The following is a 144,179-nucleotide window of genomic DNA, read 5'->3' on the forward strand; positions in this document are numbered from 1 at the left end:
TTTTTTAACTGTCTCTCTCTCTTTCTCTCTCTTTCTCTCTCTTTCTCTCTCTTTCTCTCTCTCTCACACACACACACACACACGTGGTTTTGATGTAGTTTGTGTTATTGTATATTGGATATTTTATGTTTTTGGATAGCATCTTTGTTTACATCATTAAATAAAACTATTGAGTACCTGCACCTATACACAGTTGAGGTCATGATGTGTATGGGGAGCAAAGTCTGGTCCGATCCCACAGGAGAGCTACTGCTGTACAAATGGCTGAAAATGTTAATGCTGGCTATGATAGAAAGGTGTCAGAACACACAGTGCATCACAGCTTGCTGCGTATGGGTTTGAGTAGCTGCAGATCGGTCTGAGTGCCCATGTTGCCCCCTGTCCACCGCCAAAAGTGACTATAGTGAACATATGAGCATCAAAATCGGACCATGGAGCAATGGAAGAAGGAAGGTAGTCTGATTAATCATATTTTCTTTCTCATCATGGGAAGAATGCAAGCCGGTGGAGGCAGTGTGATACTCTGGGCAATGTTCTGCTGGGAAACTTTCGGTCCTGGCATTCATGTGAAGTTACTTTGACACTTACCACCTACCTAAACATTGTTGCGGACCAAGTACATCCCTTCATAGCAAGGGGATTCCTAATAGCAGTGAACTATTTCAGCGGGGTAATGCTCCCTGCTACACTGCAAAAATGTTCAGGAATTGTTTGAGGAACATGACAAACAGTTCAAGGAGTTGACTCGGCCTCCAAATTCACCATATCTCAATCCAGTGGAGCAGCTGTGGGATGTCCACAATTGTGTTGTTCTCACCAACAAACAACTAACATCAGGTGACAAAAAAAAAAAAAAAAATAAAAAAAAAAAAGCACAACAGATTTCAGGATGTAGTCATTTTTTCCCCAAAAAAATAAACCGATATTCAGAAACTAGGTGTGAAAATAAGTACACCCCATAAGTCAGTAACATGTAGAATCACCTTTATCAACAATAACTTGAAGAAAATATTTTCTGTAGGGGTTTATCAGTCAAAATTTCTCCAAAATGGTGTAAGAGACTGATAAACGTCTACAGAAAACATTTTCTTCAAGTTATTGTTGCTTAAGGTGGTTCAACATGTTACTGAATTGTGATGTACTTATTTTTCCCACATGGTTTCTGAATGTTGGTTTACTTTTGATTTTTTAAAATATCAGTACATTTTGAAATCTGTTGTGTTTTTTTTTATTTTTTTATTGTCACCTGTGGTTATTTTATTCTATATAAAAATATGAAATTAAAGGAGGGTGTACTTCAAAATTGTCCTGTACTCTCTTAAGAAATTTGGCATTTGTCAGTACACTAACTGTACACCACTGATGTTCAGCATATTTCTCATGTAACTGTCTGCTCTTATCATTTTCTATCTGCAGGAAAATGACCAGATTAGACCCAGGAAACCCTAAGGTCTTTCTGAAAAAATAAATATGGCTGTTAATGAAGTACATGCTGCCTGTGCAAGCTATTTGGTTACTGCAAATTCTAAGAAGATATCATTATGAAGAATTATAAAGAGTTTTACTGTAGTTGGTGGGCATAGTCTGCAGACAATTGAACTGAGTATTAGTTTTTAAATGATTTTGCAGTTAGGATTGTCATTAAAAAAATAAAAATAGTGGTTTAGGTACGGGCTTCAGACTGTCTGTGGACTTTCACAAATTATTTCAACTTCATATGAGCAGACATAAATATACATTTCTGACATATAGTCTGCAATGTGTTACACAACACAACACTATGTGCCCTTATGACTGCTGGGACACCAGATTCTTGTATTTCTTCATTTGTATGTTGCCATCATTTGATTGCCAGATCTATGACAGCTGCAGTATTCTGCTCCTTTTCTATTCTCACCATCTGTTTGTTTGTCTGGCTGTATCTGGAGGACACACTGGATTTTTGTTTTCGTTTGTTTTCTTCTGCTCCCTGTGATTCCTCTCATCAGGAGATAGGACTGTCCAAACCATATTCATGTTTATCTGTCCCTGTACACAATCCCCACTATGTTTACTGCAGTTAAAATCATAATGTGTTGTAATAGACTAAATGTAATCTGGTTTGTGTAATCTGATCAAGGACTTGTGAACAGAGGAGTATTTTAAAGTCAGAGTATCTTTATATTTATATAATATGCTTCATTACATGTTTGGATATCACTGTGACTGAGAGAACATTTTATTTTAGAAAAAGCAGGAGGGAGACGGGAAGCATTTGTAGTTTTAATGTAAAATGTTACTTTCTTTCTTTCTTTCTTACTTTCCTTTCTTCACAGGTCATCATAGCATCCAACATGCTGTAACAGTAACTGAGGAATGACCTCTTGGGTCTTTATTTCACACCTTTACACCTTTGTAAAGCTGCATTAAACAAACAAAAAAAAATCAGTTTATAGTTTTTCAGTTTAAGTTTTTATTAAGAATAATATATTCATTTGCATTCAGACCTCACACTGCAACAAAGGAATTTCAAGAAAGTTTTTTTTATTTTTTTATTTTTTTTTAAGCCTTGTTTATGGGAACTGTGTAAAAATAAAAATAATCTTGTCAAGCATATCTTGCATTATAAATGTCATTTTAAGTAAATATATCTAATGTTGTCTTAATAAGAACTTTCAGCTAATATTGAACAAGATTTAACCAGTAGCAAGCTACAAAAATGGTTTTTATAAAATACCAGCAGGGGAACAAGATTGCTTTCCTTATTTTAAGAGTAAGACCACTTGCACAACTTAAATGTTTCAATGAAGCATCTGTGTCATGGCTATGCTGAAATCCACAATGAACTACATTACCCATCTGTCCTAGCACATCACATGACCATGTCCCGGGTCCCACTGATCACTTACACCTGTGGTACCCCTAATAAGCATCTCTATATAAAGCTAGTTCCAGGCTGTTTCTCAGTGAAGACTGGTTTTTGCTAGGTTACCTTGGAAGAGCTTCCTGTTACACAGTGGACTGTCCCAGCACATGTCTTGTATTGGGACAGGGTCCTCATCCCTTCTGTGCTCTATAAGTAATATGTTTCAGCTGGTTAATAGATTTACTGTTAACTGGCTGATTAACCAAAGTTAATTAAGCATGTTTTAATGTAGAAAGCTCACTGTTTGCAACTGTGACCTCAAGTTAACTAAAAACTAAAGTAACAAGTTTACCATTCCCTCAGGATGGAGGCTAGCATAGTTTAATTAAAATACTAGTTGGGCTGTTCTTATGTTTAAACTTTTTCTGGACTCAATGTTGGTGTATCTCCCCAGATTAGGGGTCACAACACTGCGTGCCTTCATGACTGTTTTCATCTTTCCGCAATCTCATTGGTTCCTCTTCCGGTTCCTTTGTATTTCATCAGATTCTTGTATTTCCTCCTTTGTATCTTGCCGTCATTTGATTGCAACATCTATTAGCACTGTAGTATTCTGCTCCTTTTCTATTCACAAAGTCTGTTTGTATTGCTGTACTGTATCTGGAGGCCACACAGTGTTGTTGTAGTTTTCTTTTGCTCTGTGTTGATTCCTCTCATTATGAAATCAGACTTTCCAAACCATATTCATGTTCATCTGTCCTTGTATAAAATCCTTGCCATGTTTATTACACACAATATCATGTTGTGTTGTAATAGACTACATGTCATCTGGTTTGTGTAATCTGATCTAGTACTTGTGAACAGAGGAGGATTTTGAAATCTGTTTGACTTTACATTTATATAAAATGATGTATTGCATTTGTGGACTATGACTTCAGTTTTAGAAAAAGCAGGATTAAGAGAAGAAGCTTGTATACTTATTATGAGAAATGTTATTTTGAATTGTTTACAAAAATACTATGAAAAACAGTACTTTTAATTTAAAATAAAGGTTGTGTAAACAATACTGTTACAAGAAGTTATTTTGTGAAATGAATCAAACTATAAATCAAAATCACATACTAGATTTATTGAGTTTTGTTCAACAATTGACAGCAGTGTTAGTCGATCTCTATGTTTATATGGACAGCGGTAATCTAATTATTGACCTTTATTGTGAATAAGACAATATTGTGATTAAGGTGTTTACATGAGTCGATTTTAGAATACTCCTTTCATGTTTCTGTTTTATAGAACAGAGATTGATTAATGGTACACGTCATTACATCCCCACGTCACACCGTCTGACGTCCCCCAGAATTTCACGTATCAACATACAGTTGGTCTTCATTATGGTACCATATACAGTTTTGGGTGTTTTTATTTTTAATTTTACAAAAGCTTCAAGAGCAGTTAATTATTTGTCATGCTATATGTGCTAACAAACAACTGCTTGAAGCCGTGGGCTGCGTCTGAAACCACGTATTTACCTACTATATAGTAGCTGAGATACGTGTATTTCACCTGCTATATAGTAGGTAAGTACGCGCATTCGGACACTGCCGTGCTCTCTTGTTTGTCGTAAAACGGTTGAGCACTGCCGTGTTTGTACGTGTCCTGTCGTAAAATGCGGTGAAAACTCCCACACGATGTTAATAGTGTGATTAAGGTGTGTACATGTCTGTAACGCACGTCGATAATGCGACTAAAACAGGAATACTCCACACGTCTCAATTCCATTTGTGTTTATGACTTTAGTTGGAGTAAGGTCATCAATAATCACTGTTTACATGCTAGTTTCTTCATCAGAGTATCATCTTAATCGGGTTAATATTGGATCATTGTTGTCCATGTAAACGTACTGGGAAAAAAAATAATAGTGCATTATACACTATTTTAATTTGTCTCTTTTTTTGTAATAGATCGTTACGGTACTTTTGGACTTCATTAGATACTGATTTCATCAATAATCCATTCAACACTGTACACCTTACATATTATAAAGAACTGCAGTTTAATCTCTAATTCCCACCAGAAGGTGGCGCTGTACACTGCGCCTTCACTGTGACTGTCTTCAGAACAGATTTTAAAACTCAGATCTGATTATGAAGCCATAATTTCTGCTGACTTGTTAAGAACATTAAGCCTTAATATCTCTGATATAGACTTGTATCAAATTCTTTTTCTTTTTTAAGAGGCTTTCACAAAATATTGAGTGACTAAGAGTAATGTCTTGAGTAATAGTAGAGATTAGTTTCAGCTCTTCAGAATTTATTTTTTTTGCATTGTATCTCGGGTAACCTAGTATTTGTCCTCTGTGTGATTTCTTTAAATGCAGGAAGAGACCATTATGCAAGAAAAAAAGGAGATTTCAATACTTGATCAAATTTTTCTAGCTTGAAATTGTTTTGTTTTTTTGCTTGAATGAGACTCTGGTTGTAGCGCTGGTGTTTCTTACGGCTTCTGTACAGATTTAACAGATTGCAGTTGACGTCCGGTTTAGGTGTGAATTTCCATGGTTACTCGTGTTAGTGTGAACTAGACCATACTTCATACAACAGAAATACAGGCAACGTTATGTAAAGTAGTATGCGAATGCAATTTTGAACACAGTCCATGTTTTCTCTTTGAATTTGAATGAAATGAATGAATGAAAAGATCTCTTAAGTGTAAGACAAATGAAATAAAGTTGATTGGGGAATGCATTTAATGTTTATACACCAATATTTCCATGCTTTCACAAACAGTTTTACGCATATAGATCCACAGTTTTGTTTTGTTTTTTTTTTACTCTGATGACCTTCAGCACTCTCACAGCTTTCAGTTCCTTCTTGTATTTCCTTCACATCCACCCCCTTTCAACGGTTTTGGCTCGGTTAATAAGAAGTGCGAGTTAAGACCACCATTTTCAGCACAACCGTAATTTAGAAAGTGTCATAGTTGCTGTATAAATGCAGTCAAAACACACTTCATTAGGAAACTGCTTTAAGCATCTTGGTAGCGTTCCTTTTTGGGAGATGACTCCTCAGTGTCAAACTCCTCCCATGGAAATGGGAAATGAAAGTTAAAACATAAACATAATTATCGTCCTAACTCCTAACTAAGTGTAAATGCTGTAATTTCCGCTTTTTAAGAATGTGACTCATATCTCAGATGATGAATGTACATTTTAACATCTCCTAAATGAGCCCTGCATTTTTACATACTTAGACTTGAGTTAGTTGTACAAAGCATAATGAGCTTTTTCAGGTGTGTGTACAATGTATTCAGGTTGAAGTAAAAGGTCTATATAACATTTCCATTTAGAAGCTCAAATTTTGAATGTTATCTACTGTATCTGCTGTACCGGTCCCTATCACATTGTTTTATGTGTATTTATTAAGCCAAATGATTCAAACTTTTTACCGCTTCACCTTCACCAGTTCCTTCTGACTCCAGTGCTTGGGGGTTGGGGGATCTTAAGTGCCAAAAAAATATAAAAATTCATTAAAAGCATTCTTAAACCATAAAAGCGAACTAACACTGGTGAAAGATGACACTGTCATGACATTACAACTTTTTATGAATTTAGATTATGAAAACATGCCGAAGTTACTTGAGCTTCAACATTAATATAGGTTTATTTCTTTAAACACAAGCTTGAAATTTAGCAGAGGTATTATTGGCTGTTGGCTTGTAATATGAAAATGGAGTACAGTTCATCGTGCAGAATTTTGGAAAATTGTTTCACCAGCAATGCAACAGTCAAACATGATAATTAGGATTTACTTCAAGTAGGTTAATGTCCTCAGTATGAGTTAATATTTGGGCTATTTGTTGGTACCTCGAATAGTGAAGGCTACAGCTGGGGGAAGAACTTTCTCTTACAAACCCCCACAGTTATGGGACAGCCTTCTAAGTAGTGTTTGAGACTCAGACACAGTCAGTGTTTAAGTCTAAGCTGAAAACATATTTGTTTACTCAAGCTTACCATGAATAGACTTTCTTTTATACAAAGTACACAGTCTTATCGATCACAGGATAGTAAGCATGCCTAACAATTTCACCCTCTCTTTTCCTCCCTCTCTCCTTCTGTCGAGCCACACATGATTTTATGGAGATGCCGGTGATCCTGACCCTTTCTGCTCTCCGGACCTGCCTGATCCATCCTGATGCCCTACCTCTGGATGGAGCACTCATCAACTGGAGATTGGAGATTGGAGATTGCTGAGGATGGTGCCGCTTGAAGTACCATGAAATAGTTTTGGACCACAATTCCACATGGACATTCTTGCTGCGGTTGGGACTACGGTTGCTACTATGGCTTTAGGACTGCAATTACCACATGCAGTTTTGCACTCAAGTCTCATCTGGTGAACAGTGGACTAGTTCAACAAACCATCTTCATGTAAAAACCATAATGAACTTTCTTTTACTTTTACACTATCCGTTGTTTCCCAGATGAGGACGGGTTCCCTTCTGAGTCTGGTTCCTCTCAAGGTTTCTTCCTCATTTCATCTTAGGAAATTTTTCCTTGCCACCGTCGCCACCGGCTCGCTCAATAAGGATAAATTCATACACTTAAAATCTATATCCTGTGTTTATATGTTTCTGTAAAGCTGTTTTGTGACAATGTCCATTGTTAAAAGTGCTATACAAATACAGTTGAATTGAATTAATGTCTTCAGTATGAGTTAATTTCTTCTCCTCACCATTTGTGGCCATTACTTCAGGTCATAAATAAAGTACAGAGCATTATGTAATCTACAGAATTATTTTGAAATAACTTCCACCTTCCACTGTGCATTTGACACACAGCTGCATGATGTACACATTCATACAACTAGCAGTTAAAGCAAGTTCTCTATTAATTTAATTCAATTCAATTCAATTCAATTTTATTTGTGTAGCGCTTTTTACAATAGACATTGTCTCAAAGCAGCTTTACAGAAATATCAACACGGTATACAGATATTAAAGGTGTGAATTTATCCCAACTGAGCAAGCCACTGAGTGGTGACGGAGGCAAGGAAAAACTCCCTAAGATGTTTTAAGAGGAAGAAACCTTGAGAGGAACCCGACTCAGAAGGGAACCCGTCCTCATCTGGGTAACAACAGATAGTGTGAAAAAGTTCATTATGGATTTATATGAAGTCTGTATGGCGTTAGGAGCAGCCGTAGTCCCAGCAGTCTGGAATTAAAGAAGATTTGAGCTCCATCCAGAGATAATTTAAGCTATGTATGTGTCTATGCATAAGTCTATGTAGTAAACACACACACATTCACACTTTTTTAAGTAAAATAACTCTTGCACTTTTGTTTCTTCAGTGTAATACATGCTGTAAAAGTATAAGTGTCTTTTGCACATATATACCCTCATTGCATTTGAAAAGAAGTGTGTAAATCCTTGTGGTCACCAGTGCAGCATAGACTCGATGTGCACCCAGACCCCTAGCAGCTCTCAACAGGAAGTGAGAATTATGCCACTGCACTGACTTCAGGTCAGTTTCAAGAACTTAACTTCCTATACACTAGTAATACACTAGTATTATCAGAGAAAACAACAGGACTGGTGTCAGATCAGGACCACTTCAGCCCACATGTAACAGTGACGCTTCCTTGTGTATAAATTTGACAGCATTTCTCCTCATGCGTGCTTATTATCTGGACATGAAGTGAGTTCCTGGCATTCAGAGAGAAAGAAAAGCCAGATGGGGAAGTCTTGTAAAAGACTCGCCTGGAATTTTACCCAACACATCAGAAGACACTAATCAAGCCTGTGCAGTAAAAGTGATGTGTTCATAAAAGAGAATTCATAAGAGAAACTTATAACACAGTAAACATGGCAAACATGTTCCCTTGTGTCAGTGCACTTTAGCCTTTTCTACTTTATTAAGCTATGCGTGTTTTAGCAGAAACACGGTGAGTGTCCGTGACATATTTCATGAGAAGTGAGAAAGCCGCAAAACCACTTTCAGACAATACACTGCCTGTAAAAAGGACATTATATATAACACTGTAGGTGCACTTTTTTGTGTTTACTCCCACCCACGCAAACACTTCTAGATTAAGAGACCTCAGACTCTCAGTGAGTGAGGAAGTGTTTTTGGTGTCTTGGACTTGATCGTCTAGTGTTGACTCCACAGTCTGAGTCGAGTTGTAGCAGGACAAACAGTCGTTCACTAACAGCAATGTGGGACTTTCAAGGATATCGTGTTTTCAGCTTTGGCGTGCTAATGTTTGGAATTCTTCAGGGTATGTATGGAGATAAATTTGGCACATTTTTATTGCACACTGAGACATAAACTGTTGTAATGATTCACAGTAAATTAGCTTTCTTATACATAATGTCGTAAGTTGGGGGAAATAATTTTACATGGTCTTTGGAAAATGTTCAGAAATGCACAAGCTAAACATGGATGACTGCATGAAGTTTTTTTATCTTTGCACATTGTACACTGAAGTGTACAGGTGTTCATTTAAAAAAAAAGTTTAAATAGGAAATAATGTGTTCTGAATATATTCTAAATTATTTGAGATTTGAATTTTTATTACATAACTATTCTGGATTGTTACAATCGTTAAACATTAAATATGCTGTTCATTTTACATTTAGTACATTTTCAAATGAAGTTTTATTAATTTTAATTAAATTAACTGGTATTTGGCATTTGTCACAACATTAACAGGACACTATTGCTTTAATTTAACATATTTCTCATGTAACTGCGTGCTCTTATCATTCTCTATCTGCAGAAAAAGATAAGGTTAGGTTCAGGAAACCTCAGGCCTTATTTATGAAAAGAATTGCATAGTACATGTATTTTGTACCAGCTGCTTGGTTACTGCAAATGATAAGAATATTAAAATTAGAAATAATTTTAATTTAGTTAGGCTACTACAGTCATGTGAAAAAATAAGTACACCCATGGAAATTGTAGGGTTTTTGACATATTTGGCAAATAAATATTTAATCCTCTTTGAAACAGTGCCTATTAATATTATTAAGGTTATACGCTATCAACTGACAGATAAAATTTATATTTTGTAGTAATTTTCATTAACATGGAAAAAGTAAGTACACCCCTACACTTATCACACCATTTTAATCTATAAAATTAGAATCAGGTGTTTAAGAATGGGTGCAGGTGATGAGAACCTGCTTAGGGAGTGCAGGTGGAACCTGACTTATTTATACACTTCTCATATCTAGTGTCTGGTGTTCCCTTTGTTATTGAGGTGTGTGCTGTCATCATGCCAAGATCTAAAGAGTTCTGTAATTCCTTTAGAAAAAAAAAAAGGTTGTGGATGCCTATGAGTCTGGCAAGTGGATTTAAAAAGATCTCCAAATTATTTTAAATAAATCATTTCACTGTAAGGAAAATCATTTACAAGTAGCACAGATTTCAAATGACTGAAAATTTGTCCAGGACTGGCCGTCTGATGCAAAGAGAAGTCTCCAAGAACCCCAACATTTCATCATAAGATCTGCTAGTAAATTTTGTCACTGTTGGTGTCAATGTGCATGCTTCTACAATCAGAAAGAGATTGCACAAATTTGAGCTGCATGGGAGGCGTGCCAGGAAAAAGCCTTTGCAAGATTACAGTTTGTCGATGAGGATATAGGCAAAGACCAGGCCTTTTGGAATAATGTGCTCTGGACAGACGAATCAAAGATAGAGTTTGACCACAGTAACAGCAGATATGTTATGTGGTTTTGTTCAAGTATATCAACTTCATTAATAGGCACTGTTTCAAAGATGATCAAATGTTTGCTTGTCCAAATATGTCAAAAATGCCAACAATTTCCATGGGGAGTACAGTGGTGCTGGAAAGTTTATGAACCTTTTAGAATTTTCTACACAATATTGCATAAATATGACCTAATACATCATTAGATTTTCACACAAGTGCTAAAATATTATAAGGAGAACCCAATTAAACAAATGAGACAAGAATATTATACTTGAATATTATACTATAATTTATTTATTGAGGAAAATAATCTAATATTACATAACTGTGAGTGGCAAAAGTATGTGACCCTCTAGGATTAGAAGTTTAATTTGAAGGTGAAATTGGAGTCAAGTGATTTCAATCAATGGGATGGCAATCAGGTTTGAGCATTTATATATTAAGCATCCTGGTTTATTTAAAGAACAGGGATCTCTCCAAATTTGATCTTCACAACACATGTTTTTGGAAGTGTATCATGGCACGAACATGTTATTTACCATATGTTTCTATGTGTGTTGATGCAAATGAGGCAGTATATACTGTGATACTCTAGATGTTCTTTCACTTGTAGGAACTGAAATGAGATTTATCAGGCAAAAATCTTCGTACAATTGTGGCATTGGTATAAACCTGGTGAATCTCAAACCAGTTCATGGGACCTCCCAGATGGTTCACATTCTAGCTCTATCTCTGTGTTGTGAATTGAGATAGAGCAATCATTTGGGCAGTTTGGGGAAAATTTGAGAACCACGGAATAGTGTAGAGCTGTATTTTGTGTGCTGTTTATGCCATAAAAATCTCACAGGCCATAAATATACTGCTTAATTTATGGCCAGTGACGGATAACCAACCAGGCCAATTGGGCCAAGGACCTTTGTTACTGGGGGTGACAACCATAGATATGCAAATTATTAGACCAAGTTACACAATACCTTCCAACATCACCAAGTTAATAGAACACACATATATCAAGGTAAAGTCACAGAATCTAAAACAAGTTTGGAAATGCTGTTGGTGTCGGTCTGTTTTGTTTTTTTGTTTTTTTTTGGGGGGGGGGGTGTTTTGCACATAATGATGTGTTATGTTTTCCTCTGTTGCAGGTGTGTGTGGTGTTTTGGCTGACACAGTAATGGTGCTCAAAGTTGGGAGCTCCCTAGATCTTCCATTTCAATACCCAATTGAATCAGTGTTATCGGTTCAGTGGATCTTCAATGGGAAAACTTTTGCTGAATACAGTACAGACCAAAATTACACACTTCTGGAATCCCAGTTCAGTGGAAGATTAAAGGAGAACAATGATAGAGTTGGAGTAACTGTACAAGATCTTCAACCCCAAGACTCTGGGACATTCTCAGTGGCTGCACCTAGCATTACAACACAGCTTCCAACACAGATATTTAAAGTTTATATTCAAAGTAGGTGTGATTAATGTGATCAATTTAATGGGAATAATTATAAATATCTGAACATTAATTACATAAATATATTTATTGTGAATTGTTTTAACACTCTCCTAGTCCATATATTTTAAATAAGTGTTTTAGTCTGAGCATTATGAAGTTATAGCTTTGTGAATGTATTTTTACTATAAATCATTTCAGTTGCAGATTCATGGGTTCCTGATGTGTGTGTGTGTGTGTGTGTGTGTGTGTGTGTGTGTGTGTGTGTGTGTGTGTGTGCGTGTAAATGTATGTATAGTTCCCATAACAGCTGTGCAGATTGAGAAGAATCAGGCGTGGAGATTGTCCACAAACAGCTGTGATGTTGATGTGAAGTGTGTAGCGCTCGGAGCTGAGAGTGTCTCCTACCTGTGGAGCGGCTATAAGAATGGGAGTGGAGCTCAGCTGCAGTTCAGTCTTTCACCAGCAGAAGGAGCTGTTACACTGAACTGCACTGCAGCTAACAACGTCAGCTCCAGTTCTGCTACAGAGACACTGAGCTGTGAGCAGAGCAAAACAAGTAAATATGCACCTTACCAATAGTGACCTATTTTTATTGCCATGGCCTGTATGTATTTAAAAAAGGCATAAGATGCAACATTACATATATTTTTGCGACCATCAAGCAACTGGGTTAGGTGTGTGTTGTGATATCCAATCAAATCAGCTTTACTTATTCCTTCATTCAATGAGTGTGTGGTTTGAAACATAGTGATATTTTCATAATTACCTTTATATGCTACAGTTTGATTTTAGCACAGTTGAGTAGAGTAGCCAAAATAGTTACTCAAGTACAAGTAAAATTAGTTATAAAAATAATTACTAAAGTAACAGTAAAAGTAATAATGTTAATAATTACTTGAGTAAGAGTAATAAAGTATCCAATGAGAAGACTACTCAAGTAGCAAGTTACTGGTTACTTCAGAAAATCCTGAACCTCAGACTACACGGAGAACCATAATTCACCCCTCTCCTTGAAAGTCTGTCTGTTCTGTTTATATGATATAAAACCTGAGTTCAAGATGAAGCAGCGTATCCCAGTCCTGTGATAGGTACCATAACACAAAACCTGTCATTTTCAACACAATATCTCACACACACCCCAAAAAACAAACATTTTCCCAACAGTTGACTGACTATTTTCATAACATGTTAACAGCATGTTTGACACACAGTCCTGTGCTGTGACTTCTCCTACTCTGTATAAGTCTACTTGTGTGCATCCGGTTTTCGCGTCTTGACTGCCGTACAGGCGGACATCAATGACAACCTACAGTGTGACGTGTCTTACAACGGGGATCATGTTCGTACAGTCTAACAAGCAACAGTCACAAAGGTCTATTAAAAATCGCATAGTGTGCACCTGGCTTACGGATTGACATAATTAACATAATTAATTTCAATATGATATAACTTGAACAAATTTAATATCCAAACTAAATTAACATTATGACAGCTTGCTTGATACTCATAATAGTGAGGCAATTTTTCATCTTCTTTTTAAGTTGTTTCAGTTTGGTAATGTTTATCTAGCAGTTAGTTACAGTAGCTAGGGTCTACTAACGGGCCTCAGAGACATTTGGTTTCACTTTTAAATCCTTGTTACAATGTCTACTCATATATACAGTCATCGGACTAAACGCTGTAGTCTATAACAAGACAGAAACATGCATATATATGCACAATTCAGATGTGGGTGTCTTTTTTGGCGCAATGCATTAAAAATCTATTTATTTACTTATTGAGATTGCAAAACATGTTTGTTTTTCCAGTTATCACACCATCATTTACTTTCAGTGGCATAAAAAGCAAGCTATATTTGATGTGTTTGCAGGTGCCATATCACTGTATGTGTGGATTGCAGTAGCAGGAGGTGCTCTAACTGTAATCTTCGTTGTGATTGCTGCACTGTGTTATTGCTGGAGATCTCACAAAAGTATGTCAAGTTTTGATACACACACACACATAGATACATACATACGTACATACATACATACATACACACAGTATCTCACAAAAGTGAGTACACCCCTCACATTTTTGTAAATATTTGATTATATCTTTTCATGTGACAACACTGAAGAAATGACACTTTGCTACAATGTAAAGTAGTGAGTGTACAGCTTGTGTAACAGTGTAAATTTGCTGCCCCCTTCAACACACAGCCATTAATGTCTAAACCACTGGCAACAAAAGTGAGTACACCCCTAAGTGAAAATGTCCAAATGGGGCCCAATTAGCCATTTTCCCTCCCCGGTGTCATGTGACTTGTTAGTTTTACAAGGTCTCAGGTGTGAATGGGCAGCAGGTGTGTTAAATTTGGTGTCATAGCTTTCACACTCCCTCATACTGGCAGTTCAACATGGCACCTCATGGCAAAGAACTCTCTGAGGATCTGAAAAGAAGAATTGTTGCTCTACATAAAGATGGCCTAGGGTATAAGAAGATCACCAAGACTCTGACACTGAGCTGCAGCACGGTGGCCAAGACCATACAGCGGTTTAACAGGACAGGTTCTACTCAGAACAGGCCTCGCCATGGTCAACCAAAGAAGTTGAGTGCACGCGCTCAGCGTCATATCCAGAGGTTGTCTTTGGGAAATAGACGTATGAGTGCTGCCAGCATTGCTGCAGAGGTTGAAGGGGTGGGGGGTCAGCCTGTCAGTGCTCAGACCATACGCCGCACACTGCATCACATTGGTCTGCATGGCTGTCGTCCCAGAAGGAAGCCTCTTCTAAAGATGATGCACAAGAAAGCCCGCAAACAGTTTGCTGAAGACAAGCAGACTAAGGACATGGATTACTGGAACCATGTCCTGTGGTCTGATGAGATAAACTTAAGATAAACTTATTTGGTTCAGATTGTGTCAAGCATGTGTGACGGCAAGCAGGTGAGGAGTACAAAGACAAGCGTGTCTTGCCTACAGTCAAGCATGATGGTGGGAGTGTCATGCTCTGGGGCTGCGTGAGTGCTACCAGCACTGGGGAGCTACAGTTCATTGAGGGAACCATGAATGCCAACATGTACTGTGACATACTGAAGCAGAGACTGGGCCGCAGGGCAGTATTCCAGCATGATAACGACCCCAAACACACCTCCAAGATGACCACTGCCTTGCTAAGGAAGCTGAGGGTGAAGGTGATGGACTGACCAAGCATGTCTCCAGACCTAAACCCTATTGAGCATCTGTGCGGCATCCTCAAATGGAATGTGGAGCAGCACAAGGTCTCTAACATCCACCAGCTCCGTGATGTCCTCATGGAGGAGTGGAAGAGGACTCCAGTGGCAACCTGTGAAGCTCTGGTGATCTCCGTGCCCAATTGGGTTAAGGCAGTGCTGGAAAATAATGGTGCCACACAAAATATTGACACTTTGGGCCCAATTTGGACATTTTCACTTAGGGGTGTACTCACTTTTGTTGCCAGCGGTTTAGACATTAATGGTTGTGTGTTGAGTTATTTTGAGGGGACAGCAAGTTTACACTGTTACAGAAGCTGTACACTCACTACTTTACATTGTAACAAAGTGTCATTTCTTCAGTGTTGTCACATGAAAAGATATAATCAAATATTTACAAACATGTGAGCGGTGTACTCACTTTTGTGAGATACTATATATATACACATACATTATACACACACACACACACACACATATATATATATATATATATATATATATATATATATATATATATATATATATATATATATATATATATATATATATATATATAAATGCATAAGGGAAATAAGTATTGCATGCATCAACATTTTTCAGTAAATAAATCTCCAATAAGGCTATTCACATGAAGTTTTCACCAGACTTTTTTTTATTAACTCAAGAAATACACACATATAAAGAATTCACAACATTAAAGTCCATAAATAAAGATATGTGTAATAGTGTGGAATGAAAAGAAAAAAAGTATTGGACACACTAAGAAAAAGCAGTTCTCCAAGGTAAGGCAAGGAATTATTTTTTCCCACTATATTTTCCCCACTGTATGTGTTGGTATATGCATGTGTGTGTGTGTGTGTGTGTATATATATATATATATATATATATATATATATATATATATATATATATATATATATTACATTTCACACAGCTTCTTTTGCTGCTCATGATGCTGATAATTGGCTTGACCCCTGTATTGCTGCTTGCAGCTATATTTATTATTATAAGATTATAAGATTATATATATATATATATAATTTTTATTTTATTTATTTATTTTTTTTTTACAGATGGCAGTACTTCTGAAGCGGGTAATACAGTGTACGCAGATGTCAATGCCGGACCCACTGTGCAGAAAGATGTAACTATGTGTTTATGCTTCTTGCTTTGTGGTTAGATTCCTATATTTTGCCAGGGTCATATCTGAAAAAAATATTGAGTTATTAAGTAAATAAACTGAATTTATTTAGTTACTAAGTAGCAAAATAATGTTATTTGAAGGTCTTCCTAAATTAAGTTATTTAAAAATATAAAGTTATTGAAATTCAATACAAATTGTCTTGATACGGTGTCAGTGTAATTTGAGTTTCCATCTGCATTGCAGAAGCGTTCTGAGAGTGTTGTAAATGGAATGACCGTTTATGAAACTGTGAACGATCTCAGAGTGAGCCCAGAAATGGTAGGTGCTGTTAAACATGAGGTCTATTATTCTTATTACTGATATTATTAGGGTTTGGGGGGTTTTTTTAAACAAAGACTAATGCTCATTTAGGGCATTAATTGTATTCTTTATACATTGTGATATATAAATAAATTTCTCTCCATTTTCTGTCACAGACTATTTATGCTAAAGTGACACTTCCACAGCATACAAGGGTTGGTGCTACCTCTTCCTCGCCTTACCAGCAAGTTCTCTGAACTGTAAAGACATTAAGGAAGTGTTTTCCTCATATTTTTACTTTATATTATGATATATATGCAAGTAGTAAAGAATTATGAAATTGTGTACATTTGTATAAAAAAAACATCAGTGTTCGAGTGTGCAGTGAGCCAGGGTCTTTACCAGTGCCCAAACCTGTGTACATATGATTCATGACCTAGTGAGCTAGAGAGCTGATTGAGATGCACCATTTTTCCTTTTTTTAAAAAAAAAAATCATCTCTTGTTTTTATGTTACACTGTATTACATTTGACAGCTAAGAAAAAAAATGTGTTCTCCTTCTTCAGTCTACATTTTTAATTCAATATTTTGGGTGGCCTAAATGCTACTGGAATGCCCCATCAGTTGCTTCGACTCAAGAAAAATCTGGCAAACTACACACAGGTGATTTGCATAATCTATATGGAGAGCCCAGAAAATCAATTCAAGTCCTTGTATAACCTTGGCAAGCCATGTAATGCAATTTTCCTCATATAAATATTGATGTAACTTTTGAATTTGTCTCCAACTCTGAATGTAACCCATTATCATTTGATGTACCAGGTATTTTCTTGTTTTGTAATATCGAGTCATATCAAGTTTAAATTTTACAATCAGTTAAAATGTAAAATCAAATATCTGAGGTCAAAATATCAACAGCTGTGCAATGTACTGAATACTATCCACTTTGCTCTCTTATTGACTTATTTTTCTATTTTCATCAAGAATGGCTTTGTTTTACTGTCACAAATTGCCACATGGTATGACCCTATGAATTTTTGTTTTAATTAAATTATTTAATAACGCATGGTTAGCATGGCTTTGGTTGTATCTATACTACATTAATAATATTAAGCATCACATAACCACATTACCCAATAATTATGGATCAAGTCTGTCATTTTTTATTTAAGCTTACACTTCCCCTCCTGGCCTGCAAGAGTCAGTACATAGCAGTTAAGTAGGTCTTCTGGTGTGAAGAATGAAAAAGAATCACAACACGCAGAACAATGCTTGGACAATTTCTCACCACAATTAGCACCCATATGCAAATCCTTAGTGTATAAGTCTAGCACTATACAAACTTTGGTACTTTCTAACCTGTGCTCGTTTCTGTCTCTTCCGTTTTTTCTTCAACTACCTTGACAATCAACAATCCTGAGTCACTGTTGCCACCTCGTGGAACAACTAAATAGTGCAAAAGAATTAAATGAGCATGTGCAACCTGCGCATACAAAGTAAAAAAAATCAGGTGGCACACCTACAGTACGTGCGTACTCTGCCGATGACGAAATTTGCGTCACACATACTGTATGCTGTTCCTAGCCTACGCATAAGAAGTGAAGCATATTTTCTGGGACCAGTGCTAAAGAATTAGAGGGAGTGTGGTGCACTGCAGGGTGTGATAAGTGCATTGAAGTAAGTGGGTGGGGGAGCGTTTTTGGCTTAGTAGTGTTACATGCCTCCGCTGTCTATGATCAAGGAGTGAGTAACATGGATACCTATGTTAGCAAAAGTAAGTTTAAGGAAAAAAATGTAAAAGGCAACTGAGAGCTCTCCTCTCCTGTCCCAGCACTCCACAAAAAAATCACAGATTTTTGTAACAAATTAAGAACATTTATTTCATAAGTTCACATACAAAAAAGGGAAGCTTCAAAAAGGACCAGGCCAAAATAACAAACATAAAAGTTATGACTTTGAGGGGGGCGTACTTTCTAAACGGCCAAGAAAAGAAAATTAATGACAAAATTCTTCCCTTCCTCGCGCTCCAACCAATCACAGGAGAAAACAATTAACAAAATAACAATTAAGCGTCTGTAACAGGACAAGCCAGCCTCAGCAGCCCGGTGACAAACAACGACCTCCTCAAACTGAGTTTCCTCCCCAGATTTATCCATAAGCCCTTGCTCCAGCAGCCAATCAGTGCAAACCAGCCATTGATGGTAAAAAGAGTCAGGTAGTCTCCATTAAGCTTTGCACTTAAGAGAGTGAGAAAGAGAGAGCAGGAGAGAGAACAAAAAAAACTGCACACAACTAGTAAAACAAAATTACGCCCTGGGACGTAACAGTACACAAGCAGTGTTTTAAATCTGATAAGGGCAGCTACAGTAAGCCAGATGAGGGAGAGTAGCAACGAGGTGGTGTGGGAGAACTTAGGAAGGTTGAAAGCAAGTTGTGCAGCTGCATTCTGGATCAATTGCAGAGGTCCAGTGGAGTTCAGAGGCAGATCTGCCACTAGCGAGTTGCAATTGTAGTCCAGTCTCGAAATGACAGGACACTGAACAAGCACTTGAGTGGCCTGTGTGGATATAATGGTTGAATCCTTCTGATGTTGTGAGATCAGAGAGTTGTCCAGGGAGATTGCAAGATACTGATGTGGGAATGAAGCACCTGGGATGAAAAGCAGTTCAGATTTGCTGGGATTAAGTTTCAGTTAATGAGCTTTTAGCACTGAAGAATTCGGATCCGGATCCTGAAAATTGTCCTGGGAGAGATAGAGAGACAGTTGATTGCAGACAGTGTGTTAGAGGATTTTGGAAAGAAAAGAGAGAGGTGACACTGGTCAGTAGTTGTTGATGTCTGAGGGATCCAGAGTGGTTTCTTCAGGATGGGTATAACCCTTGCTCTCTTGATTTTGCACTATAATATGCCTTTTCCCTCCACTAACTATAGCTGCTTGACAATTTTTGTTGACTGATCTAAAATCGTACCACCAGCACCCTGAATCTTTCTGTACTAACCAATATATTTTCTTCATTTAAATCCTTGGTTACAGACTAACACAAAAGGAAAAAAGTAGTTCATTATTATTTATATATTTACAAGCCCTGTCAAAAATTATGGAGTCACCACACTCAGAGGATGCTCACCTAGATTTTTTTTTACGTCTTGGCATATAAACAAATGAAAGATATGACAAACCTATTTTTGTTTAATAGCTCATTCTGGCTTTGTGAAACATACTTCAAACAAATTATAAATTTGCTTTAATTAATGGCATTTTTTTCCAGATCAAGTAAAGTAAAAAGTTATGGAATCAACGAAAACATCACATTTAGTACTTTGTTGTTCCTCCTTGGGCTTTTATTACGGCCGGAATTCTTTGAGGCATGGACTACACTTTTTTTTTTGAATAAATAAATAAATAAATAAATAAATAATTCTCCCTCAAGCTGGTTCCAACTATCTCGAATAGTGGTTCACAGATCAGCTTTGCATGATGGAGCCTTGCCATGGACCAATTTTTAAATTTCCACTATTAATTTTCAATCGGACTGAGATCCAGACTGTTTGCTGCCTATGACATTGAGTTGATCTGCCTTTCCTGAAGAAAAGCTTTAATTCTTGATCATCATTTTATCATAAGGAAAATTACTTCATCGCGAAACCTATATTCTATCAATGGAATGAGAAAAGTGTCCAAAATTTTAAATGTACACCTGTGCATCGACTGTTGAGCCCCCCCAACCCAGTCCTTTAACGGACACGTAACCCCATATCATAAACGAGTGGGGAAATTTTATTGTTTTCATCAGGCAGTCATCTTTATGCTTCATTAAAATAGCGCCAGACAAAAGTTCCAGCATCATCTCCTTGGCCAACGCAGATTTGTGATTCGTGATCACTGAATATCAATTTCATCCAATTATCCACACTCCATGATTGCTTCTCTTTAGCCCACTATAACCTTGTTTTCTTCTGTTTAGGTGTTAGTGCTTGTTTTAGTTTTGCTTTTATATACGTAAAACCCATTTCACTCAGCTGATTTCTTACACTTCACAAACATTGACTCCCATTTCTGCCCATTTGTTTTTCATTTGTTTTGTTGTGCGTTTTCTATTTTCAAGGCATATTGCTCTTGTTTTCTATCCCGACAGTTGCCGTCTTCCTTGGTCTACCCGTATGTTTTCCTTTTATAACCTTCACATTTTGTTTATACTTGCACCAAATTTTAGACACCGCTGACTGGGAACAACCAACATCTTTTGCCACCCTCCGTGTTGGATTTCTTGAAATAGTTTCATAATCCTTTCCATTGTTTCAATTGACAATTCTCTTGTTAGGGCCATGTTTCCTTTCAAAAAGTCCAAGGTTAAGGTCTGTAAGCACTCTTAAGGTCTGTCAGGACTCTCTCTTTTAACTGCAAACTAATTTGCATTTTTAGACTTAGACTTTAGAAATGCAAATTACAAGGTGATTCCTTAAACTTCTCAACAGTGAGTGATTCCATATTTTTTTCCTCTACTTGAGCTGGGAAAAAATGTGCAATTAATTAAAATGTTTCACGAAGCCAGAATTCAGCTATTAAACAAAAGTTGTTGTGTGTAAATCTGTGATTTTTAAAAAAAATTATTTTATTTGCTACGAAGTTTTTAAAAAAAAATCCTCCAAAGTGGATTTTTGCCAGGAGTTGTATTAAAATACATACAATTATAAATAGTAATAATCTGAAATATCCAAGTTACCAAGGAAACAATATATTTCTATTTCATATAGGCTACCATTTTTAAGATAAGAAACTTTTATTAATCCCTCTACAGTAAATAAGGCTGTACACCATGGTTGGACTGGGGCAAAAGTTCAGGCCAGGAGTGTCACACCAACCAGGGCCAGCCCATACCCTTCAAACCCATTGTCAGACCAAATTTTGACCTCTACTGTAATTTACAGACACCTGATCATTCATGTAATTATGTGTGACTTTATAATTACAACTACTGGGCTAGATTCATGCAAAATAATTCAAGGGGCTGGCGTGCTCTCTCTCTTCCCATTTTCTTGAGTTTCACTTTCATTAATGTCTCTCTGTCTGTCCCTTTCTCTAAGACACAGCCTCATTTACTGCATAAAGACAATTGACTAGTATTGAAAACTAATAAACTAATTGTTAATCTTAACATGGCTTGCTCTAGAAATTATGACTGACAAACTAAACCACAAAATCCTCTCTCTAGGCATTTTAATCTATGTCATTTAATTTTCTCTACTAACTTGGAGTGGTATTTCTGAATCAGAAAGATTGTTGTAAACAGGTTGATCGTCTCCATCTTGTTGGAAAAGAATAACTTTAGTACATCTGATTAGTCCTGTAATTATCAGGTAATTTCTAATAACAAATACTAGGCTAGATTCATGCAAAATAATTAAATGGTCTGAAGGGACTATTGGTGTGCTCCCTCTCTTACCTTTTTCTTGAGTTTCACTTTTGTTAATGTCTCTCTGTCTGTCCCTTTCTCTAGGATTCTCAGCATCATTTACTGCATAAAGACAATTGGCTAGTATTGGAAAACTAATAAACTAATTGTTAATCTTAACATGGCTCGCTCTAGAAATTATGACTGACAAACTAAACCACAAACAATCCTCTCTCTTGCCATATTAATGTACGTCATTTAATTTTCTCTACTAACCTTGGAGTGGCATTTCTGAATCAGAAAGGTTGTTGTAAACAGGTTGACTGTCTCCATCTTGTTGGAAAAGAATAAATTTAGTACATCTGATTAGTCCTGTAATTAGCAGGTAATTTCTAATAACTACTAGGCTAGATTCATGCAAAATAATTAAATGGTCTGAAGGGACTATTGGCATGGCCCCACTCTTACCTTTTTCTTGAGTTTCACTTTTGTTAATGTCTCTCTGTCCGTCCCTTTCTCTAGGATTCTCAGCGTCATTTACTGCATAAAGACATTTAAACTCAACATGGCTTGCTCTAGAAATGATGACACTGACATCAACTGTAACCCACAAACAATCCTTTCTCTTGCCATTTTAATGTATGTCATTTAATTTTCTCTACTGACTTTGGAGTGGTATTTCTGCATCAGGTTGCATTAATAGGTTGATTTTCTCCACCTTGTTGGAAAATTCAAACCTTTTACAACCTCACACCCTACAACCCCACTGCGGGATTATATTTGTAGATTATATACAGTATCTCACAAAAGTGAGTACACCCCTCACATTTTTGTAAATATTTTTTTATATCTTTTCATGTGGAAACACTGAAGAAATGACACTTTGCTACAATGTAAAGTAGTGAGTGTACAGCTTGTGTAACAGTGTAAATTTGCTGTCCCCTCAAAATAACTCAACACACAGCCATTAATGTCTAAACCACTGGCAACAAAAGTGAGTACACCCCTAAGTGAAAATGTCCAAATTGGGCCCAAAGTGTCAATATTTTGTGTGGCACCATTATTTTCCAGCACTGCCTTAACCCTCTTGGGCATGGAGTTCACCAGAGCTTCACAGGTTGCCTCTCGAGTCCTCTTCCACTCCTCCATGATGACATCACGGAGCTGGTGGATGATAGAGACCTTGTGCTGCTCCACCTTCCATTTGAGGATGCCGCACAGATGCTCAATAGGGTTTAGGTCTGGAGACATGCTTGGCCAGTCCATCACCTTCACCCTCAGCTTCTTTAGCAAGGCAGTGGTCATCTTCGAGGTGTGTTTGGGGTCGTTATCATGCTAGAATACTGCATACTGATCATGCTCTGCTTCAGTATGTCACAGTACATGTTGGCATTCATGGTTCCCTCAATGAACTGTAGCTCCCCAGTGCCGGCAGTACTCATGCAGCCCCAGACCATGACACTCCCACCACCATGCTTGATTGTAGGCAAGACACACTTGTCTTTGTACTCCTCACCTGGTTGCCGCCACACACACTTGACACCATCTGAACCAAATAAGTTTATCTTGGTCTCCTCAGACCACAGGACATGGTTCCAGTAATCCATGTCCTTAGTCTGCTTGTCTTCAGCAAACTGTTTGCGGGCTTTCTTGTGCATCATCTTTAGAAGAGGCTTCCTTCTGGGACGACAGCCATGCAGACCAATTTGATGTAGTATGCGGCGTATGGTCTGAGCACTGACATGCTGACCCCCCACTCCTTCAACCTCTGTGCAATGCTGGCAGCACTCATACGTCTATTTCCCAAACACAACATCTGGATATGACGCTGAGCGCGTGCAATTTCTTTGGTCGACCATGGCGAGGTCTGTTCTGAGTGGAACTTGTCCTGTTAAACCGCTGTATGGTCTTGGCCACCGTGCTGCAGCTCAGTGTCAGGGTCTTGGCAATCTTCTTATAGCCTAGGCCATCTTTATGTAGAGCAACAATTCTTTTTATCAGATCCTCAGGAAGTTCTTTGCCATGAGGTGCCATGTTGAACTGCCAGTATGAGGGAGTGTGAAAGCTATGACACCAAATTTAACACACCTGCTCCCCATTCACACCTGAGACCTTGCAACACTAACAAGTCACATGACACCGGGGAGGGAAAATGGCTAATTGGGCCCAATTTGGACATTTTCATATAGGGGTGTACTCACTTTTGTTGCCAGCGGTTTAGACATTAATGGCTGTGTGTTGAGTTATTTTGAGGGGACAGCAAATTTACAGTTACACAACTGTACACTCACTACTTTACACTGTAGCAAAGTGTTATTTCTTCAGTGTTGTCACATGAAAAGGTATAATCAAATATTTACAAAAATGTAAGGGGTGTACTCACTTCTATGAGATACTGTATGTAAATGTATATATTTATAAATTGTGGGATTATAAATGTGAAATACTAAATTTCCTACAGGGACATTTCCTTATAGCTTTTTTTTACATTCTTCTTACAGAGAATCTTCTATACCACTTATACTTTTCAGGGTCACAGGGAAACCTGGAGCCTTTACCAGGGAGCATGGGGCACAAGGCGGGGTACACCCTGGACAGGGTGCCAATACATTACATTCACACACCTTTCACAATTACATTCACATACAATATAGACATTTTGGACATGCCAATCAGCCTACCATGCTCCGGGAAGAACCCGGAGTATCCGGAGGAAACCCCCACAGCACAGGGAGAACATGCAAACTCCACACACACAGGGCCACAGTGGGAATCGAACCCCCGACCCTGGAGGCGTAAGCCGAACATGCTAACCACTAAGCCGTAAAGAATGTACAGTATAAACCTCTCTTGTTCTTTTCCCCCTGTACCTGTGTTTTCACTTCCTGGATGACACTCGTGGGTGATCTTTGAACCAGAACTACCACTGGGTTGACAGAGTCCATCTTATTGTGAGGGGGGAAAAAAGAAAAGGGGGGGGAAATCTTTTCAGTCTCACAAATGGTTTGGCATATTAAAAGTCGTTTTCAAAATGACCCAGAAAGATGCAGCTACAATACTAAATTAAATGATTTAATTAATGCAAGATCACTATCTTAACAGATACATATTGAGATTGTGACAAATGTTAACTTAAAACATTTTTTTCCCTTTTGGTCTGCCCTCACTCACTAATTTTACTCACTGTTCTTGGTTGATTGTGAAATGTAAGCCTACCTCCGTCACAGCTAGCTAAATACTAATTAGTTAACTAGTCACTGACTACCAATGATGGCTACTACCTTCAGTTTACATTAAGTTAGAGCTGCTAGCTAGATAGTCCTAGGCTGATATGACACTGCTTACTGTTTATGAAAGGGCTTCATTTTTACAGGTGAGGTTTCTTACAGACAATCTAAAATATCCTCTGACTTTCAGAATGAATTGTATGCATAATGTCAAGTATGCAGCTGGTTGCAGTTTAACTTACTAGATATTAATAGTGCAGTTAATACAGCCTAATTAAATAGTGTTCGTTATGTCTTTGCATATTAGACTAACCTGTATTTAAAGTTACTTTTGCTGCACTTTTGCTGCTTTATGCAACATCCTCTTGGAGGGTTTCTTTTTTGTGCTCTTTCCCTCTCTGCTACACATGGTCTGTTTCTTGTTCATTATTCTGTACATATTGTTTTTACTTTCTTTTTTTCAGTTTAGGCGAATGATGATTATACTGTTCCAAGACTAGTGGGACCAAACATAATTTCTAGGAACTGGAGGATTTTAGCCCTTTGGCTAAACTGCCTAAACTGCAGGCAAAAACTCCTGCATAATAATAATAAATCTCCTGATGGTCATTCTAGTCCTGCTATACACATCTATTTTTAAACCACTTCCAAGCATGATGCTGTAAATTTCTCACCTTTGCATGTCCGGAAGAAGTCTGCACTCAAACATACAAGAAATCCTCCAAACATTGCTCCAATGAATCCTGCAATGAATCCTACAGAGATTCTTTCATCTGACCTTTTATGGATTGGTTGAGTACATCCAGGCGGAGTGTTGTTTCTTCTTGGTTCTGGCTCTAAAAAAGTAACATATGCAATTGAAAAACTATTCCTCAGTGGAGAATTATTCAGGGCTAAAGAAAAAAGTCTTCGAGGCTACAGCCCTGAATGTCCAGCCCAGGCACTTCTCTGAATCAGTCCAATAATAACTTTGATAAAATCAAGATTTTAGTTGTTGTTTCACAGGGAATGTTTGAGGTGTTATAAATAAATCATATAGTAACAATCAACAACACAGACCATTTATCCAATCAGTTCAGTTATTTTTATGTTATTCATAGTAGTATGAATGGATTATTCTGATTATCGCTAAATGTGTTTGTAAAACTTTGATAAACATGGTAAACATACCTGTACATGTCACACTCTTGTTGGATGATTCTTGGTGACGGTCATCAGCAGCAGCAGTACAGGAGAAGGTTACTACCCGGTTGGGTGTGAAAGATGTCCACAGCACTGATTCACCAGAGTCTCCCTGATTGCTGCTCCAGAAGGGTTCATTGAAGCCATGCTCAGGTTCCCAAGAAAGAGAAACTTTACTGTTCTTTGATAAACAGCCAAGAGAGATCACACAATACCCTGAATCCAGGGAACTGCGCAGCAGACGTATGCTTGGTTTACCAAGTCGTTCTGAAAAAAAATGCTATTTATAATGAAATCTCAACAACCAATATTCAATCTTTTTGTTACTGAGAAAAATAGAATTATAGGTTTCCAAAAAATATATATATCTATCATCAATTTAACAATTTTACAGTTTATGAAATATCGGTCAATATGATTTGTTTTTGTAAATGGATTCCCATAATTTCATAACATTATGAATTACTCACCCTGAACAGAAAGCTGAACAAAGCTGGTCTTCCTTTCAGTGGCTATTCTGCCTATCAGCTCCACTCTGTATTTTAAAGCATCACTGGATGATACATTTTTAATTGTTAAATTGCCTGAAGACGTATTCAGCTCAAGGCGTCCACGGAATAAGGGTAAAATGTCAACATTCTCTTTTTTGCTCTGAAAGACTGCAATAAATGTGAAGTTTTCATAGATAGACCAACGAATTGTACTAAGAGACCATGAGGGATCAGCATCTGATGGCAAGACAACAGACTCGCTGATGTAACCCATAACATTCCTCGTGTCCTCAGCCCCGCATCCTGGAAGGAAAAAAAAAAAACCCTCAACAACTGATCCATTTAGATTATCTCGACCAATTACATACTATAAAATGACTTATTCAAGTGTACAGAGCGCTCCAGAATTATTGCCACCCCTCATAAAAATGAGCAACAATTATTGTATAAAAAAGAAAACCATAAAAGGCTAAGTTTACTACAGCTGAAAGCATGAGATCAGGCAAAAAAGCATTTCACTGAAGGAGATGTTATTTTCACTCACGTCTATGGCAATTAAAGTACATTTAAAATTATAAATATATTATGTAGCAGCATAACAGCACTTAATAATATAAATATCTGAAGACAAATGCCAAAAGTTAATTAGATGTAATTAATGTGAGGTTAAAATAAAAAGGTTTGACATGAAAAGAGCATAAAACATTAACAATCATTATAAATGAAAGCTAACGCAGTCCTGTTAGCACGATCTTACTAGCATAATGCTCACAGAGTAGCAGCGTTACCATTTCAGAGGTGAACTACTGACCACATTCACGAGAAGAAAGACACTTTATGAGCCCTTGTGATTTGGGTTCCTATTTACACACATTAATGAAATATGGACTGTTTCCAGCTTTAAAAAAAAAAAAAGTACATGTAGTAAACACATTGTAAAGATGAACAGAAAGAGCAGAAAATAGAGATCTATGCCGTACACTACGGACACTGAGCACATCACACAGGGAAACTGTATTTAGGCTCATTGCTTTAAGTGCCTCTGCGGTAGTCAGTGAGAAGTCTCTCACTCACTCATGCATCCTCTCTGATACTGTGTTTAAAATATGCCAGTAGCAATCAATCCAAGCACAGACATGTACAAGATCATTTTGTCAGTGATTAAAAAAAAAAAAAAAAGCGCCAGCGTTCATAGACAATAAAAATAAATTTTTGAACATGCAGTCCCTCCTAAACATGGTGTGCTAAATACATTGGTTTACTGCTACCAGCCTGCCTTTCAACAGCAGCACTTTTTGTCTTGACTGAATGACTGGTTTTATTTGTCTTAATTTATCAGTTTATGTTGATTGCGTTATTTTTTTTAATTAATTTATTTATTTGCATATTTAATCTCTCTTTAATTATATGAAATATCTGGGTTTAATTTTTTTATTTATTTAAAAATGACAAAATAAATCAGTATACTAAAAATCATTAAATCCTGCAAATTATTCAATTTGAAGCCAGTCAGTCTCCTTATATGTAAATTTACACAAATTCCGTAGCTCTGATAGGATACAAACATTTTTTCTAAACAAACGGATACACTCCTATGAACGATCTGTGAAGGAATTTGTTCGTATCCAGCATGATAATGCCCAGTGGTTTGCAATGATCATCTCAGTCTCCATATTTAAACCTGTGGCGTGAATTGAAAAGGGACTTTTCAATTATTAAGCAATTTATTTATTTTATTTATTTTTTCAGGGAGTAGTGGACCAAGATCTCTACAAGTGTCTAAAGTGTCTTAATGAATAAAGTAATGTTAAGCATTAAGAGATTCCGTGCTGTTATTCACTCCAGATCATGTAAGGAATAATACACTGTCTGGAGTGTTTTTATTCCATTTATACCACAGTGATTTGTCAATGATTACAGTGTTTACTTTATTAATGAAGAAATATCAAGCATTTTAACAGTTTATAGTTAGATTTAACATTGTGGTTTTCTCTCTGTGAGTGTCTCACACACACAAAAAAAAAAAAAAAAAACAGAGCCTGTCATTTTATAGAGAAACTGGAAAGCGTAAACTCCTCTGTTCTGAAAAGTTTCCTGTGCTGGGAAATTTTAAAAAGCCCTGTGACTATTGCAAAGCATGGACACTCCAGACCAGTGGTGAGGCCAGAAATTGGGCAGCGGATGGGCTTGGAAAAAACCCACGCTAACCCAAAAGAAAACTCAAATGCCAGCAGTTCTTTTTACCATTTTTAAGCCTAAAACATACAACATGTCATCACAAATGGTAGTTGTTTACTTTCAAAGTGGCAAATACATCATTATTAATTCATATGAAAAATGATCAATTGTATTCATATGACTTTTGCAAGTTACCATTGTCAGGAAAATATTTAGGGCTTTGAGCCATGACTGACTGAGCTACCGTTTGTAACCTAAGCCTATGTAGGTAATGTAAGGCACCAGCTGAACATGACTCATGTCCAAAACTGTAAACTTTAAATCATAAAATATCTCCTATAAACCTATTTACTGTAAAGACAAATGTAGAGGAGATATTAAGGTCAAATGACCCCAAAAATAATTTGTGGAAATATTTATTCTCTAACATGAGAATAGCTACAAGAGTGCTTTTTGCATGGACCAGGCCTCCAACTTTCTTTTTTTAAACAGTAGGAGGATCTCTACTCACTTCCACCTTATTTTCGCTACTCAGTTAGTAGGTAGGTAAAGATTAATTTAAAAGAATATTATTTATAAAGTTGTTCCTACCTTGACTGAAAAACACCATCAAACACATTACTCGAATGGACACACTCTCAAACATCGTTTTTCAGTAGGATGAAGAGTAATGTATCAAAATGCCTCCGCTCACAATGCTCGAGTTTCAGATCCTCAAATCAACCGGAAACCGCCCTCGGCTTACACAAGGTGAACATGATGTGATCAGAAACACCACGCATGAACAATGTGAGACAAAGCCCCAAAATGAGTATAATACTTGAAGCATAAAGACTGCAAGACATAAAAAAATTAATCTTCACTATATATATATATGTTAACTGAAAACCTATTCAAGCAGAGGTTTAGACCATCCGTCATCATTTGTACTAAAATGGAGAAGTAACTTGTGGGGGCGGGGGAGGGATGTGGTTTCCTGTCAGTTAGTATAATATAGCAACTCATTTGCTGAAATAAAGATGAAACTTTTGTCATCATTAATATTTGCTCCATATTAATATATTTTGCCAAGAAACCTCAGAATATTGACAGTATTCTAGTAGAGAAGTAATATATAACAGTTATCTAGTAGAATGTCCACAGCCTACAGGAATCTCTTCTAGATAATCTAATCCTCATTCTTCCTGCTGCTTCATGAAGTCAAACTAAAGTAGCCTGTGCGTTAATGAACCATGTAATACATAACATGGACTCTATGTAGTGTAAAAAGCATAACACTGGCAAGCCTGCTTGCAGGACAAAGACCATGTTCATTAGCATGATTAATAGGCACTATTGTTTTTTTTCCCTTCCTTAAAGGTTTGCTCCAGGAGCCTGACCTAAACACTGATTCATGGAGCTTTAAAATAAAACTGCATTTTCATCATATTTCTAAAAATATGAAATACACTTATTTATAAAGCCACTGTTATGCTTGAACTGATTAGATTTTGGAATTGATCCAAACAGGGTCAAGGTCACAGCAAGGTCAAATGCAGGAGTGCTGCTAGACTTTTTTTTTTTTTTTTACTGCCCAGTAAAAGGTTGCTGTGCCCCAGTAAAATGTACCTGATAAATCATTGTCTGATGAGATTACAGTAGATACATCTGAAAATAGGCTTTCTTATTCAATGGCCATCATCATTTAAATCTTCTGAATTATTTAAACCATGAAAGCTGATTGTAACGCCATCTGAAGTGAAATTATCCTGCACATCCTCTTCAATTATAAGCTCACAGAGTAGCAGTGTTAGCATTTCGGAGGTGAATTACTGACCACATTCACGAGAGAAAAGACACTTTTCATGAGCCCTTGTGATTTGGGTTCCTATTTACACACATTAATGAAATAATGGAGTGTTTCAAGCTTTTAAAAAAAGTGAACATGTAGTAAACACGTTGATTGTAAAGATGAACGTGTAGAGAAGTATGATGATGTAAAGCACAGTAGAGAGATGTTTAATTACAGTAGTGTAACAAGACTAAGATTTGCCAGGTATTAAGGTCTATGAAGCAGTCGTCAACTTTGCAATTAATTTTAACAGTTATGATAATTAGACAAAAGATTAAAAAAAAAACACACACTCTGTTTAATTTGCTCTACAAACGCACACAGTTAAGCAGGCACTCAATCACACACACACCCTGTAGCGTGGTACCTTACGTATTGGTTTTGGGTGGCAGACAGTCTAAATAACAGTCACTTATAATTTATAATTTGGACATCACTCAGTGGAAAAAACAGTAGGCTACTCAAAATTCTTAAAAAGGAAGATTCTTAGTTCCAGTTCATGCAATAATTGCGCACGGTACATTTAACTAATTTACTCAAAGGGTGCCTTACCAGCTTTAATGTCTACTATCAAGCGTGAAAGGATTGTCTGGGTGATTACCGAGCATTAATGGAGACTGAAAGGTCATTTTATTTCTCTCAGGCAATTGTAAACAATCAAAATAATCCCAGACACTTGTTCCAAATCATAAACAGGTTCACGTTAATGCTTTTACCACCAAGTTACCAATGACTTGTTGATGGCCTCTGATTCTGGCACTACATCCATTCTTATTCTTCTTGATCTTAGAGCTGCCTTCAATACTGTGGATCATGGTCTTTTACTTACCTGACTTGAAAGTGTTTTTGGTGTGTCTGGGACAATTTTAAACTGGTTTAAATCCTATTTTACTGACCGTTCCCAGTTTATTTCCATGGGTGGTTACAGGTCTGACATTAGCTCTGTGCTCACTGGTGTTCCTCACGGTTCAGTTTTAGGCCATTTACTTTTCAGTATTTATTTATCTCCACTTGGGTGTCTGCTGCGATCGCTCGGCCTCCATTATCACTTTTATGCTGACAATAGCCTAATCTACATTCACTCAAAATCTGGTGAAAACCTTGATGTTTGTTTTCTTTCTGACTGTATTTCTGGGATAAAAATGTGGATGAATAATAATTTTCTGGGCCTGAATAGTGAGAAAACTGAAGTTATTGTTATAGGTTCCCGTCAGCAAATTCTCAAAGCTGGTTCACTTTCTTTATTTGTTGATGGCTCTGTTCTAGAGACTCAACGCAATATGAAGAACCATGGAGTAATTTTTGATACTAGCCTTACATTTGAGATGTGGTGTTTGCTGTTAGGTTGCTGACACTGCATCATGTGCCAAAAACGCAGACCACGATTTTGGAAATGATGTCATGGTAACACAAAACTTAGATATTGTCACATGACCTGACCTGGATGTTCAGTAGATGTCACTTAGCGATTTCTGAGTTAAAAGTCAGGGATAAAGCTTTAAAGGGACCTTTCCAGCTCATCCTAGTATTTGTGACACCTGTGTGACCATGGGTTCTTACGGGTTAAAATAGGAACAAGGACATATACCTGATGAAAAAAATATATAGGTGGATATTCAGTGTGTGAGAAGTCTTTTGTGGGCATGCTCCTATATGGAAGGAAGGGGAAATATTAGCTGCCGCTATAAATTAGCTAACTTGTATGCAGCATGACCACTCATCATTATCAGTTCTTACTCAGAAATAAAATATTGCTACAATGTACCAAATTAATAGATTTCCGAAAGGAATAATTGCATATTTTCCTTCACTGCAACATGCAACCTACTTTTGAGAGAAGATGAACCTAGCGGACTGGTATAAAGTTGGTTTGTATCTAAATATAAAAAATCGAAAAGGTGTGCGTTATAGCTGACACCTAGATGAACATTTTACAGATGGTTTTATGAAAACTAATTCCCTTCAAATACTATTGAAGTTAGAAACATATATACGAATGTCGTATGTAAGTTTAGAGACTACTGTAACATGTTACTCTTAGGCCGCCCCCTAGTGGTGGTTTGTGCTGACAAGCCACAAGAGAAGATGAACCTAGCGGACTGGTATAAAGTTCACCAGATTCACCAGGTTTATTCTAATGCCACAGTTGTATGGAGATTTTTACCTGGTAAATCTCATTTCAGTTCCTATCAGTGAAAGAACATCTAGAGTATCACAGTATATACTGCCTCATTTGCATCAACACACATATAGAAACATATGGTAAGTAACATATGTTCATGCCATGATACACTTCCACAAACATGTGTTATGAAGATCAAATTTGGATAGATCCCTGTTCTTTAAATAAACCAGGATGCTTACTCAAATCTGATTGTCATCCCATTGGTTCAAAACACCTGACTCCAATTTCACCTACTTACAAAGGTTCACATACTTTTGCCACTCACAATTATGTAATATTGGATCATTTTCCTCAATAGATAAATGACCAAGTATAATATTTTTGTTTCATTTGTTTAATTGGGTTCTCTTTATCATCTTTTAGCACTTGTGTCAAAATCTAATGAGGTTTAGATCATATTTATGCAGATATTTTGTATAGAAAATTCTAAACGGTTCATAAACTTTCAATCACCACTGTACTCCGCATGGAAATTGTTGGCATTTTTGACATATTTGGACAAGCAAACATTTGATCATCTTTGAAACAGTGCCTATTAATGAAGTTGATATACTTGAACAAAACCACATAACATATCTGCTGTTACTGTGGTCAAACAACTCTATCTTTGATTCGTCTGTCCAGAGCACATTATTCCAAAACGCCTGGTCTTTGCCTATATGTTCATTGGCAAACTGTAATCTTGCAAAGGCTTTTTCCTGGCACGTCTCTCATGCAGATAAAAATTTCTGCAAGCTCTTTCTGATTGTAGAAGCATGCACTTTGACACCAACAGTGACAAGACTTACTAGCAGATCTTGTGATGAAATGTTGAGGTCCTTGGAGACTTCTTTTTGCATCAGATGGCCAGTCCTGGACAAATTTTCAGTCGTTTGAAATCTGCGCTACTTGTAGATGATTTTCCTCACAGCGAAATTATGTATTTCAAATAATTTGGAGATCATTTTAAATCCCTTTCCAGACTCATTGGCATTCACAACCTTTTTTTCTGAAGCCCTTACAGAACTTAAATTAAAATAAAATTAAAGCAATGGTGTCCTGTTGATGTTGTGACAAATGCCAAATACCAGTTAATTTCATTAAGTTTAATAAAACTTCATTTGAAAATGTACTGAATGTAAAATGAACAGCAGATTTAATGTTTAACGATTGTAACAATCCAGAATAGTTATGTAATATAAATTCAAATCTCAAATAATTTAGAATATATTCACAACATTTTCTATTTCTATAAATGAACGCCTATATTTGGACACTTCAGTGTAATACAATGTGCAAAGATAAAAAAAAACTCATGCAGTCATCCATGTTTAGCTTGTGCATTTCTGAACATTTTCCAGAGGCCATGTAAAATTATTTGCCCCGACCTACATTATGAATAAGAAAGCTAATTTACTGTGAATCATTAAAAAGTTTATGTCTCAATGTGCAATAAAAATGTCCCAAATTTATCTCCATACATACCCTGAAGAATTCCAAACATTAGCACTCCAAAGCTGGAAACACGATATCCATGAAAGTCCCACATTGCTGTTAGTGAACGACTGTTTGTCCTGCTACAGCTCGACTCAGACTGTGGGGTCAACACTAGACACAAAAAGATCAAGTCCAAGACACAAAAAAACACTTCCACACTCACTGAGTCTGAGGCCTCTTAGTCTAGAAATATGTTTGCTGTAGGTGGGAGTAAATGCAAAAAAAGTGCACCTACAGTGTTATATATAATGTCCTTTTTACAGGCAGTGTATTGTCTGAAAGTGGTTTAGCGGCTTTCTCACTTCTCATGAACTGTGTCACGGACACTCACTGTGGTTCTGCTAAAACACGCACAGCTTAATAAAGTAGAAAAGGCTAAAGTGCAGACACAATGGAACATGTTTGCCATGTTTACTGTGTTATAAGTTTCTCTTATAAATTCTCTTTTATGAACACATCACTTTTACTGCACAGGCTTCACCAGATAATAAGAAAGTATGAGGAGAAATGCTGTCAAATTTATACACAAGGAAGTCTTGCTGTTTCATCTGGGCTGAAGTGGTCCTGATCCAACACCACTCCTGCTGTTTTCTCGGATAATGCTAGTGTATGTGTGGTAATTCCCAAGTGGAGGGAGACGTTTATCCCAAATTCAGTAAAACCTACTACGTCACCCTGGGGGAGAATCAGGGAAATACTCCCAAACAAAAAGGCACACAGATAAGTTTCACCAATCGGGGCAAGAAACATGAGTGAGAGACGCAAGTATGAATGTAAAAATTTGTATGTTATTATGACACTTAAGCATCATTTAAAATTTAACATGAAAATATAAGATCACTTTCACATGAAGCACAATAAGTATTTTAAAAACTAAGAACTTCTCCAGGCCCGGGCTTGGCAGGGACGAGGCAGGCCAGCTACAGCTCGGGAGGTCATCCAAACCCACAACAAGTCACACCAAAAAAAATTGTCATCATCATCATCATCATCATCATCACACACACACACACACACACACACACACACACACACACACACACACACACACACACCATCTACACCATAAGGAAGTTGTTTTGTTGGCACACACCACCGAATAAATGCAGCCAGCCTCCTCTGTCCCACCAAGACTCACTGGCTCCTGAAGAGAAAGAAGACACAGATTAACCCAAAATTACACAAACACTAAACAAAGAAAGACAGATATTACAGACACTGGTATGGTAGCTATAACACCCAGGCCCACTGACACCACCACACGAAATAGAGGCAGTTCACAGCACCCAAGCAGAACCAGAATTGTGGCAAACAGTACAAATGAGAAGTATAGCCACTATAGCATGGAGACAGAAAGCATAGCATACACCTTCTCAGTAGAAAAGTGGAATAAACCTGAAACAGGTCTGAGGTTAAGAACACTAATTTTACCACTCTCAGACTACTCACTCTTACTATATGTGGTTACAAAACAAAACCCGACATGCATCCAAAACTAAAGAAAAACAAAATACATAAAACCATGAAACAAAACAGCAAATAATGCAAAACAATAAATCAAACGGAGAAAATGACCGTTAAACAAAAACCAGGTAAAGGAAAACAATTGTTGAAGAAAACAATCCACTAAGCAAAACAGCAGCGGCATCACATGTAGAGTCTTCAGCTAGGGGTTTGTAATAGAGGAGACTTAACTCAACTCCCCATTCTTACCATTGGGTTTAGCAAACACCAAGCGTGAAGTAGTATGATTACTACCAGGTACCGTAGCTCAACATACATACACACATCATTCAGCCACCAGCTAAATGTTGCAATCACTTTACGTGATCTCCGGCGCCAATTCGCCACCGGCGCCGCTCTAAGCCTGAGCGGAAGTGGGAACCAGAAATGCCGTAAGGAGCGAGGGACTCGGAATCACCAAGATACCTATTTGCATACCAGAAATAAGGGTCCTTAAATAATCGGGTAGCTCTCATCCTATTGGTCTGCCGAAACCATATCCCAAGCAGAACCAATAGGACAGCCAAATCACTTACCCTGCCACATTCGGGAAGTTCTTGAAACTGACCTGAAGTCAGTGCAGAGGCCTCCGCATGGTGTGCTTCTCACTTCCTGTTGAGAGCTGCTAGGGGTCTGGGTGCATATCGAGTCAATGCAGCACTGGTGACCACAAGGCTTCACACACTACGCTTCAAATGCAATGAGGGGATATATGTACAAAAGACACTTATACTTCTACAGCATGTATTATACTGAAGAAACAAAAGTGCAAGAATTAGTATGCTTTAACTGATCAGGATCCTTTATATTCAACATGACCACTTGTAGGATGCAAATATTGATGTCATGACACATACACAGAAACTCTAACTATTCTTAGTAAATATTTTATCATACTTAAAAAAGTGTGAATGTGTGTGTGTGTTTAATACATAGACCTATGCATAGACACTTACATATCTTAAAGGAATAGAGAACTTGCTTTAACTGCTGGTTGTATGAATGTGTAGATTACATCATTCTCTGTACTTTGTTTGTGGCCTGAAGTAATGGCCACAAATGGTGAGGAGTAGAAGTTAACTCATAACTCATGAAGACATTCATTCAATTCAACTGTATTTGTATAGCACTTTTAACAATGGACATTGTCTCAAAGCAGCTTTACAGAAACATATAAATACAGGATACAGATTTTAAGTGTGTGAATTCTAGCCCTGTTGAGCAAGCTGGTGGTGACAGTAATGAGGAAAAACTCCCTAAGATGATATGAGGAAAAAACCTTAAGAGGAAGCAGACTCAAAAGGAAACCCATCCTCATCTGGGTAACAACAGATAGTGTAAAAGTAAAAGAAAGTTCATTATGGTTTTTACATGAAGATGTTTGTTGAACTAGTCCACTGTTCACCAGATGAGACTTGAGTGCAAAAGTGCATGTGGTAATTGCAGTCCTAAGGCCATAGTAGCAACCGTAGTCCCAACAACCACAGCAAGAATGTCCAAGTGGAATTGTGGTCCAAAACCATGTCATGGTACTTCAAGTGGTACCATCCTCAGCAATGTCCAAGCTGTAGCCTCCAGTTGATGAGAGATCCATCCAGAGGTAGGGCATCCGGATGGATCAGGCAGGTCCGGAGTACAGAAAGGGTCAGGATCACCGGCATCTTCATAAAATCATGTGTGACTTGACAGATTGAGAGAGGGAGGTAAAGAGAGGGAGAGATTGTTAGGTATGCTTATTATCCCGTGATGGATAAGACTGTGAGATTTGCATAAAAGATTTATTATTTCCATTACATGAGAATATATGTTAAACTTCATGCTCATTTTGCCAGCGAACTTGGCTCTCGCCAAGATAAGCACCAACTCAGATGTCACTTCACAAAAAAATAATGTCCTTATGTGTTTCCATCCATTTATGCTTCCTTCCATGTAATGTCCTTCAGTTTGGTATTGATAGCTGACTCCAGGGATCTGTTTATTTTGGTTGAGCTAAGTAGGGTACATCCCTGGGGTCTTCAAGTGGGCACCTTCCATCCTCGGTGTTTCCTCGACTAGCCCACAACACCTCAAGAGGGCTCGACGGTGATTCTGGCGTCCCAAAATCAAATGCTGCCCAAAGAAGTTCATGTGGCACTGAACCATATGCATTAGCCAAATCCAGAAATGTCACATGGAGCTCCTTCCTCTCTTTTTTTGCTGATTGAATTTGTTCCCAAATCACACTAATGTGTTCTAAGCATCCTGGAAAACCTGGAATGACCGCTTTTTGAATTGAAATGTCGATGAAGCAGTTCTTTAATAGGTAAGTTGACAACCTCTGAGCAATAATGCTGAAGAAAATCTTGCCTTCTACATTTAATAGGGAGATAGGGCGAAACTGACTAATGCTGCTAGAATCTTTTCCTATAGGTATAAAGACTCCACCTGCTCTGCACCATGCTCTTGGTACTATCTGCTTTTACAATGCTACTTTCATCAGATTCCGCAAGATTTGTAGAACTCCTGAAGTACTCTTGTACACCCTGTATGGAACTCCATTAGACCCTGGAGATGACGAAGCCCTTGCTTTTTGCACAGCTTGCTCTACTTCTTTCCATTTAGGTACACAGTTCTCCATCTGGTATTCTGGTGGATTGATAGGTGGAATATCTGAAGGAATTGACATAGGCTCCTGCCTTTTTGAATCTGTATGCGTTTCCTCCAAATATCTCTCCAGCTCAAACTTAGATACCTTTAGTACGCCATTCTTCTCACTGGTAAATAACTTCTTTACAAACTTGAATGGGTCTTAATAAAAGTTAGTTCTCGCACGCTCCTTCTTTTTAGAGCGTTTCCGTAGGCGCTCAGCTCTACGCAATGTTGCAAGCTTGTCTTTTATGACCCTCTGTAATGAATTGAGTCCCTCCTTCTGACTTTCTTCTGCTCTTCTCCATTGCTTCCTCAGCTGTCTCCTTTTTCTAACTAAACGTTCAATCTCCTGCTGTCATCTAGACTTTCCAGGAACAGTTTGTACTTTTTCCTTCCTTCTTTCAACTCCAAACCTCTCACTTCCATATGCGTAAATGCGAATTTATCCAGTTTCTTTTCAACTATTTCACTTAACCTTTCCAGTGCAAAACAGAGATCTGTGTTTACTGTGTCCCATACAGTTTTCTCGCAAGCTCTTGGCCATCTAATTCCAGGCTTGTCCGCGTTGAGGTTCTTTTCTCTCTTATGCTGGTTTGTCTGACCGGGTTCACAAGGATCGTTAGCTTCATCACTAACTATATCCATGCAAGTCCTCCTCACATCTATGACAGGGGTGCTGATATCCTGTGAACTGTGGCTTGCTTCCTGTCACTGGGTTACATTCGACTGACTTGACTGACTTCGTAAGAAGTACTGATCAATGCGAGGCCCTTGTCCCTTCTCCCTCAAGCATTTAATTCTGGAAACAGTTACTTCATAGAAGCTCAAATTTTGAATGTTATCTACTCCATCTGCTGTACCCATCACATTTTTTGTGTATTTATTAAGCCAAATGATTAAAACCTTTTCCCCTGTGAGGCCTGCTTCACCTTCAAGAGTTCCTTCTGTCTCCAATGCTTGGGGGTTGGTGTATCTTAAGTGCCAAAAAGTATTAAAATTCATTAAAAGCATTCTTAAACCATAAAAGCAAACTAACACTGGTGAAAGATGGAACTGTTATGACATTATGCCTTTTAAAAATTTAGATTATGAAAACATACTGATGTTACTTGAGCTTCAACGTTAATATACTGTAGATGTATTTCTTTAAGCACAACTCTGAAATTTATCACAGCTATTATTGGCTATTGGCTTGTAATACGAAAATGAGATGCAGTTCATGGTGCAGAATTTTGGAAAATTACTCCCAGAGACCTAGAAAAGAGCACACAATTTTAATTATTGCAGAAAATAAACTCTGTGACCAAAAAAAGTTGGTAATTCTACACGTTTTATTCCTCAAGATGATTTTCACAAATGAACACAACTTTTATGAAGTTTGAAGACTAGAATAGATACAATCTCCAGAAGGGAGATTATAATAGTAGACTATAAACGAACTACACTACAGTCGCAGGACTTCAACGTCACCAGCACTAAACTTCCGAGAACTATTCTGTTTTTTATGAAAAAAAACAAACAAACAAACAAACAAACAAAAACACTACTATCGGAAAATACTATAAATTGATAAATCTGTAACTTGGGAAATTTGAGTTTCAGAAGTGCAAGAATAAACACGAGGCTGTAGTAGATGAAATTTCCTGTTCGGCGTGATGACGTTTAATTCCCTCGACAACCTCTGGAGTAGCATTTAGTCTTCATTAGCAACCGTATTTTTCAAGACACGTAAAAGATTTTTAAAAAATCCTGAGTAGGGTGTTACTGATGTATTTTATGTCATAATATAAAATTTGAGCATATCTTGAGCTTGTATTCAATACAATACCTTATTCAATACCTTATTTCAGGCATTTAACTTGGTCTTGGTTCACATATTACCCAAAACCACGATGTAACCCACCTGAGGATGAGAACGGTAAACAAGGCTGATGAAAAGGACGCACCGGAGGGGGTATAGATGAACATACACCACACTTGCAAACCTATTATTATTATTATTATTTCTTCTTATTTTGTACATACTGCGTACAGGACGCACTCAATACAGTACCCAATGAAACCTTAAATATATTTGCAATTATTCATTTAGCAGACGCTTTTATCCAAAGCGACTTACAACCCTTAACCCTAAGCGGAGCCTTGTGGTCACCAGTGCTGCATTCACTCAACGTAGACCCAGACCCCTATTTCCCTTGGTGAAAATTCTTTGGGGAAGACCTATGAATAAGAAATAGCATTTTACTGCCATACAATCTCCTTTCACTGTTCATTTGACACACAGCTCCATGATGTACACACACACGCATTCACACCTTTTTAAGTATGACAAAATATTGACGAAGAATAATTACTAAGAGTTTCTAAGTATCATGACATCAATATTTGCATCCTACAAGTGGTCATGTTGAAAAAAAGGATCCTAATCAGTTTATTAAGCATATTAACTCTTGCATTTTTGCTGTAAAATTATAAGTGTCTTTTGCATACCCTCATTGCATTTGAAACGGAGTGTGTGAAGTCTTGTGGTCTCCAGTGCTGAATTGACTCAATGTGCACCCAGACCCCTAGCAGCTCTCAACAGGAAGTGAGAAGCACACCATGCGGTGGCCTTTGCACTGACTTCAGGTCAGTTTCAAGAATTTAACTTCCCATACACTAGCATTATCAGAGAAAACAGCAGGACTGGTGTCAGATCAGGATCACTTCAGCCCACATGAAACAGTGACACTTCCTTGTGTATAAATTTGACAGCATTTCTCCTCATGCGTGCTTATTATCTGGACATGAAGTGAGTTCCAGGCATTCAGAGAGGAAGAAAAGCCAGATGTGGAAGTCTTGTAAAAGACTTGCCTGGAATTTTACCCAACACATCAGAAGACACTAATCAAGCCTGTGCAGTAAGAGTGATGTGTTCATAAAAGAGAATTCATGTTCCCTTGTGTCAGTGCACTTTAGCCTTTTCTACTTTATTAAGCTGTGCGTGTTTTAGCAGAAACACAGTGAGTGTCAGTGACACAGTTCATGAGAAGTGAGAAAGCCGCTAAACCACTTTCAGACAATACACTGCATGTAAAAAGGACACACATATACATATATATATATATATACACATATACATATTATATATATATATATATATATATATATATATATATATATATATATATACATACATACATAGATATACATACACACACATATATACACACACACACATATATATATATATATATATATATATATATATATATATATATATATATATATATATTTTTTTTTTTTTTTTTTTTTTTTTAAAAACACTGTAGGTGCACTTTTTTCTGTTTACCCCCACCCACAGAAAACATTTCTAGATTAAGAGACCTCAGACTCTCAGTGAGTGAGGAAGTGTTTCTGGTGTCTTGGACTTGATCTTTTTGTGTCTAGTGTTGACTCTACAGTCTCAGTCGAGCTGCAGCAGGACAAAAGAGTAGTTCACAAACTGCAATGTGGGACTTTCATGGATATCATATCTCCATCTTTGGAGTGCTAATGTTTGGAATTCTTCAAGGTATGTACTTAGATAAATATGGGATTTTAATGCACATTGAGACACAAACTATTTTAAATGATTTACTGCAAATGAGCTTACTTATTCGTAATGTCATATGTCAGGGGGAAATAATTTTACATGGTCTTCTAACATGCTCTGAAATGTGCAAGCTACACATTGAGGATGACTGCATGAAGTATTTTGTTCTTTAAAAGTGTATTACACTGAAGTGGCTACATACAGGCATTAAATAAATTAATTAATTGAAAATGTCATGCTGGAATGATATTCTAAAATGTTTGAGGTTTTATTACAAAACTATCCTGGACTGTTAGGGTTATTAAACACACATTAAATGTACAGTTCAGTTCAGTTTGCATTTAGTAAATTTGGCATTTCTCACTACACAAACAGGCAAACAGGACCCCACAGGTGTTCAACATATTTCTCACATAACTGTCTGCTCTTATCATGTTCTATCTGTAGAAAAAGATAAGGATAAGTTCGGGAAACCTCAGGCCTTATCTGTGAAAAATGTGTATCAGTTTACCAGCTATATAATGTGTATACAGTGGTGGAAATAAGCAATGAACGGAACGTGTCAACATTTTCAGTAAATATATTTCCAATGAGGTTATTCACATGAAATTTTCACCAGACATCAGTATTAACTCAAGAAATCCAGAAATATAAATAAAAATATAAATAATTCACAACATTAAATCCATAAATAAAAGGTTTGTGTAATAAAGTGGAGTGACACAGGAATAAAGTATTGAACACGCTAAGAAAAAGCAGTTGTCCAAGGCGAAGTAAGGCATGGAACCGGCTAAAATCCACAAGTAATTATACCCCCTATCTGTACAAATTAATATCAGCTGGGTTAGTAAATTGATGGTCTATAAAAAGGCTTTTCATTACCAAGGTGTCACACAAGAAACATCTCATGATGGGTAAAAGCAAAAGCGATTATTGACCCAGGCGAACAGTTACTGGTAAGTGTTTCTTTCTGGATTTTTTAGTTGAAACTAGTTTTAACACCGATTGTTGATAGAAGCTGTAACTGCGCTTCCTTGTTGCTACGAGCAGTATACACGTTGCTAGATTAAAGCAACACATCAAATTAAAGTCCTTGATGCTCACCTACAAGACCTTGTCTGGAACAGCACCCTCCTACCTCAACTCTCTCCTGAAGGCTTACGTTCCCTCACGCAATCTGTGATCGGTTAACGACCTACGCTTAGTAGTACCTACTCAGCGTGGCTCAAGGTCCCTTTCCAGAATCTTCAAACTAACTGTTCCTCAGTGGTGGAATGAACTTCCAACCTCAATCCGGACCACAGAATCTCTCACTATCTTCAAAAAACAGCTAAAGACACATCTCTTCCATGAACACCTAACCAACTCATTTAAAAAATAAATAAATAAATAAATAAATAAATTGCGCTTACATCTCTACTCTACGCACTTTCTTCTTCTGGAATTCAATTAATGGATCTTGTATGGTAGCGATACTTGCAGTGTTCTCTGCTTGATATATCGCTTTGCTTGTATTTTCTCATTTGTAAGTCGCTTTGGATAAAAGCGTCCGCTAAATGAATAAATGTAAATGTAAAAGCAAAGAGTTCTCCCAAGACACTTGGAACCTTACTGTTGCAAAATGTAGCAAGTTGGATCAAGGTACCCCGGTCGTGAAATGTGCCTGAGGCTGCAAACACATACTGTATCGGCTCTGGCTCTACCCATCTTTGCAGCAGGTTTATGTGGTACGTTTGTGCGTCTGCTTGCTTACTGGGCTGCTGCAGGTGATAGTTAACGGGACCTCTCCTCTCGAGGACTGTATATGGGCCCTGCCACCAAGCTAGGAATTTGCAGGAGCTGCTGGGCACTAGCAGGAGCACCCGATCACCAGGTTGGAACTCACGGGGTTGTGCTAGGTGGGTGTACACTCGTTTCTGTTCCTCCTGGGTGGCCATCATATGTTCCTGAACGATCGGGGCCACTTGGTCGATCTTCTCCTGCATCTCTTGGACATACTCGATTACCGAGCGGAACGGGGATGGCTGTTCCTCCCAGGCTTCCCGTGCCACGTCCGAAGAGGAGCTCGAAGGGTGTGAAGCCCGTAGATGCCTGGGGGCACTCCTGGATGGCGAAGAGGGCGTATGGCAGGAGGAGGTCCCAGTTCCTCCCTTCCTCATCTACCACCCGGCGCAACATCTGCTTTAAGGTTCGGTTGAACCGTTCGACCAGCCCATCCATTTGTGGGTGGTAGACCGACGCCTTTAGGTGTTTCACCTGCAACGCAAGGGGAGAGGGAAAATGGAGAGGGGGGGGGGGGGGGGGGAATAACTTTTTTTTTTAAAAGATGGGTGGGTCTGTGCTCGTGCCTGCATCCTCCACCAGTGTAGCGATTTTAGCCAGCGGTGGGCGGAGCACAGATACACAGGAGGCTGTTTCCGTGTTATGGGGGATTTTATTCAAGTCACTCGGTGTGCGGGGCGGTTGCGCGTGAGGGTGTGTGTGGGTTGAAGGGCGATCGGCCGGTGAGGGTCTCAGCCGTTGGCGATTACAGCCAAGGGGGGCGGGGCTGAGCCGTCACTTGCGTCAGAGCTGTGTGCGTCGGAGCTGTGTGCGTCGGAGCCGTCGCCTTAAATCAGAAAAATCACAGCAGCGGTTAGCAGACGTGCACGCATCAGCAAAACTACCAGATATTCGCGAACGTGTTTGGAGATACTTCTCTTCTTCTGCGAGTGGAGTATCGCCCTTTTATACTCTCCCCTCGCTTGCTGGATGGTGGAATTCTTTCGCACGGAGCACCATTCACGAGCCGTGGGTGTGTCGGCGGCCCCGCCCAGCCACCACGTGCTCTCTGGCTGTCCAAAACATTTGGTCGCACTGAAGCTGAACTGTCTCTTCTGTGCCACTGCGGCAGTCGCGGGAGGAGAGAGCTTTGTTTCCTGTGCGCCGGCTACCGGCCTGTCGCCACAATATATGTACTAATGTCTTTTTCCTGTTGCTCCTACTGGGCTGGGCCAAGGGTCCCTAGTCTGTAGACAATAGACACACAGACAATGTAAATATCATTTAGCATTTACAAATGTATAAAATGTTACACACACACTTGTGTTAACCTGATAATTTCCTTCAAATACTCTTAGAAAGGCTTAGTGCTTGAGAAATGCTTTTTTTTTTCCTTTTCTTTTTTTTGCCTTTTTAGTTCTTGTTTTTATTGGTATAGTGGTTTAGATGAGGGCTTCAGTCTGAAGTCTGCAGATGAAGCTCTACAATCTTTCACTTCATACAATTGAAAAATATTCTGACATGAATCATGAAGTTTGTTGTATTTTGCCCTGCTGCAGGTGTGTTTGTTGTTTTAGCTGATACAAACACAGTGAAGGTGTACAGAGCTACTGGAAGCTCCCTGGATCTAACACTGAACTATTCAAAACAATCAGTGTCATCAGTCAGGTGGAAGTTCAATGAGAAACAGTTTGCTGGGTATTCTCAGAAGCAGTACTCACACCAGAATTCCCAGTTCACTGAACGGCTAAAGGAGGATAATGATAAAGTTGGAATAACTGTACAAGATCTTCAACCCCAAGACTCTGGGATATTCTCAGTAGTTGTAGATGGAACTGAAAGACAGTATCCAACACAGATGTTTACAGTTTATATTCAAAGTGAGTAGGATTACTATAAATATACCTATATAATAATAATAATAATAATTATTATTATTATTATTATTATTATTATTATTATTATTATTATTGTTGTTGTTGTTATTGTATCCATTATGAATATTTTAATCTCTAAACATGTCCACAGCTTTAGAAACTTTTGCTTCCTACAAATTGAATTTGTTTACCTACAACAACATTGTGGGAACAATAACAAAAATGTTTCTATGATATTAGTTTTTGTTTAAGTAGGAACATTGTGTGAGCAGCACCTTAGAAAGTCTGGAGGAAATGTTATTTTTGTAACCTTAAAGCCTAACCTTCTTAAAAGCTGACAGATATGATACTGAACATTCTGGAAAGTCTCTGTTAGCTGAGATTTCGTTGTAGCATTGATTGGATTTTGATCATCTTTTTTTTTTCAGTTCCCATAACAGCTGTGCAGATTGAGAAGAATCAGACGTGGAGATTGTCCACAAACAGCTGTGATGTTGATGTGAAGTGTGCAGCGCTCGGAGTTGAGAAGGTCTCCTACCTGTGGAGCGGCTATAAGACTGGAAGTGGAGCTCAGCTGAAGTTCAGTCTTTCACCAGCAGAAGGAGCTGTTACACTGAACTGCACTGCAGCTAACAACGTCAGCTCCATTTTAGCTACAGAGATACTGAGCTGTAGCACTGAACATCAAGAAACAGGTATAATTACACGAAACATGTCTGTACATTGACACGGGGGTTGATTCTAGGATTTAGAACAGAAAAAAACCTGTGTGTAAATGTTGCATGTGTGTGAAAAAGTATGTAAATTTTGGCTCCAGGGCCGTTTGCGGACATTTTGGCACCCTAGGCGAGATTCTTCTTAGTCACCCCACCCCCAACACCCCCCATAACACCCCACAGGAAAGCCTTCTATAGCCTTCTTTTTAAATCTCTTCCCAGCTAGCAATTTTTGGTTCCCAGGACATACACTTTTAAGGTTTGCTTCTTTATGGAAATAGAAAGATATTTTTAGGTTTGCAGAACATTCCCCTAATGTTCTCTTAATGTTCTACTCATGTTTTCTTAACGTTCCCATAATGTTTTCTCAACGTTCCCAGAGTTTCATGAATGAGAGTTGAAAACTATTCAAAGTGAATGAGTAAATGTTCATAATCTGTTTGGAAAAAACCTTGCTGATGGACCTACTTGATATGAACCACAATTCCCGCCTCAATGGTACAGGTAGGATGTTTAATTGAGAAAAATGATGGTCAGTCCTCCAACTCAACATTCTCAGCTTACCCAGTAGCCTAAAGTGTTTTTTTTATTTATTTTTTTTATGGAAGCTGTGATAAATTACATATCACTGTATGACATGATCAGACAAAAATTCGTATTTATCATAAAACTTGCCTTGGGTGTTATCACTGTTTTCAGGACTACCAAACCAATAAAATATAAAACTTTTTGGGTATCTGATACAAGACTATTCTAGATTGGTGTCGCTACCCAAGTTAAGCTAACTAAGCTATCATTCAGCATGTTTACATGGACAACAATAATCCAATATTAACCCAATTAAGACAATACTCTGATTACGAAACTATCATGTAAACAGCCATTTTTAATTACCTTAATCCGATTAAGGTCATACTCGGAAGTAAACACAAATCGTATTAAGACATGTGGAGTATTCCTGTTTTATTCACATTATCAATGTGTATTACAGACATGTAAACACCTTAATCACATTTTTAACGTCCTGTGAGTTTACACGTTTTACGGCAAACAAGAGAGCACGGTTGCGTCCGAAACCATGTACTTACCTACTATAGGCCTATAATAGGCAAAATACCTGTATTTTAGCTACTACATGGTAGGTAAGTAAACGGTTTGGGACGCAGCCCACGGCTTCAAGCAGTCGTCTATTTGCACGTACAGCATGACAAATAATTAACCACACTTGAAGCGTTTGTAAAAATTTTAAATAAAAACACCAAAAACTGTATACGGTACCATAACGAAGACCAACTGTATGTCACTACATGAAATTCTGGAAGGAGTGTCGGACTGCGTGGCCCGGTGACGTAATGACTTGTGCTGTTAATCGAACTATGTTCTATAACATGTAAAATGGGAACATGAAAGGAGTATTCTAAAAGTAACGCATGTAAACACCTTAATCAGAATATTGTCTTATTCAGAATAAGGTCAATAATTGGATTACTGCTGTCCATGTAAACGTAGTCAGTGTATGGATTTAGCTGCTACATTGCCAGGCAAAGTATATTATCTTTCCTTATACTGTGCTCATATAATGTTCACGTAACTTGGAACTCATATAGACATTTACACACCTTGTCATCCTGCTCAGCATCAGAGAATATTAGCGTTTCAGTTTAAACCCATTTACTGGTTAAAAAGAAATCAATAAAAATCTGTGTATATCCATTTTTCCCTGACTGTGTGAGCTAGTGTTTGTCAGAATTGAGATCTGTCAGCCAATAAGACACGAGTGTTTCCACGTATTTTCGTATAAACCCTGTCTGATTGGTCTCGCCACCGTTCACTGAAGATAAAATATAACACTTCATTCACTGAAGATAAAATTACAACACTTCTGTCTTTTACTGACGTTCAGTTGGGTGATGACAAACTGCTCATTATGTGAATTATTCACTATTGAATTTTTCATGGGGCGCATGGTGGCTTAGTTGTTAGCACGTTCGCCTCACAGGTCCTGGGTTCGATTCCTGCCGGGGCCATGCGTGTGCGGAGTTTGCATGTTCTCCACGTGCTGCGGGGGTTTCCTCCGGGTACTCCGGTTTCCTCCCCCAGTCCAAAGACGTGCATGGTAGGCTGATTGGCGTGTCTAAAGTGTCCGTAGTGTATGAACGGGTGTGTAAGTGTGTATGTGATTGTGCCCTGCGATGGACTGGCACTCTGGCCCACCAGGGTGTACCCCGCCTTGTGCCCGATGCATACATAGAAACTCTTAGTAATTATTCTTATTCATACGCAAAAAGGTGTGAATGCGTGTGTGTAATACATAGACTTATGCACTTGCGTATCTTAAAGGAATAGAGAACTGTTTTAACTGCTAGTTTTATGAATGTGTACATCATGCAGCTGTGTGTCAAATGCACAGTGGAAGGAGATTGTATGGCAGTAAAATGCTATATTATATAATATAATATACAGTATCTCACAAAAGTGAGTACACCCCTCACATTTTGTAAATATTTGATTATATCTTTTCATATGACAACACTGAAGAAATGACACTTTGTTACAATGTAAAGTAGTGAGTGTACAGCTTGTGTAACAGTGTAAATTTGCTGTCCCCTCAAAATAACTCAATACACAGCCATTAATGTCGAAATGCTGGCAACAAAAGTGAGTACACCAAAGTGAAAAAAAAAGTGTCCAAATTGGGCCCAAAGTGTCAATATTTAGTGGCCACCATTATTTTCCACCACTGCCTTAACCCTCTTGGGCATGGACTTCACCAGAGCTTCACAGGTTGCCACTGGAGTCCTCTTCCACTCCTCCATGAGGACATCATGGAGCTGGTGGATGTTAGAGACCTTGTGCTCCTCCACCTCCCGTTTGAGGATGCCCCACAGATGCTCAATAGGGTTTAGGTCTGGAGACATGCTTGGCCAGTCCATCACCTTCACCCTCAGCTTCCTTAGCAAGGCAGTGGTCATCTTGGAGGTGTGTTTGGGGTCGTTATCATGCTGGAATACCTGCTATGATCATGCTCTGCTTCAGTATGTCACAGTACATGTTGGCATTCATGGTTCCCTCAATGAACTGTAGCTCCCCAGTGCCGGCAGAACTCATGCAGCCCCAGACCATGACACTCCCACCACCATGCTTGACTGTAGGCAAGACACACTTGTCTTTGTACTCCTCACCTGGTTGCCGCCACACACGCTTGACACCATCTGAACCAAATAAGCTTATCTTGGACCAATTTGATGCAGTGTGTGGCGAATGGTCTGAGCACTGACAGGCTGACCCCCCCACTCCTTCAACCTCTGCAGCAATGTTGGCAGCACTCATACATCTATTTCCCAAACACAATCTCTGGATATGGCACTGAGCACGTGCACTCAACTTCTTTGGTCGACCATGGCGAGGCCTGTTCTGAGTGGAACCTGTCCTGTTAAACCGCTGTATGGTCTTGGCCACCATGCTGCAGCTCAGTGTCGGGGTCTTGGCAATCTTCTTATAGCCTAGGCCATCTTTATGTAGAGCCACAATTCTTTTTTTCAGATCCTCAGAGAGTTCTTTGCCATGAGGTGCCATGTTGAACTTCCAGTGACCAGTATGAGGGAGTGTGAGAGCGATGACACCTGCTCCTCATTCACACCTGAGACCTTGTAACACTAACATGTCACATGACACCGAGGAGGGAAAACTGCTAATTGGGCCCAATTTGGACATTTTCATTTAGGGGTGTACTCACTTTTGTTGCCAGTGGTTTAGACATTAATGGCTGTGTGTTGAGTTATTTTGAGGGGACAGCAAATTTACACTGTTACACAAGCTGTAAACTCACTACTTTACATTGTAGCAAAGTGTCATTTCTTCAGTATTGTCACATGAAAAGGTATAATCAAATATTTACAAAAATGTGAGGGGTGTACTCACTTTTGTCAGATACTGTATATATATAGCAAAAAAAAGTTTCATCTGATGGTTATTGATTTTTTTTTTCAAATCAGCCAATGGCAAACAACAGAGGGACTCAATAAAAATTGAAAGTCCTACCCCAGCTAGTGAACATCACCAATGAGAGTTGAAGCTGCTCGGAGAACAGTTGAAGTTAGAAGTAAAGTTACAATAGAAGAACAAGAGACTGAGTGATGTCGGGGGGAAAAAACATAAATCTGGGTACCAGAAATGTAATGAAAAGAAGGACAGGGAATCCAGGAGAATTGCTGGATCCCAGTCTATCAATACCTTCTTTAACAAGATAGGTTAGTGCATTGTAGGGATGTCAATGTGATGGCATGCCATGCCCTGATCATTTTGCTGCCCAATTTACTTTTGCATGAATAGGACACCTAATAAGAGCTGCCCCCTGCCAGTACTGTCACATAATTTTCTCTTTACTGTACTGACATGCACTGACTGAACGATTATGCTGTCAAAGTTCCAGTCTTTTTGCACTATTATAGAGTAGGTTTGAATAACACATGCGAAAAAATGGATATGCTGGTAACAAGGATTACAGACCTCCCAACTGCTGATGTGGTATATTTTAAGATAACAATAACGTCAAGAAAACGCGAATACAACTCGCTTCACGTGGACGGATACATTTATTAGCTTTATTTAATAATGGAGTATGCAGTAGCATATTATCTTAATGAATGAAGATAATGAGTGTTTTTAATGGTTTTATTTTACATTTGACTGCATTCTTTTCGATGTCTGAATGTTTACATCAGCTGACTGGGCCAGACTGACTGGAAAGACTTTTTCATTATTTTGCTGGTACTTTTTAAATTTTACTATTGCATAATTTCTTGTCTTTTGTTATTATTTAATTAGTTTGTCTTGAATAATTGCTTGAGGACTTTAAACAGTGTTTCATAAGAAGTTATTAATGACTTAATGCAATTGTTTTAATGTAATATTTATATAAACATTTAACTTTTGAAATAAAAGTGTTTGCAACAAGATTACTATGTTCTGTTACAGTAGACTGTGTCAAAGTGATATGATATTAAACTTTTAAAATAATTTGTAGGTGTGGGTCTCCATGCCCATGCCTTATACCGTATATGATATGGGTGTAGGGCAGTGGGGGCCCAAAACAATATTTTTTTCAGGTGCCCAGAACTCCCTAGCTACGGCCCTGCTGGCATCCCAACCACTGCATGTGTGTGTGTGTGTGTGTAGTCTGTCAAAAGTAGAATACCATCTGAGAATAACATTAGCATTGACTAGTGCGTCATTAATGTGATCAAAGCCCTTTTTATAATACATGTGAACTATGATATTGCTGTGAGAGACTTTTTATTTGCAGAAATTTCATAATCAATTACTTTATGAAGTGTTTGCAGAAGGCATACCACAGTGGATTGTAATAGCAGGAGTAGCTGCTGCCCTTTTGCTTATCGCTTTTATTGCTGCTCTGTGCTGCTGTTGGAGATCTCACAAAGGTGTGTTAATTTCTGATTAACACAAATATACAAACACTTTATACAAACGCTCTACAATATGACAATAATATACTACCATCACAGCGTGAGAGTAGTATATTATCTGGACAACTGAAAAATTTCCACCAGCTTAAAAAGATAAATACACAATAAATCGTATTTACAGTGCATCCGGAAAGTATTCACGGCGCTTCACTTTTTCCACATTTTGTTATGTTACAGCCTTATTCCAAAATGGATTAAATAATGATTATTTTCCTCAAAATTCTACAAACAAGACCCCATAATGACAACATGAAAGAAGTTTGTTTGAAATCTTTGCAAATTTATTAAAAATAAAAAACAACAAAAAAAGCACATGTACATAAGTATTCACAGCCTTTGCTCAATACTTTGTTGAAGCACCTTTGGCACCAATTACAACTTCCAGTCTTTTTGAGTATGATGCTACAAATTTGGCAGACCTATTTTTGGGCAGTTTCTCCCATTCTTCTTTGCAGGACCTCTCAAGCTCCATCAGGTTGGATGGGGAGCGTCGGTGCACAGCCATTTTCAGATCTCTCCAGAGATGTTCAATCAGGTTCAAGTCTGGGCTCTGGCTGGGCCACTGAAGGACATTCACAGAGTTGTCCTGTAGCCACTCCTTTCTTATCTTGGCTGTGTGCTTAGGGTCATTGTCCTGTTGGAAGATGAACCTTCGCCCCAGTCTGAGGTCCAGAGTGCTCTTTCGTTTCTCATGGATTGAGAGTCCTTCAGTTGCCTTTTGGCAAACTCCAGGTGATCTGTCATGTGCCTTTTACTGAGGAGTGGCTTCGTCTGGCCACTCTACAATTCAGGTCTGATTGGTGGAGTGCTGCAGAGACGGTTGTTCTTCTGGAAGGTTCTCCTCTCTCCACAGAGACATGCTGGAGCTCTGTCAGAGTGACCATTGGGTTTTTGGTCACCTCCCTAACTAAGGCCCTTCTCGCCCGATCGCTCAGTTTGGCCGGTTGGCCAGCTCTAAGAAGAGTCCTGGTGGTTCCAAACTTCTTCCATTTATGGATGATGGAGGCCACTGTGCTCATTGGGACCTTCAATGCTGCAGAAATGTTTCTGTACCCTTCCCCAGATCTGTGCCTCAATACAATCCTGTCTCGGAGGTCTCCAGACAATTCCTTGGACTTCATGGCCTGGTTTGTGCTCTGACATGCATTGTTAACTGTGGGACCTTATATAGACAGGTGTGTGCCATTACAAATCATGTCCAATCAACTGAATTTACCACAGGTGGACTCCAATCAAGTTGTAGAAACATCTCAAGGATGATCAGTGGAAACAGGATGCACCTGAGCTCAATTTTGAGTGTCATGGCAAAGGCTGTGAATACTTATGTAAATGTGCTTTTTTTGTTTTTTTATTTTTAGTAAATTTGCAAAGATTTCAAACAAACATCTTTCACATTGACATTATGGGGTATTGTTTGTAGAATTTTGAGGAAAATAATGAATTTAATCCATTTTGGAATAAGGTTGTAACATAACAAAATGTGGAAAAAGTGAAGCGCTGTGAATACTTTCTGGATGCACGGTATAACTGTTTTTAGCTATTTATCTAACATATTTTTATAATCTTGCTGACAGGTGGCAGTGTTGAAGACAGTGGAACAACAGTGTATGCAGACGTCAATACTCAAGTCACAGCTCAGAAAAATGTACGTATGATACTTTTGACTATTTCTTTGTTTCATATCTTATTATTTTGTTCACTTTATTAGTGTCAGGTATGTTTGGATTTCTTTTTTTATACAAAGATTCTCTTGGATAATAGAATGTGTATTTAGTTATATGTATTTAGTTTAGAGCCCTTCTAAATTGAATTTATTCTGAAAGGAAATATATAAAATCCAGATTGGCTTTATATGGCGTCTGTGTAAAATGAGCTTCCCTCTACACTACAGCATCGGTCAGAAAGTGTTATTAATGGAATGACGGTTTACGAAACGGTGGATGACCTCAGAGTGACCCCAGAAATGGTAGGAGCTGTCAAGTATGAGCTTATACAGTTACATTCACAGCTTTGCTTAAAGCAACATGTTTTAGGTTGTGGAACTAAATTATTGGTCAAACAGCAACCTGGAACACACAACTAGGTTATGTACTATTGACATGATATCACATCACTGCACTTTACAGTAGGAAAGGTCATACTGAATACCTCAATAAAATCTCACTTAGAATTTTTTTTTTTTTTTTTTACAATAAACACATTTGCAATTGCTTCGATTTGTGATTTGATGAGAACAGAGCCCTTTTTTTTTATTTTTAAATACCATGTGCAATAAAGACCACTTAAAAGATACTTAAAAGGCTGACAGTAAAACATATATGTATTATATTTCTATTACAGTATTCTCTTAAGTATTTCATAAACATGTTAATGTTTTTGGGAGTAATATTTTAATATTAGGATTTCTAATAATTGGTCTAAATGTACTTTTCTTGAATGCTTTAAGTACATTGCAGACAGTCTGCAGGTCGAAGTATTCTTTAAACATTGTGGTATTTTTTTATCCCCATTCCTGTCTACACAGACTATTTACGCTAAAGTGACACTTCCTCAACATGCAAAGATCAGCTCTACTTCTTCCTCACCATACCAGCAAGTTTGCTAAACTGTAAAGACATCAACAAATCTTACTTTCCTTGTCAATTATTGTGTGTGTACTCTCCTTTCGTTCATATGTTCATACAATCTTATAAGCTGTGTTATACAGATTTGCCTTATTTTCTAATGTCATGTTTATTTCAGCTTAAGTATCAGGTACAATCCTAATGCATATACTTTAGAGGCCAGGATATTAATAGTATCCACCACTGTACATTGATGCATTGATCCTATACACTCATTTTAATTAAATATCATGCAAAATATATTATTTTCAGTCTGGCAATAGTCCTGTAGGAATCTGAAAATGTGTAATGCACTCAATGACAAATGAAGCTCTCTGTGCTATAGAAAGGCTACTGCCATTATTACAGCAACACCAAAAGACTTCAGATTGTTACTATTTTCTATTTTAATACCTATGCCCTGCTTTCATTTAGTCTTCAAGTAGGAGTCTGTGTCTCCTCTTAGGAACATAATACAGTTGAGGTCATAAATTTACATACCCCTTGCAGAATCTGCAAAATGTTAATTTATAGAAAGGAAAAAAAAAAAAAGTATAGTGCACAAGACACAATGACCAAATTTACACAAAAATCAAGCAGTTCAAACGTTTACACACGCTGGATTCTTAATACTGCGTGTCGTTACCTGGATTATCCACGACTGTTTTTATATTTTGTGATAGTTCAGGAGCCCCTTGTTTGTCCTGAGCAGGTAAACTGCCCACTGTTCCTCAGAAAATCCTTGAGGTCCTGCAAATTCTTTGCTTTTCCAGCATCTTCTGCATATTTGACCCCTTTCCATCAGTGGCTATTTGAAGTTGAGATTCATTTTTTCACACTGAGGACAACTGAGGGATTTGTACTCAACTATTACAGAAGGTGCAAACGTTCACTGTTGCTCAAGAAGGCAACATGATACATGGGGGGGGGGGGACTTTTGAACAGGATGATTGGTGTAAATTGTTATTAGTATGTTTAAAGATTTTTCTTTTTCAATTAAGTACTGCTCTTCAGAATGTACATAAGATATTTACATGTTTCCCAGAAGACAAAATAATATCAATTTACACATATAATATAAATCAGACATTGGTATTGACTCAATAAAACTGCACAGCTAAAGAAATTGTAATATTCCAATCCATAAAAAAAGTTATGTGCAATAAAGTGGAATGATACAAGGAAAAAGTATTGAACACACTAACTGGAATTTATTTAATACTTAATGGAGAAGCTTTTGTTTTCAATAACAGCTTCAAGATAGCTTCCACTTCACTGTAGGTATGGTATTTTTAGGGTCATATGCAGAGCCATTTCTCCTCCAAACATGATGTGTGACAGCTTGCATTCAGAGGTAGGTATGTGAGTACTAACCTACCAACATGCACTAACCCAGCTTATTTTAATTAGCACAAGTATGAAAAGTAATTAGAATAATCAGCCAGGTTTAGTGCTTATTTCTTACCATGTTCAATACAGTAAGTACAGTTGTTGTTTTTTCTTGTGATTCCACTTTATACGTTTTTTAAGGATTGGAATATTATGATTTCTTTAGCTTTGTAGTTTTGCTGTGTGTGACAAATGTCTACATTTCATGTTGTTTAATACAAACGTTGTTGACATGTTGAATACTTATTTCCCCCACTGTAAATAATCCCAAAATTAACTGTACAATGTGCTATATAAACTTGACCATTCAGAATGTTAATAATTAATGCAAATAAAGTTATTAATAGTTGGTTTTATGAATTGATTTTGATTTTATTAAAAAAATAAATGTCATCTTTTTTTTTTGGAAGACCTTGAATTTGGGAGAAAATTTACACAATGCTGTTTAACACTACTGGGGAAAAAAACTTAACAACGGAGAAGTGCATGTCCAGTGGTGGCTCATCCATAGGGGCAGCTGGGGCAGAGCCCCACCAACTATATCAGCTGTTCACCAAATATTAATCTTCATATTCATCCTTGACTACTCGATATATTTTTTAAATTCAGCTGAATTATTAATTAGCACTTTCGAGTAACCAACAATTTACTGATATAAGCAGATGTTCCACTGATTTGCTCAGCTTACGTAATGTTACACAGTCACGGAGTAGAACACTCACTGCCCAGTTAGCTTCCATAAAGTTTTTATTGCACATAGAGGCCCATAAGGTCAGGAATCACACTGCTTCCTCTATGACCATTTTCTGTGGAGGAGGAGGAGCAGACATATTTCATGCTTTTTACACCAAATTTAGTGTTAGGTAGGGTTAGTTTAAAAATAATATGGGTCACAAATATCTTATTTTATAGTACAAATTGGAATTAAATCTAATAAATTTCCAAAATCAAAAGGGTAAGAGTATTTGTGATGTACAAAAGCATTCTACTGTAAGATATTTTGCAAGCATTGAGAGAGGAAAAGGTGGATTATGGAGTGGATAATGTCAGTACATCAGAAATGCATGTGCAGCAAAATGACCTTGTTGGGAAATTAACACAATATCAAAAAATCGGATATATTTCTGGCAAATACAGACTCCTCTACATTTGATGTTAGCACTAGGGAGCAAATTACATTTTATCTTATATATAAGAATTCTTTTACTCCTCTTGCAGGAAAACCACATGTACTTCTTGATTTAATTAAACAGGAATAATGAATGATTTCTCACACCATAGCTGGTCGCCAATACAATATGATCAACCAAACTAATGGCTGTGTTCATTTGACATCTGGGGACGTTAAATAAAATGACTGTATATGATTGGACAGCATCACAGGGAGTCAAAAGTGAAGTCAAAATGTCTTTAAGATCATCTAGTGGTTGTCTGCAGTACAATTTTTCACCCTTCTGTTATGTTCCCAGAGAAGTCCTAATTTGAGTGCAAGAATGATAACAAATTAAGATTGGAGGTGGGAAGTGTTGTTGTAGCTTTTATTTCCACCTTACAAACAACAAGGCTGGACAACACTGTAAAATAGTGACCAATGGTTACTTAAAAAAAAATTATGGCAACCAAGTGACGTAATATAATTGAATAGATTTTAAGTACTACAACTTTGATTAAAATGTATTGAATAAATCAACTAAATTCAAGCAAAAAAATTAAGTCCATGGTAATAAAAGCAACAATTAAAATTTCGTAATAGCATGCCAAATCATGAGTTATACAGCCCAAAAATATTGAGTAAATCCAAATTAATTTCAGAAGGAAAACTGATTTATATTTACTGAATAACTTATGGAAATTGATTTATATTGTTAATTATCTGGTTGATTAATTAAAGAGATGTATTAAAATTAAAAAGAAATTAAAGATATATTTATAACTCATTTGAGCACATTGTTGCTTAATTCCACACATTTACAGTGCTATTCTTATTTATCGATACCTTAATTAACTGTTTAAAGTCTTAATTGGTATCACATGACTAAATCTATTTAACAATATTTAATGTCACTTTAATTTTTCTATTTCTAATCCAACCAATATCATGCTTTCTTGGTACCAAAGTTTACTTAAATTAGGCCAACAGATCACCATGCATAAAAATAACGGAAGGTAAACATTTATTTGTGCAACTTTGTCACAACATGTTTACACAACATTTTTCAAGTGCAAAATGCCAAAATAAAACAATAAAATTGTTTTATTTATTTTATAAAAATAAAATGCATTTCGTATTTTAAGAAAACAGACAGAAGTACTTCCATTTGCATTACTTCTTCACTTACAAAAATGGGACTCACTTGAACAATTACATTATGTATTTGTGCAAATTCAAATGCCTCAATTAAAACATGTGAAATAATCACTGCACAAAAATAGTTGGCTGTGCCAACATAAAATCAAAAACATGATGCCACTCTCCTCAAATCGGAACAACCTCCTGCAGCCCCGACACAAGTATTTAACAAAACCTTGATAACCATGTGACAGTTGACAGTGCCACAACAATTCCCTTTCATTCTGCAAAGGTCCATTTTCTTAAGCTAGTAGCTTATTCTTGAGGCTGCTCAGTTTTGGGGACAGCTTTGAACAATCCAGCTCAAGGAAGAGTTTCTGGAAGACTTCAAATGTACACCTGAGCTCCTCGGGATAGGCAAAATTCACTGCATATGTAAACCCAAGGAGCATGGAGCAAGTCTTTGGAAAGTTACCAAGAGCAGTCAGAACTTTCATGCCCTCTACTACGATACCAATGTCAGCCGGCCCTCCGACGCATCACTCTTGATGTTGTAGATTTTGATCCTTTGTACAGCAAGGTCCTGCAACACACTGTTCGTCAGCATCCCGAAATAGCAAGAACATTGTGTATTTCAGACTGTACAGCCAAAGGATAAGGTCCTAATTAAACATCTCCGAAATTGCTTCCAACACTTTGGACAAGAAAACCTGCGGCTGAAATAGCTGTTGCACATAATGCACCCCATTTACATCAGAGATTTAGAAAGAGATCATGTACTTGTAAAAGCATATTTTCATGACAGGTAAATTAGAAAGGATGAAATCAGCTCACTAACAAAGCAAAACAATTCAGTGACACCAGAGATGATAGTACGAACCGAGTCTCAACTGTAAATATTTGTAAATTAAATCAATCCATTGCTATATAAATTAGTTTCTCCATCTCTATATGGCACTCTAAGCTCATTCCTAAATCCACAGCAACTGGATCAACTCTGCTCCTTCGCTTATTTTAGAAGTTACCTCAGTCTCTGTAAAAAAAAAAAAAAAAGTGTCTCTTAGCTACTTTGTGAATAGCTCTTAGGAAGAAACTATAAGATAGGAACTTTTATGGCCAAATTCTAAAGATATATTCAATACAGCTGTTAGCAATGCATTTCTTGTGAGAAAGAGAATAAATAAACTACTAATAACTTTTGAATTCTGCCAGTTGGTGAAATCAGATTGAGATGGCAAGCATTTAGACACCCTTGGAATGGAAGAGTTTCAGAAGCCTGGGGAGTGAATTCATCCAGCTTGGACATTAACTTTGATTCAAGGTGCACCATTGTGATTCTGTGAAACTGATCCTGGATCTGAAAGATAAATAATAAAACTAGTGTACAAATTGTTCTTACAACATTTTTAAAAGCAAGAATTAACCCAATTCTGATTCTGGAATTGGATCTTGAAAATATGATTTAGAAAATAGTTGACAGCAACATAACATATTTTGTATTTAAGAAATAAATTTGAAAAACCACCAGCCCAAATAGCAAGCACATTTGGGCCGGTTCCAGTAAAAATGCATCACTGTCGGCTCAAAGGTAATTGCACAGAGCTCTGCTGACTGTTCACACCACTTCTGGCTGACAGACGGTTTTTGCTATCTCAGCTGAAAGCAGGTGTAGTTGCCGCAGGTCCATACTCGGTGTAGCTGTGTGTATCTACTTTCGGCCCGAGTTCGTTAAGTCACAGTCGAGCCACAGCTAGAATTAAGGTGTTCAACTGCCTGGAAAAAAAAAATCAAAGTTTTGACAGTTAAATCAGTTAGGATCCTAGAGGCTGCAGTCATTCTTCGTTTTCAAGAGGAATAATTTCAGCTGAAGAAGGTAAGTAATTTCGGGGGGGGGGGGGTCTAAAGCTTGGCTGAAGAACGTTGATCAGTTTTTCGTGACAATGCTGATTCTCACAGACACTTAAAGTTTTTTTTTGCTCTACAACTGAGACACAAACTCCTCGTTTATTCCTTCCCTTTCCTCTTTTACTACTTTTTATTCCTATATGTTTGGTTAGAACTGTCTGGAACATGGAGCTAATGCTAACTTAATATGTTCTGTCAGAAAACCCACACAGGTTGCAGCATGCTGTGGTCTCGTTATTAGATCATATTGTCCACTTGGCATGATAACAGACCCATTGTTCAGCTCAGCACTGTATTTCTTATAGCGTTTGTGCAATTCTTAGCCTTAGTCTCAACATACTATTTTTTTTGTCTCATTGAGTGATCCTGAAGGGATTGAATGATGTTTAAATGAAACTGTATTTTACAGACAGCTATAAAGAGGGCAGACATGGAAGTGTCTGGGCAAAGACCACCAAGGTGTAAAACATACGGATATTTGTTCAGCACATTACTATTCCTTGATGCTTTGAGGCCATATTTAAAGTTGTATTTTTCATAAAACATTGTAGAATTTGGCAATATAGTCAATATTTTATAAGTGTATGTAGCAATGTGGCTCGTTTTGCTCTACAACTACACCACATGTAGCTATGCAGCTCGTTTGTTTCGTTAAATGTACCAACTACGCCCTACTGAGAAAACGGGGAGAATAACCCAAATAAGGACACGCAAGTACGTTCCACTTAGAACAGGCAAGACGCATGGGTTTCCATACAAAAATACATTTTATTTGTGTTAAAAAAGACTGGCCAAGAACTATTTTTTTTTTTTTTTTTTTAAAAAGGAGCAGCCAACACAATCAAGCATTGGTTAAATAAAACAGTCACAAGAGGCAGTTAACAATAATCATAGGAGGACTGAGGCTTCCTGTATGAGGGGCAGGCTAATAAAGCAGTACCAGCTATACAAAAGGGAAAAGAACCCCACCAATCAGAATCATACCCACAAAGTTCACTGCAAATAAACACCGCAATAATAACGACCCTTAGTTAAGTAAAGCCAAAAGGTGCAGCAAAGAACTCCCCAAACCTCAGGAAGCATTCATCTCCTACAAAGAGAAAACAAAGATAGTCAAAGCAGACAATCAAAAGAATAAAACAAAACAAAGACAAACGTACTGTCATAAAAACACATAACCTCGAGCTCAAACTGATTACAGGTAGCAAGTTTAACAAGACTGACCAAAACGTATTACTACCACATAGCAGTATCAGCATAACTGAAAGACTGTTACAACACAGTTGACTTAAAGAAAACTGATCTTAATGACAGTAACAAACACAAAACAATAAAAATAAATAAATAAATAAAAATACATAAATAAATAAATAAATAAATAAATAAATAAAAACACCACACACACAACAAAATAAAACCGAATCGGATCATGAAGCAGCAACAAAGCAGCATCAAGCACCAACCAAACAGAAAAAACCAAGCAATCAAGCAGCAACGTGGCTCCCTGAGTGAGGGGGGAGGCGCTATACCGATATGACCACATCTCACTCAACCCGCCTTAACGCATGCAAAATCAAGGACCCTAAGAACAAACAGGTGTTACAACCTCAATTTGGAAAGCATACATAAAAGTTTAGCTAAATTACAGAACTAAACGATTTACCTACCGTAATCCGATGACATGGTACTCACGAAAATCATGATAGCGTCTTTAATAGTTGTGACGGCAACAGCTGGCGCTCCGACCGGAGCTACGTTAAACTACCATGCTACACAGTTAGGAGCCTTGACTGCACAGCGCACTGATTATGAGCAGCACATCACACCTGCACACAGTCTCAGTAGCCCAACGTCACACTAAACAAATAAAGCGCACGGTAAATAGACAACGCTAGCATCACACAGCTAAGCAACAAAGCTAAAACCACATACCTCTGTAGTCCATAGTGTTGTGGATAAAAAATGTCATAAAATAAACATAAGGGAGAAGAAGGAAAAACGGGCACCTAGACACATAGAAGCGGGATTAGGCGGACATTGACAGATTGGAATTACGAGCAATTTAAGAGCAGTAATAGTCAAAAAAAGTCAAAAAGAAGTGTACGAGCTGAGGAGTGCTAAAAACACACACACACACACACACTCGTGCAGTCAAGGGCGGGCAAGTAGACACAACATACATAAACACACATGAATAACTTTAATAATATCTTATAGTAATAGAGAAACTCTATAAAAAACAGAATAGTAGGATATGCAGGACAGTAGAACTATAATGATATTAAGAAGTTGGAAGTACAGTAAACCGCTTTTCAAGTAGTATAAATATATATAAACTAAGAAACATAGTGCAAATATGAAAATAAATTATAAACGAGAAATACAGGGAAAAAAGGAAAATATAACTTACTCATGATTCAGATGGTGAAGATTCTCGTCTCGCAAGGAAAGCCTTAATTTTTAGAGAACCATGAAGAAAGCCAGTTATAAGGGTGGCTTGCCCCCCCCCCCCCCCCCCCCCCCCCCCCCCCCCCGAGATAACGATAAGACCAAGGTCCCTCCCGGTTGTTTAGTCGTCTTGCTTACGTCATTTTTTTAACCTAGGGAAATAGGAATCCTGGTTTTTGAAAACCTAGGTAAAAGAGAATCCTGGTTTTTGAAAACCTAGGTAAAAGAGAATCCTGGTTTTTGAAAACCTAGGTAAATGGGAATCTTGGTTTTTGACAACCTAGGTAACTAGAAACCCTGGGTTTTTGTTTCCTGGGTTGTTGGAAATGCCTGGGTTCTGATTTTATGTGTAAAGTAAAACCCCTGGTTTCAATTCTATGGGTAAGTGAAATAGGCCTTTTCTGGAAACCTATGGGTTATCTAGTGTGTAAATACAGTATAAATACTGGAGCTTAAGCTCAGGGTATTGGGATCACTTCTGAGAATTCTCATCGGTGTGGATCTCGTGTGGTGGAATGAAACAATAAAGCTGGACCCTTGCTTCTTCTCACTCACGGCTGGTGTATTTTTTCTATCTCCAACTGGTCTCAGAGGTAGATGTGAGTATTGGCTTCTAAGTTGAATTTTAAATGTTTTTGGGTAATAGGCTAAATTCGAGCCAACAATAGCAACGAAAGGAAGAGGCAGGTTTTCGACCATGACGCATTCTGAGAAGCCTTAACGACCACTTATATACTATGGTAGGGAGCGGATTGATGGGGCGGATGTGTACGAGTGCACCTGGCGCATATTGAAGAGGGTAATTGCCAACATCCTGGCAAAGAACCTCAATTGGAGGCGAGTCAATGGAAAGATTTCACTGGCCACTCTCCAACTCGGAGAGGTTGTGATTGGTAAGTATATCTGTTTACATACAGAATTAGCAGTCTCTCTGAGATGATATGTAAGGGTCCACAATTGTTTTTATGTTTTGTGATAGTTGTTCATGAGTCCCTTGTTTGTCCAGAGTAGTTAATCTGCCCACTGTTCTTCAGAAAAATCCTCCAGGTGCTTTTCCTGCATATTTAAGCAGTTTCCAGTAGCAGTTATATGATGTTCTGATCCATCTTTTCACACTGAAGACAACCGAGGGACTCATACACGACTATTCCAAAAAAGGTGCAAACATTCACTGATGCTCAAGATGGCAACACAATGCATTAAGAATAATGCATAAAGTTTATTATGTGCCTGGCTGTACATTTTTTAAACATGATGATCATTTAGCTTCTGAAGGGCAGTAATAAACGGAAAAAAAAAATCATCTTTAAACAAACTAATAATAATTTACACTGGTCATCCTATTAAAATATTTACACCCCCCTGGCTCTTAATGTATTGTTACCTACTTGAGCATCAATGAATGTTTGCACCTTATGTAATAGTCATGTACGAGTTCCTCAGTTGTCCTCAGTGTGAAAAGATGGATCTCAGCATCATATAGTTACTGTTGGAAAGGAGTCAAATATGCAGATGATGTTTTTCATATTTGAAAAGCAAAGAATGTGCAGGACCTGTCGGATTTTTCTGAAGAACAGTGGGCAGTTTAACTGCTCAGGAGAAACAAGAGACTCCTGAACAACTCTCACAAAACAAACACAGTCGTGGATCATCCAAGTAATGACATACAGTATTAAGAATCAAGCGTATGTAAACTCATGAATGGGATAATTTTTATAAATTCAGAAATTGTCTTGTGACCTATATGTTAACATCTGTTATGTGAAATAGCTTATTCAGGACAGTACTAAATAAAAAATATGGGATTTTTTATGATTTTTATTATTTTGTTAAAAGTATTAAGATTTTGCAGATTCTGCAAGGGGTATGCAAACTTCTGACTGCAACTGTATGTTCTCTATATGTTTTTAAGTAGTTGAAATTATTAGTGTGTGTGTGTGTGTGTGTGTGTGTGTGTGTGTGTGTGTGTGTGTGTGTGTGTGTGTGTGTTGGTAGCTGGGTCGGGGTGTGTGTGTGTGAGAACATTTTTTTTTTGTCTTTAAATATACTGTAAATATATTTAATTGTTATTTTCTTGTTTTTAAAAGTGTGTTAATAAATGTTCGTATTGTAATGTATTCGTTAATGTTTAATAAAAGCCCTTAATCTTATTAAATGGTTGAATTTGTGTTTCTCTGCTAAAATGAAGTATATTGTGCAGTTTCTGGGCCACATCTGGCTCGGGGACCAAGCCGACTCTCAGCCAGATCTGTCCTACAGTGTCTTTCCCAGACCCGGGCCACATAAAACAATATAATTCATTTTACAGTGTCTGAGCCAGATCTGGGCCAGAAGAAATTGTATGTGTCGGTTTTCAGTGTGTGGGCCAGTTTTGGCCAGGGACCCAGGCATATACTGGGCCAGAACTAAAGCAAGTATGTGGCCCACAAGTGGGCCAGACAAATTTTGCTATCTTTTAGTGCAGTCCCTTCACAATGGACTAGGAATATGTCTAATTTAGCATTAGTAACTCACAGGAGATGCCTCAAATAGAGCAGGCCATCTGGCTTTGATGTTCCATATGCTGGGTGATAGGTTGGCAATTTTGTTTCTTCTGTGTGCAAATATTTTGTCTATTTTTTATTTTATCAATTTGTTGTTGTACCTCTTCCTTACTTCAATAAGCAGCAGAATCCTCTCTTGTTCTTGACTTTGTTCATCCTCTCCTGATGGGTAAGGGGGAGGTAATTTACCTCTGCTTTTCTAGGTTTTTTTTTTTAGACTCTTTGCAGATTTCTGGTCCGCAGGTCTCTTGCATTTAAGTGCATTGCATATCACCTCAGGAACACTGTAGCCTCTGAGTTTGGTGCGATAATTGGCCGTCTTGCATTTTATGCTTTGTTGAAGCCATAGCAACCCTAGAAGGAGTCTGGTTCCTTGAGAAAAGGATATTTCTGGACAAGTATTACTTATCTGTGCACTTGATGGATAAGCTGTAAATGTGTATATAGTTTCAGACAGCTTCTCAAGTATGTCAGCCTTGACCTTTGAGGTAGTCAGAAGTGTTCCATTATTTGGTTGTCTTCAATGGCTCTTTCAAGGTAAATCTCGGTTTCATATGCAAACTGTGGAATAGGGAACCACTTTGGCCATGGCTGGCATTGTTCTGTGGTACTCCGCCTAGGCAGGATAATGGTATCCTGTGATGATGATGTTCCAGCAGATGACTCTGCATTTGATGCAGTTGATGCTGCATAAGATGCAGCCTCACAGTCAGTTGACTTTCGACCAGAGGAACTGTCCAAACTTTCATCAAGAGGAAGCAAGTTAAGAACAATTGGGGCAGCGTGAACAACCTTTATGGTGTCTTTGTGTTTAATTTGGTCACTTTTATGAAGAGTAAAGTAATCTTCAAATTCCAAGTCCAAATACTCAAGACTCAACTCATCAGAAATTCCAAAAGGTCTCATTCACAACAGTTTGCAGTTCCTCCACAGTGGGTGGGATTCCTGATGGAAGGACCAACTTCTCAATTCAGTCATCAACTATTACTCAGAGCTTTGCCTTCATCTCTGCCAGCCTGACAAGACTGTGAATAGACAAAAGTTTATATATGAGACCAGATATACAGTAAATAATGTGATGAAGTACCTGGAGTGTGCCACAAGATTAAAGCATTAAAAAAAAAACATTTAAATAATCAATAAACTAAGAGAATATTAATGGTAATTCAATTTGCCAATTAGAACTATATTTCCTTATTCTTTCCTTAGACTTTAAATGATAAATCAGTAACAGAACTAATGTAAAGTGTAAATACAAATTGTTATAGTTATTGTAATTAAAAATGACAAATATTTTTATAAAACTATTTAAATGTATCTTTTTATCATTACTTTTAATCATTTGTCTGCTCTTCAATTTCACAATAAATCTGTTTCCTGCAATACTGATTTCCACTGAAATTCCTAAAACATCATGGAAAAAAATGACACTATTATTAAATGGGCTACAATACATATAATATAAGATGTAAAGGTTATCATAATCTATTTCTATTCCCTAAAATGAACAACAGATGCAACGTTTGAGTGTAACCAAGCATTTTCCTCCCACACTGTAAGCAGCCAAGGGGTACACATCAAGTTTCTGCTGCTCCAAAAGAGCTATTTTCACAATGTCCTCCAGATCTTAGATACTCTTCATACCAGGCAGCAAGTAATTTTACAATAAATGTACACAGTTATCCAAAATGGTTATCTGAATAATCTCAGCAAAGTCTGGTAGTCCACCAGTAGAGCCATTTGATGAGATCATCCCAACAGTGTACATAGTTCCATAGTAGATGACAGTGTTAGCTAACTGCACTGTGGACAGAAGCGGTTTCTTTTAAAGCTTCCTGTATATCTGAATGCAGCATATCTAAAGGCATTACAGATATTTTTGTGACACACAATGCCTTTTTTCCATCATCTGTATGCAAGTGGTATACCATCATCATCTGATGTCTTGTAGAAATGGTCAGCAACACATTTTTGAAATTGTTCGTGTGCCTCACAACTTGCTTAAGAAGGTTGTGTTTAGCTTCAAATCGCATTGTCCATACACCAACCAGAGGCCCATAATCTTCAATCAATGCAGGAAAGTGTTCCAAAAAAAGGTGTTTGGGTGTCAGTGTTTCTTCAGGAAAAACAACTTCATATTTGTTAAAGAAAAGGCATTGGTTGATCAACTAAATGGGTATGGAATCTCTGTAAGTGGAGAATTCTTTTTTGTTCTCACTGCTGGCTTCATGACTAGCCGAGTTACAATCTCAAATATTCCACTGTTTATAGCCAGTAAGGATATAGAGCACAAACTTTCTCAGTTTGGAACATTAGCAAGCAGCATTTAAATGATGCTGCTAAACTGTAAACGTATGGGTTATGCATGTAACCCTGTTCTCTGAGAAGGGAACGAGATGTTTCGTTAACTGAACACCGTTGGAAGCACCGCATGACCGGTATCTGAAATGTATGTAACATCATGACTATTTGTAGGCCTGCCGTGATCAGGTGACGTGGCAATTAAACGACACCTGTGTACAGCGCCGTCAGCCTCTATTAACTGAAGCGAAGATGCAATTCACAGGCATGCCCCAGTATGACAAAGCTCTGCAATGTCTCGTTCCCTTCTCAGGGAACAGGGTTACATGCGTAACCCAGACGTTCCCTTTAAAAGGGAACTCCATTTTGCATTAGGTGAATGCTGTGGGAATGAGAATACCCACTCCATCATACTAAGGGTACGGCCTGTTCAAAAAGATCTGAGCCTGAGGGTCACTGCAAGGTCACTTGAGCCCAGGCCAAAATGTATGTCCAGGCTGTAAAATTGAATGAATGTGTGCGCCGTAGACCACCCCACCCCAGCACACTACAACCTCAGCTGTGAGAACAGAATCTATGAGCAGGTGCCCCTCAGGGGCTAGACCCACAGTTTCCATAGCTCCGGCCAAGGGTGATAAATCAGCCCTCTGGCTTAAAACAGTAAATACCTGCAGATGGGAATCTCCGAAGGAGTGCTGTCTAGCAGGAATATAGTCTCTGAGAACCATATTTGAGCTGGCCAATAATGTGCTACTAGGAGCAGACGTAGACAGTCTTGGTGAACTCTCACTAGAACTTAAGGGAGCTGAGCGATTGGGGGTAAAGCATATAGATGTGACCTCAACCACATGTGCACCATGGCATCCAGCCCTAATGGAGTGGGAGGAGTGAGGGAGAACCACACCCTTCGAGGAGACAACACATCCACTTCCGCTTAGCCAAACCTCCACCATATGGACTCCACCACTTGTGGATGGAGCCACCAATCCTTGGGCCTCAGCCCCTGCCTCAACAGGATGTCTGCCCCAACATCCCAGTTGCCCAGAATGTACATTGCACACACTGACAAAAACTTTCCCTCTGCTCAGAGAAAAATTATTTGCTCCTGCCTGGACAGGGGGCATGAACATAATCCTCCCTGATGGTTGATATATGAGACCACCACTGTGTTGTTGGTCAACACATGGTGATGTCTCAAGTGAAGAAGAAAGAATTTCAGTGCTAGAAATATGGTCTGCATTTCTAGGTAATTCATATGCTCCAGATGAGGAGAGCCTCCTGTACTATAGAAAATCTCTTAGTGATGCTAGAAAAGTCTATGTCTCCACCTTAATAGGAGATAACAAAAACAATTTGAGATTTCTATTCAACACAGAAGCAAAATTAACTAGGAATAACCACTACAGAAAGAAGCACGCAATCATTAAATAGCAGCGAAGATTTCATTAATTTTTTCATTGGTAAAGTTGAAAATATTAGATGTGAATTTCAGGCTATTAAATTAAAACCAGACAGTTTGATAACTAACCCTGTAGATGATAATATAGCAATATGTGATCAACATTTAGAATGTCTTACTCCCCTTGGAAGGACCGAGCTAGCTTCATTAATCTCTTCAGCGAAATCATCAACTTGCATACTCTATCCTTTACCTACCTGGTTCTATAAACAGATTTGTCCTGGAGTAATTGAACTGCTTCTAAATATAATCAGTTCTTTACTTAGCACTGGCTATGTTATTAAACCCCTGATGAAAAAACCTGACATTGACCCCTCTCAATTGTCCAGCTATATATCAAATCTTCCCTTTTTCTCAAAGATCTTAGAAAAGGTTGTAGCACAGCAGGTATGCTCGTACCTACTTAGGAACACTGAACTAGCTTCATTAATCTCTTCAGCCAATTCATCAACTTGCATACTAGATCCCGTACCTACATGTTTGTTTAAACAGATTTGTCCAGGAGTAATTGAACCACTTTTAAATATAATTAATTCTTCCCTAAGCACTGGCTATGTACCTAAGTCACTTAAATTAGCAGTTATTAAACCCCTGATTAAAAAACCTGATCTTGACCCGTCTCAATTGTCCAGCTATAGACCAATATCAAATCTCCCCTTCATCTCTAAGATTTTAGAAAAGGTTGTAGCAAAGCAGTTATGCTCGTACTTAGATAGGAATAACATTCATGAAATGTATCAGTCAGGATTTAGACCTCATCATAGCACAGAGACAGCGTCAGTTAAAGTAGTAAATGACCTTCTACTGACCTACGATCAGGGTTGTGTCTCGCTGCTTGTGTTACTCGACCTTACTTGAGCTTTTGATACTATAGATCACACAATTCTCCTTGATAGATTAGAAAATGTTGTTGGTATTGTTGGCTAAAATTTAGCCTATTACCCAAAAACATTTAAAATTCAACTTAGAAGCCAATACTCACATCTACCTCTGAGCCCAGTTGGAGATAGAAAAAATACACCAGCCGTGAGTGAGAAGAAGCAAGGGTCCAGCTTTATTGTTCCATTCCACCACACGAGATCCACACCGATGAGAATTCTCAAAAGTGATCCCAATACCCTGAGCTTAAGCTCCAGTATTTATACTGTATTTACACACTAAATAACCCATAGGTTTCAAAAAGACTATGATCTCACTACCAATAGGGTTAAAAAAGAGCTCATTTGCCTTACTCTTATGCTCCAGAAAAGGGCTATTTCACTTACACATAGAATTGAAACCAGGGGTTTTAATTTACCCATGAAATCAGAACCCAGGCATTTCCAATAACCCAGAAAATAAAAACCCAGAGTTTCTAGTTACTCAGAGGATCAGAAACCAGAATTTTTCAGTTACCTAGGGCGTCAGAAACCAGGATTCTCATTTACCTTAGGCGGTCAGAAACCAGGATTCTCTTTTACCTTAGGTGGTTAGAAACCAGGATTCTCAATTACCTAGGGAAATAAAATGACATAGACAAGACGACTAAACAACCGGGAGGGACCTTGGTCTTATCGTTATCTCGTTATACCAGACATTTGGAAATCAGCTTTCTTTTTTATTTATTTTATTTTATTAAATTAAATCAGGGACATCCAACTATATTAGATCATTATAGTTCAATAATAAAGCCTCCTCGCCTATGTCCCTTGTAGAAAGCTTTTTCAGTGAACCGTTCACATGTTATCAGTCTGCAAGAAGTCTAAGGTCATATAAACATATCAGCACAACTGTTGTTTTGAAAGTCTTAAGACAATGTCACGGTACCCTCTGCACTTCCCTGTCTGCCGATTTATAAAAGGCTCTCGACACAGTGGATCAGGAAATATTGCTGCAGAGATTAAATAATGTTGGTCTATCAAATCATTTAAAAAATTTACTAAAGTAATCTCCACTGCTCTAATCAAATGAATAACACCTCTCTTAAAGGGGTTTTCCACTCTCGTGTATAGTTATCCCTGTAAAATAGTTCTAGTCCGTTTACTTTTAAAAGTACAAACCCAATTGGCAAAGATACATTCTTATCCCTTCCTGTTTTTCATTTACCAGAAAGATATTGAGAAAGGAAAACAAAAATTCCTTTAGTCTGAAAATTTGTGGTGCACACTACCCGAACATATTAATATTCCATCTGTGCTAACGAGTGATAATCCCAATAAGATATAACTAAAATAGAGTAAATGAGGTTGAGATCTAGATATGCATTTACAGTCCTCTAGCCACTTTTATCCCACTAATTTTCATTCAAAACAACCTAGTGAATTTGGTTTTATGTGTACAGCACTAGTGTTTAGTCTAAATGGTATACATGCATGTACATGCATTTTGTTTCTTATTAACTTATAACTGTACCACACTCAAAATATCACTCAGATCCTTCATTCATGACAATTAAATGTTGCTCACTTTGGAGGAATGTGAATATGTATTTAATTTAATCTAAACCAAGTTGTTACCTTGGCTGAACGCCCAATTGTAAGAAGCATAAGATTCGTCCTATGATTTTATCCATTTCATTTAAACTGTATTTGACCATATTAAGGTAGTGTTAAATCTACTCATGTCACAAATCACATTTCCCATCCTGCCCTGCGGTCCACAAACATGGCTGGCTGCCATGGACTGCAATTCCCAGATCACACACACCTGCATCCAGTTCTCAGCTCTCAGTTTTTATCAGTTCTCAGCTGCTGTATAATGTATTATCAATTCAATTCGCTTCACAGGTTGTGCAGTATATCCTCCCTTTCTCGAGTTTGTGACCACTGCTTTGTATTATTTAAATATTGTAACTCGTATACTTTATATGACATATCCATAGCACACCGTATAGCACATATATATATATATATATATATATATATATATATATATATATATATATATATATATATATATATACACACCCACACATATATATTTGCATAACTACTCTATTCTATTCACCAATCTATGGTTCAGGAAAAAAACACTTCAAACTACACTATTATAAAGGGACCGTAATTAAACTACCTCCCAAACTCATATCAGCACAACATGTCGGCAAAAAGAACCATTATGCAAGGCTGTCTAATCCAGATAATCGTACTCCCTGCAAAACCCGAATTCCACATTAAGTAATCATCACCTTTTTCTAATGCTACGGACTCAGATATCAAATCTGTATCAGGCATACAACACCATACAGAGAGTTTAAAATGTGCAGACTACTACTGCCATCTGATCTTACTAATTACTTATCATTGGACATATACACAGCATTTAAAGAGAAAACATGCAGAAATTATTCAGCATTATGCAACAGGAATACCACACGCCAGAAGAATTCGCATTTAAGCTGCTTAAGATATTGTATAGATACGTACCCGTATAGGAATCACCGATACACAAATTAGTTATGGTTACTCCAGCTCTTGTTAGCGAGTCAGTTCATGAAGGTAGACTGCTCTCTAAAACCAAATGTTTAGGCTCAACATTATCTCAACAGGGAGGATGTGACCTAGCCTGATACGGACCACATTGTGATCAGCCAGAGACTGTTACCTCGGGTCGGTTTTACTTTTCAGCGTTTTTTATTAATATCACTTAAAACGAACAGGTTCACATGTCAATTTTATCACTAGTCAGGCAAATGACTATGCCTGTGCAGAAGAAACTATGTGACACAATGCACACCACATAAACTATTATTAAAGTTCTCTCCAGACTGGTAACATCAAGACATACTGATTGATTTTAATTTTTACAGGAATATATCCACGTATATATATATATATATATATATATATATATATATATATATATATATATATATATATATATATATATATATATATATATATATATATATATATATATACATTGAATCACTTTGACTTTAATGTAGAGCGTGAGATAACTAAAGGATTGGAAAAAGGGGAAAAAACAGAAATCTCTCGCACGCGCTCTCTCCCTCTCTCACGCGCTCGGTGGTTTAGATAACCGTCACCATGGAACTCAAAACACTTTCATTCAGTTTCCAAACAGGGAAACACACCGAATTCAAATTCAAATGAAAAGAATGATTTGGATTCTGACCAGCCACAATCTATATATAAACTTCCAACTAGTTTTTCCACATTATTTAAAAGGAATTTAAATGTTATGTACTTAATTACCATAATTGTAAACACAATTTTTATAATTTACTAACTTCAAGTTGTATAACAAAAGTTACTAAAATGCTACAAACATTATACCTAACATCTCTGCAGGGATTTATAGACACGGCACTGAATGAAACGAGCAATATAGACAAATCATTATTATTATTATTATTATTTTTATCTCTCTGCTCACACATCATAAAAGAGAAATCCTTTATTATAACTTAATTTATTGAATATAAATGAAAGGTCCAAATGGACTTTCTCCTCCACATTTGGAGCGTCTGACTCATTCATTTCTCAACAATGGCTTCTGGGGCCTGAAAATGTACACTTTTTTTCCGCCTTCAGTCTTCCTTTTTCCCTGGATCACACAATCTGGGAATATGTTTTTATATATTACAGGTCTAGAAGTTCTGATTTACACAACGGGCAATCAGGCAGATGTCTAAAATATTTACAATGTTCTTGACTGCTCCCCCATTTTTAAAACACTCATACAGCAGTTATTGATACCAAATTAATTATACACACAGTCACACCCGACTCACCGAAAGTCTGTAGCAGATTCAAAACATTTAAAAAATAAATAAAATCTCACACTGTTCTGTGTTACTCAGCTCAATCTGAAGTGCACACACACATTTTTCTTCTTTTCCTTTTTTTCTTTCCACACAGACGGCAGGCCTGCTTGCGCAGATAAGAACAGATAGGAACACGCACATACACCCCTTTCTATCAACAACGCCGGCAAGCTCCCATACACACATTGTATTCCACATTATTACACTTATTTATGTTACTACATGAAGTTTTCAAAGTATAAAGTACCTCCATACCAGCTCCGTATGCATGGAGCTTACAGTCATACAAATTAAATCCAACTTTCTCCAAAAGAATTCTTTTCTTTGAATCTTATCCAACTTATCCAATACTTTAGGTATGGAGCTCATGTTCAGAGCACTAATAAATACATTTTCCCTGTCTCCAAAATTACACGCTCTCACACCGCACTCATATTATAAGCACATATATTATAAGCACACACATTTGTTAGTACACATTCCATTCATACACCGGGCATGCTATATTGCACGACCCGGACCTGGGCCCAGGATTTATTCCCCTCTCTATCCAGCCCTGGAATCTAATCTATCTATCTTTTATCTAATCTTTTTCCAGCGGTATTAGGGGTCCCCACCAATGCAGCCGCCACTAGTCTGCTAGTCTAGTCTAGTAGCCGGTATCTGGGGTCTGAGGCCTCATTTTCCACCTGCTTTCTATCCCCGCCCTGGAGTATTTCTCTATTTCTCTTCTCTTTTTTTCTACCTTTTTTCCCCTTCCTCCAGCGGTATTGCAGGACTTTCACTCACACAACACATATACCATATCCTTACACAGTCTTATGAACCTTATACAATTACAATAAGTACAATCTTCTACAATCTACACTTCTCTTACCTCTTCTCACTCACTCAAGGTTCTTTTGGAGGCCCACTTAGTCTTTCTTCCCACCCCGGGGCTTCTCAGTCGTAGCAACAGACCACTAAAACAGAGCTTTGAAATAACAGGCGTCTGCAATGCCTTTTCCTATACGGCCTGTCTGTTGCTTAGAGAGCGAAGTCCCACGGGAGAGATTCCAGACATGTACATCTTAGCACAGTCCCATCTGGGGTGCCAAATGTTGGCTCAAATTTAGCCTATTACCCAAAAACATTTAAAATTCAACTTAGAAGCCAATACTCACATCTACCTCTGAGCCCAGTTGGAGATAGAAAAAATACACCAGCCGTGAGTGAGAAGAAGCAAGGGTCCAGCTTTATTGTTCCATTCCACCACACGAGATCCACACCGATGAGAATTCTCAAAAGTGATCCCAATACCCTGAGCTTAAGCTCCAGTATTTATACTGTATTTACACACTAAATAACCCATAGGTTTCAAAAAGACTATGATCTCACTACCAATAGGGTTAAAAAAGAGCTCATTTGCCTTACTCTTATGCTCCAGAAAAGGGCTATTTCACTTACACATAGAATTGAAACCAGGGGTTTTAATTTACCCATGAAATCAGAACCCAGGCATTTCCAATAACCCAGAAAATAAAAACCCAGAGTTTCTAGTTACTCAGAGGATCAGAAACCAGAATTTTTCAGTTACCTAGGGCGTCAGAAACCAGGATTCTCATTTACCTTAGGCGGTCAGAAACCAGGATTCTCTTTTACCTTAGGTGGTTAGAAACCAGGATTCTCAATTACCTAGGGAAATAAAATGACATAGACAAGACGACTAAACAACCGGGAGGGACCTTGGTCTTATCGTTATCTCGGGGGGGGGGGGTTTGACCCACCCTTATAACTGGCTCTCTTCATGGTTCTCTAAAAATTAAGGCTTTCCTTGCGAGACGAGAATCTTCACCATCTGAATCATGAGTAAGTTATATTTTTCCTGTATTTCTCGTTTAGAATTTATTTTCATATTTGCACTATATTTCTTATTTTATATATATTTATACTACTTGAAAAGCGGTTTACTGTACTTCCAACTTCTTAATATCATTACAGTTCTACTGTCCTGCATATCCTACTATTCTGGTTTTTTATAGAGTTTCTCTATTACTATAAGATATTATTAAAGTTATTCATGTGTGCGTATGTTGTGTCTACTTGCCCGCCCTTGACTGTACGAGTGTGTGTGTGTGTGTGTGTTTTTAGCACTCCTCAGCTCGTACACTTCTTTCGACTTTTTGACTAACAACCCATAAAGATCTTTAAAGTGTTTCACCACTCTATCCACCTCTGACTAAAACCACTTCTGTATGTCTAGGTGCCGGTGCCCATCGTCAGTCCCCTCTCTCTCCTCCAGACTACGCACCCACACGTCCTGTGAATTACCAATAAAATTACATTTTTACTCATACTCAGTCTCCCTCGTGTTTATTCATGTCATTTTTATCCACAACAGTATTAAGGGAACAGTCCTCTCCTGGCTCAGGTCTTATCTGACCGATCGTTATCAGTTCGTAGATGTAAATGGTGATTTCTCTATGTGTACTGAGGTTACTTTTGGAGTTCCACAGGGTTCTGTTTTAGGCCCACTGCTCTTTACTTTATATATGCTACCCCTAGATCAAATTATTCGTAAACATGGAATTAGCTTCCACTGTTATGCTGATGATACACAGTTGTATGTTTCAGCGAAGCCAGAGGACAGACAGAAGCTTAGAAAAGTTGAGGATTGTGTAAAGGACATTAGACATTGGATGTTAACTAACTTCCTTCTACTTAATTCTGATAGAACAGAAATACTTTTATTAGGCCCACATGTAGCTAGAAGAAATCTTTCTGATCACATGGTTACTCTGGATGGTCTTTCTGTTCCATCATGTACAGCAGATAAAGACCTTGGAGTGATTATTGACTCCAGCCTATCATTTGATGCTCATGTAGATAATATTACTAGGATAGCTTTCTTTCATCTCAGAAATATTTCTAAAATAAGAAACATATTGTCACTACATGATGCGGAAATACTAGTTCATGCATTCGTCACCTCTAGATTAGATTACTGTAATGCCTTACTGTCTGGATGTTCCAGTAGGAATATAAATAAGCTCCACTTAGTCCAGAATGCAGCCGCTAGAGTCCTAACTAGAACTAGAAGATACGACCATATCACACTGATATTATCAATACTGCATTGGCTCCCAGTAAAATCTCGCATTAACTATAAAATACTTTTATTAACCTATAAAGCACTAAATGGTCTCGCGCCACAATATCTAAGCGATCTTTTGGTTTTATATGATCCGCCACGCCTACTTAGATCAAAAGATGCAGGCTATTTGACGGTACCTCGAATAGTGAAGGCTACAGCAAGGGGAAGAGCTTTCTCTTATAGAGCCCCACAGTTATGGAACAGTCTTCCAATTAGTGTTCGGGACTCAGACACAGTCTCAGTGTTTAAGTCTAGGCTTAAAATGTATTTGTTTACTCAAGCCTACCCTGACTAGATTCTGTTCTACTACGTCGCAGTCATAATAATCTTTTTTATCCCTCTCCCCTTTCGCCGAGCCCCACACGAATTTATGGCGATACTAGAGATCCAGATCCTTTCTGCCTCTGGATGGAGCTCAAATCTTCATTAATTCCAGACTGCTGGGACTACGGCTGCTCCTAAGGCCATACAGACTTCATATGAATCCATAATGAACTTTTTCACACTAACTGTTGTTACCCAGATGAGCACGGGTTCCTCTCAAGGTTTCTTCCTCTTAAAACATCTTAGGGAGTTTTTCCTTGCCACCGTCGCCACTCAGTGGCTTGCTCAGTTGGGATAAATTCACACCTTTAATATCTGTATACCATGTTGATATTTCTGTAAAGCTGCTTTGAGACAATGTCTATTGTAAAAAGCGCTATACAAATAAAATTGAATTGAATTGAATTGGAAAAAGCCAAGAGATGTTTTTAAAAGATCGAGAGGAAATGAAGCATCTATTTGTTTCGTTACACAAACAACCAACATGTAGTCTCACTGAAGAGAATAAGGCTGATGGCACGGTTCACAAGTGCCATACATATATGCATATATACAGTATCTCACAAAACTCTCACATTTTTGTAAATATTTGATTATATCTTTTAATGTAACATGGAAGAAATGACACTCTGTTACAATGTAAAGTAGTGAGTGTACAGCTTGTATAACAGTGTAAATTAACTGCCCACTCAAAATAACTCAACACACAGCCATTAATGTCTAAACTGCTGGCAACAAAAGTGAGTACACCCCTAAGTGAAAATGTCCAAATTGGGCTCAAAGTGTCAATATTTTGTGTGGCCACCAATATTTTCCAGCACTGCCTTAACCCTCTTGGGCATGGAGTTCACCAGAGCTTCACAGGTTCCACTGGAGTCCTCTTCCACTTCTCCATGATGACATCATTGAGCTAATGGAGGTTAGAGACCTTGTGCTCCTCCACCTTCCATTTGAGGATGCCCCACAGATGCTCAATAGGGTTTAGTCAATCACCTTCAACCTCAGCTTCTTTAGCAAGGCAGTGGTCGTATTGGAGGTGTGTTTGTGGTCGTTATCATGCTGGAATACTGTGGCCCAGTCTCCGAAGGGAGGGGATCATGCTCTGCTTCAATATGTCACAGTACATGTTGGCATTCATGGTTCCCTCAATGAACTGTAGCTCCCCAGTGCCGGCAGCACTCATGCAGCCCCAGACCATGACACTCCCACCACCATGCTTGACTGTAGGCAAGACACACTTGTCTTTGTACTCCTCACCTGGTTGCTGCCACACACGCTTGACACCATCTGAACCAAATAAGTTTATCTTGGTCCCATCAGACCACAGGACATGGTTCCAGTAATCCATGTCCTTAGTCTGCTTGTCTTCAGCAAACTGTTTGCGGGCTTACTTGTGCATCATCTTTAGGAGAGGCTTCCTTCTGGGACGACAGCCATGCAGACCAATTTGATGCAGTGTGCGGCGTATGGTCTGAGCACTGACAGGCTGACCCCCCACCCCTTCAACCTCTGCAGCAATGCTGGCAGCACTCATACGTCTATTTCCCAAAGACAACCTCTGGATATGACGCTGAGCACGTGCACTCAACTTCTTTGGTCGATCATGGTGAGGCCTGTTCTGAGTGGAACCTGTCCTGTTAAACTGCTGTATGGTCTTGGCCACTGTGCTGCAGCTCAGTGTCAGGGTCTTGGCAATTTTCTTACAGCCTAGGCCAGCTTTATGTAGAGCAACAATTCTTTTTTTCAAATCCTCACAAAGTTCTTTGCCATGATGTGCCATGTTGAAGTTCCAGTGACCAGTATGGGGGAGTGTGAGAGTGATGACACCAAATTTAACACACCTGCTCTCCATTCACACCCGAGACCTTTTAACACCGTGGAGGGAAAATGGTTAATTGGGCCTCATTTTTGTGAGATACTGTGTGTGTGTGTGTGTGTGTGTGTGTGTGTGTGTGTGTGTATATATATATATATATATATATATATATATATATATATATATATATATATATATATATATAATCACGTGACGCACTTAATTGCCATGTCACCCGATCACGGCAGGTTGTTACACAAGCTTCAGATGCCGGTCACGCACAATGGGCGCACCCATAGTGTTATGATAATCGCAAGGGAATACAGCACTGTATTGAGAACACAGAAACAAAGTTTGCTTCTGGAGAATAAGTGTCAGGATCCATTGCCAAAGTAGTAAACAAATGATAGCGATATAAACTGCCTTCTTTATTCCAAAACAAAATGGAAGAAAAATAAATTTTTCCTATGTATATAAAAAAGGAGACAAAGGAAGGAATCCCCAAAATAAAAGGCACTCACCCAGTTCTCAGGCAGGCCACCATTGTCACAGCTTTTGTCCCTCTAATATTCTTCTAAGCAATGACATCATTCCAGATCTCCCAATCCCCATGCCACACCTAGGTTTAGGTAAAGCTAAAGAACATTCATCTTCATCTCTAGAGTCAATTCTCCAAGCTTCCTTAGAAGAGTATATTGATGAGGAGCAGATAGTTATGACAAGAAATACTTTAGATATTGAGTGGCACCACAAAAGGAAAAAAAAAAAAAAAAAAAAAAAGCATTTACCCTGCTGTCAGGAAATCATGAGTTCTTGTTGCTCTTGTTGATTACTTAGCCGTTGGTGGTTGCAATTCTAGAGAGCAAAATTGGCCATCTAAGAAAGAGTAAAAGGAAACAGTACCCCAGACCTAAAGATTCTCTGCACGCAGTTATTCACACTAACACAGGAAGCGTTTCTTTGACGGAAGTCTACGTTTGCCATGTGGCTTGTGTTATAGAGCTTGTTGAAGCAGTTTGTACGTGTCTGTTTATGTTAAGTAATGCTTCAAATTGTGACCATTCAATTAATCTGCATGGTGGTCTGTTTCCATCAAGGTAGGATCAATATTATAATTAATATTATTTTATTGACTATTGTTACTCCCTAAGTATGTATAGATTTAAGATGTTTTATCGTTGAGGAGGAAGGGCGGTTCCCAGAACTTACTGAATAGAACACTGCCAAGTTTTTCAAATTTATATCATCTTAAAATTATTGTTTTACAATAATCATTTCCTGAATCTAGATTTTTATGTTGAGTTTTGCCTTTTTGCTTTTTTCCAGCAGTCAGAGGTGAGGATAAGAGGAGTGTAATTGGTTATGTCAATGAGTCAGTTGTCCTAAGTTCATATGTTGATCCATCATGGACTCTTAAAAATATTCAGTGGACAATATTTAAGAATGATACCCTAATCGCAACCTTTGAAAACAATGTCAAGAGAGTTGATAGGTGGCCACAATTTAATGGCCGACTTGAGCTGAATACAACATCAGGACATTTAACAATTAACAACTTAACAGCTAATGACTCTATGGAATACAGCACCCACCTCGAAGGACAAGGAACAAAAGAACCAAAAATCAACAAAGTCCAGCTTTTTGTTCGAGGTGAGAACTGTTTTTATCTACATGGTCAGTTTAAAAATGTAAAATATCTGACTGCACAAAAAGTCCAAATTATAATTTACCTTTTGCAAATTACATTGGTAAATTAAGTAAATATGTCATCTTAATAACAATCTTAATTTTATCTTCCTTAATAAAATGAAATATCTGGCAGGTGCACCAAGTTATATATTGTATTCTTTTTAGATTATGGTTGGAAATATGGGAATATTTATAACATTCCTAAATAATAATTACAAAATGTAAAATAATTGTAAAATAATTTTAGTCAAGAATAAGATATTAATGAACAAAGTCACAAAGTGACTGTATGACCTAGTATTTGAGATTAATATCATTGTCATATGGACATTCTTGCAACCCATCATATGGACATTAGCTTCTCTTCACCTCATACATATGTCAGATCTCATGTGCACATTAAAGCTATCTTCAAAACAACTTGTGACTATGGTTGGCGCTATGGGTAACCTGTCCTCCAAAGTTGGCGATAGACACCGATCATCCTTTCATGGCTGCAATAAGTGTGATATTTTACTTTTGGACACATTCTGAGCTCTGCGGCTAATGGTTTAAATTGGGTTCTCGTCAGCTTGCTAGCCTTCTTGTCCATCACTTCCATCCTGTCTGTAATTTTCAATTTACTGCAATTAATTTTTGTAGACATTGGTTATTAAAGCTTCATATCATACATCTTATGTATAAGTGAAATGTTTTTTATAGTACCTGCTGTGTGAGGGGAACAGTGTTGGCCCAGGCTCGGTTGGCGCCCTAGGCAAGATTTTAGATTTGAAAGCAAGCAGCAATATAACTGAAATTAAGACATTATAGAAGATTATGTTTATTTTAAAGAAAACACACTGCACTTGCAGTAAACTTAAATAAAACAAACAAAAAACATCCACAGTGTCTGGCCAGTTAAGAGTTTATAAATAAGCTATTTCAAAATGGTAAATAAAAATCAATGGCTGAAATTAACAGTCATTCACTTTCCAGCACTTACCTCTATATTTATCTTTTTCTGCTCCTCTTCTTTGTGATGCTTCCTGCCTTGTGCACCTGTTAATTTTGTTCTTTTTTCTCTCTTTTTTTCACCATATGATGAGGATCCAATTATGCATAGCATATAATCACGTACCGCTAGCGGCATAACCACAGTGTAAGAAATTTACTGTAGAATTTACAGGAATTAGCTAGCAAAAATTTGCCAGTAATGTACTGTAAAATGATGTTAATTGCTGTAAATCAGTTTTACAACATAATATTGTAAAGTAATTTACAGTTAATTGTATGTGAAATATAGTGGTTTGTCTTGGAGAGTCTGGAAGTGTCAGTGTTTTCTTCACATCAGCTGCTGTTGTTAATACCTACACAGCAAAAACAAAATGTGGTGTTATTTTTTTAAGAAACATATTAAAGGTATAAGTACACAATACAAAAAAACTAATAAAAAAAAAAACAATATACACATCCACTTTAATAGGAACACCTGTACACCTGCTCATTTATGCAGTTATTCGATCAGCCAATCAGGTGGCAGCAGTACAATGCATAAAAATATGAAGATACAGGTCATGAGCTTCAGTTAATGTTAAAGTTATATTTTGAAAGATTTTGAGATTTCTGAGGTACACTGTAGGTGAATTAGTAGTTTGGCATATTACTATGTAGTTTCATATGCTGAGTAAAACCTAATATGGTATGACTCATGTTTAAACAGTTTTGCAGTGTATGACAACTTTAAATTCAGGCAAGTTGAAGGAAGGTTCTTTATTGCGTTCTTTCTGAGATCAGTGTTCTTTTTGCAATTTCTCACAGCAAAATATAGTTGCATCTATACACACACACACATACACACACACACACACACACACACACACACCTCCTTGCTCTTGGCATCGTGGTCTCTCTCGATGCGCATGCCTTTCCCTCTTTTAACCTCACTGCAACAGAGAATATTCTTTAATAAACATGCCCCGCTGGTGTGCCGTCCTTACCACTCAACTTCTCCTGCTCCACCCTCCATTCACAAATCGGCGGTCATCCATGCCCCCGCCTCCACATACCCACCACCACCCAACTCAGGCTGGGGAGCCATCCGGCCTGTCGCCAACTCCACCCTCCCTCCTGTTCCCCCGCCGATAGAGAAATCCGTGACCACCATCTGCACCCCCGGCCTGTGGAGCACCTCATACTTAAACGGCTGAAGTGCCAGATACCAATGAGTGATCCGCGCATCGGCATCTTTCATACGATGGAGCCACTGGAGAGGGGCATGGTCTGAACTGAGGGTGAAGGCCCACCCCAGCAAATAATACCGGAGGTTGAGGACCACCCATTTGTTAGCCAGGCACTCCTTCTCTATTGTGCTGTACTTTGTCTCTTCCATGGAGAGTTTCCAGCTGATGTACAGCATGGGGCGCTCCTCTACCTGGGCCAATAAGGCCCCCAACCCCCTGCCTGATGCGTTCATCTGCAAAATAAATGGCAGAGAGAAGTTAGAAGCATGCAGAAGTGGTCCGCCACACAGTACCGCTTTTACCTGTGTGAATGCCTGATGGCATGGCTCCATCCACTGGACCAGGTCAGGTGCCCCCTTTTTAGTGAGATCGGTCAGCGGGCTGGTGGCATCCGAATAATTAGGCATGAACCTCTGATAATAGCCCGCCAGCCCCAAAAACTGTCTCACCTACTTTTTGGTCTTGGGTCTTGGACTGGTCACAATAGCTGTGATTTTATTAATTTGGGGATACACCTGCCCATGACCCAAGTTGAAGCCCAGATACCATACTTCTACCAGTCCAATCGTACACTTTTTTGGGTTCACCGTGAGCCCCGCCCGCCTCAGCAACCTCAGGACTGCTTGTAAGTGCTACATGTGTAGCGGCCAATCATGACTATAGATAATAATATAATCTAAATAGGCAGCGGCATATGCTGCGTAGGAAGCACCTTGTTCATGAGCTGCTGGAACATCAAGGGTGCCTCAAACAACCCAAATGGAAGGGTCACGAATTGGTGTAACCCAAACAGAGTGGAAAAAGCTGTTTATTCACAGGACATAGGAGTTAAGGGTACCCGCCAATATCCCTTGGTAAAATCCAGTGTTAAGTAAAAGCGAGCAGCACCTAACCAATCGAGCAGTTCGTCAATGCGAAGCATTAGGTATGTGTCGAATTTAGACACCACGTTGACTTTTCTAAAATCCATACAGAATCGGACCATCCCATCGGCCTTGGAGACTAAAACCACCAGGCTGCTCCAGTCATTGTGGGTTTCTTCAAATACCCCCATGTAGAGCATAACCTGGAGTTCATCCCTTACCTATTTTTTGTGTGTTCGGGCAGCCGATATGGGCAACTGCATATCACCACCCCTGGGGTTGTCTCAATGTGGTGTTCTATGAGGTTTGTGTCACTTGGGAAAGGAGAGAACACATCGGAAAATTCCACCTGTATTTTAGACATGTCCGTGATTTTGGAAGGAGAGAGGTGAGGGGAGAGAGAGAGGGGGTGCCTTGATAGCCCGCTTTTTGGTTTATCTCTGGCCCCAGCTCCTCTTTCTCAGGCACTACAGTTGTCAAAGCTCTCTCCATGGATTAAGGAGTTTAAAGGTGGTAAATTTGGTGCACTCTGCCTCTATCCATTCACTTTACCTCATAGTCGACATCCCAGACTTGCCGTGTGATTTTTTTATCTTGTTCTTAGTTTCTCGTTTTGTGCTTTGCCTTGCCTACTTCATGCCCGTTTGCCGATTTTCTGACCCTTTGCCTGTTCTGACCACACCTGTGTTTCACGATTTGGATTTGTCTGCCTATCACGTCTATAATAAATCTCTTATCTGCACTTGCATCCATCCTAACCTGACTGGGTCCCTTTTTGACTCATACTCGATTGGGTTAGGACTTGCTCTTGACTAAGAAATCGACAAAGTTGGACCCAACACTAATAAGTATTCAGACCCTTTGCTATGACACTTGAAATTTAGCTCAGGTGCATGCCATTTCTCTGGATCATCTTTGAGATGTTTCTACACTTTCCTTGGAGTCCACCTGTCAAACGAACTGCCTGCAGAGATAAGAGACAGGATTGTGTCAAGGCACAGATCTGGGGAAGGATACAAAAATATTTCTGCTACATTAAAGGTTTCCAAGAGCACAGTGGCCTCCATAATTCTTAAATGGAAGAGGTTTGGAACAACCAGGACTCTTTCTAGAGCTGGCTGCCCAGCCAAACTGAGCAAGCAGAGGAGAAGGGCCTTGATAAGAGAGGTGACCAACAACCTGATTGTCACTTTGGTTGTGCTCTAGAGATCATGTATGGAGATGGGGGAAACTTGAAGAAGGTCAACTCAACTTGCATACTAGATCCCGTACCTAAATGTTTGTTTAAAAAGATTGGTCCAGTAGTAATTGAGCCACTTCTAAATATAATCAATTCTTCCCTAAGCAGTGGCTATGTACCTAAATCACTTAAATTAGCAGTTATTAAACCCTTGATTAAAAAACCTGATCTTGACCCGTCTCAATTGTCCAACTATAGACCAATATCAAATCTCCCCTTCATCTCTAAGATTTTAGAAAAGGTTGTAGCAAAGCAGTTATGCTCGTACTTAGATAGGAATAACATTCATGAAATATATCAGTCAGGATTTAGACCTCATCATAGCACAGAGACAGCGTTAGTTAAAGTAGTAAATGACCTTCTACTGACTTACGATCAGGGTTGTGTCTCGCTGCTTGTGTTACTCGACCTTAGTGCAGCTTTTGATACTATAGATCTCACTATTCTCCTTGATAGATTAGAAAATGTTGTTGGTATTAAGGGAACAGTCCTCTCCTGGCTCAGGTCTTATCTCACCGATCGTTATCAGTTCGTAGATGTAAATGGTGAATTCTCCATACGTACTGAGGTTACTTTTGGAGTTCCACAGGGTTCTGCTTTAGGCCCACTGCTCTTTACTTTATATATGCTACCCCTAGATCAAATTATTCGTAAACATGGAATTAGCTTCCACTGTTATGCTGATGATACACAGTTGTATGTTTCAGCGAAGCCAGAGGACAGACATAAGCTTAGTAAAGTTGAGGATTGTGTAAAGGACATTAGACATTGGATGTTAATTAACTTCCTTCTGCTTAATTCTGATAAAACAGAAATACTTTTATTAGGCCCACGTGTAGCTAGAAGTATTCTTTCTGATCACATGGTTACTCTGGATGGTCTTTCTGTTTCATCATGTGCAGCAGTTAAAGACCTTGGAGTGATTATTGACTCCAGCCTATCATTTGATGCTCATGTAGATAATATTACTAGGATAGCCTTCTTTCATCTCAGAAATATTTCTAAAATAAGCAACATATTGTCACTACATGATGCGGAAATACTAGTTCATGCATTCGTCACCTCTAGATTAGATTATTGTAATGCCATACTGTCTGGATGTTCCAGTAGGAATATAAATAAGCTCCAATTAGTCCAGAATGCAGCTGCTAGAGTCCTAACTAGAACTAGAAGATACGACCATATCACACCGGTATTATCAATACTGCATTGGCTCCCACAGTCTCAGTGTTTAAGTCTAAGCTTAAAACGTATTTGTTTACTCAAGCCTACCCTGACTAGATTCTGTTCTACTTTCTCCCTCTCTCCTTTCGCCGAGACCCACACGAATTTATGGAGATACTAGAGATCCAGATCCTTTCTGCCTCTGGATGGAGCTCAAATCTTCTTTAATTCCAGACTGCTGGGACTACGGCTGCTCTTAACGCCATACAGACTTCATATAAATCCATAATGAACTTTTTCACAATATCTGTTGTTACCCAGATGAGGATGGGTTCCCTTCTGAGTCGGGTTCCTCTCAAGGTTTCTTCCTCTTAAAACATCTTAGGGAGTTTTTCCTTGCCACCGTCGCCACTCAGTGGCTTGCTCAGTTGGGATAAATTCACACCTTTAATATCTGTATACCGTGTTGATATTTCTGTAAAGCTGCTTTGAGACAATGTCTATTGTAAAAAGCACTATACAAATAAAATTGAATTGAATTGAATTGAACTATCACTGCAACACTCCACCAATCTGGGTTTTATGTCAAAGTGGCCTGACAGAAGCCTCTCCACTTGGAACTTGCAAAAAAAAAAAAAAAAAACACCCAAAAGACTCAGACTGTGAGAAACAAGATTCTCTGGTCTGATAAAATAAAGATTACACTGTTTGGCCTCATTTCCAAGCATCATGTCTAGAGGAAACCAGGCATCGCTCATCACCTGTGCAATACCACCCCAATGGTGATGTATGGTGTGTCCTTATGCTATGTGTGTTTTTCAGCAAAAGGAACTGGGACACTGGTCTGCATAGAAGGAAAGCTTAATACAGCAAAATACAGAGATATCCTTAATAAAAACCTTGCACAGCACTCAAGACCTCAAACTTTGCCAGAGTTTCACCTTCCACAAGGGTAATGACCCAAAGCACACAGCCAAGACAATGCAAGAGTGGCTTAGAGACAACGCTCGAGTGGCCCAGCCAGAGTCCTGACTGGAACCCAATTGAACATCTCTGGAGAGACTTGGCTGAAAATGGCTGTTCACCAACAGTCCACGTACAACCTGACAGAGCTTGAGAGGGTGTGCAGAGAACAATAGCAGAAAATCAAAAAGACTTGAGTCTGTAATTGCTGAAAAACATACTTCAAATAAGTACTGAGTTAGGGGTCTGAATACTTATGTCAATGTGATATTTCAGTCTTTTCTTTGTAATAAATTTGCAAAGTTATCACAAATCTGGCTTTTGCTTTGTCATTATGAGGTATGTAGTGTAGACTGATATGAAGAAAAATTCTTTAAAGCGTTTTAGCATTTGACTGCAACATAAATTGTGGAAAAAATGAAGGGGTCTGAATACTTTCTGAATGCACTGTATCTATCCATCCATTCATCTCTCAAAGTCTTCTTGCTGGTTCTGAGAAACCACCGCATGCTGGTCTTTCAGCAGTTGGAATATCTATCAGAATGTACAACACATCGAACCTTGAGGTGGATGAGCTACAACAGCAGAAGGCCACAGCAGGTTCCACTCTTGTCAGCTAAGAACAAGAATCTGAGGCAGTCATGGGCATAGACTTACCAGAACTGGACAGTTGAAAACTAGAGAAGAAAAAAAAAAAGGGGGGGGGGGTTCCCCCTCTAATTTTCAGCCATCCAGTTTGGGTGAGCCTGTGCTCATGATAACCTGATGTGGTCTTCTGCTGTTGTATCCCTTCCACCTCAAGGTTTGATATTTTGCGCATGCTGAGATGCTTTTCTGCTCACCACTGTTGTAAAGAGTGATTATATGAGTTACTATAATCCGTCCTGCCAGCTTGAACCAATTTGGCCATTTTCCTATGACCTCTCTTATCAACAAGAACTGAACTTGTTCCATCCACAGAATTGTCGATCACTCAGTGTTTTTTTTTTTTTTTTTTTTGCCTCATTGTTGTGTGTGAAATTCCCAGATGATCATCAGTTTCTGTAATACTCAAGCCAGAACTAACAATATCCATATTACCAATAAGTACCAATATCCATGCCACGATCAAAGTCACAGAGATCACACTTTTTCTTCATTCTGATGTTTGATTTGAACTTTACCTGAAGCTCTTGTATCTGCATGTTTTTTTTTGTTTGTTTGCCCTGATGCCACATGATTCGCTGATTAGAATGGCATGAATGTGGAGGTGTATAGGTGTTCCTAATAAATTGGACAGTGAATGTACTGTATATCTGCAATTTTTAAAGAGCACTTAAATGTAAAATATAAATGATATGAACTGAATCAATTATAAATGTCTTTCAAGCAAATCAATAGAAACATGGTGTGCTTCTTTTTGGCTCTTTGACTTAATTGCTGTTATGGCTAAATCCCTGACAATGATCCAAGAACCAAGCTAGCTACACTGCAATGCAGTGGTGTAATTCATATCTGCTATTCTCCAGCAAGTTGTGATCAGAGAGTCTTCATTCTTGCATCTTGACCCTCTCATAAAATTAGTAGTTAATTGTTTTATGGTCAATTGAGTTTTACAAAATTTGCTTTGTGAGAACAGTACTGGCATTTCTACGAAAAATGTTTTGTGGAAATATGCCCCCACCAAAAGTGCCACACCAAAGACTTGAGCTAGGTTTCTTATATTCATTATGACTAGTAACTTTCACACAAACATACATGAATTTAAGACAATATTCGAACTTCCTAGCTAAATACACATTAGCTATGTGTACACAATACAGCGTTATGAAAAAGCGTTATGGAAAAGAGGATTTAAATTGAATCAAAGTGTAATCATCAGTCGATTTTTAAAGGCCTTCCGACATTTCTAAACTGACCTGTGCTCACTGGTTAATAGTAATACTTAAAAATATATGTTTAATAGTTATAGTTATTAGTAATAGTAATAGATGTTAACAGAAACTGAATATAGATGTTATTGTGATTTTATTTTAATTGCAGAACAATTCCCCAAGCCCAACATAACTCTGCTGCACAGTTTTCTGGATGCAGGGAAATGTGTAATTTCACTTAAGTGCTCATCACTGAGCAGTAACATTTCTCTTATGTGGACATCTGAGGAGCGCCTCTGGAGTGACAGTGCTAATGTCACCAAAGAGTCAGTGACATGGACATCCTCCTTGAACAGAGAAGCAAAATTCTTCTGCATTGCTACTGATGGAAATCGCAATATGTTGAACCAGCTGAGTGTAAAATGTCCTGGTATGTATTCCACGAAACCATTGAAGATATAGAGTATGAACTGTTCATACTAATAAAACCTAACTATTATATCTACAATACATGAACCCTGCGATTGTAAAATAGCATAAGTTTGCTTTTCACATGCTTTAAATTTCTATTGTTATTTGTTGCTATTTTTAAGGACTTTTTGATATTTAAATGTGTCTAATATTCTTAATTCATCTAACAACCACATCTGTGGATTCTTATTTTTTTATTAGGCATTTATATTGCTGGCCTGCTGATAAAAATTCTGGGTTACGCATGTAACCCTGTTCCCTCAGAAGGGAACGAGACGTTGCGTTTAGCATAACACTATGGGGAGCACCTCTCGCGCGCGACCGGCATCTGATGCTTGTGTAAAATCATGCCTATTTATAGGCCTGCCATGATCAGGTGACATGGCAATTAAGCGTGTGGTGTGATATAAATATGGCACCTGTGAACCACGCCATCAGCCTCTATTATCTGAAGCAAAGACGCAATTCACAGGCCTGCCCAGGTATGGCAAAGCTACGTACTGTCTTGTTCCCTTCTCAGGGAACAGGGTTACATGCGTAACCCAGACTTTCCCTTTCAAAGGGAACTATGCGTGGCCTGCAGATCAGCCTCAGCCACCTGAAACCTCGCATGAAACTCAAAGTTAGAGGATGTTGCCCCACAGAGGCTCGGCTGGCCGAAATGGCGGCCACGTAAACCCTGATTGTAGAAGGAGCCCACCCTGCTGAGAAACGTTCTTGTAAGAACTCCAGGACTATAGCTATTGTGTTGTTCACTGGGTCTAGTTGACGTTCCTCACACCACAAGACAAAAAGGTGCCACTTGAGTGCATACAGTTTCCTTGTGGATGGTGGTCTAGCATTTAACATGGTCTCTACAACCTCAGTTGTGAGACCAGAAACTATGAGCTGGTGCCCCTCTGGGGCCAGACCCCCACTTTCCATAGTTTTGGCTGAGGGTGATAAATTAGCCTACTGGCTTGTGACAGTAGATCCACTCTAAGTGCTCAAATGGAGAACCTGACAGACCTTCCAGGACCACAGAAAGGTCCCAGGAAAGTATGTGCGGCCTGCAGATGGGCCTCAGCTGCCTGACACCATGCATAAACCTTGAAGTTAGAGAATGTTGTTCCAAAGAGGCTGCATCAACAGGGGTATGGCTGGCCAAAATGGTGGCCACGTAAACCCTGATTGTAGAAGGAGCCCACCCCACTGAGAAATGTTCTTTTAAGAACTCCAGGACTGTAGCTATTGCGCAGTTCACTGGGTCTACAATGAATCCCTGTGGATGGGAATCTCCCAAGGAGTGCCATCTAGCAAGGATAGTATCTCTGAGGACCATATTTGAGCTGGCCAAATATTCCCAGAATGTACATTGCACTCACTGACAAACTTTCCTTCTGCCCAGAGAAGAATTAGTTGCGCCTGCCTGAGCAGGGGGCATGGGCATAATTACCCCTGGTGGCCAATATATGAGACCACCGGTGTGTTTTCTTTAAACACATGGTGACCTCTCAATTGAGGAAGAAAGAATTTCAGTGCTAGAAATATGGCCCACATTTCTAGGCAATTTATATGCCGCTCCAGATGAGGGCCGCACCAGAGACCGTGAGCTGGACAGCTGTCTAAGACCGCGCTCCAGCCCGTGAGGGAGGTGTCTGTCTATACCGTCTTGCACTAAGGAAACACCCCTAGAGTGTGACCAAAGGCTGATTATTCTCAGAAGTTCCGTCCTTTGACGAAACCCCCAACTTCTCAGCCACCACTGAACAGTTGCCTGTGTAATAGGCCCATAAGCACCAGTAGTTCCCAAGATCCAGCTTTATCTTGCTCAGTGTTGATAGGATTGACCCTACACATGTTGGGGATAGAAACGCTCTCATCGTAGTAGAATCCTAATAACCCCTAGAAAAGTTGTCCACTGCACTGGGGAAAGCATACTTTTATGAGGTTCAACCTGAGCCCCAAGCTTTTCATGTGGGCGAGAACAACATCTTTATGTTGAATCGCCAGTTCCCTGGTTAATTCTAGCATGATCCAATCATCCAGGTAGTTTAGTACACGGATGCCCTGAAGTCACAAAGTCACAAATCAGATTTTCATTGCCCTGTGACAGCTCGCTGACCATAGAACACTGAAAACTCGGGACCGCCGTGGCTAGGGGAGGCCCTACAGTAGCACTGGGGGCTAACTACCCTAACAACCTCATGTCCCTCACGTCCCTCCACTGCCCCTCAGGACCGCTCTTCTTTGCCTGCTTGGCCTTTATGAACATTCTCAGATCAGGCCTAGTAGCAGGCCATGACTGTGGCTGCCAGGTTCCCCTGGCTGTCTGTGGGGGTTGGCAGGCTGCCATACTCGACCTCTGGGTCTCCCTTGCACTAGTGCTGGCTTTGGCTCCACTCGTGGAGCCCAGGTGAACGCGAGACAACAGGGACGGAACTGGCTGAATGCCGCTCACTCAGCAGGTCTGCTTGGTAGGCCTGCAACACTGTCATTGTCTGCAGTGACTTACAAGCAAGACTACTACTGCATAGGCCTTGCCCACCAATGCTACAGTGGAATTACACGGTGGCTTGGATGGCAAAGCCAGCCCCCCTAATTACCTTGATGGAGAGAGGTAGCTCACAAGTGCCTCCTCCACCTTCAGCATAACTAAATAGCCATGCTGTTCATTCCCCTCAATGGCCGAATAATCCAACATAGTGGGGTTATTGATATGACTTATGCATGATTTTCCCCCCAAGAAGCCTGATATTTTGTCATGCACTTCTGGGAGAAAGGGGAGTTTCTGCAGTTTGAAGGATTTACTTTCACTGGGGAGAAAAAGGCTCATCCAGCCTTACTAATCACTTCAAGCAACGCTTTATATGCTGCTCTCTTACACATCCTTCTAGCTCCTCTGAGTCAGTGAGGAATTATTACTATTGTTTTTGTGTGTATTACCCGCCGTTGGCTTTCCATAGTGGAAGGAGGAGTCGCGACGCGAGCTGAATTCTCTCACTCATTTTTCTCTCTTGCTCATTCCTTTTTGCTCCTTTTTTTTTTTTTTTTTTTTTAAAGGGATTGAAAAGTTCTGAGATTTTGAGAAAAGGTAGTGAGGAAATGTTTCTTTACACAAACAACTGACATGCAGTCTATCGCTGAAGATAATAAAAGGCTGATGGCTCGGTTCACAGGTTCCGTATTTATATCACGCGACGCGCTTAATTTCCACGTCACCTCATCATGGCAGGCCTACAAATAGCCATGATTTTACACAAGCTTCAGATGCCGGTTGCGTATGAGAGGCGCTCCCCATAGTGTTATGCTACACGTAACGTCGAAGTTCCCTTTGAGAGGGAACTCTTGATGTTTGAGTTTTGGAAAAAAGATTTATTGCTGGGATGAAGCTAGTAGCATATCTAATCTACTTCCCAAAGCTTTTAATGCATTATGTAAATTGATATTTTAATTTTAAATCAAATTTTTGCAATCACAATATTGACATCAATTAATCAATCACATTTTATTTATATAGCACATATAAAAGTGCTATTTAAATTCATATTTAAAAACATGAGTTGACCAAAGTGCTTTACACTCAAAGTTACCTTACACACACATTTAACCATATACAATATAACACTTGAACACCAAGTACAATACATGCAATACTTTTATCATACATTACATAGCCTTGTATAATAAAAAGAGGACACTGGATCTCAACAACTATGCACAAATAACCAGTCAGCTGGTATACCAAAACATCACATAGCAAATGGTAAATTGTCAGGTTTAAGGTAAAACCTGTCATACCTGTTATTTTCATTGACGATGACTAATTCTTTCTTTAAAAAAAAAAAAAAATTTTAAATAAAATTTTCTTATTTCAATTAAAATCCCTCCTCAATAATTAGGAAACTTTTTCAAGATTTTGTTCAATTCAAATGCTAAGTAAAAACTGTTCATTCAAATGTACATGCAATTTCCCATGTATGCACAGAGTGAAACTTTAATTTGGACAGCAATGTACAACAGATGATGTATATAGAATCCGAAAGTAAAATACAGTGTATCATTCATATCATACAGTGGTGTTTGAAAGTTTGTGAACCGTTTATAATATTCTATATTTCTGAATAAGTATGACCATAAAACACAATCAGATTTTCATCAGATTTTCAACTCTGGGATGTTGGTGGGTGTCCTCACATGAACTGATTACTTCAAGCCTTTCCACAACATTTTTATTGGATTAAGGTCAGGACTTTGACTTGGCTATGCCAAAACATTAACTTTATTCTTTAATAGTTCTTTGGTAGAACAACTTGTGTGCTTAGGATCATCGTCTTGCTGCATGACCCAATTTATCTTGAGATTCAGTTCACTGGCATATGTCCTGATGTTATACTTTATAACCATGATACTACCACTACAATGTTTCACAGATTCGATAAAGTTCTTATGCTGGAATGCAGTGGTTTCCTTTCTCCAAACATAAAGCTTCTCATTTAAACCAAAAGTTCTATTTTGGTCTCATCCATCCACAAAACATTTTTCCAATAGACTTCTGGCTTGACCACGTGATCTTTTGCAAACTAAAGATGGGCAGCAATGTTCTTTTTGGATAATGGTGACTTTCTCCTTGCAACATTGTCACACCATTGTTGTTCAGTTTTCTCCTGATGGTACACTCATTAATATCAACATTGTGTTAGAGAGGCCTTTTGTTTCTTAGAACTTACCCTGGGTTCTTTTGTGACCTCGTGGACTATAACATGTCTTGCTCTTGGAGTAATCTTTGTTGGTCTCCACTCCTGAGGAGGGTAACAGTGGCCTTGAATTTCCTCCATTTGTACACAATCTGTCTGACTGTGCATTGATGGAGTCCAAACTCTTTAGAGGTGGTTTTGTAACCTTTTCCAGCCTGATGAGCATCAACAACTCTTTTTCTGAGATCCTCAAAAGTGTCATTATACACTTCCACAAATATGTATTGTGAAGATCAGACTTCGATAGATCCCTGTTCATTAAATAAAACAGGGTGCTCACTCGCACCTAATTGTCATCCCATTGATTGAAAACACCCGACTCTAATTTCACCTTCAAATTAATGGCTAATCCTAGAGGTTCACATACTTTTGCTACTCACAGATATGTAATATTGGGCCATTTTCCTCAATAAATAAATGACCTAGTATAATATTTTTGTCCAATTTGTTTAATTTGGTTCGCTTTGTCTACTTTTAGGACTTGCGTGAAAATCTGATGTCTTAGGTCATATTTATACAGATACATGAACAATTCTAAAGGGTACACAAACTTTCAAGCAACACTGTACCTGTGTACATCTGCAACATTGTGAATAAGACTGAATTTACAGTGTGTAACATTTTTAAAGTGTCATGTCTATCTTTTCTAGAACCAAAGACATGCACCGCCTATATATGCTGGGTATCACTGATCATAATCCTCATCTTGTTCATCATCATCATCATCGCAATACTACATTACATTAAAAGGTGAGAGATGTACACATTCATATTTTAAAATGTCCTTTTGTATAACCTTCCGATTATAGATTTTTTTTTTTTTCTTCTGAGGGTCATATCTAGCCTGATTACATTATGTGAAATGTAAATCAGTGGTTCACAAATTTTCAAGGTGGTGGACCACTTCAAAAGTTTAAAAAAAAACAAAAACACCTACAATCTCAAATCAGGCACAAGTCCCCAACTACCTCAAAATGTTTCTACTGTTTCGAGTAATGTACAAATTACCCTTATTTTGTATTGTATCGTTTGTGTTAAAATAACCTCCAATTTTACAGATTCTTCCATTTTGCCAGACTGTTGTTTTGTTCATTTTAGTGAAAGTTCCTAGAGTAGACTGCTAATTTTGGCTAATGAAGCTAAATGATAACAGTTTGATAGCTGCAGCTATTTGCTGGACCAAACTAATGCAAATGTTATTTTCTGTATATACACTGAAAAAAATATTCTATTTAACATCCTGCAGTGTTCAAAAAAAGTGCAAACTGGAAACTGAGAGAACAAATGCAAATGTAAGTATAGGCTATGCTAAACATTATATTTGAAACCTTTTTTGTCCATAAACATTACATTATTGACTGTTTGTCCACAGCAGGACAATTGAATAGCTAAATGAAGAAAGCACATTAAACAGCACACGCAACTGACAGGGCAACAGACATGAAACTGAGTGTCTTAAAAGAGTTTAACAGAGTTATCTTCTGCTTTGAACAGCACATTAATGATGTAAGTGATCTTCAAATCAGCAAAATTTGCCAAAAGGCCAATAGTTTAATCATAAAACAGTTGGCTAATATCCCTGGATTCAGTCTTGCCATGGTCAGCTGCTGACATCTAACCTCTCACACTTTCTTTAACCCTTGGGAAGCCAAGCAACTCAAAAGCTGGTCCAAAGTGAGCTACTCAGAAGAACCACTACCCAGTGGTAGTTGCCCATATCAACTTGGTCCGTGCCACTGCTGGCCCAAATTTAGCCTATTACCCCAAAACACTTAAAATTCAACATAGAAGCAAATACTCACATCTCCGAACCCAGTTGGAGATAGGAAAAAAAAGACACCAGCCATGAGTGAGAAGAAGCAAGGGTCCAGATTTATTGGTTCCGTTCCACCACACGAGATCCACACCGATGAGAATTCTCAGAAGTGATCTGACACCCGGAGCTCAAGCTCCAGTATTTATACTGTATTTACACAGTAGATAACCAATATATTTCAGAAAGACTATGATATCAATACCAATAGGGTTAAAAAAAAAAAAAAAAAAAAAGAGCTCATCTACATTACCATTATGTTTGGAAAGAGGACTTTTCTGGATACCATTAGGTTCGAAAGTAGAGGGAGACCTTGGTCTCACCATTATCTCGCGGGGGCAGCTTGACTCAGCTACCCTTATAAATGGCTTCTCATGGTTTTCTCTTACAATTAAGGCTCTCCTTGCGAGATAAGAATCTTCACCATCTGAATTATGAGTAAGTTACATTTTTCCATACTTCTATTTTCTAATTTATTTTCATATTTGCTCTATATCTCCATTTTATATATAGTTATACTGCTTGCAAATGGTTTACTGTACTTCCTACTTCATAATGTCATTATATTACCCTTCTACTATCCTAATACTCCTTTTTATTATTCTTATAAAGTTATAATGTTATGTCTGTGTGTGTGTGAGAGAGAAAGAGAGACAGAGAGAGAGAGAGACAGAGAGTGTGTGTGTGTGTTATGTCTACATGCCTGCCCTTGACTGTATGAGAGTGTGTGTTTGCACTCCTCAGCTCTTATACTTCTTTGTGACTAATAAACTATAGTGTGTTACTCTTAAAAGATCTTAAAGTGTGAATCCAATTAGTCAATATCCGCCTAATACCGCTTCTGTGTGTCTAGGTGCCCGTCGTCATTTTTCCTTCTCTTCTTTACAGGAGGAGCTGGATTTGGACCTGAACACACCATCAGCTCGCGCATCTCACTGCTGATATCATGGTGCTACTTAACGGTCTTCGCAGCACCCCCTCTGGAAATGGAAATGCGGGGTTCCCCCCCTCCTCAGATACAGAATCCACCCCGTCAATGTGTCGCCTTCTCTGATCTGGGCTCTGACCATTCTTCCCTCTTCTCACCTGTCAGTCCACCGTACTCTCAGTATTCTCCTTATTTTACCCTTGCTGGCTGTCCCATGTCCCCAGGACACACCCCATTTTCTTCCCCCTACCGCTCTCCTCAAGATTACACACCCACCAATCCTGTGAATTATCAATAAAATTACATATTACTCATACTAGGTCTCCCTCGTGTTTATTTCATGTAATTTTTATCCACGACACACAACCGACCTTCAATATTGAGATACGGTTGAAATAATGTCAGATATCGTTCAAACAGTGAAACAACGTTTAAACAACAATTGATGCTGAATGATTGTGGAAAGGTCAAAAATACTTATAAATCAGCATTGAAATAAACCTTTTGAGATTTTTATTATATATATATATATATATATATATATATATATATATATATATATATATATATATATATCACAAAAGTGAGTACACCCCTCACATTTTTGTAACTATTTGATATCTTTTCATGTAACAACACTGAAGAAATTACACTGGCAACAAAAGTGAGTACACCCCTAAGTGAAAATGTCCAAATTGGGCCCATATTTTGTGTGGCCACCATTATTTTCCAGCACTGCCTTAACCCTCTTGGGCAAGGAGTTCACCAGAGCTTCACAGGTTGCCAGTGGAGTCCTCTTCCACTCCTCCATGACATCATCACGGAGCTGGTGGATGTTAGAGACCTTCCATTTGAGGATGCCCCACAGATGCTCAATAGGGTTTAGGTCTGGAGACACGCTTGGCCAGTCCATCAGCTTCTTTAGCAAGGCAGTGGTCGTCTTGGAGGTGTGTTTGGGGTCGTTATCATGCAGGAATACTGAATACTGATCATGCTCTGCTTCAGTATGTCACAGTACATGTTGGCATTCATGGTTCCCTCAAATTAACTGTAGCTCCCCAGTGCCGGCAGCACTCATGCAGCCCCAGACCATGACACTCCCACCACCATGCTCGACTGTAGGCAAGACACACTTGTCTTTGTACTCCTCAACTGGTTGCCGTCACACACACTTGACACCATCTGAACCAAATAAGTTTATCTTGGTCTCATCAGACCACAGGACATGGTTCCAGTAACCCATGTCCTTAGTCTGCTTGTCTTCAGCAAACTGTTTGCGGGCTTTCTTGTGCATCATCTTTAGAAGAGGCTTCCATTTGGGATGACATCCACTCAGACCGATTTGATGCAGTGTGCAGCATATGATCTGAGCACTGACAGGTTGACGCCCCACCCCTTCAATCTCTGCAGTAATGCTGGCAGCACTCATACGTGAGTGGAACCTGTCCTGTTAAACTGCTGTATGGTCTTGGCCACCGTGCTGCAGCTCAGTGTCAGGGTCTTGGCAATCTTCTTATAGCCTAGGCCATCTTTATGTAGAGCAACAATTCTTTTTTTCAGATCCTCAGAGAGTTCTTTGCCATGAGGTGCCATGTGAACTTCCAGTGACCAGTATGAGGGAGTGTGAGAGCGATGACACCAAATTTAACACACCTGCTCCCCATTCACACCTGAGACCTTATAACACTAACAAGTCACATGACACTGAGGAGGGAAAATGGCTAATTGGGCCCAATTTGGACATTTTCACTTAGAGGTGTACTCATTTTTGTTGCCAGCGGTTTAGACATTAATGGCTGTGTATTGAGTTATTTTGAGGGGACAGCAAATTTACACTGTTACACAAGCTGTACACTCACTACTTTACATTGTAGCAAAGTGTAATTTCTTCAGTGTTGTCACATGAAAAGATATAATCAAATATTTACAAATTGTGTAAATATACAATTGTGAAATACTGTATATATAAAATGCATTGTAGCTGAGTCTGAGTGGATATACAATGACTTTAAATAGAGAATTCCCACATAAATATATAAAAATTATCGAGGCCATTTTAACTGTTCCTTCTGAGCTGTATTGTCTGGAACTTTCCAGGACCTGTTGGCATAAAATCGTGAGATCACATGAGACTGTAGCATTGTGACGTGCCTGCATTTGTATGAAGCACAGCAAGTAATAGAAGGGAAGATAATTATATCACGGTTGAGAATTGGGCACTCTACTCTTAACAAATCACTCCAGATGATAAGTAAACATGAATCCGCTCAGCGTAATCATTGTAGACTTCCAGAAACCATAGAGCATGTGCTTAACTGTAGGACATATGAAAGGGAAATACTCTACTTAAAAGAGGATTCATATCTGCTGGCATTAGTTCTCTGAAATTACAGAATGTGCTAAACCGTTCTTAATTAAAAGGTTATAAACAGGGACGTGCAGAGAATTCCTCAGGGGCAGGGGCTCAAATTTTAAAAAGGGCTATGTCACCAAAAAGCTCATTTGAGTACTTTACTACTGTAACTACTTTACTAACTTTAATTTAACTACATATTATCACCCAGGTTGACATTGTACATAGACTGTGTGTGGTCACAATAATGATATGAGAATGACATTAAGATAACCTAATGGTATTTTATTTTTACATTCATAGAAATAATTACAACAAAATGGCAACTAATTATACTACAGTATTACCATCCACTGTATGTCACTTATTGTAAAGGTCAGTAAAACTATTAATGTGACAATTAAATTTACATTTCGTAACAGCACTCTGAACTTTTGTCTCACAGCTTGTCATTTTGGTCTTCTAAATTTCATTTTTAAAAGATAAATTGAGATGTTAATGATTTTATATCACAATTTTTTCATATCACTTAGGCTACAGGACTAAATTTGCCATATTAGTTAACAAGAGGTAAGTTACTTTATGTATATAGTATGACCATATTCGCGATCTTGGAAAGTGGGTTCATTATTATTCTGTGCTGCGATTCTGCAGCTCATGTTGAATGGAGCAGACACAAAAGATAAATTGAGTACTTTACTACTGTAACTACTTTACTAACTTTAATTTAACTACATATTATCACCCAGGTTGACATTGTACATAGACTGTGTGTGGTCACAATAATGATATGAGAATGACATTAAGATAACCTAATGGTATTTTATTTTTACATTCATAGAAATAATTACAACAAAATGGCAACTAATTATACTACAGTATTACCATCCACTGTATGTCACTTATTGTAAAGGTCAGTAAAACTATGTGACAATTAAATTTACATTTCGTAACAGCACTCTGAACTTTTGTCTCACAGCTTGTCATTTTTGTCTTCTAAATTTCATTTTTAAAAGATAAATTGAGATGTTAATGATTTTATATCACAATTTTTTCATATCACTTAGGCTACAGGACTAAATTTGCCATATTAGTTAACAAGAGGTAAGTTACTTTATGTATATAGTATGACCATATTCGCGATCTTGGAAAGTGGGTTCATTATTATTCTGTGCTGCGATTCTGCAGCTCATGTTGAATGGAGCAGACACTTTCCGTTTATTGCATCTGTTAAGCGTTCTACAGCTGAACTAACTGGTTTTTATTTATAAAAAAAAAACAAAACGACACTGGAGGAGGTGCCACTGGGGGCAAGTGTAATCGGTGTATGGCCAAACAGAACACTGTAACACAGACTATCAGTCTTTATAAACATATGATGCCTTTTTTTGCAACTATCATTGCAACTACAGTGGCAAGAAAAAGTATGTGAACCCTTTGAAATGTCATGGTTTTCTGAATAGATTTGTCATAAAATGTGATCTGATCTTTATCTAAGTCAAGGGTATTGACAAATATAATGTGCCTAAAAGAATAACACAAAAAAATTCTGATCCCTCATGTCTTTATTGAACACACTCATTCAACATTCAAAATGGCAGTGGAAAAAGTAAGTAAACCCTTAGAATTAATAACTGGTTAACCCTCCCTTGGCAGCAATAACCTCAACCAGGCACTTCCTGTAGCTGTGAATCAGACCTGCACATCATTCAGGAGGAATTTTAGCCCATTCTTCCTGCAGAACTGCTTTAGCTCGGTCATATTCTTTGGATGTCTCATGTGTATGTCTCTCTTCAAGTCATTCCAGAGCATCTCTATTGGGTTGAGGTCTGGGATCTGACTCCGCCCCTCCAAAAGGTGGATTTTGTTTTTCAGAAAGCCATTCTGTGGTGGACTTGCTCTGGTGTTTTGGGTTGTTGTTCTGTTGCATCACCCAACTTCTACACAGTTTCAGCTGACGTACAGACATGCTCACGTTATCCTGAAGAATTGTCTGATATACTTGGGAATTCATCTTCCCCTCAATGATTGTAAGCTGGCCAGGCCCTGATGCATCAAAACAGGCCCAAATCATGAGGTTTCCTCCATCATACTTTACGGTTGGGATGATGTTTTCATAATGATATGCCCTGCCCTTTCTACGCCAGATGTAGTGCTGTGTGGTTTTTCCAAATAGTTCAATCTTAGTTTCATCAGTCCACAAAACATTTTGACAATAGCATTGTGGAGTGTCAATGTGCTCTTTTGCAAAATTCAGGCGTGCAGCAATGTTCTTTTTAGTAAGCAGTGGCTTCCTTCATGGTGTCCTGCCGTAGATACCCTGTTTGTTCAATGTTCTACATATTGTAGACTCATGAACAGAGATGTTGGCCAGTTCCAATGATGCCTTCAAATCTTTGGCTGTCATTCGGGGTTGTTTCTTTACCTCATTGAGGAGTCTTCATTGTGCTCTTGGTGTCATTTTGACTGGGTGCCCACTTCATTGAAGAGTAGCAACAGTCCCAACATGTCTCCATTTGTAGAATGTTTGCCTAACTGTAGACTGGTGAATTTCTAAAGTCTTTGAAATCACTTTGCGACCCTTGCCAGCTTTATGTGAAATCAACAATTCTTGATCATAGATCCTCTGAAAGCTCTTTTTGGCGAGTTATGACTCACAAAAGCATGTGCTTCTTGTGCAGTGCAAACTCCAAAAGTTTGAGGGGTTTTTATCAGTCAAAGTAGCTGTAGTCCACACCTCCAAACTCATTTTCTTAACGAGACTCCAGGTGTGCTAAAACCTGAATCCAATGAGCTTTTTTGAGGTCATTAACTCAAGGGTTCACATACTTTTTCCACGAGCACTATGAGGTTTTTTTTGGTTGTTCTGAATATGACATGAAAGATCAGAATTTGTTTTGTGTGTTATTATTTTAGATACATTATATTTGTCAATACCCTTGACTTAGATGAAGATCAGATCACATTTTGACAAATTTATTCAGAAAACCATGAAATTCCAAAAGGTTCACATACTTTTTCTTGCCACTGTATCTGTCTCATATTAGCTCACATTTTTTTACCCATGTTAATAAAGATGCCCCTTTCACTGCCTCCTTCTTCAGTTTTTCGTTAATTTATTTATCATGCATTTACTGATTATAACACACACACACACTATTTATTATAACACACACTATTTATTATAACACACACACACACACACACACACACACACACACACACACACACACTATTTATTAACACACACACACACACACACACACACACACACACACACACACACAAAAACAAGGTTCCTTGCATGTCTGGAAACGTAACAAACTTGAGTTGCTAGTACCCTCTCAATCAATTTGAAAACTACTGGCAATAAGCATATAAAATGCCACTAGTATTACTAAAAGATTAGCAGAAGAGTTAGCGGTCTCAGAATACCTGTCTGACGCATCGCGATTGACATCTGATTGCAGACTCAAGTCAGACAAATAAATGGGAAAATTCTCACACTTTCTTGTGATTAATTTGCTACTGTTTTGTGCACACTCATCTTAATTTGAATTCAAATGCTTTTTACATAATATAATTGTTTATTAATTAATGGTGAGAGGGGCACATTTAAATAATTTAGAAAACGGGCAGGGCCTCAAGCCCCCAGAATCCCCCACCCCCTTCTGCACTTCCCTGGTTATAAAGCTCTTATAAATTTCTTGAGAATAATAAAGTTATATAATAGAATATAGTTATTTTTTCCTCTTGATATCAACACCTCACACTCCATCCCAGTAGGTAGCAGAATATGCACCAGAAGCTAGTTGGCCAAACGCCATTAAACATCAAAAGAAGAAGAACAAGATGAAGAAGGAAGCACGGCAATCTTCATAGTGCCAAAATGGGATGACGTGATGACGCTCTTGAATTGAAACAATAGATCCCTATGGAGCTGGTCACACCAGGCGCAATAGTGGCATGACAAAGCGACACTTTGTCCAGTGTGTCAATTTTTTTCTTGCCGATAAGCGATGAAACGGGCCATCCAATTAGATTTGAGCTTTAGATCACATGCCCAGACACACTGCTGTGGCACCAAATAGTAAGACTGGTGACGCTACAGCACAAAAAGCCTTTTTAAAAAAAAAATTTAAAAAATAGTGTAAATACAGAAGAGTATTCCGTAAGAGAAAAGAGAATGGATATTGAGGTCTTATCATTTGCCAAGTTTCCAACCACTTTTTGCACATTTCTGTTTTTGACAAAGTGAAAGTGCATAAAAAGTTTGTGATATTTGCTGTCTCCCGCCTGTTTCCAACCAATGGGCCTTTTACTGATAAAATAGAGCGCATCATTTACTTATGCATTAAAAAGTGCCGTTTTCACACTCACATACACACCCAAACAAGTGTGCGTACCATGGAGATATAAACAATCTGTTGTCACATACTCTAGTATAAATGATATTTCTTACTGAAATACTTCATATTTGTTTGAATACAAACAAATGGTTTTTTTCATAATGTTACAGTTGGAGTTTTTGGAGCAGAACACACCACAGTATTTTTTGTTATTTATCTTTATATTCTTGCTGAAACATTAATAAATATTAATAGTAATATAATAGTCAGAAATAAATATAACAGGATAGTAAGAACTGAACAGTTACTTCATTTATCAAAGTTCTTCCACCATGAAAAAACTGGGTTGGTCTTGGGCAATAAACTCAGGTTTTGTCCAACTACTGTGTTCTTGCATTATATTTCACATTTCATTCATACTATAACTTGATGGTGCTGTTCAAAATACACACACAAAAAAAAAAAAAAAAACCCTTTCACTTAGGGGTGTACTCACTTTTGTTGCCAGCAGTTTAGACATTAATGGCTGTGTGGTGAGTTATTTTGAGGGGACGGCAAATTTACACTGTTACACAAGCTGAACACTCACTACTTTATATTGTAGCAAAGTGTCATTTGTTCAGTGTTGTCACATGAACAGATATAATCAAATATTTACAAAAATGTGTGGGGTGTACTCACTTGTGTGAGATACTGTATCTTAACCTATTCTCAGGATTATTGCAAGTCATTTTTCAGTCAATGTAACACTCTGCTATCTATACAAGTAAGCTAAAAAAATTTCAACTCAAGTGAAGGTTTCATGTTCATTTATTTGGCAAGAAAACTTGTATTGTGATGTGATAATAAGCAGTGATATCACTTATTATTTCTCACTATGTGAACATGACTGAAATAATATATTTTTATTTACCTATATCTTTTCTCTGGTAGCTCTGTGGGATGGTATGATCAGTGATGGAAATGGACAAGCGTTGATATAGAAGCATTCCCATTAGCTTCAGGCTGCAGGTATTATGGCCAATCACGATAGTCACCAGTGCACAACCACAAGCAAAATTGTTCCCATTGTCTGCAGTATGTAGATATTATGGCCAGACACAGAATACGCAGAATGTCCCCACTACGCTTATGTGTGGAACTCACTTTCGTAGGCTTTAGAGTGGATAAAAGACAAACCCTCTTCATTTCCCGAAAAAAAATTTTAGCCAGTTTGAACTGAAATGTTGTCCAAGCCCCCACCTTGAAATTCACTTGTTGCACCCCCCCATTGCCAGCCTTGGGTATGACGAAGATGTGAACATTCTCTCGTTCACAGTCTCATTTTGTAGTCTTGCTTCTCCATGTTGGTCATTGAGTAATTTCTTCTACGTGGGGTTTGAAAAGGTATGGCACAATAAATTGAAGAGTGAGAAATTGAGAAGCAGTCAAAAATAAATATGTAGAAATTGGACAGCCTTGTCTAATACATGTGCCACCTTAAATCTTGGGGATGAACCAAACCTTAATTTAACAACTGCCATTATTTTTATATAATGTTTTGATAGTTTTAGAAAACAATTCTCCAAAACCAAATTTAGTGAGATCTTGTACAATAAAGCTGTGTTCAAGTGAATTGAACGTTTTACAGTATGTAATATATGTAATCTATAATTTTCTCATAAAGACTGAGATTAATCTATAATGGAATTTACAATATCTTTAATTCTGCAACTATAAGGGCCAATATTTTATAATCTTTGTTAAAAGTGATTTGGCACCAATTATCTAAGCATTCCTCATCTTTGGTGGGTTTGGCGACCAGAGTAATGATCCCTTGAGTCATATTTGTAGGACGTTTTGTATCCTTTCAGTTAAGACCAAGAAAGGTGGAAGCTATTCAAAACACATTTTATATACAGTTATTTAAAGATAAGACCATCACATCCAAGACATTTATTATGCTTCAAAACTTTAATAGTCTCTAAAACATATCTTAAAATATTATTTTGGCTAATTGAATCTAATAAAGAATTGGTTGTGGTTTCATAATACTCAGATGTATCAAGTTCTGTATAAAATTTGGAGCAATAGGTTGCCATTTCTTTGGGATGACTAAGTGTTCATTCACCCTATAAGCTGGTCAACTGTGGCATTTTTGAAGCATTAGCATTCTTTGATCTGAAAAAGGCTGAGTTTTGTTTCCCTCCCTCTAGCCACTTTTGACTAGAGTAAACATAACATTTAAATTTGTATAAATCATCGAATTTATTTTTGTATAATTGTAATTTTGCATATTCACATTTCTCTATGCCCATCGCAGCTCCTTTTGTTATAAAGTTATTAGAGAAATTTGAGAACAGAATCTTCTTCTGTTACACGATGTCAGCAGGGAGAAGGTGACCATTATTTTAACAATAGCAAACAAATCCAAAATGAGGAATCAAAGTCAAAAGGCATAAGTCAGGCAATATGCAAACAAAGTCACTTAGGTAAGAAACAAAGACATAAACCAGAAACATAGTTGTGACCATAAACACAATAGCAAGGCATCATGAGGCTTGGTATAGACAGGTATGCATCACTGAGCATCAAACAAAAAAAGCATCAATACTGAATGTGATTGAGGGCAGGTAGGCTTTTCTACTTTAATGAATATATTCCTTTCTTTTACAAGTATTATTCCATTATTACTAGCCAAACTTTATAATTAAATAGGCAAATATTCCATACATATCACAACAAGCAGAACAAATAGTGGTCTTCAGGAATAAAGAGCATTCTAGTGTACTCACTCGCTTTTTAACATGATTTCAAATTCAAAAATGTCTTAAGCAATTTGCAAGTTAATTGGTATGTGTGCTAACTGTATGGAAAACATGTCATCATTTGATTTTATGGTTTAATCACATTCTAACCTACTTAGGCTACAATGATCCAAAAGTTATTATACCTTACTTTAATATTTCACCTGAACAAATAGGTCAAAAAACTTAAATTTGTTTAGATTGAGGTCAATACTAAGAAAATAGGCTACGGGACCCCTAAATCTAGCCTTTGCCATCCTTATTTTCTTTATTTTCCTTATTCTCTCTCAATCAATGGCCATAATTTCTTCCAAGCATTCTTTGTGCTCTGGGTCTTCAAGAAGGCTAAAAATCCTGATATTTCTGTACTTAAACAAGACATATTCTTGCATGCCACCAGAATTTATCTTGGAAAGTACACAAGGGGAATTGCACAATGATGCGATGACATAAGCGTGTATTGTTGGAGCGGGGACCCAGCCTGTGAACAGTGTACACAGAGTAAGATCAGCTATGTGAGGAAAACTTGGCTGAGAAGGTCATCAAGAGTTTTCTTGACATTCTCCTCAAGTTGTTCCTCCCATTGGTTCTTGACCTGCTCCTGGGCAATCGCCCCAAAACACTGCAGTTATTCACAGCATAGGTTAAGGACAGCCTTATCATATGTCTGGTGGAGGCTGGTGAGGGACAAATGAATGGAGAAAGTTCCATGACAGCATCTGGTACCTCCTGGGTTTCGGCACAACCGTAGAACCCTGGCATTTATGGTTGGGAAGGAGAACTCGGGAGACAGACGACTTTTTACCAAGCTTTGTGCTCTTATTTTTAAAAATGCATTTCAGGGTTTTCTCACATGGACAAACACACACATTCAGTTCAGCTCCCACTTTCATTGTGTTCCTCCAAAAGACAAGCAAAGAAAATATATGTAACCTCACCGACATTACACACAGGTGAGACTCATCAGCTGTTACCTGCAATTCAACCCACCGCCTTCTCTTTACACAGCTGATACTCAACCAGACCCCTGATACGACTATTGTGAAATTGATTGACAATTTTGCCCCGCTACACCTCGTGTTTCTCTAGGTATGAAGTCTGTTTCTTGCAAACCTTGATAAATATGATGATATGATAAACCATTTTGATAAATATGCTGCCTATTCACAGTGTGAAAAACAGTCTGTTTAACTCCCCAGTAGCTGTCAGTGGAAGTGTTCACACCCAGCGTAAAATGCATGGCGTCAAAGAGTAAAATTATTTAACATCAAGGGTTGTTTTTATTTTTATTTTTTTGATTAAAAACCCTGGCCGACCAATGAGATTTGCGTTTTTGTTCACGTTCCCGGAGCCAGTGAAGTTATATAAAAGTACGACTTGATGGTACAGGTACAAAACTGTCTTGCCGACAAAGAAAAGACGAAGATGCAAGCACCCACCATTTTAGCGAGAGTGCATAAGTGACATACCCAAAATAAAATGCTCACTACTAATAAATCCCTCTGCCTACACCCATAAACAAGGTGTCCTTTGAAAGCACCAGATTCAAAATTACACAATACTGAAATCTGTAAGTAATTATAACCCCTATCAGCTGGGTTAGTAAATTGATGGTCTATAAAAAGGCTTTTCGTTACCAAGGTGTTACACAAGAAACATCTCATGATGGGTCAAAGCAAAGAGCGCTCCCAAGACCTTCACAACCTTATTGTTGCAAAACATTTATGGAATCGGATACAGACGTATTTCAAAACTTATTAATCTTCCAGTAAGCACCATTGGGGTCATTATCCACAAGTGGAAGCAGCATCACACCGTCATCAACCGGCCACGCACAGAAACTCCTCGCAAGATTTCTGACCAGGGAGTCAGAAGAATAGTCAGAAGAGTAGCCCAAGAGCCAAGGACCACTCAGAAAGAGCTCCAGAAACACTTGGAGGCAGCAGGTGTCGTTGGCACAGAGAAAACAATAGGCAATGCACTCCACTGCTCACGCTCACCCTGCAAGTCTCCATTACTAAAGAAAAGGCATGTCCAAGCTTGTTTAAAGTTTACTACAACTCATTTGGACGAGCCTATGAACACACCATGTTTGGAGAAGAAATGACACTGCACATCACTGTAAAAAACACTATACCAACAGCAACGTTTGGAGGAGGAAGCATCATGGTGTGGGGCTGTTTTTCATCACATGGTACTGGCAGACTTCATATAATTGAAGGAACGATGAATGGAGCCCTTTACCGGGAGATTCTTGAGAAGAATCTGCTGCCATCCACCAGGATGATGAAGATGAGACATGGGTGGACTTCCAGCAGGACAACAATCCAAAGAATACAGCAAAGGAAACTCAATTGGTTTCAGAGAAAAAAAAAAATGAAGGTGTTAGAATGGTCCAGTCAATCACCTGACTCGAATCCAATTGAACAAGAATTGAAGACAGTATGTTTAGAAGAATGGACCAAAATCACACCTGATTACTGCGACCCGTTAATTTCTTCATACAGGAAACGTCTGGAAGCTGTCATTACAAACAAAGGCTTTATTACAAATAACTTCATTTATGGACTTTAATGTTTGGATTTCTTTATATGTGTGGATTTCTTGAGTTAATACCAAAGTCTGGTGAAAATTTCATGTGAATAGCCTCATTGGAAATATATTTACTGGAAAAAAAAAAAAAAAAAAAAAAAAACATTGACACATTCAATACTTATTTCCTCCACTGTAAGGATTCTTGACCTCTTATTCAAATAGCCAAGTGCTCCATTATTGCATCACTGTATTATAATATTGAACACAAAAAGACTATTCATAGTCAACACTTCATCAACTTGCAGGAACATTTTGGGGCACAACACTACTTGCATTATACCCACCCCCTTCCAAAAAAAAAAAAAAAATCAATCATCTTATACTTAGTCTATTCCACAAGTATGTGAATGCTATTGCTGTGACTTTGATATAATGCAAATCATTACTTATTTAAAAAAAGAGAGTATATTGTTTAAAATGAGAACTTTAACCCTCTTACCCCGTATGGCCGAAAAACCGGCTTGCCCGTCTTTGATCTATTCCCGTAAGGACGATATACCGGCTTCATCATCTATGCCAAATCCCCATAAGGCCGATATAGCGGCTTTACGGTGCAAACGTTATCCCCATAAGGCCGGTATACCAGCATTACTCTGCTAGGATTCCTTACTTATTTCATTATTATTTTTTGACCCGGAAGGTTGATGACGTCACGACGTGATTACGTTATTACGCCGTCAATACGATGAAGCTGATCCAAGCGTGAATATTGGTGTAATAGTAGAAGTGAACTAAAATTGCCAAAGCAAAAACCTAATCGTGTTCCAGCTAAAGTTACACCTACAGTGAACACGGGTACATCTAAAACAGTGAAAAAAAGAAAAGAAAACATACACAGTTACACAGGCGAGAGCGAGGATTCTAGATAGTGACAGCAGTGAAAGTTCAGGCGATGTTGAAACCGATCGTGACGCAAACTCTCCTGATTCAGACCCTGATCCGTCTTCATCTTCAGCATCAACCAGTGTGACTGACACTGCAGGGGTTTGGAGTCATAACCTGACACTTTCTGTGCAGTAATGAAAACACTACCTGCTGGTCTGATTATCACCAGAAAGTTGACTTTTGGTGCTAAAATGCATTTATTCATTTATTATTTACTTGAATTTATTCAAAGGCATTGACCACGCTGATGCTCATATGGTACTTCTAAATGAGTAGAAGGATTTTAGCGAGCATTTTTTGTAATTTCTCTAGTTAAGAATTGTGGTCCAAGTTTAGTAAAGTCACTGAACTGCTTAATTTTCAAAGTAATATTACACAAATACATAATTATAAGTTATAACTATAACTATAAGAAGGCCTAAAAATGTTAAAATTAAAATGTTGATTTTAGGGCCAATTTTGGCCCGGGAACTCAGGGTTGGTGTGCTGTTTCTATGGGGAATATAGGGTTGTGGGACATAATACTGTGGGAACTTAGGGGTAAGAGGGTTAAGGATCGAACTTTAAAGAAGTATTTGTTGCAGTGGCCAAAATCACCAAATACCTTACATTTCGCAAAAGTGAATACATGCTTAAGCCAGTTCGAAAAAAGTGTGTGAGAACTAGTGATGTGTCGTTCATAAAGGATTTGTTCATTTTGAACAAATCTTTAATATCACTAGGGAACAACAGGTTGTCTCAGAGTGATTCATTCATTTTGTGTTGACTGCACATGTGCTGCAACATCCCCATAGGTTCTGTACCAGAAACAGAAATGATTGGTGCACCTCTCGAGTCTTTGGATTCGAGTCCTTCGTTCATTATGTCACAGCACCATAGGCTGAATGCAATCGGGTGGTCACTTGATCAATGAACAACTCTGACCCGAAGACTCGAGAGCTGATCTAATCATTTCTGTTTCTGTGGTAACAGATGTGAAAAATGTTATGTGACAAATGAAAGAACGACTTGGATCGGGAGGTCAGACTGTATAGCCTGAAGACCTAGCTAAGCAATTAATGAATCATTTCTCCTTCTCATAATTTGGCCTTGGCTGCATTTGCCTATGGTTCATTTTTTATTTCAAATGTGATCAACATTTGCATAAGTGCTAGATGTGTTGGGGAATTTAACATGTAACATTTTAATTATATTCTGCTGAAATAAACGAAATGACTTGAAAAAATATTTGTTCATTTTGCTGTACGAGATTCAAAGATCCGACTCAGTAAAATGATCCCAACTTCCCATCACTAGTGTGAACGGCTTTTTGCAAAGACTGAAATAATGGCTCTCTTCTTCTCAGTGATAAGCGGGTATCAGAAACCAAAGTTGTGCAGCGCCACCTTGTGTAGCGGGGTATTTCTGCTTTTCAATAAGCACAATCTACTGTCAGGGAGTGAATTTGCACTTTCATTCAGCAACTGGTTGTGAACACACAAAAAAAGAGGTGAAAAAACGGACCATTTAACGAGCTGCGAAAAGGAGATCTCCCATCCAGATACTGGCCCAGCTCAAACCTGCTTAGCAGGAAGTCAGGCAAGAGCTGCAGTGTGATATGTCTCGGGACATATAATCATGATCTAGAATAAAATGGTGGAAGTTGTTCTAAGCTTTTAGTTAAAATGAATACTGACCAATGATGTCACAGCCATCCAGTGAGTTTCTCCTGGCAACAATCGCCCCTGGATTGATCATTAAGGATACATTTAAATTTAAATTTCAGGTTTCTGTAAAGCTGTTTTGTGACACCGTTAAAAGTGCTATATAATTTTTTTTAAAAATTGAGTTGAATCCATGGCTGGGAGCCAAGTGAACAAAACTGGTCATACACTGTATATAGGGATACTGGCCAATCATTGGCATCTGTGAGCTTAAGTACGCAAAAGAGGGAAGATAGTGCTTTCCTCTGACTGTGTTACACTGCAGCAGTTTGAAAACATTTCTTGACTAATTTCACATGTCTTGGAGGAAGCACTTATTAGCCTTCACATTCCCCGGTTGTGTAGTTGTCATAATAGGGGAAACCTGACTGGTGTTTGGGGAATGACAGATGACCAAACTTGTAGTGGGGGGGATTTTGAGTTTTTGTGTTTCAATTGGTACTATTAGAGCAACACCCTGTATGTTTTCAGGATGTAGATGGGAGTCCACTTCATAGTTTCTTCCCGGATTTTTTCCCTATTTGTACAAATGTCACTCCCTCAATATTCCCATTTGTGAGAAAATGACTTTATGCCATCTAAGTTGCAAAACACACTATAGGTCAATATTACACTGTGACTGCACCAGACGAGACTGTACCCATATACAGTTTTGGTTGTTTATTTATATTTATATATATATATATATATATATATATATATATATATATATATATATATATATATATATATATATATATATATATTTTTTTTTTTTTTTTTAAAACAGAACGAGAAATCTAATCAAAGGGCCTTTTTCCCTTTTTGCTTTTTTACATGTTCTGTTGTTTTCATGCAATATACAGTATTTGGATAACATTTAAGCGTGTAAACAGTTTCTAAGAGAGAGGAGACAGCATTGCTTGACCCACTACTTCAGTACCTTCGGTTGATCTATGTCTGTTGTAAAGTCACTAAAAGCATAAAGAAACACAAATAAGTAGACTGACAGTAACAAGACCCAGGTGAGAATCATCATGCTTTACCTGCCAGTTCAACCTGCTCCTCTCTGTTCGCAGCTAACGCTAGACCAGACCCCTGCTACCACAAGGCCCATAAGAAGCAAACAAACTAAGAAAAAACAAAGAATACTAAATCATAAAGTTGAGCTCATTTATTAAAAATTCTCAAAATAATAATTTAAAAAAAAAAAGCTTCACACAATGACAAATCTCTTTACAACACAGTGTTGTTCAGGTTTTCTTCATGTTAAAAGAAACAAGTGAGATTGTAAAGATGAACTTGTAGAGAAGTATGATGTAAAACACAGTAGAGAGATGTTTAATTGAAGTAATGTAGCAAGGCTATGATTTGCCAGTATTTAGGACTATGAAGCAAATGTCTACTGATGCTAATTAAAGTTGCACATTTCTGTTCAAGATCAACTTGTTAAAAAACATTTCCCATCATCAGTAAAAAAAAAAAAAAAAAAAAAAATCCCAGAACCACAAGCATTATATTGAAAGACCAATTTGACTCACAGCAGCACTGCATCCCAGCGTAATAGTAATTTCTGATAGTGTGTCCAGCTAACTTTTCTAATCTTTCTTAAATGCAAGAAACCCAAAACTGCAATAAAACAAAAGAGTCAAATCTAACACTTTGCGATTAACTGTAAAGGTAATTATAATTAAACAGTGACTAAAAACCTCTTTGTTTAGTTTGCTCTACAAACACTTTCAAACGGTTGAGCACCCTCAGAGCACCCTCACACACACAGAGAGAGGGAAATTCTCAAATCTGAAAAGTGAGCCTCATGAGGGAAAGTTTCCATATGTCTGAATTAAGGTGACCAAATTTGTATCAAATTAAATAGTGATGAAAAATAAGCTAATGTTTTAATGTTATTTTAAACACATTGTGTGATCCTCATTTCGACACCATTTCCCCCACCACACCGTGTTTCTATGTAGCTGTGAAGTTCCCAGCAACCACAGGCATGCCGGATGTGCTGCGTGTGAACTATTGCATTAAGCACTCTGTGCATGTGTGACAGTAAAAGCAGTTGAGGAGGCAAACAGGAACCTACCTCAGAGAAGGCTACAACATAATGTACACAAAATGGCAAAAGTATGTGCACCAATCGTCGGATTCGTGTTCATTTACTTGAGGTACACGTTATAACTATTTACTTTATACACTTTTTAACAGGTGCATAAGATCAGGTATACTACCATATAGTCTCAATCATCAAACAATTAAATGGGTTGTACTGAAGAGCTCAGTGACCAACATGGAATCGTCACACCATGAGGCCTCACATTTCCACCAGACAGTGCACTCTCTCCCCCACTCAACTTTCAAAGCGGAAATGAAACCGTTAGCTTTATCTGAGCCTGGTGTAAATGGAGGGAAGCATTTACACACACTATGAAGAGAAAGATCTCCTGACTTGTTTTTCTGATGGACTTTTACAGCTATTATCTACTCTAGAAATTCATGATGAACAGAAATCTGGGGCCCATTTAAAAAAAAACACAAAAAACAAACAAACAAACAAACAAAAAAACACACACAACCCAAAATAATAAATTGTAAACCATATTGAGATCATTTATTAAAAAGCCTTTAACATTTTTAGTTCTAAAATTATCATAATAATAATACAAAAAAGCTTCACACAATAACAAGTATACAATATCTCTTTACAACACACTGTATTTTTCAGGTTTTTCAGGGAGTACAAATGTTACAAAACTTCATTACCTATGTGGGTAAAGGTCTAAAGAACTCGGGTTCATTTAAAAACAGCCTACATGAAATAAAACTGTCTTCCATAGCACTGAAGATTTTCTTACTTTTTAAAAATATTGATCTCAATTACAATTTTGACTGCCCACGATTACATGATCGACTGCGATATTGACGTTTAAAGTTCTTCCTCCACCCATAGAAAACACCACTGCAGATCAAATCAAGCGCTTCGTAAACTAACAGCCAATCATCATAGAGCGGCACAGGGATGACATCATTTTGTAACGCCAAAACCCAGAAATGAGTTAGCATTTTAGCACTTCCAGTTCCATCATCCTTGGTTAAAAGCCTGAAATAAGGTCTGGTGTGAACACAAGCTCAAAATATTTTCACTTTTAAAAAGGCAGTTGCTAACAATTTGCTAAATGGGACTACAGACGTTGTCAGGGACATTAAATGTCATCACACTTAACAGGAAAAAAACTTTGCAAGTAAACTGGTTCAGGTGTGCTATTCACAATCTCCCCCCCGAGAATAAATCCATATTATAGAAAACGTTTTTAAATGAAGTTTGGAAAACTTGTGGGCAGCTTGGTGATGGCTACGTTGAAGTCAAGCGACCGTGGTGTAGTTAGTTTACAGCATATTGTTGGTTTTTTTTTTATTTCTGGAGATTATTTGTATTTAGGCTTCAAACTTCATAAAACGTTGTGTTGATTTGTGAACATTATCTTGATGGACAAAACGTGTTAGTATTGTAAACTTTTGTTGGTCACAGAACTCATCTTTTGCAATAATCCAAAAGTCTATGGGAAAATCCTATTGGGTTTTTGTCGAGGGAACCGGTGTGATAACATCTGGGTTTTGGTACAAAATTCCGTTGTCCCTGCACCTCTCTATTGGGTGATTTGTCTTCGTCTCTCCTCCTGTTAACACTTATTGCCTTTTCTGCATTCGCCTGAATTGTTTTCATTTGACATTGATAATTGGCTCTTTTGCTGACAAGTGATATGCATATTTTCATTTGGTTGATGGCATTTTTACTTATCCTATATTTTGGGTACAATTTTATTTATATTTCACTTCTTCAAGATGATGCACTTTAAAGACCGGTCTAATTTCATGCAAATATTTGTACATAAGCAGGAATGTAGCACAACAGAGACGTCTAAATTATGTGGTTTTAGATTTGATCGATAACGTTTGATTCTTGACTGCTAAAAGAATGCTTGCGGATCTCTGGCTTTGTATCACAAACGATGTGATTTAGTCATTTTAGGGGGCTAGTTAGTAAGTTAACTCACAAAAACGCTAATCAAACACACCTGCCTGTAGCTTGCAAGTAATCCTGAAGACTTTAGTTAGATGTTTCAGGTGTGTTTGATTAGGGGTGGAGCTAAACTCTGCAGGATCATATAGATATATGATGAATTTTTGATGTAAAATAAGGAAATGCCTTAATGTTTCCATGTAGCTGTGAAGGTTCCAGCAATCATGTGCATGTCAGACGTGCTGTCTGCAATGTGATAGTTCAAGCACTCCGAGAGTCGGTGGCACTAAAAGGAAGTGGGGAGGAAAACAGGAAGTACACGAGATATTTTAGACAAGGCTATGTGTTTAGTTTGCTCTACAAACACACACAGAGTTAAGCGAAGCGGGCACTCAAATCAGCCCCCCGTAGCCTAACCTGTCGGTTTTGGGCGCCAGACAGTCTAAAATAACCCTCACTTATAATTTGGACATCACTCAGCTGGAAGAAAAACAGTAGGCTACTCAAAAAGGAAGATCAACATTATCATAATTTCCAGTTCATGCAATAAAGTGTAATAAGATACAGATCTCTTTTTCGTTCATAGCAAACGAAATAACCAAAAAAAAAAAAAAAGTTCTCATACGTGGGATTAATATGCGAGACAGTAAGGAAATAAGCATCTATTCATAAACACACACACACACACACACACACACACACACACACACACACACACACACACACACACACACACAAACAGATAACCGCAAAATAATTCACCAAAGCAAAATAAGAAGTTGTTCACATTAATAGCAGTACTTTAATGATGGTGATTTAGGCATAAGGGAGTTCGTGAATTTAAACCTGGGAAAACGGCGGTCAGATTCTGCTTAACACCCTTTATTCTTTATTTACAGTAACATCCAATGATTTAAGCAAACTGCTTCTCCACAAAAGTATTAAAGGAAGGATCTCAATCCCGTGATGTGCCTCCGAACCCTTAAAGCTCCGCTCGCTCGTTGATTCACGTTGACAGGATATTCCTGAAGTGTTCTCCAGCCTCCTGAATCAATATACACGAAGTTATAATCCACAGTAAGCGCATTCACCTGGTCCCCACCTTCAGTACCTTCAGTACCGCCAGTTCCGCCAGTCCCGCCTGCCTCCCTCTTCCTAGTCACCTGTTCTTTTTATAGCTTCCGAAAACCACACCCTTCCCTTCATCTTTTTTTTCTCCTTCTCTTCCGTTAAAATAGAAAACTCAGCATAATTCTTAGGCTGAATATACTTAGATAGTTTATTTGTACAAATTATTATTATTATTATTTATGTATTTTTTTTTTAAATGGGGGGGGCGTTAATTGTAACACCACGGAATAGACTGGACTCCGCCTCTGCATCACTGTGCAGCTATCCGTTACACTCCCACAGAGGAAAGTGTATGGAATCAATTCCCCTTCAAAAGTATTGCGATCACGAATCGAAAAATAATCCGACATTCAAAAATCAAACACTTAAAAACACAAGCAAAATTATATTGCTAAAACTGAAACATGAATTCAAAGTTTTTTTGGATCGCGCACAAAATCGTTTTCCTTGGAATAAATGAGGGCGGGTTTTAGCATCACCATTGGTCCACTGCAGCATCTCCTCTAGCCAATCAATCCAAGAGGGAAGATGACGTCACTCCAATGCGACTAGTGCGTCGAATTCAATATCAAGGGAATCAGTCGTCACCACATTAATAAAGCCGTACCAACAGCTTTTCTGGTTTACCCTCACCGTTCTCTGCTCAGTGCCCTATGTATGTGGAAGTGCTAATAGTTTTGAACATCTGAAGGACAAATAGGATGTTCTTGAGTTAAAGAGTCATAGCTTAAATACTTATATCGATGTGGTATTCAGTTTTTATTTTTAATAAGTGTGCAATAATGTGTTGCCATAGTGGTACATTGTGGAATGGAAAAATACATTTTACCATAAGTTGACAACATTATAAAAAGTGAATGAATAGCCTACATAGTGAATACACAATATAACGTTTTTTTCCTCATTATACTTGCATGACTCCGAATGTTAAATTGTATTCATCAGACAGAGTACTAATCAATATCATGCTATTTGTGCAGATAAAATATAAATAATCCAGGTCCAGAGGCAAGCGCTGCATGGCTTCCTGTAGTCGTGATAAAAGTCTCTCTAAACGCAGCCTTAACACTGACTGAATATACACAAACTGTTCTGAAGTTATCAAAATAATTTAAACCATAATTTAATCCCTTGCACCGAAGTCAAAATCCACAAAACAGACATGTCTTCTGCCACCCACTAACTATACATTTATGTTAAAATGTTGTAATCGTCCAGGATCTGCTGCCTGACAGTTATCCGTCTTTCTTCACTAGTCAACACAACAGGTATAAATCGCATTGGAGTGACGTCATCTCCCCCACTTTGATTGATTGGCTAGAGGAGGAGCTACAGTGGACCACTGGTGACGCTAAAGCCCGTCCTCATTTACTCCAAGGAAAACGATTTTGTGCGCGATTCTAAAAAACTTTGAATTCATGTTTCAGTTTTGTGCAATATAACTTTGCATGGGTTTTTAAGCGTTTGATTCACACTTATTTTTCGATCCGTGACCGCAATTTTTTTGAAGGGAAATTGATCCCATAAAAGTGAGCCTCATGTGGGAACAGTTTGCACAGATCTGAATTTAGGCGACATTTGTATCAAATAAATTTATGACTGAATATAAACAAATGCTTTAACGACATTTTAACTTGTGTGTCTTTTAAACACATTGCGTGATACTTATTTCGACAGCATTTCCCCCTCCACATGCCGTGTTTCTGTGGCTGTGAAGTCGGTTTCTTGTAAACCCATGCGTTCAGATATGCACTGTCAGTTCTAGCACGCTGTATGCTGTGCATGAGCGGTTGGTGAAAGGAAGTGGGGGGAAGTCAAAAGGAAACTACTTGTAGTATACTGACTTCAGATAAGGCTACACCACAGTACGTGACAAAAAGTATGTGCTTTGTGCTCAGCTACTTGAGCTACACTTTAACAGGTGCATAAAATCAGGTATACTACCATGTAGTCCCCATCAAACAATGAAATGGGTTGTACTGAAGAGGTCAATGACTTTCAACATGGAATCATCACACCACGAGGCCTCACATTTTCCACACAGTCAGTTCACACTCACGCACTCGGGCCTCACCCCAATCAACTTTCAAAGCGGAAATGACACTGTTAGCTTTATCTGAACCTTTTGTAAATGGAGGGAAACACTTACACACATACTATGAAGAGAAAGAGCTTCTGACTTGTTTTTCTGATGGACCTTTACAGCTATTATCTACTCTATAAACTCATGATGAACAGAAATCTGGGGCCCATTTTTAAAATAAATAAATAAATAAATAAATAAATAAATAAAAACCACCACACAAGAATACAAAGTTGTAAACCAAAATTGAGATCATTTATTAAAAAGCCTGTAACATTTTTAGTTCTAAAATTATCAAAATAATAATACAAAAAAAAGCTTCACACAATAACAAATCTACAAAATCTCTTTACAACACACTGTATTTTTCAGATTTTTCTTTTTTTGAGGAAAAAAAAAAGTTAAAGGCTTAGCTTCACTTTAAAAGAACAAGGTGAGGAGTACAACTGTTACAAAACTTCATTACCTATGTGCATGCATTAGGCCTAAAGATCTCGGGTTCGTTTAAAAACAACCTACATGAAATAAAACTTTCAGTCTTCCATGAGATTGAAGAGTTCCTTTCTTTTTGAAAAAAAAAATGACAAATTTGATTTATGTACAAAAGGGGAAAAACAACGTTTACAGCTGCCAAAAAACATACAAAGTGTAACATGTGCTGAAGGCTGTGGGCCTCGCTGTGTGAGACTTGTAAAGGGAGTTGTCTGAATTATAAGGCAAGCGATGGGCATACTTTGTGCGCCACCAGTGTGTGTGTGAGAGAAGGTGCACTCCCTCTCACATACTACCACACTAATACCACTACATGAACATGGAAGTAGGTCTGGTCTTACTGGAATGATGTGTAAATGAGCTGTAGTTTGCATCATTATTTCCACGGCGTATAAATGCCACAGATGATTAGAACATCGCAACCTCTAAAATGACACAAAACAATTTCCTTCCTTATTCTGAAGGAATCATTACCAGGTACATGAACCAGCTTTTTTTTTTCAAAATGTAAACAAACATTTAAAAGGCCCCTTGATCATTTTTAAGAATAAAAAAAAATGTATACAACAAAACTAATAGTTCACCCTATAACATTAACAATCATTATGAATGAAAGCTAACGCAGTCCTGTTAGCACGATCTCACTTGCATAATGCTCACAGAGTAGCAGCGTTAGCATTTCGGAGGTGAACTACTGACCACATTCACGAGAGGAGACACTTTATAAGCCCTTGTGATTTGGGTTCCTATTTACACACATTAATGAAATAATGGAGTGTTTCCAGCTTTAAAAAAAAAAAAAAAAAAAAAAAAAAAAAAAAAAAAAAAGTAAACATGTAGTAAACACGTTGAATGTAAAGATGAACGTGTAGAGAAGTATGATGTTGTAAAGCACAGTAGAGAGAGATTTAATTACAGTAGTGTAACAAGGCTACGATTAACGGGGTATTGAGGTCTATGAAGCAGCCGTCAACTGATGCAAATTAATTAAAGTTGCACGTTTTCGGCCAAAATGATGCCTTGATAGTGTTTCTTTTAATATTAAATTTAACAAAAAAAAATTAACAATTGGATAAAACGTTTTGTATTCGGCTTTAATTTTTCACTCTATCTTCACTACACTTCAGATACGTTGCCATGGGTGACCTGTGAAGTGAAACCGGAGCCATAACATGCTTGAATGCTAGTTGAATCATTTCTGACTTGATAAATGACTCAACTTTTTATTTTATTTTAATACGCTGTGTTTAGTTCATTTGAATAAACACTTGGTACGTTTTCCCCCTCGCTGCGGTTCTTTAAGCAGGTGAGAAAACCCCAATCTCAACCGTCTGGTCCACTTGAACTCCAAGTGAACTCTTAGTCCGATTCGACTCTGAATCGACTCGACTACGGGAAGTGAATCAAACGTAAGGATCCATTTTCTCATAACCTGAGGCGCTCTGGATATTTCGACCAACAAACAAAAAGAGAACTCTGTATGCAAAACTTATTTTTTTTCCTTTCTTAATTAATAACTTCTATAATTATCTAATCATTTATTTAACGCCGGCTCCATGTTCAGTGTTCAGCCGATTGTTGTGATTCGCCTCACCTCTGGCCAATGAATCAAATTTTATGAAGTTATTTTTAGTTCTGAATACTCCAAAATATGTTGTGCTTTTTGGTCTGTTTAATTATGTGCAATGAGAAACCAAACCACGCTGATTCAGACTCCGGTGTAAAAGGCTCTCGCGTAATCTGATGTACGCGTCATACCTCAATTGTTTGACCTGACAGTGTTAACACACTTATTCTTGAGAAAGGAAGATCAAACTTGCATTAGCTCTTGACACATGCCTTTTGCGTAGTCAGCTTGGCATTTCACAAGATTAACCGACAATTTCACTGTGGGTAAAGTGACATCTCAACAATAACAACACCTTCTAAAGGGCCTCAGCTCTGCACAGTGACACTAACTTTATGGGGTCGTCGAGACGGGAATGCCAACCGTCTACGTTTGAAATGCGCAAGAACTGTTCAGTCCAAACCATCTACATATATATTTAAAAAAATAGTAAATCAGACAAACGACTCAGGCTCAGCGATATAAAAAAAAAAAAAATAGTTAAAAAGAAGTGGTTCTCTCCATCTTGATCACCGAGCCTTCTTCCTCTTCTCTGTACCGCTTTCTAAACAGACGTCTCAGACTGCAGCCTCATGACAAATTTGTGGCTCTTGGGGTCAATGAATTCTTCACCCAGTGCAAGGAAGGGGAGCGCAGTCACCGTGACAACGAGGGAGAAGTCGAGGCGCCGGAGCGAGAACACGAGGCCCTGCCTCAGCGTAGAGGTCACGGGCTCTTCGCTGACCAGTGTCCACTGACGCCCCCTGCCGTTCTCCCTCTGGTACTGCATGGTGGGACCGGCAGACAGGTAACGCTCCAAGAAGGCCTGAAGCACAGCAAGAACAGTAGTCACCTGTCACATGTTCCCAGTGACCGTCAATAATGAATATCGAGCATGTTAGGACTGTTCAATGATACGTAGTCACAGACTGATGACAATTAACTCTTCAGTCATGGAATCTCAGCATGGCATTTCAATTATATAAATCCATACACATCGACTTTCTACTTTACATAATGACCATGGAGACTTTAAACGCTTCTAGAATTACTTGTTTTAGGTCTCCCTTTTTAGGGAGACTGAAAGGGGACGTCACCAACATTACGGAAAAGCTGTACAACACACAGCTGCCTAACTTTAAATCTAGATTTAAAAGTCGTTCATTCACTAGCTCCACACGGATATTTATTAGAGATAATCAGATACTGAGGACGGGTATCAGGACTATTATCAGCATTCAGTCATGTTAGCTGATTATCCTGACCTAGTCTAGTCTGTTTTTTTCTTCTACAATAGCATTTAATCCGGTTCAAATACAAGGTTCTATATAAATCGAGGTTGTGGTTGTTATGGAGACAGTGATAAGGCATGTTGATTTTGACTCACTTTGGGCGTCATGTTGTGTGTGATGCAGAACTGCAGGTGTGAGATGATGCTCTCCATGCTGTGGTACGGCTGCTGGCGTGTGGTTCGCAGGTACTTCTGCATGGCGCGTGCCATCGGAGCAAAGATGGCCTGAGCGGCTTCGCGGGGGTCCATCACCTCGCGCGGGTGCTTAGGGGTCACGGCCGCCTCGTCCTCCTGGAGTCGCCTGATGTGCGTGAACGCTTCCTCTACGGCCACCACCAGCCTAACAGCACCGAACGCAAAGGGCTTAAAAATACTCCCAACCACGGCCTGTCTCTCAAAAACGACGTTCCCTGGCATATCCATTTGTAGTCGGGCAGTAGGTACGATTCGATAAGGTAAAAGGCTCTGACGGTGGAATGACCCTCACCTGGCCTTGCGCTTGCGGATCCGGCGCTCCATCTCGGCCTCCTCGTAGTAATACTCGTTATGGGAGTTGTCTCGTCTGCGTGCGGCTGCTGCGATCATCGCTCGTGATTGGCCGGTTGAGTTATTGGTGCTGTTCTCTGAAGGAGCGCCAAAAAACACCAAAAAAAAACCATATGATTAATGTTCTGGCACTAAAGTCAGACTATTTTCTTAAACATACTGCTGGAATACACTCAATGTCCATTATTAATAAATAAGTGCTAATACTGTTAGACTATTAAGAGGCCAAGATCCTGCACATACTGCAAATATGCACATACTGTGATTGAAATATTTGCTGCATTGTTTAATCAGTATATAACACACATTTTGCACCCAGTGTAAAGAAAAAAATTAGGGTAATGAAAGCCAAAAACAGCCGCCTTAAACCACATCCTCTATTTCAGTGGTATCATGGTAGCTTCTGATAAAGTTTAAGAAGAAAATTTTTAATAAAGATGTGGAAGTGAAGTAATGTACTTATACATATAAGTTTTTCCCCTGTGTACTTGTCTGGAAAGATTACACAGTACATGTTACTTCATGTAAAAATGACCATAAATGGAAGAGTCAGCGATCGTTTATTTTTAGGTAATAAACGTATATACTGTTCCAACCGACATTTCACAAGAACAACATTCTTTTCTATCCTGTGATGATTATTATTATTATTATTATTATTTAGTCTTCTTTAGGAAATGTTCCACCTATCTTTTCTATTCTCTCCAACTAAAATTAAACGGGGTGTTGTTTGAAACACAGAACAATAGAACATAACTGAGGTTTAAAAGGAAAGTCCAAAGAAGAGACTCTTTCGGTCAGGGTTTTCAGTTCTCGGTATTGCCTACGCGTGTTGTCATATGACCTACAAATAATCAACTGCATTCGCAAGTCAAAAGCATTTCCAGATAAGGTGAGTAAATTTCGGTGGGGAGGTTGGGGGGATGTCCAGTTTAAACTGGAAATTAAGTTGTTTTTTTTTTTGTTTTGACTTCATTCGAAAGCGAGTTCCTCATAAGCGTAGTGGGGACATCCTGCGCCTGGGTGCATGAAGTTGGCTTTCCTGATTGGCCAGAATACATACAGGCTGCAACCAATGGGAATGCTTCTCTATCAATACGTGTCGTCCTCACAGCACTGATCAGACCAACTCAGGGAAGTTAGCGGAGCCAAAAATCTTAACAGGAACGTTTAGTTTAACAGACAGTAGAAACTTCGATACGGCTGTATCGAAAGCTGTATGAACGTACCTGAAACAATCTCCAGGTTTAATCGCCTTGTTCAACTTATTTTCACCATCATAGCTTGCTAAGTATTATATCCACAGTTATGTTACCCTACATGTTTATTAATTCTCTTCAAGCAGAGATTCTTTGAAGGAAAACGGTGTTTGTTTTGTGCCACACAATTCATGAATGGTAATCATTGACCTTACATGTGCCTGCCTTGATACTCAACAAAGCATACTGTTTGTAGGAAACAGGAAATATACACCCCGAGAGTCCTCCAGTGCATCTCGGCCGATTCCACTACTGTTTATATTTACACGCCAGATGATATAAATTCATTAAGAGTCTTACCTTCAAGGGAATACACCTTGAACCCGGACATCTTTTTTGAAAGGATGGACTTGGGCAGGTTTAGGAGAGCTGGATTATAGACGGGGAAGTCACTGTAGTACTGATCCAACACCCACACTGCAGCTCGCTGGATGCTGGAACACGACACGGGTACAATAAAATCATCATCGTCGCCATCAGAGAGTCATCAGTGTCTCCTTTCCATGAGGTTACAAGTTTATATCAAACTTATACACTCACGAGTAAGAGTACGGGTTATGTTCTGAGACATTAGAGTGGTTATATACTCCCTCCAGTGGTCAGGGACGGTATTGCAGTCAAGACCCTTAATACACTACAGTGCTTTGTAATTTAATCATCTTTAGGGCGTGAGAATTATTCTTTCCCAAAAACAGGTTGGCAGTCTTTTTTATTTTTTTAATGATGTAATGCTGAGTTCAGACAAAGCGCACAAAACTAGAGACACAAAGTGAAAGTGGGCGTGTTGTGCTACAGGTGATAGTGCTGCTGTAGGCTTTTCTGTTAAACCGCTTTATCCAGTATTCATAAAGAAAAAACCGGGGGTTTACATGAGTGACTAAAGTGATTAATATAGCTGTTCATTATTGTTTCTATAACATTGTCGGTATACTTCTCTTCATCGTTGTGCCGCCAGAATGTACATCCGGCACGTCAGACACCAGAGTTATCAGCCTACCGCATGTTACACACCTCATTTACCTCACTAACAAGGAAATGTCCGCGGCATACAGAACTTCCATCCAAGACCATTTAAAAAGTTTGTTTGCATTTGGGTTTATCGCCACACCAGCTTCAGTGGCTATTTCATGGCGAATAGAGGTATTTATCAGACATAAATAAAACTAAATTCAGTAATAATAAAAGTAATGTCATTAATTCAGCTTAAAAACAGTAATACAGTCAGAAATGTCAGACTGTATCCTTCTCCTACCGGATCTACGACTATCTGGCAGTTTGTTTGATTTCCCCCTAACACACACACACACACAGACGTACCTAAGATGGCCGATGTTGTAAAAGCGGCTGGCTCCGTCTGTAGTGCGCACCACCTTGAGACAGAAGGCGGGTCGCAGGTGTCGCACCTCGAGCAGCACCAGCGCCAGGTACTGAATGAACAGCAGCGCGTCCACCAGAGACACCGCATATCCCACGATGCCGCGGTAATCCCGCTCCCGGGGCTCCAGCACGCGCACGCCGTAGAACAGCCAGTAGGAGGCCACGAAGAGGAAGACGAGCGCCAGCAGCAGGCAGCGGAAGACGAAGAAGCGTGGCAGGGTGACGCGCGGAGCCCTCAGGAACAGAGCCCACGTCGAGATGGCCAGCACCAGCAGCTTGAAGGCGAGCGAGACGTACAGGCCTTCGCACGGCGTGCCGCACGGCTCCAGCGTGTCCCGCCAGAGCGCCTGAGGCAGCAGCAGGAAGGCGAGAGGCGTGAGCAGAGCGAAAAGACCTAGCACTCCGCTCAGGATCGGTCCCGCAAAACGTTTGCACTGCAGAGGAGACGAGTCCTCCAGCTCTTTGGACGCTCGCGTCAGGTCCTCATTGGACACGCTATGCTCGGACGTTCCAGTCACAACTGTAGTGGTCTCGCCCCAGTTATCATCCTGCAAGGAGGAGAAGGAGAGAGAGAGAGAGAGAGAGAGAGAGAGAGAGAGAGAGAGAGAGAGAGAGAGAGAGAGAGAGAGAGAGAAAGAGAGAGAGAGAGAGAGAGAGAGAGAGAACTAATGGTGTGGCCGCTCATCCACAGGATTCCTCCATGTCCCCCCCCAGGAAACACAGCACAGCCCACACTTTGGTCTCCTTTACCCGGGTTAAAGTTCACGGTGATGAACTTGACAAAGCAAAATGAACTGCACACAGTCTAGAGGTCCTCGTGTCATATTCGCACACCCGCTCACACAGGCAGCTTTTGTGCTGAGAAAAGCAGAGCTCGGTCGAACGGCTTCTTCACACGACAAACCATGAGTCTGTATGCTCGTTTAATTCTTCACTTAAATCACCAATAACCTCCAACAGAAAATAACTCAATACTTACTTCTAGATAATCATATCAATAGTTCATTTATTTATCCACGCTCAAGCCATGTGTGTGATTTCGATGTGCACTTTTTTTTTCCCAACAGTTTAATAGCATACAGTTTGAAACCAAACCAACTGATAAACAACTCAGCATACAAATGAATAGGTGTGAAAGCTATCAGCACGCTTTCACACGTCCGCCTGTCTGCTGAGTCTTATTTCCACTGCGGTGAAAAAAAAACTCCAGACGGCAGCTTGTTCTAATCAAGCAGGCAAGAACTGTGAAATAATAAAATTATTGGTTCGCATGTTCTTATTCAGCAGCCGTTCTTGCCGAAACGGCTGCGAGATAACACGTGATGTTATCTTGTTTTAATTTTATTATTTCAGCGTAAACAAGTAGAGAGAAGTTTATTCCACACAACAGCTGCTGTATATAAAAAGTATTTTTCCACACCAAACTACTGAATCTAAAAAGGTGGTGTGCGTTTTATACTCCCTCTGGTTGAATAGTTGTGAAGGATACTTTTAATTTGTTTAAATAAATAAATAAATAAATTTATATAAAGAGATGAGGAATGTAGAGTTTAAACCCTCCTCGTAAACAATTCTTGGCGTATGTGTGTGTAGAAATCATGAAGATCATCCAAACACGGCACCGGCACTCGATAACTGACTAGACAATTATATTAACAAGTAGTTTGAAAAAATGTTTGTATTGCAACCAACATACATAATATTTTTATTTTTATCCAGATCTCTAGGACATGTGGTGTTTCCAGCTCTACAGCATCTGCAGTGAACATGTGGCTTCTACAGCTCTGTCCTTCCTGGTTCATGGTTCACGTCCTGCAGTCGAGTTGAATTACTTCCGGTGTTAATCGGAGCGAGACTACCTGGTGCGTGACTGCCGTGTTCTTACCCATATCGAGAAGCACACAGCATGGGGAACACACAAGCATGCAGAAACGACCCGACACTGCAGATGAAGAACCCTATAGCAGTGTCTTAAATTCAAGCCTCATCATCAGCTAGATGTACGGACACGCCCCTTAGCGCCTTACACCTACACAGATTGTGTATTATTTTTTTTTGTCAGTCTGGATAAGATAGAAATGTAAAGTGAGACGACTCACCCGGTCATCTCCACGAGTGGACTCCGTGTCCAGCAGCGGCTCTCCTGGAGCCTGGATCGTCACCGATTTGTCCCCTCTGCTGTCTCTGCTCTTAGAGCGGTGTCTGTCTCTCCGATCCCTGTGACATCACAAAGCAGAAAACCATTGAAACCAACCCAAGAACAATCAACAGCATGCCTTATACATACACAACTACACACTGTTCTAACAAGTAAAACATGCCAGTAGCTCCGTCTCAATCCGTGTAGTATAAAAAACATTGGGTGCAAATGTAATAAAAACAAAAACCTGTGCGCTCAACTGAGGCAGGTAATTTTTTTTATTCGATAAGAAGGCATGCGGAAACACGTTTAATGAAGAAATTCCTCGATGCGCATCAAAAAGAATCGTCGTGACTTTGCCTCAACGAACCACGTGATTGCATAATTGGCTCGGAAAAGTAAAAATGGCGGAAGTTCCCCCCGGAAGTGACGGCGCTGTTCTCGAGCACGTGGGATTCATGGGGAACGCACTTCATTCGCCAATGTTTAATGTGATATTACAAGTTTGCACACAAGTTAGATTCGCAACTCGGACGGAAACGCAGCTAGTGTGTGGCTGAAATAAAATTGAAATAAACAGATTAAAAGTGATAAGTAAAAGGTATTGGCATAGTGCTTTTATATTTTAGAGTAAATATATAACTCTGCATGTCTGCACACACACACACATGCTGTTATGTATACACACCCAAAATTTTAGATTAAAGTTTCATGCACGCAGCAAGAAAAAACAGTCACAGACAATTAATATTAAAAGATACGCTAATAAATGCGAAAGCAGAGGCGATATTGCATCCTATTTCTACCACAATTATGAAAATAACCTTCATACTGAAACCTGTCGCTGAAAGGTGACTGCGGTTATCAAACCTACGGTTTAGTGCTTTGCTTGTTTGTATTTTCCTGAACGCAGAGCGCCGTGTAAAACTCTATCTTGCATTTTACCTCAACTGAAGTCCGGCATCAAACTGAAGCAGAGTGGTGATCTTTATGTATTGTGCACTTTTCAGGCTTTCCAGTTCATGGTGTGTGTGTGTGTGTGTGTGTGTGTGTGTGTGTGTGTGTGTGTGTGTGTGTGTGTGTGTGAGAAAGAGACTTATTTATTGAGAGTACAGCGTCATTCCGGTGCGCTCACTGTGCGTGAGAAAACACCGTGCAAATTGCCCGTTTTGTCTGTACTGGTCCGTTTATTATACTGTTAAAGATTATAATAAATCTCTTCTAGTGTATATGATTAAACAAAAGACCAACAAAGAGCTTATCAACAGGATTAGACAAGCCTTATAAAATCACCATCATCTACTCCTGGGAATTAAAAAACACTCATCGTGTCATTGTGTATTTCGGGAACATTTCCAAGAGACACTGTTCTGTGCTGTTTTTAGGAAACTGGAGCTGTTCTTTAAAGAGACAATGCATATCGACAAATGGGAAGAAGTGAGTGAGTGAGTGAGTGAGTGAGTGAGAGAATGCGTGAGTGCATGTGTGTGCACACACCTGTGCTTGCGAGAGCTACGGGAATGTGACGACTTGTAGGAATAGCCCGAGTACTGGGACTCGTTGTCCATGTCTGGGGCCAGTGGGCGGGGTTTGTGGACCCCAGCTCCGCCCCTGTTGCGCTCTGTTGCTCCGGCCAGCTGGGTTTTGCGCTCGGAGATGGATTTGGATGAGAGAGCAAGCGGCAGCTTCAGCAGCTCAACCTTACTCCTGAGAGAATCTATTTTGGAGGCTGGAGAGATGAGGGACGACCAATCTGTTGGGGGGAAAAAAAAAAACCAACAACAGTATATATACATATAATAAAGTTTCTAAATACATTTCAAACCCATTCTGAAATATTCAAATATAGTAAAGAGGTCTGGCTGGGAGATGATGTGATCTGTGGAAACATGAGAAGTCTTCAGCCTGCCCAAACACGCACACATCACAGCTCCTGCTAACTTCCTGCCTTCAGGGCTGTCACACAGCACAAACAACATCTCACTTCAGAGCCTTATCTGATCCTACACTCATCCCTGTTTACGACAGTCTGGGAATGAAACACTTCCTATAGGACACTCATCACTCTATCCATATTACAAACTTCGAGAAGCATCTCTGTTCTCCTGGATCACCACATCTTCAAGCTCTCCTGCTTCATCTCCATGCAAGACCCCCCCCCTCACTTATGGAAACTTCAAGCTCTTGGTTCCGATATATTACCCAGTCAGTCGATTCAAAAAGTCCTTGCTTGGAAACACATGGATGTGACCTTAAAGATTTTTTAAACAAACAGTCACTGTAACATGTAATGAGTACATTCCACATATTTCACTCACAAATTCTTACTGATGCTTTGTTTAGGTTGTGATTATGAATCTTATATATATATATATATAAATAAACCTAGCACGAATTAGATTAGAAGTTTGCGTTTACGTATCGATGATTACTCCGCAAGCGTATTACACATGCACCAAAGCATGCATTTTTGGTCATTTCACATCAAACCCCAGGGGGGGTCATAATTACAGTCTGTCGAGTTAACACCAGCATGTCTGGCTGATATTTCTCTCAGCTTTACTAGCATTGAACGTGCACCTGACTGCAGTAAAAGCCAGTATTCGAGCTGTGTTTTTGATCAAACATGGCTTTGAATGTCAGGCGGCAGCACGTTGTACTGGGTCGTTCCGTAGTCATCTCAGTTCAGTCAGTTCCTCCACCCGAGGCCATGTTTCTGATTCTGATACCATCATTTGTTTTTATCTCTACAGACACTATAGGGGTGGAAATTTCAGTGGGCTGAACTGGGCTACCTGGGGGCCATCGTTTTTAAAGCCGTAATCGCCTGGCAGACAAAAAAAAAAGTTCAACAACATACTCCTCACTGGCTTTCGCTGATGGTAGAGCAATTTTAGCAGATGGATTAATTAGCATACACAGACGTGCCAAGCGGTCGTACAGCTCACTTTCTTACTGCACAGCGTAATTAATTAAACATAGACATAAAATAAAAGACGTGAACCAGACTCAAATGTCTTCTACATGAGACGCAAAGACATAACATGACAGACGATAGCTTAAATGTTGGCTTGCAGGTTAACGATTAAACAAACTACCTTAATCTGATAATTAATTGAAATGTACATTATTATATTACTTTAGCTACCACTTTTTAATCCGAGTAAGTTTTCAGGCAATCAAAACACGAGACTGGGCAGCACACTGGATATATTTTACTTGCCCTGCGAGATGGTGAATAGATTTAAACTCGGATACTGTGTCGTTCCAACAGCGTGGTATTGCTCTGGAGAGCCGAGGGGGTGCGGCTGGAACAAAGACAGAGAAAAGACCCCGAAAGGAGACGATTTCACAAACTCTCAACACATTGTGAAACTCTAACAGCGACACAATAGTGTTAACAACAAACTTATCCAGGCATTCGCAAAGGCTACAAATCAAGTTTATGATTTCAGTGCTACGTTCACATACGATTACATCCCAACTCCCTGAGTAAGGCCTTAAAAAATTAATAATAATAAAAGAAAAATCTTATAAACGCAACATTACTCACTTCAAGATAGGAACTAACTTCTGAGCCAACAACGGAGAAATTGAGAAAACTAGGCCTGGGTGTTTCCAATCCACGCTTTCACAGTAATGGCTCATCATTCTCTCTCTCTCACACACACACACATTCCCCAGGCATCGGCTGTCGTATCCGGGGTGACCAAGCTTGGCTGTTGCCATGGGAATGAATACGGGGGTACAGGAGCTGGGAATGGTATGGGGGGCTGAGTTTCGGTGGTCATGTGACCTTTGACCACACAGGCCTACTGCGTTAAGGAGACAGAAATGTCACAGTGAACCGTATGTGTACGTGTTTACCTGCATGTGTGTGTGTGAGAGAGCAGTCAGGTCCTGAAATAACATTTGAAGGATCAGGCTCGAAGGTTCTAAGGATTCCTGATCTGATCATCTAATTTGTATAAACACTGTTCTTTTCATCATTACAGTGTCTCTTTTCTCTCTGGACCTAATACGTTTCATGTGAGAAGGACGCAAGGTTTCCTATTAAGAAAACCTTGTTTTTTGCCTCTCTCTTGCTCCCTCACCCACTCCTTCAGACACACACACACACACGTCAGGAACTGTTTACAAAGCTGATGAGACAAGTCACCATTTGTCGAGGACAGATTCCCCACACGTGCCGCCTATCAATCTGAAGAGACTCACTACACCACATAACAGTAGTTTTAAAAGATTTTAAAAATACAGCCATGCATTAATGTCAAGGATAAAGAAGAGAATGAAACAATATCTGGTCATCTTGAATGGTGCAAAGATTTTTTAATACAATACTAATATCAGACCCTCGAGTATTGACATATCCTGAAGGAAACTGATACGGCTCGAGTCTGTTTGGAAAAAATGTATAAATGGTTTGCATTCACAGCATGAAATAAATAGGATGTGAACAGACTCTGAAGATTTCAGGCATTCCAGCATCGACCCCGAAACAGATACTCAGTATTGGATCGGTATACCCTTACCGTTTTCCATTTCTCCTGCCCCCATCAGCCAGACCGAGAGCTACGCTTGTAACCACACATTAGTGCTGTAAATACATCAGAACTGTACAAGCCATTAGTGGTGTACTATTGCAACATACTAGGTAGTGTAGTAGTGTGTGGTTTGGGATGTATCCAATGGCTTCATGTGGCCTAATGCTGCATTCAGACTCAATTCAGGTGGTGACTCTGCTGAAAAACAAAACAAAAAACACTGGAAACCCTAAAAGAATTTGTACTGGTTTTTATGGGAATTGAATTGGTTTTAACGGAAACTGTAATAGTCCCTGTGGGTCTCTACTGGTAATCTGTTGCCTTTTTTTGTGGCATGTTATGTCCAGAGGATAACATCAAGAACCGTAACGGTTTAAATGGTTAGCTGATGGTTTGTAATGGCATTTGTAGTGGAAACCATTAGAATTTCTGTGACGGTTTCTATTGTTTTATTACCAAGGAATTATCACCCAAATGCAAAAAACACTCTCAGAGTGAGGTTCAGAGTTATAGAGGAGGAAAAAGGACCAAGAATGACTTGAAGTGAGAGGTGTGTTGGGTTTGTTTCATAATCCAAAATGTCACTCAAGTTGGTTATGGTTGAGATATTGAGTTACCCATTATTCCAAGCCTGACCTGGGCCATTACAACTGAAGGACGCTCACTTGCAAAGAACTCTAGTTTAACCATTGTTAAAATGATGTATGGGCCTACTTATATTTAAAATATATATGGGGGGGCGCATCAAACACACAACGTGAGCTATTGTAATGGTGTGCACTAATGCGCTCAGGTTACTGGACTGGTCAGACGACTAAAGCTGCGCAGGCCTAGAAGCCTCGGGGTAGGAGTGGTGGTGGTCGCGGGCAGGGCCGCATGACGCCCCCGCCGCCCACTCAGGGAGAGTCCGAGGCTCTGAGGCCTGCTCCACAAACAACAAAAAAAGGGCTTTGCTTAATCTAAAAAAATCCGTGCATGTCAGGAAGGTTGCACAGGACTGCACTTGTAAAGAAATGTAGAAATATTTCACGATTTTTTAATTATTATTTTTATTTTTTTTTAATCCACAAGAGACCACCCACAGCGCGACAACGTAACTCGACGTAAAGTCTCTCTCTCTCTGACACACACACGCTTTAGTTAAACAAACTCAATGAGATGGTTCAAGTGTGTGTTCAAATACACAGTGAGTATTAATTCAAATTAAACACGGATACATCCAAAACTGGGTTTAAAAAAAATAATAAAACAAGAGGACGAGAGAGGAGGAGGAGGGAATAAATGTTAAAATGTTTTGTTGAGTTGAATCAAGGAGGAGTTGTTTCACGCAAAACTATTCAAAACACTACAGGACAAAGGAATACCACACAATGATCATTCAAATTTCCATCATTAAAAAAAAAGAAAGAAAAAAAAAACTTGCATTCATTTCAGTTTTGCATGTTTATCAGTGTTTACAGAATAAAGGGTTAATCAATAATAAATAAGTGCAGGCTTGCTTGCAAGCTCTAATGTGCGGATTTCATTAACAAAGAGTGAAGGTAAGAAGACGTGTGAACAAAAAAAGCTTTGAAAAGGCGACTTACCTTTCTTCAGGAAGGACTATAGTGGACTGGTGAGGATCCTGTAACACAAAGAGAAGCCCAAAAAAAACCCAAACAAGAGGCAGCTTTTCCAAAACCGAGTCAAATCCGGCGCGTCTGGTCTAACATCCGAACAGCCTTTAGGTCAAAGCAGATGCTACAGCTTAGTATATTGCAGGAATGCACACACACCATCCATGAGATGTTCCCAGATCATTAGGAGAGTGTGTGAGTGAATGAGTGGGAATACTATCGCTCACATTCATCAGCCGAGTGCTGGGACACCGAGTCACATGGACTGCATTAAACAACAGGAGAAGCTCGGAGAAAAACCGACGGGTTTCTTTACCAGGACTCTCTGCACAAGAGTTTAGACATAACCTCCAATTTCTCCCAAAGCTCCCTCTTTAAACTGCAGTCCTCCTTCTTTCCACTTTGCACAAACTCACAAAACCGAAGGGGGGGGGCACAAAACAAATTAATAATAAAATTTCCTCGTGCGCCTTCTCGGTTCCGCTTCGAGCAGAACCGGATCCGTTCCGAGTCAATTTCCTTTCAGGATCAGTTACTCCTGTTCTTCGTATTTCCGTCTCCTTTCATTCAAACCGTGGCTGGCCGACTACGCCCCGAGCTGAGCCGCTTCTTGTCTTCCCTTCTCTTCTCCTCCCCCATGTTCCTGCTCACCATCCCACAGCAGCCGCAAACGAATCCTGAACGACTCCTCGAAAAGAGTCGAATGCGCGAACCGACTGTCAGGCGCTAATGGGATTGAAAAAATGTCAGAGCTGCTGTGTGGGTTTGTTATTGTAATCCGTGCTGGAATACTCGTTTCTGATTGGCCAGAAGGCAGTGATTAATTTTCTGTGGTGATTTGTTGTAGAATAAATGCTGCATTCAAGTCCTTATGTGTAGGAATTTGGTGAAGTTGAGGGGAAAAAATGGATGTCATAAGAAAACCTTTGTTTTTAATCAACAAATGTAGAAACTAGTGAACAGTTAAATTATACAATTACCACTTAAAGGTAGATTTTTTTTATTATTATTATTCCTTATTTGTACAAATAACCTATAAGATGTGTACAACACAATTTTTTAAAAAGGATTAAGCAGTTGCATTACAAAAGTGTGTTAAATTGCTGAGAAAACCAATTTGGAAAAGATTTCCAATCTGGAATGATTGTTTGTGTTAGGACGCACCTCCTGTCTGTTTATAGTATAGACACTATACATCAATCAGCCATAACATTAAACCCACTGACGGATGACGTGAATAACATTGATTATATGGTTACATTGGCACGTCTCAGGAGGTGGGATATATTAGGCAGCAAGTGAATGGTCAGTTCTTGAAGTTGATGTATTGGAAGCAGGAAAAATAGGCAAGTGTAAGGATCTATGTGACCTCGACAAGGGCCAAATTGTGATATTTAGACGAATGGGTCAGAGCATCCGGTGAACCAGCGACAGGGTCATGGCCGCCCAAGGGTCATTGGTGCGCGTGAGGAGCGATGGCTAGCCCATCTGGTCCTCATCACATGGACAGCCGGGTGCATGTGCGTCACTTACCTGGGGAAGAGATGGCACCAGGATGCACTATGGGAAGAAGGCATGCCAGAGGAGGCAGTGTGATACTCTGGGCAATGTTCTGCTGGGAAACCTCAGGTACTGGCATTCATATGGATGTTACTTTGACACGTACCACCTACCTAAACATTGTTGCAGACCAAGTACACCCCTTCATGGCAATGGTATTCCTTAATGGCAGTGGCCTTTTTCAGCAGGATAATGCACCCTGCTACACTGCAATAATTGTTCAGGAACGACTTGAGAAACATGACAAAGAGTTCAAGGTGTTGACTCGGCCTCCAAGTTCTCAAGCATCTGTGCTGGACAAACAAGTCTGATCATGGAGGACCCAACTTGCGGCTTACACGACTTAAAGGAACTGCTGCTAATGTCTTGGTGCCAGAAACCACAGCACACCTTCAGAGGTCATGCGGAGTCCATGAGTTGACCGGTCAGAGCTGTTTTGGTGGCACCAGGGGGACCTACTTAATATTGAACAGGTGGTTTTAATGTTACGGCTGATAGGTGTATGCTCTATAGTCCAAACTTTTTTCAGTCATGGCACCTTTTGAAAATTAAAAAAAAAAATTGTTGCACCCTACTGTACACAAACACTAATGCTAGACACCGTTAAGCCTGGTTTATACTCAATGTGTCCGCAATAGCCTGAGGGAGCGCGGGGAAAATGACGTCATTGCGGAGTGGGCGGTTGAGAACGTTGAGTGCGCGAGGCCTCGTTTCTCGTGGTGGTGTGTGCGGCATTTTTTGTAACTTGCCACGACTCTTTCCAAAAGTTACGACAGGCTCCTCTATGATCCATCCATGCAGAACCATAGAGATAGCGATATGACACAAAAATCATGGAACGGTTTTAAAAAAGTAGTGATCCTGATTTGCTTTGTACATACTGTTGATAGAATAAAGCCGAAGCTGAAAGTTTTTTTGGGACTGCACCATGTTTTCATTCATCAGTATCTTCACAAATAAACACAGTCACTACACTACACCTTCAGACACAGGGATTAAACCTCATTCTCTTGTCTTTATACATAAAAATGTTTACACTGATGGGTGAACATAATAATCACCTGATTTTGTAAATATGAGAAATGAAATTAGCAGGATGCTCCCACTTCTTGCTTATGTCTACAGTAATTGCTTAACATTTACAAAATTAGCCTACAATAAATAAGTCTATTTAATGAAAGTAAATGTCCATGTTTAATAAAAAAAATCTTAATGAAATGAATAAAAATATTGAGGTTGTTAAATTTAGTTTTATACATGTTCTCATATTTATAGTTATATATTTTGTTGTAATGTGATAATATCAAGGTTTACTGGGTTTTATATGATTCTTTGCTCTTTTTTTCACACTGTGGGTTTTAGTGAAGTTTACTGAAAACAAACATCAACAACGAACACAACGATTCCTCCTCAGCATTCAGCAACCCCACGCGAGACTCCATGTTTGTAAGCGTTGCTATGGTTGTTCCGACAAACTACTTCTCTCAGCTACTTCCGGTTGGTTTATAGGACGATTACTCAGAGTCGCCCCCTTTCGTTTAAAAAGAATATTACAACAGTGAGCGCGTCAAGTATAAACACCTCGTGCGTTTGTGGAGCTGCGCGCGCAGTCAGGCGGAAGTATAAACAAGTCTTTAGCTCCATGAGGATGAAGTTGATGGTCCAGGAGCTTTTCTTTTAAGAAATCTGTCCATATTCTTTTGCACTACACACGCATCGTCACATGCTAATTATTAGGATAAAACACATGCATATTGTTGTTGACGTGCTGCTGACAGGTCAGACAGGGGAGGGAATTATTATATATGTTTATTATTTCAGACATCAGATATTTATCATATATATTAAATGATTTAAACACATTTTAGAAATGTTTGAAGGATTTTTACAGGGCACCCCTGCTCTCATCAGACGACGCCCCAGTTGGGAAACACTGGTCTATAGTATAGTCATTGATGGAGAAGGCCATAGACGGATATAGACACAGACTGATACGGTCTAAAGCAGGGGTATCAGACGTACAGCCCGCGGGCCAAACCCAAGGCAGCAGCAGAATTTTGAAAGTGAAAAAAAAAAAGCATAAAAGACACGAACTTGAAATTTTTAATAAAATGCTATTCCTAAATGGTCCGCTAGGGGCGCACTGTTTGTCAGAGTACAGGACGCGGCACAACTCTGGGACTCAACCCCGTACAGACTGCACATTGCTACCATCTGCTGTTTGTTATTACAGTGAAGTCTACCCTATCTTCTACTCGTCCCCACACTCTCATTAACCAAAATGTCTTCGTCAAAAAGGAGAAAAGTGGATACAGAGTGTAGAATTTTCCAAGAAAAATGGGCCGCTTCCTATTTATTCACAGAGATGAAAGGGTAATAGTTAAAAAAAAACGTGCAATTTAATGTTAGTCAACAGCTTCACTACAAAAGAGTTTGTTTTAATGGAATCCTATTGCTCATGCAAATGCCATCCATTTTAAAGTGCAATACTTTATTTTTCAGTTCCAAATACCTGTGATTGAAAGGTTTTTGCATTTATACACTGTGACCAGTTGTAATGCGCACATGTAAATGATAATCAGAAGCATATTGCACATGTTTGTGTTAAGAAATCTGAGTTTGTTCATGATCTGTTTTGTAAAAGGATATTTCATTAAATATGAAGATTTTCCTAATGTACTTGCTCTTCTTTGCATGAAAACATAGGGGAAAACATGGACTTATTTATTGGTAATTATGCTATGGTTTTACTTGACACCCCTGGTCTAAAGTATAGATGCTACTCAATCATTGAAGTTTAGAGAAATCTTATCAGGGGGCATGTGGTGGTTTAGCGGTTGAGGCTCTGGGTTACTGATCAGAAGGTCGGGGGTTCAAGCCTCAGGACTGCTAAGCTGCCACTGTTGGGACCTTGAGCAAGGCCCTTAACCCTCTGTGCTCCAGGGGGCGCTGTATCATGGCTGACCCTGCGCTCTGACCCCAACTTCCTGGCATGCTGGGGGATGCGAAGAAAACAATTTCACTGTGCTATGATGAATAAAGACTCATTATATGCCATCCTCCTGTTGATGGATTTTAGACAAGCGTCATACCCATGGTCACTCTCTTGAGATTTTAATCTGCCAGAACTTTGTCTCACAACCCAAACAATTGTTTTGGGAGTTGTTTGGTGCGATTGTGATCTGCAAGAACCACCATGTCCACCATGCACGTACCTATAAATTTGGCCTTACTATAAAAGCTCTAGGTTATTAGAACCATCGGATAAATATAACCCTGTGATTCGAATGACGTTTACCAATAATCACTGTGGTATGAACATGATTCCTAGACATTGTTTTTACACTGGCTTTAACACTAAAAAGACAAATAAGTTAATTCAGCGAAGATTTCATAACGGCAACACGTTTTGTTTATTTAATTATTTATTTGGATCCTTTTTTTGTTTCTTTTTTGTTTGTTTGTTTGTTTTACATCACAAAACAAATGAGTCGTGATCATTTTTACAGTTTCCTTCTGTGCAGCTAACAATCTTGCCATTTTCAAAAACAGGGAGATAAAATAATTTACACATTTTTTTGTCCAATATCTACAAAAATAAAATCAAAGTAATAACTAGAGCTTTACATAAAAGAACATTTTATAAAACAAGAGTGTGGTGTCTATATTACATGAGTGAACAAGATTGATAATAATAATAATAATAATAATAATAATAAAAACACAATAATAAAAGAATAAAGAATTATATGCACACAGTAGTTTCCACAAGCTCTGGCTCTTGCAGTTTGCCTCCCCCGCCTTATTGTGCATAAAATGTTTACAAAACAACGTGTGAACATGTGGAGATGGAGAGACATAGGGCTGGGGAGGTGAAATTAAAGTATAAAAATGGTGAGATGATGAAAAACTGTGCATAAGTTAAAGCTAAGAAGAGAAATAAGGTCAACATTTCTCCACCTGAGTTACACAGTAGTAAGACACACATTAAATCCACTCGTACTGATAAACCTCAGCAGTGGAAAAATACATCTTCCTTCTCCCTTTGTGTGTTAAAATTTACCGGCTAAACACGACGGAGTTTTAACCTAGTGTTAGGCGAATCAGATTTATTATGATTTTGCTCAGTGACGGACATCTCTGGGCAACAAGAGCAGAGCTCAGGTTAGATCTGATCAAACAATCAGAAGCTTCATCATGACATCACCTTTAGCTTTCAAATTTCTTCATGTAGATTTCTTCATTACACACGTTTACATTTTTTAAAAAATTATTATTAGCCAAGTCACTAGGGACATTATGCACAATGTTGTAGTGATGTCTTATGACCAAGCTGTTGAGTCGCTGGTTGACTCAGGAACAAATTTTCAAGCACAACTTTCTGCAGAAGCAAAACTCCGGGGTGGGGGGGGGGTTGGAGCTGATCCAGCTCCTGCTACCTGGGCAGAGTTGAACTAAAACTCCAGGGAGTGGATTCCAACTGGATCCAAGTCCTCCTATTGGGAGAACAGAGTCGAACCCAAGGTTCAGGGGGTGGAGTCAGATCTGAGCTAGCTCCTCCCACCTAGTGGGAGTTGAACCAAAATTCCAGGGCATGGAGTCAGACATGACTTAGCTCCTTCTACCTTGGCAGAGATGAAATAAAACTCCAGGGGGTGGAGTCAGACCTGATTCAACTCCTCCTACTTGTGCAGAGTCAAAATAAAACTCCAGAGGGTGGAATCAGACCTGATCCATACTCCTTCAACCTGGGCAGAGTTGAAATACAAACTCCAGGGGGTGGAGTTGAGAGTCAAAATAAAACTCCAGGGGTGGAGTCAGACCTGATCCAACCTCCTTCTACCTGGGCAGAGTCAAAATAAAACTCCAGGAGGTGGATTACGACTGGATTCAAGTCCTCCTATTGAGAGGGCGGAGTCGATCCAAAGATCCGAGCGTGGAGTCGGATCTGATCTAGCTCCTCCCACCTAGTGGGAGTTGAACCAAAATTCCAGGGCATGGAGTCAGACATGATTTGGCTCCTTCTACTTTGGCAGAGTTGAAATAAAACTCCAGGGGGTGGAGTTGGGAATCAAAATGAAACTAAGGAGGAGTTGGGAGTCAAAATAAAACTCACGGGGGTGGAGTCAGACCTGATCCAACTCCTCCTACCTGGGCAGAGTCAAACCACACTCCAAGGGGGGTGGAGTCAACTCAGCGTTTTTGTTGCTCCGTGTTCTAAAGCACCTCATGAGTTAGGGATTAGTGGTTAGGCTTTATGAAGATGGATTAGGTCCAGCTCCACCTCTTAGACTTTTAGTTCTGCAGTATGAGCTACCTCTGAATTTCACTTGTTCGCCCAGGGCCATCCGTCGCTAGACAAAAATCAAGACGCGCTGATCTCAGATACCATTTTTTAAACCGGCAGCCAATCCGATCTCAGGTCAGTGTGAAATGGGTCGGATCGAATCCCTTCATGTGTCATCGCTGAGGTGAGGGACAAACTTCACAGTATTTACATCACGCAGACTTGATATCATCACAGATAACATGATATTAGGCTACATATATAGATTTTTATAAATACGTCCCTCTCAGCAGTGACAGTCTGCGTATACAGCAATACAGTAGTGTGCAGTGTAGCAGTGGTGGTGCTGTGCTACATACACTCTGAGAGAAGAAAAGAAAGAAAAAAAAAAAACCCTCACTAAACTGTACCTTCCCTCGTCACTGGGCATAGCACGCATCTTTTACACGATAACGAGAACATTGCGTACGTTTTAACCGATTTAGGGTACACAGCTGGACCTTAAGACCCACTGTAATATTTTAAAAGTTCACCCCTTTCCCAGTAAAACACACACACTACAGGTATGAAAGATGTGTCCAGTGACGAGACAAGGTACTTGTTTTTGTAGCGAGGACGAACTCCTGCATTAAACGTTGTGCGTAGAGATTAAATAGAGAACGCAACAAAAATCAAAACCACTCTCGCTAGTCCTTCATCACTTCCTCTCGTATAGTGTTAATTTAGCAAAGAAACGCTACAACACAGTACACAATGATAGTAATGCAACATCCTTACTCAGGACCACAGTGCAAAACAACCTGAAGTGTGTGTGTGTGTGTGGGGGGGGGGGTTTTTTGTTTGTTTTTTTTTAAATGTCTTCCATCCACACACACAGTATAAAGGTGAGTAGTGGTGGAGAAACACATCCATAGCGGACACAGGTGCATTATGGGAAATTAAACCCATCGTTCCCCTTTTCTGACTGATGAGTGAGCGCTGAACGCGAGTACAGGTTATATACATACAGCAGGTAAAGTGCTGGGGCTTCCTTCAGAGGACGGAGTCATTTCCTCAGCCAATCCCGTTCAAGCGCGCCTTCCTCGGTTAACCTTCATTGACGCTACCATCGTATCAACCTCGCTTTACCTTCTTTTATCGCGCACCGTTAAACCGTCTACGTATCAACATTTCAGAACGTTCCTCCTGAACTTTTTCTTTCTTTCTTTCTCGTCTTCTTGCTTACCAGCTTTCGTGTTCTGAAGCTTCTTCTGTCCTCTCTCTCGCTTTCCCATGGTAGAGGACACGAACAACATGCATCATATTCCTGGCTTCTCTCACGAGCAAAGCATGCTGGGATTGTAGGAAGGAGCTACATAGGATGTGAAAGGTGACAGAAATGCTGGTCCCTTAGTTTTTTCCTTTGTTTATTTGAAAAAAAATCCTTCAGCACATTGTGTGTGTGTGTGTGTGTGTGTGTGTGTGTGTGTGTGTGTGTGTGTAAGAAAGAGAGAGAGAGACATGTCAGAATCCTGTGGACTGTATCACAGGCTGAGTGGCGTCTGTGGCGTCTCCTTCTTTCCCTGCAGAGAGTCCGAGAGAGACAGAGAGAGAGGGAGAGAGGAAAAGCATTATATAATATAAAGGAATATTATTACATTACCAAAACTGCAATCCATCATCCAGACATGCCTGAATTTTTGTAAATTTGCTGGACGTTTACAAATGTACTTTTACAGCACAACTACATTACACACATGCATAACTTTAAGCAGTACAGTATGATGTCATCTTTGGAGGGCGGAGCCTATGGAGTGAAACGACACCAATTGGATTCCAAATGGATTCTGGTTTCCAAGATGGCCGCCCTCATAGTCTTTCAGTGTTCAGCTTTACACTGTTCACAGCAGGTCACTCTATCTCCTAGATCACATCAGCAAGTCTCCATGACATCACTGAAGACCAGTGCAGCTACATAATGCAGTTCCTGGGAGTCATGCCAGTGACTCGGCTTGGCTAGTGTGACGGTGTGGATAGTGGTATTAGCATGAAAACTGAAGCATCGGAAGCTGATTTGTGTGCGCGTGAGAGAGCTGGACAGACGAAAGGACTAAAGCACCGCTGCATCACTCTAGGTAGAGATTATAAATCTTGAACGGGTTAAAAGGTAAGATTTGTAAAATAAATAAATAAACAAAACTCATTTACTCATTGAGCCTGCCCACATTTCCACTCATGTACACAAAGCTCCGCCCCCAAAACGTACAATGGTTCAACAAGCATTAGCATTACCAAGGACTGTCACGACCTCACTCTCAATCTCACTCGGACATTCAAGTGTGTGAAAGCCGAAAGCTACAACTCTATAAATACATGCGACTTCTCCTCATAACGATTTAAGAGGATCTAATGAGGCGTTGGGGGGCGTGTCTATAAAATGATTGACAAGACGCCAATTCAAACACAAGCAAACATTTCCAAACTGGCTTTTTTTTTCAGCTACTTAATACATTTGTACCGAGACAATGGCTCAAAATATTATTTTCCACATTACTTGTACAAGTAAGGAGTGAAAAATATTGACTACTGCACTTTTAAAGGTCACATGATGTCACGTCATTAATTATACAGTTTAACACGCAAGTCGTTCAGGGTGGATTTCTCCTCAGAGTATATGTAATATACTTTCCAGACTGCAAGAACTTGTTCATCCTTTATCAAGTTAGTGAAGCATGATACATGGTATAATTTCTTTAATTCACTAACAGTAATGTGGCTAAGCGTTAGAGGTCAATCGGCAGGATAACAGATTGATGGAACTATCGGTTATCGGTAAAAATCCACACAGATAGTTTTCCCGGTCTCATCCGTTGCGTGAGCGGCTTAAAGAGGGTCTGCTGTCATTATACGGTACGAGAGCGGCCACTAGAGGCGAAATAAAAACTACCGCTGACTAATTTTGTTGTGTTATTTGAAGTGTTATTTGATTCATTTTGGATGTCTGGATTTTTATTTATTTGGAGCGTTACTTTTTGGTTCGGTTTGAATATATACATTTTATTTATTTAAATATTTATTAATAGTTAATATATATTAATATTTACATACTTAATTCATTTTGTGTTTTCATTCAGTTTCAATTACTAAAACTTAATTAATGGAATGATTAATCGGTTATCAGCAGGTACCGTCCAACTTAGGTATCGGTATGGATCAAATCCACTATCCTTTGCCCTCTACGAAGTATGCGCACTTTCTAGAAAGTCTGCCTAATTCACCTTTGATCCACTCACCGTCTCCGGCCCCTCTATCCATGGATGGCATCCTGACAACAGAAGCAGCTGTGTGGATGACGTCATCTGAATTTTGCCTTACAGGAGACTTCTTTTCTGTCTTTACACGTCTGTAATGGTCGACTTCGATCTCCTGTAATGGGGAAAGAAAAAAAAAGTAACCAAAAGGCTCTCATAAAAGAGCACTTAAGAACAGAAAAAGAAAGCGTCAG

At 38.8% G+C, this 144,179-nt stretch overlaps 7 protein-coding genes and 2 long non-coding RNA genes across 24 annotated transcripts in view; 4 read left to right on the forward strand and 5 right to left on the reverse strand.

Moving 5' to 3' along the window:
* The window catches only part of LOC124627485 (SLAM family member 8), a 48,767-nt gene extending 48,351 nt beyond the window's left edge, over nucleotides 1–416 (forward strand). Inside the window, exon 5 of one of the 2 annotated variants that reach the window (XM_053681530.1) lies at nucleotides 1–415. This exon is cut by the window's left edge and continues 1,050 nt beyond it. The gene's annotated coding sequence lies outside the window, so the exon portion shown is untranslated. The other variant, XM_053681531.1, reaches the window with a different exon arrangement.
* Nucleotides 417–8,887: 8,471 nt separating this feature from the next.
* On the forward strand, nucleotides 8,888–17,028 carry LOC108261140 (CD48 antigen). Its single transcript, XM_017462021.3, has 7 exons — nucleotides 8,888–9,118; nucleotides 11,701–12,015; nucleotides 12,299–12,559; nucleotides 13,874–13,975; nucleotides 16,293–16,363; nucleotides 16,607–16,681; nucleotides 16,840–17,028. The coding sequence occupies exons 1-7, from the start codon at nucleotides 9,055–9,057 to the stop codon at nucleotides 16,918–16,920; spliced, it is 969 nt and encodes a 322-aa protein (XP_017317510.1). The 5' UTR covers nucleotides 8,888–9,054; the 3' UTR covers nucleotides 16,921–17,028.
* Nucleotides 17,029–17,352: 324 nt separating this feature from the next.
* On the reverse strand, nucleotides 17,353–30,055 carry LOC108261138 (uncharacterized). 3 transcript variants are annotated; one of them, XM_053681526.1, is made up of 9 exons: nucleotides 29,726–30,055; nucleotides 26,936–27,259; nucleotides 26,454–26,732; nucleotides 25,958–26,119; nucleotides 24,927–25,001; nucleotides 22,525–22,596; nucleotides 22,333–22,389; nucleotides 22,108–22,179; nucleotides 17,353–21,969 (listed from the first exon to the last, which is right to left on the reverse strand). In XM_053681526.1, the coding sequence occupies exons 1-9, from the start codon at nucleotides 29,778–29,780 to the stop codon at nucleotides 21,896–21,898; spliced, it is 1,170 nt and encodes a 389-aa protein (XP_053537501.1). In that variant the 5' UTR covers nucleotides 29,781–30,055; the 3' UTR covers nucleotides 17,353–21,895. The 3 variants fall into 3 exon arrangements, with proteins under 3 accessions (XP_053537501.1, XP_017317506.1, XP_053537502.1); XM_017462017.3 differs by lacking the exon at nucleotides 22,108–22,179 and having other exon boundaries at nucleotides 17,353–19,406; XM_053681527.1 differs by lacking the exons at nucleotides 22,108–22,179; nucleotides 22,333–22,389.
* A 12,086-nt stretch (nucleotides 30,056–42,141) lies between these two features.
* LOC108261139 (SLAM family member 8) lies at nucleotides 42,142–56,523 on the forward strand. 3 transcript variants are annotated; one of them, XM_017462020.1, is made up of 7 exons: nucleotides 42,142–42,310; nucleotides 45,652–45,972; nucleotides 46,398–46,664; nucleotides 52,019–52,126; nucleotides 53,746–53,816; nucleotides 54,063–54,137; nucleotides 54,696–56,523. In XM_017462020.1, the coding sequence occupies exons 1-7, from the start codon at nucleotides 42,247–42,249 to the stop codon at nucleotides 54,774–54,776; spliced, it is 987 nt and encodes a 328-aa protein (XP_017317509.1). In that variant the 5' UTR covers nucleotides 42,142–42,246; the 3' UTR covers nucleotides 54,777–56,523. The 3 variants fall into 3 exon arrangements, with proteins under 3 accessions (XP_017317509.1, XP_047009653.1, XP_053537516.1); XM_053681541.1 differs by lacking the exon at nucleotides 42,142–42,310 and adding an exon at nucleotides 45,195–45,365; XM_047153697.2 differs by lacking the exon at nucleotides 45,652–45,972 and having other exon boundaries at nucleotides 42,162–42,310.
* Nucleotides 56,524–58,320: 1,797 nt separating this feature from the next.
* Nucleotides 58,321–62,878, reverse strand: LOC108261137 (uncharacterized). The gene is made up of 2 exons (XR_001811341.3): nucleotides 59,650–62,878; nucleotides 58,321–59,486 (listed from the first exon to the last, which is right to left on the reverse strand). It is a non-coding gene; the product is annotated as an uncharacterized LOC108261137 (long non-coding RNA).
* Nucleotides 62,879–62,888: 10 nt separating this feature from the next.
* On the reverse strand, nucleotides 62,889–80,001 carry LOC124628350 (uncharacterized). The gene is made up of 3 exons (XR_008396721.1): nucleotides 79,939–80,001; nucleotides 79,672–79,831; nucleotides 62,889–66,374 (listed from the first exon to the last, which is right to left on the reverse strand). It is a non-coding gene; the product is annotated as an uncharacterized LOC124628350 (long non-coding RNA).
* Nucleotides 80,002–80,112: 111 nt separating this feature from the next.
* Nucleotides 80,113–97,405, forward strand: LOC108267283 (uncharacterized). Of its 3 annotated transcripts, XM_017471297.3 has the most exons (7): nucleotides 80,113–80,247; nucleotides 80,477–80,800; nucleotides 89,311–89,571; nucleotides 94,999–95,098; nucleotides 95,595–95,640; nucleotides 96,558–96,599; nucleotides 97,050–97,405. In XM_017471297.3, exons 1-6 carry the CDS (start codon nucleotides 80,193–80,195, stop codon nucleotides 96,573–96,575), a joined length of 804 nt encoding a protein of 267 aa, XP_017326786.1. In that variant the 5' UTR covers nucleotides 80,113–80,192; the 3' UTR covers nucleotides 96,576–96,599; nucleotides 97,050–97,405. The 3 variants fall into 3 exon arrangements, with proteins under 3 accessions (XP_017326786.1, XP_047012879.1, XP_017326785.2); XM_047156923.2 differs by lacking the exon at nucleotides 96,558–96,599; XM_017471296.3 differs by lacking the exon at nucleotides 96,558–96,599 and having other exon boundaries at nucleotides 80,152–80,247; nucleotides 80,480–80,800.
* Nucleotides 97,406–119,205: 21,800 nt separating this feature from the next.
* vangl2 (VANGL planar cell polarity protein 2) lies at nucleotides 119,206–134,571 on the reverse strand. Of its 4 annotated transcripts, none has more exons than XM_017472668.3 (9): nucleotides 133,819–134,571; nucleotides 132,340–132,427; nucleotides 129,186–129,441; nucleotides 127,648–127,765; nucleotides 125,489–126,096; nucleotides 124,472–124,605; nucleotides 122,854–122,989; nucleotides 122,463–122,706; nucleotides 119,206–121,901 (listed from the first exon to the last, which is right to left on the reverse strand). In XM_017472668.3, the coding sequence occupies exons 3-9, from the start codon at nucleotides 129,254–129,256 to the stop codon at nucleotides 121,641–121,643; spliced, it is 1,572 nt and encodes a 523-aa protein (XP_017328157.1). In that variant the 5' UTR covers nucleotides 129,257–129,441; nucleotides 132,340–132,427; nucleotides 133,819–134,571; the 3' UTR covers nucleotides 119,206–121,640. The 4 variants fall into 4 exon arrangements, with proteins under 4 accessions (XP_017328157.1, XP_017328158.1, XP_017328156.1 ...); XM_017472669.3 differs by having other exon boundaries at nucleotides 132,340–132,430; XM_017472667.3 differs by lacking the exon at nucleotides 132,340–132,427.
* A 4,244-nt stretch (nucleotides 134,572–138,815) lies between these two features.
* arhgef11 (Rho guanine nucleotide exchange factor (GEF) 11) overlaps nucleotides 138,816–144,179 on the reverse strand; it is a 41,367-nt gene continuing 36,003 nt past the window's right edge. For 4 of the 6 annotated variants that reach the window (XM_053681544.1, XM_017472097.3, XM_053681543.1 and 1 more), the window contains 2 exons: nucleotides 143,953–144,100; nucleotides 138,816–142,257 (listed from right to left, as the gene is read on the reverse strand). In XM_053681544.1, the coding sequence (XP_053537519.1) occupies nucleotides 142,199–142,257; nucleotides 143,953–144,100 (207 nt within the window). In that variant the 3' untranslated portion in view covers nucleotides 138,816–142,198. The remainder of the gene's footprint in view (nucleotides 142,258–143,952; nucleotides 144,101–144,179) is intronic. The other 2 variants (XM_017472102.3, XM_053681542.1) reach the window with 1 other exon arrangement.

This window comes from Ictalurus punctatus, chromosome 7, assembly GCF_001660625.3.
Source record: "Ictalurus punctatus breed USDA103 chromosome 7, Coco_2.0, whole genome shotgun sequence".
Classification (NCBI taxonomy): Eukaryota; Metazoa; Chordata; class Actinopteri; order Siluriformes; family Ictaluridae; genus Ictalurus; species Ictalurus punctatus.

Coding starts and splice junctions, on each gene's coding strand:
- LOC108261140 (XM_017462021.3), top strand. CDS start 9,055: ATGTGGGACTTTCAAGGATATCGTGTTTTCAGCTTTGGCGTGCTAATG. Junction 9,119..11,700: donor AATGTTTGGAATTCTTCAGG/GTATGTATGGAG, acceptor CCTCTGTTGCAG/GTGTGTGTGGTGTTTTGGCT. Junction 13,976..16,292: donor TTGCTGGAGATCTCACAAAA/GTATGTCAAGTT, acceptor TTTTTTTTACAG/ATGGCAGTACTTCTGAAGCG.
- LOC108261138 (XM_053681526.1), bottom strand. CDS start 29,780: ATGTTTGAGAGTGTGTCCATTCGAGTAATGTGTTTGATGGTGTTTTTC. Junction 27,260..29,725: donor GATGGTGTTTTTCAGTCAAG/GTAGGAACAACT, acceptor TTTTCCTTCCAG/GATGCGGGGCTGAGGACACG. Junction 22,180..22,332: donor TTCAGAAATGCCACTCCAAG/GTTAGTAGAGAA, acceptor GTCTTTATGCAG/TAAATGATGCTGAGAATCCT.
- LOC108261139 (XM_017462020.1), top strand. CDS start 42,247: ATGTGGGACTTTCATGGATATCATATCTCCATCTTTGGAGTGCTAATG. Junction 45,973..46,397: donor GTTTACAGTTTATATTCAAA/GTGAGTAGGATT, acceptor TTTTTTTTTCAG/TTCCCATAACAGCTGTGCAG. Junction 54,138..54,695: donor TCAGAGTGACCCCAGAAATG/GTAGGAGCTGTC, acceptor CTGTCTACACAG/ACTATTTACGCTAAAGTGAC.
- LOC108267283 (XM_047156923.2), top strand. CDS start 80,193: ATGCTTCAAATTGTGACCATTCAATTAATCTGCATGGTGGTCTGTTTC. Junction 80,248..80,476: donor GGTGGTCTGTTTCCATCAAG/GTAGGATCAATA, acceptor GCTTTTTTCCAG/CAGTCAGAGGTGAGGATAAG. Junction 95,641..97,049: donor CTGAGAGAACAAATGCAAAT/GTAAGTATAGGC, acceptor TCTTCTTTACAG/GAGGAGCTGGATTTGGACCT.
- vangl2 (XM_017472667.3), bottom strand. CDS start 129,256: ATGGACAACGAGTCCCAGTACTCGGGCTATTCCTACAAGTCGTCACAT. Junction 127,766..129,185: donor CGTAGCTCTCGCAAGCACAG/GTGTGTGCACAC, acceptor GTGATGTCACAG/GGATCGGAGAGACAGACACC. Junction 124,606..125,488: donor TACAACATCGGCCATCTTAG/GTACGTCTGTGT, acceptor GTCGTGTTCCAG/CATCCAGCGAGCTGCAGTGT.